General features: G+C 32.4%; 4 protein-coding genes across 5 annotated transcripts; 3 read left to right on the top strand and 1 right to left on the bottom strand.

Moving 5' to 3' along the window:
* Window positions 1-1,831: 1,831 nt before the first annotated feature.
* Window positions 1,832-18,994, top strand: LOC119678458 (sodium-dependent nutrient amino acid transporter 1-like). 2 transcript variants are annotated; one of them, XM_038090294.1, is made up of 8 exons: window positions 1,832-1,873; window positions 14,400-14,516; window positions 14,581-14,851; window positions 14,945-15,185; window positions 17,367-17,637; window positions 17,700-18,170; window positions 18,236-18,512; window positions 18,571-18,994. In XM_038090294.1, exons 2-8 carry the CDS (start codon window positions 14,439-14,441, stop codon window positions 18,813-18,815), a joined length of 1,854 nt encoding a protein of 617 aa, XP_037946222.1. In that variant the 5' UTR covers window positions 1,832-1,873; window positions 14,400-14,438; the 3' UTR covers window positions 18,816-18,994. The 2 variants fall into 2 exon arrangements, with proteins under 2 accessions (XP_037946222.1, XP_037946221.1); XM_038090293.1 differs by lacking the exon at window positions 14,945-15,185 and adding an exon at window positions 17,002-17,272.
* On the bottom strand, window positions 18,829-20,137 carry LOC119678459 (probable 6-phosphogluconolactonase; the record flags this gene model as incomplete). The annotated part of the gene is made up of 4 exons (XM_038090295.1): window positions 18,829-19,263; window positions 19,321-19,811; window positions 19,878-19,940; window positions 20,053-20,137. Coding segments are annotated over 4 exons (753 nt in total), but the record flags the coding sequence as incomplete, so codon positions are not given.
* Window positions 20,138-48,293: 28,156 nt separating this feature from the next.
* LOC119680163 (protein CBFA2T2) lies at window positions 48,294-93,415 on the top strand. Its single transcript, XM_038092854.1, has 8 exons — window positions 48,294-48,799; window positions 80,084-80,180; window positions 90,694-91,280; window positions 91,346-91,720; window positions 91,966-92,310; window positions 92,376-92,555; window positions 92,614-92,721; window positions 92,865-93,415. Exons 1-8 carry the CDS (start codon window positions 48,797-48,799, stop codon window positions 93,066-93,068), a joined length of 1,899 nt encoding a protein of 632 aa, XP_037948782.1. The 5' UTR covers window positions 48,294-48,796; the 3' UTR covers window positions 93,069-93,415.
* Window positions 93,416-102,512: 9,097 nt separating this feature from the next.
* On the top strand, window positions 102,513-112,634 carry LOC119678785 (long-chain fatty acid transport protein 4). The gene is made up of 7 exons (XM_038090840.1): window positions 102,513-102,666; window positions 109,386-109,638; window positions 109,724-110,214; window positions 110,278-110,428; window positions 111,068-111,462; window positions 111,532-111,971; window positions 112,034-112,634. The coding sequence occupies exons 2-7, from the start codon at window positions 109,442-109,444 to the stop codon at window positions 112,340-112,342; spliced, it is 1,983 nt and encodes a 660-aa protein (XP_037946768.1). The 5' UTR covers window positions 102,513-102,666; window positions 109,386-109,441; the 3' UTR covers window positions 112,343-112,634.
* Window positions 112,635-120,231: the final 7,597 nt, after the last annotated feature.

The raw sequence follows: 120,231 nt of genomic DNA on the forward strand, positions 1-120,231 counted from the left end.
CATACTTGATAGACTTAAACCAGAATAAAACTACTCTTTAAAGAAAGGTCCTATAGCTGACTAAACTTCCTCCATTTCAGTAAAGAAGTACAAAATATGTTGTAAAACCGGTTTCAGATTTTCTGCCAGTAAAGAATTTGTTGTTGTTCAGTGACCTTTCTTAATAAAATAAAATAGGCTTTTACTCAAGTAATCAACATTAAAACTCGATATTTCCACACCTATTAAGATAGCATTTTAAGAGTTCTCAGAGAATCAATATTTCCTTTTGCACTTTGATTTTAACAATTAGTAAGCTTAAGGCTCATAGATAAATAAGCAATAGATACACATAAGTTTTAGACTAGACTGCCTAATAATTTACACCAATTGGATATTTAACCGAAAAAAGTACATTTAAATGTAAGTATAAAATAAACGTATAAAACTTTTTTTTTTATTTAATTAATATTTGTAGGTGTTCTTAAAATTATGCAAAATAATTAATAAAATTTTTTAAATTTTGTAGTTACAATATCTTTCAAACTGTCAGTCTCAGTTTACAGTGAAAAGCTTTAGTGGGATACAATGTTTTGTGTATTATTTTTATTAGTTATGTGAAATATTAAATCTTTTAAAAATTATAATTAAAAAAGGCATTTGTGCACTATACAATTGAAACTCAACTCTCTTATAATAAAAAAAACTTTATTGAAAATACTGTTGTACTAATAGGAATTTCATCTTTTTCTTAAAATAACCTCTGACAACCGCGTGCATACATTAAAGCTTAGGGATGGGTAGTCATGGTGACCTTTCCAGATTAGTTAGATTTGGGTTTCCAATCGAGATTTATACCACTCATTCGAAATTCATAGAATTTTGTCGTATATACTCTCGTATATTGAAGATATGAGCACTATTGTACTGAACTATAATTATTAATCTTGCTTTTTGATGTGAAAACTTTACTTGACAGGTAATTAGAAGCTTTATATGACAAATAGTAAAACTATAAGAATTTGGGAGAAACTTTTATCTATACGAATATATTTGACATGTGATGCATATTTCTTTTCATTGTTTAGATCTTGAGCAGTCAATATATTCATATTCGTAATTTTATTAGATCTCAGCATGTTAATTTTAAATGTTTATAGTATTGGATTTAAAATTATTTTAAAGCAAGTAGTATAGCATAAGTATAAGTATAGTATAGTATAAGTATTGTATCAATAGTTTACTATTTTAATGCTACTATTGATATAAGATGTTCATATTATATATCAGCTGAATACTGATCATTATTATATGTATGTTCTATGTGCTTTACGTATTAAGTAGTTGAGACCACAGCTTATATATATTATTCGTAATTTCAATCAAACTTAAGTGTGAGAAATAGTAAATATTGTATAAATATTTTGAAGTCTTTTGAAATTGCTATCCAGCTGGCAACTCTACATATTATTAACTGATCAGTAACTGCTTGATCTTTGGCTCGAAGCTTTTGTAACTGTTACCGCAAAAAAGTTGGCTCAGTTAAGTTTTGTGCTTCAACCGTGTGGGACGTGATTCAATAATGAAACGGAAACTTAAATAAATGGAACAGATTATATCGTGCTTTTAAACAATTGTAATAATTAACAAAAGTTAATATTTAAGACAGTTGACTGTGTCAACTTTTTATGCATTAGCTTAGCTGCATTTAAATAACTTTATTGTACAATGATCATTGAAGAATGTGAATATATAGAAAATATTAATAAAAAATTGTTTTTTTAAAATAAATCTATTAAATATTTTAGTGCTGTGATATTTTTTAAACTTAATTTAAAGAAAATAAGATTTTATTAAATCGAACAAAACAAAACAAAACAAATAGTTGTAAAAGGTAAAACATAATTTTTGAATTTTTTATTTTTGTTTTATTTTAATTTGCCTTAAAGCATTCTTACAAAACGTACGGATAAATTTGGCTAAAAGTGGTTCCAACCAGATTCATCTTTAAACCAAAATTTGCAAATAACAAATAAATTTATGCATTCGTAAAAGTAAAATAAATGCAAAGAGTAAAATATATAAGCAATTAAATTTCAAAGGTTATTTTGGTTTCAAAAAAATATTTTACCAAAATAATAAAAGAAAAAAATTATATGTTGTAATTCATTGTGTGCATGAAAGTAATAAAAAATATTTTTGCACATTAATGATCTTATAGTCATTTTTAATATAATATATTATATTTTCGTATAATTCTCACATGCTTTAAACTTAGTGCAAAGAGTTCTATATAAAGCAAGTATGGTATTGTTTACGAAAAAGAATTTATTTCACAATAACGTGAACTTAAATTAGTTTAAATTATTTACAAGAATTTTCAATGGAAAATTTAGAACAGTTAAAAATCTAATATCTAACAATATTAGCCATAAAAATAGTGTATGAAAAAATGTGAATATGTAAATGTAATGTAAATACAAAAAGTCATATCATTCAAATTATCTATAAACATTAAAAGCAAATTATTTTTTATGAAACACTTTAAGAACTATTTATGAATTTTATTTCAATTAATTTAATTTTATAATTTAGTTTAATTAATCAGTCTACTTAATATCATTTAAAATTAATTTGTTATACTGCCATTTTTATTGAGTATTAGAATCCGTATCTGTAAGCAACATCTTAATAACAACCAGATTTTATAAACATATTTGAGTTATGCCACAACAGAACATTCAGTCACATAACCAGAAAGTACTAGATAATTTATGTCTAACTTTATGTTTCCTGCATTAATCGCCTTAGCTCCAAGTGACTATTTTCCAACAAACTCTAGCAAGATAAATAGGCAGCTCAGCAACCTTTGCTGACTCAGCACATAGATTAAGTAACAAAAGTAGTAACTTCAAGCTTGTTTCGATGTTTTTTTTCATTTTTACATTAAACAAAAATAATTATGCAAAAGACAACAACAACAACAACTAACAACGAAAATATTCTTCTTAATTTTAAATAGCAAACTTGTCCGTGGCTTTAACCTGTTGCCGTTTGTTTTGTTTTGTCTTTTATTTGTTTTTCATTGTTTTTGTTTCATATTTTTTGTTTATTTTGTTTCCTTTTTTATTTTGTCCACTGCTTTTGTTTTGGTTTGCAGCTCATTTGGCAATCGCAACCACAGCCCGCGCATTCGTTCCATTAAACTTTTAAGGTAACGAGATTTATAAGGTTTAACGTGACGTATGCGTAATTTTGTTTTGCTTTTGTCATCTCTTCACGTCTGCCTGTAACGGGTGCGAGTGTTCACGATGCGATACGATAAGCTGTGGGTTGTTGTTGTAATTATTTCGTAGCAGTTAGTGGAAACTTTTGGCTTCACTTCAATCACGTTTTTGAATATTAAACGAGGATTTGAGAAATTGATGACGTTGTGATACAATGAACTGCGATTTTATCAATGCAGTAATTAAGAGATTTTCAAATGAAAATCCATTGAACGTTATAATTTCACGAAAAAATAATTAATGCAAATCACCAACTCATATATCACGGTTTTCAAAGTAGATCTGGGACAAGCAAAAAGACTAATAATTTTTAATACCATATTAGAGTATTTAGATATAGAAATAATAGCACAACAACTAATGAATTTATATTTAAATAATCAGAACATGATAAACAAAGTTTTGTACAAATTAAATAATTACTATGCTTTATAGAAAGTATAGAAATTATAGCAAATGGAATGTTTACTCGGCGTGGAAGTGGATAAGACTTCCAGTCATATATTTTGTGACTGTTCGGATTTGATCTCCACCAAAAAGATATCACTTGGCTGCTAGTTTCTAATCCAGTCTGGTATTAGGAGCTTCTCAACAACTAACATTCTGGCTTTCATTCGACAACAAAGTGTCGCGTTCAATTACGGTCAGTTAGCCGTACAAAAGATCAAATGTGGTCACAGCACTGTCTTTTGCTAGCAGCTAAAACCCTGTATATATACTATTCTATCCCTTATCCTTTTCTTTAATAAATTTCTTTATTATTATAAGCACTCTAATACTTTGTTAAGAAAAATAATTTTAAGTCTTACTTCTTCAGAAATGAAGTCGCAAGTATGCCTTGTAGCTAAATTACTAAAAAACGGCGGAACCGAGTTAGTACAAACTTATAAGCTTACGAACCCAAAGCAGCAGAAACAAAGTTCACATAAGATTATAATTTTACCACTCTAGAACTGCATTATGGAATACCAAAATCACCAATTTTCCTAGTTAAGGGTATGGTAGTGAATATAACGAGCTACATACTTGCATAAGAAAAAGCTTTGTCCGGATGTTGCACAAAGCGATACTGTAAACTTTTTTCAAGAAGCTTAAAGACTTCATTACTGAAATCGGAACTAAATTTAAACTCTTCCTTGACAAAGTATATTTTAAAATTTAAGGCCAGATGTGATAATTATTAGTTCATGATAGATAATAACTGATTATACATATATACCTAGGTCAGTGCTATTAAATCGATCATATGTAGGGGAGGTTGGATTTGATTAAAAACATTGTATGTAACGTTTTAAGATGTTTAAACTGTATACAAGGAATGTATCTGTACCCGGTATTGATATTGATGAGCAAAATAAAATCAGAGGAAAAATGTATCGTTACATTATAAGTAAAAAGTTGCTTTTATTGTATATGAAATATTACAAGTTGGATCATCCCAATGATGTACAAGTGGGATATGTGTATCATAAATAATTTTTGCACTATGTTAATATATAGAGTAGATTAGGAGGGGTTTTCAATATGTTAGCAACATCTCATTCTAAAATTTCTATAATGTCATCATTTTTGTTAACACGTGACACTTTATTATGCAGACACAATAAGAAGATTATAAAGTTAAATGTTTGATGTGATATATTATCTTTTAGTTAGCAACTGCCACCTCAAATCAAATGAGGTACATGCTCGTTAATATTCTTCACGGTGTATGAAGCAATGAAAAATGTAATGTAATTTAAAAGTATATAGCTTTGTTATTCTTTGAAAATTTTTTGTAAATCTTATATTGCCATTGTGTTTACTGTCATTGCCTCTACCTAATGCCATTTTACTACCTAAAATCCAAGTTTATACACAAATTTCAAAGCCATTCCAAGACGGGACATGACTCAGGCCGTAAAATTATTTGAATATTTGTGTAAAATGAGTAAACTTTCAAATATCATTATATTTTCTTTAATTTGTTTTATTAATTTATGAATATGAATTTATTATAAGCTAATAAGATAAATTTTTATTAATTCACACTTGGATAAATAGCACGAACATTGTTGCTGTTTAGCTGTGAAGGTATTTGCTATATTTTTTACAAATAAAAGCGCTAATTAAAGTCGTTAAAAAATTTTACTGCTTAATTTGTTAATAATGTCGTTTGACAACACCTACAATAATTAAACAAAAATTAAATTTGTTAAACTTCTTGCTTATCAATAAAGATTTTTACAAGTTTTTTCTCTAAATACTTGTCAAATTTTTATGAATCTTATGCCGCATTTGCAAGAAGTTGCAGGGAAATTAAATGAAAACTATTTCGTGAAATATTCAATTAAATTACTTCTCAATTCATCTTCCTCCTAATTTGCACACCCATCATTGAAGGGAATATTTAGTTTTCCAGCATAATTTCGATACTCACAGTGACCTGTTACCAATTCCATCATTTTGTTTCGTAGAGATATCAGGAGACAAAGATGATAAAGCGGATGAAGCAGTTTGTTCATCTTCCTCAAAATTTGCACACCCATCATTGAAGGGAATATTTAGTTTTCCAGCATAATTTCGACGCCCGCAGTGACCTGTTACCAAATCTACCATTTTGTTCCGTAGAGATACTAGAAGCAATTTAATTTGACAGCTCGACCTTTTCCTATTTAAAAGAGACTAGCTTCTGTACAGATGTTTGTGTATCATTGATACTTTGAAACATCATGTATTTAACTGTTCTGTAAAGAAACATTTCAGGAACGGTTCCGCTGTTTCAAGTGTGTAGATGGATAATTGTATAATTGCAATTTGAACCATTTTGAGCCTTCATTTTTAGATACATTGGACGATCAATTTTCTAATAAATTAATTATATGTACCTTTCCTGTATTGAAAGATGATTATGTATAAGTAATTAAAAAAAATTGTTAAAAATATCACATTACATTAATTTTAAATCACAATAAAAAAATGTTTTTTCTTACTTAGTTATATCTTTTTTAATCTTTGGCTATAAAAGTAAACAGAATGTTATTTCCAATATAAAGTAATATATGCATTTTTAATGAACGTGTGGTTCATTTTTCAATTAATTTTCTACTGTCTATTGATTAATTTGAATATGTGAATTTATTTATCATTATTATAATTGATTACTTGTAATGTTAATCTTTAAATTTCCAATAATCTCCTACCGGTTACCGGTTTCATTTAGTTATTTAATGAGTCAATTATTGCATAAAAGGATGTTTTAATACAAAATACAATAAAAACTTTGTCGAAATTTTTATAAAAATAACTTTACAACCAAAAACGGGTTTTACCTTTGTCCAAAATAATTATCTGTATATTTTGGGATTTTATAAGCACATCTTCATTGCTTAAGTAGCCCCAATCTCAATCGTTTTGAAAAAAGTACTGATATTAAGTGATTTTATTGGATTTTCTTTGAACCGCTTAAATTCTGAGTTTGACGTAGAATTTTTGCATAATTTGAACACGAGCTGAATTTTTAAAAAGTTTAATACACCGTGACTCATAAAAAAATCCAGTTCAGGTTTATAATGATGCCAAAAACAAACTAATAACAAATTAAGTGTCACAATAAACAATTTTTAATTAAAAAAATCAAGGTTATGTTTTGTGTATTTAAAAGATACCAGATGCCAGTCGAAGCAAATTGATGTAGAGGTATATAACTGATATATTCTTCCTAACCGATGTTGAATGAATGTCTTCCCTATGTATTTCAATGAGGTCACTTATTTCGTGTTTACTTGGATGGACTGATGTGTAGATGAAAACTCAAACTAAACTTAAAAACATTCAAAAAATGTTTACACATGTTTCGAATTTCCGTAATACGCTTATAAAAAACTTCTGTTATTAAATATTAAATTATTAAATACTGGTAATTAGAACACAGATTCTGAACAAGAAAAGTTTGATTAGAAGTGCGAATACTCTTCTCAATGCGTTTAAGAAAGTTACAATATATTATTATTATTCCAATATGCTGTTGCAGTACTCTGGAGAGAACCAAGCATTCTGGAGAACACCTAAGTGTCTAAATTATTCAAATTTCGCGGATTATAGCATTTTTGTTTTAACAAAATGTTTTATTTTCTTCTGTACTTACAAGCAGTACGGTTTCAAAGAGAGTGGTATACGATATACATCAAAGATTTTAAGTTCGAACATTCATCCAGACCTTCTGTATCTATTATTATTAACTTCTAATCAATTAAAGTTCATATAATCTTTTAACAAGTTACATTTATCAATATAATTAATTGACCATTAAAAGTTTTTACAACAACTTCATATTTAATAATTCAATGTGTTATATTAAATTTATTAATTTTTTGTAATAATTAATAACTTTTAACGATTGGCTGGTTCGACAGCAAATATTCTATAGCTTTTTTATTTCAATGACTTGTTCATATATTCACGGCGTGTTTATAATAATTGCTTTGTATTCCAACAATTCCAATAGTTAGTAGTAAAAATTTAAAGCTCTAAAAAATGTGAAATAATTACGTTAAATGCCTTAACTTCAATACCTAAATCAGTTGTGTGGTTCTATTGCCTATTTTATGCATAATATAATTAATACCGTATAATTGATATAGAATAGACATTGTTTCGAATAACGAATTGAAAATTTGTGAAGACATAATGATATTATTTCAGTCTACATATGTGACTACTCTTCAAATTTTATAGATATATAGCCATCAACATATTCAGTATTACATTAACATCAGAAGTTTTTTGACTAAACCAAAAGACGGTCAATATTTAGCACGACTGTCACGAAATGTCTTAAAAACTAAGCAAGGAAAAATATAAAACGAGCCTTACAAAAACTTTCTATTGTAGACTATTCTTACACCAAATCGTCACAAAATTTATACAGTCGGGAGCAGCATTATGGAATATTAACGATTATCGAATTCCAGCTGCTACCAATACATTCTCCCAGGCACTGAATCGTCTGAATTAAGTTCAGATGCTAGAAATATACCAATAGATTTCAAAAATAAATGTGAGTAATACAATATCTTGAAGAAATTCAATGAATTTTTGTATCTTAAGTCAAATGTTTATTTACGAAGGTATCAACTTACAATAAAAACCTCTCCACTTTTTCTACTCTTTACATTAAAACAAAAGTTATTTATTAGGGTTTTTTTAACTATTACAAAAGTTAAATATATGTATTTTTAACCGTTTAAAACTATTAATCATCAAAATAATAATAAATTTCATGCATAAATCAATAACTATTGAAATAAATGTTTGAGTCACGTTCAAAAATCAGTACCTTACAGCATTTGCAGCGATACTATGATGTCTTTCTATAAATATTAATCTCAATAAATACTAAGGGTTCCCTAGATGAAGTCAAGTGGAGACTGACGGAAGACTAAAAAGAGGGCTTATCTCTCAATGGCAGAAGTATGTAAGTATTCAGGCCGTGTGATTAAGCAATAACAGATGCAGATTTGATGGAATAATAGATATTTGAACAGTACTTTATTGGTTATTTTAGTGGAATTTCAATGGAATAATGTTTGCTTTTCTGGTTCTATGTAGAGAATTTCTGTTTCTGCTTCATACGTCCATATTATATTAATTAGAGTTTTTTAAATGTTACTTTTGCAGTCGGAACTGTATTTTGCATCCAAGCAATCAATAGGAAAGTGTGAAACTAAATCTTAAATAATTTTTTTTATAAAAATATGTTTTTGCCCAGTTATATTCTCTTCCTAGTGTATCCGTAAGTACGTTGCGCCAGTTCTTATGGTTCAGCTGTTCAAGAACATTGGGTGGTAATCACGTCTTTGAAGGGCGTATTAGTGTAACACCTAAAATAAAACCATATTTAATCAATGCTTAACAAACAATTTCTCTATTGAAATAAGTAGAAATCGCAAAGCATTTCTAATATGCATTTTTAATCTATGCGGGTGAATTTTAGTTTCATTTACTTATAATTTATATATTTTATTACCTTTTTAAAAATGTTCGCAAATTGTTATTAATTTTGTTGAAAAAAATTTTCAACAATAAATGAGAGATACGTGGGCGAACAAACTTTGAATGTTAAGTGAATTTCTAAGTACGATTACGGAGAAGGGGATGCCCCATAAACGTGTTGAGCATAACAATAAGCGAAAGGAAAAATCTTGTATATGATAAAGAGCCTGTTTCTTACGAGTTACTATTGTGGAGCATTAAGAATATATTTTGGAGGAGTATGTTTTATAAAATATTGTAATTAAATTATGGTTATTGTTTGTAAATATTCTATGAATATTAATAGATTATTAAACAATTTATAATACAACTTGCTATATGAGAAGTTTATTAATTTTTAACAAATAAAATATAACCAAGGTTAACTGCCTTTATCTTTTTTTATTTAAACGTTATGTAAGTTTCGTTTTATCCACTAGTTGACACTGAAAATTATAAACGCTTTTCACTCATATTTATCTAAATTTCAATACTAAGAAGAATTTTAGATATAGAGATGCACATTGTATATATGAATTTTGTTAGTTGTTCTTATTTCGATTATGCTTTCGTAGGAAAGTCAAAAATGTTCAGATACAAATTCAAAATACGAAACTCCAAAGTAAATTTGTAGCATTGTTCCAATGACATACACTATGACATCCAACGACTGAATATAATATAGAATATATACATATATACATATTGTTGAATAAACGCCGCACATTTTAAAATTAAAAAAAGTTAATATAAGAATGTTAAAGATTTTTCGCATCAAATTTTTTTTGGTGATAAGTCTCAAATTTCCATTGGTATATAGGCATAGGACAGGCACGCATAGGGCAATCTTCAACCTCCTGACACTTTGAAACTTGTCCCATGGAAAATATTTGGATATGTTAAGTTTTACACGTAATGGCAAGCTTTGAACTATATGTATATTGAAAAAAGAATTCGATCTCAAAAATCTCCATCACAAACATGCTGGATTTACGCTTACTTTTGAAACCACACAATGGATAACTCTGTAATATTTAGTGTTTATTATAAGTAAAGTATATGATCTCGATTTAACGGTTTTTGATGTCAGAAAAAATTCATTATAACTTTCTTTTCTATTAATCTAATAAAATAGTTTCATTAATTATATTTATATAAGTTTATAATTTTTTAGTGTATATGTAATTCGTATTTTGAAACCGAACTTGAACTTTATTGCTAAATGAGCTAGTAAACATGTAATTTACTAACAATTATTCTATTTACTATAGAGAAAAACATAAACAATGATAACAGCATTTTTTAATAGTTCATAAACATTTTAAAAGATTAATATTTATTATGGAAATACTTTCACTTCTCACGTAACAACAACCGCTTAAGGCAACGAGAACTTACGGAAATGAAGGCAGGAAGTTGTCTGCTGAGCAGCTTTATTAGCGGCTAAACAATATTTTTAATTTAGTTAACATGATATTTATTTGTTATATTTTAATTTTACTTTAAAGACTAAATGAATTTGTATTAACAAATCGAAAAAAAATTTCAATTAATATTTACGTGCTTAGAAATTATTTTAAGTATTTTTCCACAAAATTAGTTTGAATTCCTAGGTTCTGTCTCGATTTTAAACGTTTATTTGAGATACTTTCGAAACGGTATTTTAGTGTTATTCACTTAGATTTTAATTATTTTTTTTAATTATTTAATTATATTATTATTTTTTTATTAATTAATTATTACTATTTTAATAATGTAATTATTTATATTAATAGTAAACAAATTTAAATTTTATTTGTATTTTTATATAAATTATATATAAATATATTTATGTATAAATCTTAAATATTATATTCATATTTTTTATTACAATCTACAAACTTTTTTTTGGGTTTAGTGCATCCTGAAGCCCAATCAGAAAAGGCATAATACAATGTATCCTAACTATAATTAAAAAGAAATTTTCTATTGCATTTTAAAAAAGGAATCCTTCTAAAGAAGGAATCTTTTATTATTATTTTCTGTATATTTTTTTAATTTTACATTAAGACTGAAAAGTTTTCGGAAATTCTCATTTAAAATTCGCGCGCTGTATATTTTTCGATATTTTAAGTTTATGTAGTTTGGCAGCACTGTCCTTATTTACTATGCCAAAAATGAGCGCGATCTGTCAGACAGTTCGTTTACGGCAGCTGTTGTAACCAGTTCACCTCAGTAGTGCGTTGCGAAATGTCTTCGACGGTCGTACGACCGTCCTGAAAGGCTTTGTACCACTCATAAACTTGAGTTTTCGATAAAACTGATTCCCCATAAGCCTTTTGTAGCATTCGCAACGATTCTGCACACGAAATTTCGTTCGAAACACAAAATTTGATGCAAACTCTTTGTTCAATATTTTTTTCCATTGTTTTTTTCGCAACGCACTACTGAGGTGAACTGGTTTCAACAGCTGCCGTAAACGAACTGTCTGACAGATCGCTCTCATTTTTTGCATAGTAATTGTCCTTAATTGCTGCCAAACTACATAAACTTAAAATATCGAAAAATATACAGCGCGCGAATTTTAAATGAGAATTTCCGAAAACTTTTCGGTCTTAATGTAATTAATAATCGTGGTCCAAGCTTGTGAATTCAAAGCACATAATTCGGTATTTAGACCTCAACTAACTGTATCAATAAAAAAATTACTGGCAAATTTGTCAGTCCAAATCGATCAGTACACATAATAATGCTTTTTATTTCGAAATAATTAAAATTTTTCCAAATATGAACAAATTGAGAAAATAAATCTTTTTTATGGCTACAAATATTACTAAATTCACGTAAATAGTTAAATCTCACTGATCAATGTTAAAAAATAAGCTTCAGGCTAAAATACCAATAGATATCTGTATATCTTCCTTTTTTATTGTTGATCTATTTGTTTAAAGTTGAAGATGAATTTGTACTTTTTTTCAAGCAAAATAATATTTTAATGTTTAACTAATCAAACTGCAAAAAATGCACTTACATTGCTTGGAAATTGCGAACTGCAACAAATAATTTTTTGTTTTATTTTTACACTTGGTTCCAAAACTATGTCAATCACGTGGACAACCATAACTGGTTTCGACTGGATACCACTTTCAGTGATTTCAAGTTTGGACTCTTTTATAGCGTTATATTGAGTTTTGAGAAAAAAACAGCAATAAAATTATTGTACATTTGGCCATGACCGTCATCGCCAACAACGCCATCATCTCATCATTATTATCATCATCATCATTGCTATCTCAGTTACTGTCATCCAATGTTTACATAATTCAAATAACTCCATGCGAACATATCACATTCCATATTCGTGTGTCGCTGTTCACAATCATAGATTGGCACTGGATGATGGTTTGGATCTTATTAGAGTCTGAGACTAATGAATGAATGATGAATCGCTCAACTGCTCAGCAACTGAAGAGAGATTAATTAAATATATAAATTATCAATAAAAAATTATGTTCGAATTCGATTCAAAAGTTGATATATGGTATTCATTGCTTTAGTATCTAGGAGAGTTCTGGAACTAATATGATGTTATGCAACTATTTTTTAGCTTTATTGGTTGAAATTATAGAGAAATGTTATTATACTGTTTAACAGACACTTAAATGAACTTATTCACTTCATCTATAACAGAAAGAGAAGAGGAAACTAAATCTTTCTTTCTTTTTGTAGAAAAAAGATGTTCGCAAATGCTATATAGTAAGAATACACTGCCATGCTGACCTTTAAAAATAACCGAATAAAAGTAACATATGTGAGACCAAGATCTTATTTCAGTTATGACTTCATCCAATGATGCTTACTTAAAGAACCAAGCAGTTTAGTATAAGCCAAGACTATAGTTGCAATACTCGACATTCCGCAGAGCACATTTGCCAATCATATGGATGGTAGAGTTAATATATGTTATACTTCAATTAGTATTGGAAGAATCGAAGAAATACGAGATTTACTATACAAGCTTAAAGCTAAAAGAATTAGTTAATATACTTGCGTAATTACTGTATTAGGCGAGGGGTTTGGATATCAAATATACTGATGCGTATACCATTAATGGTGAATTCCAAATGTTTCTTTATAGCAACAGCGGTTATTATTAAATTGCAAGTTTATGATATTTAAACCCAATATAATTCAATATGAATAATTCAAAAGGTTCATCAGTTCACAAATGAAATATTTATTTAAGCTTCGAATTATTTATTTAACTGTTTTTTTTTTTGGAGATAACCACAATAATGAGTTTGCTTAAACATGACTCAAGAATTGCATTTTACCTCTACCTTAATTATTATTCTTATGTTTTATTTTACTTTCTTTATTTTTATAAACATATTTTTGTTAAATAAATAATATTTACCAATAACTAAGTGTTTCGTAAATATAAATGTGTATTTCCAAATGAAATTCTCAAATCTACTTTATGCAGATAACCCATCTGTAAAGCAATCGGTGGAGAAACTTTTTATATTTATTAATATAAATAAACAAATAACTAAGAGAGGCGAATAGTTTCAAGTGAAAGTGAAAGCCTGCGATATTATTAGATGTTTTTGTAAATATTCTATTTGCTTAATGATAACTATAATGTTCTTTCTTGAAATCACGAACTCGTGTTATACTGTCCTTTTATTGACTCAGGATAAATATAGTTACTAATATATATAACACGTGCAGTTAAGTTATATTATTTTCTAGACAGATAGAACTTTTACATTAGTACAGATATTTGTGGAGCGATGTTAGCCTGAAGAAAGTCCTTAATGGACAGAGAGCGCGTTCTTTCACTAGCTCAGTCGATTGGGCATGAAAAAAACTTCGTTTCTATCAAATTATTATTAGTATGAAGAAATAACGTTTCTTCCTTTCTGGTTAATGATTTTATCGTTTTTACTAATTATTATCCAATTTAGATAAATTTAAAATAAAAACCTAAATTAGCTACTAGAGACTTATTGATTTTAATTTACATAATCACTCATAAAGTCTGGCATTGGTATTAAAATAAAAATATAATTTTTTATATATTCGAGTAAAATTGTTGATAATTTGTTAATATCATAAAAATTATAATTATACTTGCAGTCATTTGATTAACTTATCGAGAAAGAAATACTTTTAAATATGGCAACTCAACATCAAAATCCTGCCTTCATTGGTGATGACGGAGAAACACCCAATGACACAAATACTCAAACAACAGTAAGTAGAATATTCGATTGAAGTAGTAAATAAATAAATTTACCAAAAATTTATGACACCTTAGCCCGCAATTAAAGTTAAACCTGCAAAAGAACGTGATACCTGGGGAAAAGGTATTGAATTTTTGCTCTCCTGCATCGCAATGTCAGTTGGATTGGGTAACGTTTGGCGTTTTCCCTTCACTGCCTTGGAAAATGGTGGAGGTGCTTTTCTCATACCTTATTTGATAGTTCTCTTTCTGATTGGCAAGCCCATCTACTATTTGGAAATGATAATCGGTCAATTCTCCAGTCGTGGCTCAGTGAAAGTGTATGACTTTTGTCCAGCGATGCGAGGTAGGTACAAAAACTTCAAGCATTGTTTGTAATGACACGTTGTGTTATGACTTCATTATATGTGTGTCATATAATCATTGTTATGTTTGCAAGGCGTTGGCGTTGGTCAAGTTGTATCCATATCCGTTGTGACCACATACTATGTTGCTATTATGGGCATGACTGTTCGATATCTATTTGATTCATTTAAACCCATATTACCTTGGTCCATATGTGAGGAGTCATGGAATGCTGCGTGTATTGCATCCACTAATGGAAATAATAATTCGTTTCAAAATTTCACTCACAGTACAGATAGTCAAACGCCCAAGTCTTCTGCTGAACTGTATTTCCTGTAAGTTTGTTCTATTTTGCATGTTTCGTTTAACGTACACTGGTTAATTTTAGCAAAATGAATATACAATATCTAAAGTTAGCACATTTTTTACTAACTCTATATTAATTATACTTATTTACATTAATAATAGCAATCATGGAAGAAAGATCATAAAAATAATAAAATTAAGTGTCTTATTAATGGAAATTAAATGTAATATAAATGGTATTAGGCACATACGAAATGGGCTCCTAGGAATGTATATTATTACAGAAGAGGCAATAAAACTCTGTAAATTAGGTTCTATACTACTTTTTACTGACGCAACAGGGTTTAAAGACCTACTCTAAGCCCAGAAGGGGGCACAATAGACCCGACGGTCGCAGTGCCAAATCCCCTAACAATAAAAATAATATTTAGGAAAACACAACATATCATTTACATAAGCCTAATATGTTTAGAAGGTTATAATTTATTGTTGATGCCATTTCTAATTTTTCAACTCAGTTAGGTAAGCCTTTACAGATAGTTAAGCAGCAATCAATACGCTTTAGCTATTAACAAATGGATCCATTTAAGGTAATAAAATAGAAGAGTTTCATACTTCTAGTTACCTTTTTTAGGGTTCAATTTTTCCAGCAGGAACATAACAAGGCACGGTGTCCTCTTCATATTTGATAAAAGAATGTCCCTGATGGGAGATATTCTTTACTTTATTTCAAATGCTGGATGTTTTCTGTTCAATTAGGATGAGTTTATGACATAAAAGATCTATTATAGTCATAATGCTTCGTTCCATTGGAAAATCAGGACCCTGTTTTTAGCTATTATATTTTATTCTAGTAAGCTATTTAGTATTGCTGCTATAGTTCCTCACATTTTAACACGAAATAGTTACTACAGAAATCATATATTATTAAATATATTATATTATATACATATATGAACACAGAAAAGTGTAGAGATATCCGTGAACTATTGCCAGATTTATTAAGACATATAATAAGATCAATTCACAATTGAAGTTTTGGAAGAATGTGCTGCAAGTTGTCGATACTTTAGGAAGTAAGTATTAATGATTGAAGGTATCGTTCCATGTAATACTTGTTTCGTAAATTATCATAATATGATGAAACATTTTTATTGATTACACCAGACAATCGTCAATCGATGCAATTTAAGTAATTTACAAAAGAAACGTAAATCAAAATACAGAAACAAATTTCTTATTGATTGTTAAATTATAACACAATTTTAATAGGAAGTCGAGTATTTACATGTGGAAACGACCAAAGAACGCCATTGTGATTGATTTATGTGAGAGCCGAATCAATAAAATATACAAAAACCGTCACATAATTTTAAATAAATTAATTAAATTCAATTACAATATAAAGTGTATAGTAAAAAATTTCGATGAAATAATACAATAAATGTACAACATAGCTGTTCCAGGACGTAGCTCACAAAACATACTGGCAATTTTACGAAGTAGACAAGGAATATTGTCTTTCTAATCATATATCCATTAATTAGACTTACATTATTTAAAAATTCAAAACACTAATCCGTTGTTGATAGATTCATCTCACAACAAGTAACAAATTGCATTGGTAATTATAATATAAATCATTTATTAACAAATTGAATTGTTGTATTATTAAAAAAATGATTTATGCGCTAATCATTCTTGTGGTATTTAATTTTTCCGCATCGTTCTATACACATTCATCCTCACCGCTATTACCATCGCAACTTAGACTAAAATAACCAATTCGCTTTCATTAATAAATGAAACCATTTTTTAATAACACATAAATTCATTACTTTAAAGGCATTGGGATTGGTCAAGTATATATGGTGAGTTTACTGTTCACGTATTACACTTCGATAGTAGCTTTAGTTGCTTACTATTTGGTGGTATCATTTTGGGATCCACTGCCGTGGGCAAACTGCAGGCTGGAGTGGGGTGAAAACTGCATTGATGCTTCGCCCAAAGCTTGGCTGTTGCGGTATTTAAAAATGAATAACTTCTCTATGAGTAATTTTAATTTAACAAGAACGGAACGGACACGCATGATATCAAGTTCGGAGTTCTATTTTGTGTAAGTGGTGAATTTGGTACTGGTGTTTGATGAAACAGAAAAAACAACAACATATCTTTAACACTTATCTCTAAAATAAATCTTATTTACACAGCAAAGAAGTTTTACGCGAGAAAGATAGTATTAATGATGGCATTGGCTTGCCGAATTGGGAACTTGTATTAGGACTAATCATTGCATGGATTTGCATATATTTGGTTATTATACGTGGAGTTAAAAGTTCTGGAAAAGCCTCGTATTTCTTGGCCATTTTTCCTTATGTGATTATGGGTATTTTGTTAATTCGTGCAGTAACGCTACCTGGTTCTATCGATGGCATTATATATTTCATTAAACCCAATTGGGGTAAAATTTTAGATCCCAAGGTATGCATTAGATAATCAAATCTCTAAAGCCACTTATAAATATTTGTTCTAATTGTATGAAGGTTTGGTACGCAGCTGTAACTCAGTGCTTCTATTCGCTGTCTGTTTGCTTTGGCAATATCATAATGTATGCCTCCTACAATAAATTTACCCACAATGTACATCGAGACGCTATTATTGTCACATCATTAGACACGTGTACTTCGTTGCTGTCAGGTTTTACGATTTTTGGAATACTTGGCAACTTAGCTCATGAGATTGGTACTACTGATATCGGAAGTGTTGTGAAGGGTGGCACAGGACTGGCCTTTATTTCGTATCCTGATGCGATTTCGAAGTTCAAAAACGTTCCCCAAATATTTGCAGTATTGTTCTTTTTGATGTTATTTATTTTGGGTATTGGATCCATTATTGCTATGACTTCCTGTACAGTCACGTCGATACGAGACCATTTTCCAAAAATTAAACAATGGCAATGTGCATTGGGTATTGCAATTATTAGTTTTATAATTGGTTTAGCCTATGTGACTCCAGTAAATATAAAAAACCAAAAACAGAAATTTTAAATTTAAATTCAATTAATTTTATTTCTTTATAGGGTGGCCAATTCATTCTGACACTTGTGGACTATTTTGGGGCTTCTATGGTTGCTTTAGTTTTAGGTATCATTGAACTCTATGTTTTAGGTTGGGTCTATGGTGTTGACCGCTTATGTAAAGATGCTGAATTTATGATGAATCGAAAAATCGGACTGTATTGGCGTATATGTTGGGCTGTCGTGACTCCTTTGATTATGACGATGATATTAATTTACTTTTATGCCACATATACTCAGTTGACTTACAATGATGTGCCATATCCTACTTGGGCGTACGGTATGTATTTAAGAATTCAGTTTTTACAATATTTATTAAACACAAAATTTTTTCACAGCACTTGGTTGGACCATCACCTCGTTGGGTGTGCTTCAGGTACCAATATGGATGTGTGTTGCAATAATTCGTGATCCTGGCACAACTTTAGCAGAAAAAATTCGTGGAGCTTTTAGTCCAAAGCCAAACTGGGGTCCATCTGATCCTTTACTACGAGAACAGTATAAGAAGGAACGAGACAATGATTCCTTTATAACCAAGGATTCAAGTATTTACGGTACGATAAAGAAAAACATATGTGGCTAAGTCATACACTTCCACAAATCGAATATTTAACTGAATCGACGTTAAAGGAATACTTGCCAAAAGCTAAAAATGCACTTCATTTCTTAGTTGATATGTACGTTTACTTGTATAAAATATAGTCTTAAGTTTGTAATTGTAAAAGATTAAAGTATTTAATAAAAATCAGGTATTAATTTGTATATGTTGAAATGTGTTTCCTTTAATCAAACATATACCTCAATATAACTAAATATAAAAAATTCGTTTTAGTATTGCCAAAAGCCCCATTTTACAGCAGACACTTAATTTATTTTAAAATCCAAAACCAATGTAGGTCCACTCGCAATCAAATTTATTAGTTGCTATCACTGAGATGAATGCCAGCAGTTTTATCAAAAATGCAAACGAGACAACCGTGTTTGGGATTTACCATTCCAGCTGGAAGCGGTTCATTGTCCACGAAAACACGCTGAACACATACATAAATATAATGAAAATATCGTACCCAAAAATCAAATATACTTACTTTTACTATATCGGCTTTTCCAGCACCAGTCATTGCAAAAATGCAGCATTTTGCGTTGTTTATTAGTGGAAGTGTCATTGTTATGCGCTGCGGAGGTGGTTTAGGAGAATTGCTTATCGGAGCTATTAAACGCTCTTTTTCAACCAAAGCATTTTGATTGGGAAATAGCGAACATGTATGGCCGTCTGGTCCCATTCCTAACAATAACACGTCAAATTCAGGTACACTTCCATATTCTAATTGAAATTCCTTCAGAATTTTCTCTTCATAATCCTTAGCACATTCTTCTAATGAAATATCAGTGTTAATGCAAACGAACTGTGATTCCAATAATGTTGTCTTCGCTATTAGAGACTTTTTGTATGCGCCAAATGTGGATTCCCCATTGGTTACGTCAACGAAACGTTCATCGCAAAAGAAAAACTTCCATTTACTTAAATCGGTTTTAATGCTCGTTACAGCGTCACATAAATATTTCACCATCGAACCACCTTTAAAATGTATTGAAAAATATAATTCAATTTGAAATGCATTACGAAAAGGTCAAGGTTACGTACCAGATAAGCCCAAACGAAAAATACCTTTAGCACCAATCGCGGTACAAGCACGTTTCTCAATTTCTATGGAAAGTTCATTTATCACATCAATTTCTCCAGTAACTATTTTTTTTATTATTTTGGGCATACTTTTTTTAAAAAAAATATTATTGGAAATTACTACAAATTCACTTACGCGTTTTTATAAACTTTCGTAAACAAACTGGTTGACACAAATGGTAAACTCTGACAATGAAATCAGCTGCTGTGCGAAGCCCTGTTTAGCAGTTGGCAGTTGGTGAATGCGAATCAAAACAACGAAACGTCAAACTCAGCGAAATAAACTTATGGGTGGAATTTCAAATTTTTCCATACAAATCGCATATCTTGCTGTGACATTTTGCAGTTATTGCGGTAGGTGGCCAGTTACAACGAAAATTTAAAATTTTATCAATATCGTAATATTTATATTAATAAAGAATATCAGAGGAAATATAATTTGCAATGATGAGAACATTAATAATCATAATAACAAAACGTACTTAAAAAATTTTATTGAAACAGAAGACATTAAAAAGAAAATATATTTATTTGATGAAATTTAATATTTATATATATTATGATATTTATACTATAGAATAATAGAATAAAAAAGTTAGCTCTTAATTAATTTAAATATCATTTCAAAATTTGATTTTTTTCATGATAGACATCTTTCGTCACGAGGTGATAAGGTGAAGAGATTTCACTGGCAAAGAATAAGTTATTAATTATTATTATATATTTTTAGCAAAAGTGAAACACGGTCCGATGTATTTTTAACATGTTCTTTACTTCGCTTTATTAACTATACTAAAAATGAATAATGAATAATAATTACAAAAGGAATATAGAATAATGACAGGCCAGAGTTGCCAGGCAATTAATATTTAAAAAGTACTTTACATAACAACACCCCCTCTTAAAGTGCTTTTATTATGTATAAAATATGACTTTAATATTTCATTCCTAATTTCCGTAAGCAATTAACATGCTTTTCTGTAGTGAGTCCTTTGGTAAGGACGTCTGCGGGCATTTCTTCTGTTGGCATATATTTGATTTTAACAGTGCCGTCGTTAACCTTGCTGCGAATAAAGTGATAACGAATATCAATGTGCTTTGTCCGTGGATGATACCTGAAGCTTTCCGTTAATTTTTGAGCGCTTTGATTATCATTAAAGATTTCAATTGTTTTACTTGTAATGCCAACATCATCAAGGATTGCCTTTAGATATAACGCTTCTTTTGTGGCCTCAGATATGGCCATATATTCTGATTCAGTGCTTGAAAGCGCTACTGTACGTTGCTTTCGAGCTTCCCAACATATCGCTGCTCCTGATATAATGAACGCATACCCTGAATATGAACGTCTATCGTTTAAGTCAGCGCCCCAATCAGCGTCAACCAGACCATACAATTCTTCATTGTTTTTCTCATACAATAGACCATAGTTGCTTGTACCTTTAAGGTATCTTAGAATTCGTTTTGCTGCTTTCCAATGTTCCACGTTATAATTTGAATTGAACTGGCTAAGAAAGTTTACAGCAAACGCAATATCAGGTCGAGTTGTAACAGCTAAGTACATTAATGCTCCTATCAAGCTTTGATAGGGATACATCTTCATAACACCTTCATCAATTTTTGTTGGTTTCGTTAACTTAATGTTCAATTCTATGGGAGTCTTCACTGGTTTACAGTCTTTCATATTGAACTTTTCAATGATGCTTTTTGCATACTTCTCTTGTGAAAGAAAAACTTGATGCTTGCTTAAATTTTGATGAAACTCGATGCCAAGACAATTACTTACTATTCCCAAATCCTTCATTTCGAAATCATTCGCAAGTGCAGCCTTTATTTCTTTTATACGAAACTTATTATTGGACGCTATTAGTAAATCATCTACATATATTGTCATCAAAACAATGTCGTTGCCTTCTCGCTTAGTGAATACACAAGGATCCTGTTGTACTGCACTTAGACCCATATTCTGTAGTTTCTTTGTCAATTTCATGTACCATGATAGCCCAGACTGACGGAGTCCATAAAGAGCTTTCTTTAATAAACATACAGGTGACTTACTTGATTTAATCGCCTTTAACCAATGCTGCGCTGTTTCTTTAACTTTTCCACACAATATTGTTGAAGTTTTTCCCACTGGTTTTGATGAAACAACTTTGTTTAGGAATGGTATAAGATAATCGGGAATTTCCATGAAGACACTCTCTTCGAGCTCTCCATTTAGGTATGCTGTAATGACATCCATCTGATGGATCTCCAAATCCATTTTTGCTGCCAGTGCCGCAAGTAGTCTTATAGATGTTGAACGAGCGACTGGAGAAAACGTATCATGAAAGTCTTCACCTGGTCGTTGTGCAAAACCCTTCGCTACTAATCGTACTTTCTGTTTTCCGTCATCTTTAGTTCGAAGCACGAATCTATTCCCAATAACTTTTCGTGATTTCGGTCTTTCGACCACTTCCCATGTTTTATTCTTTAGTTGTGCCACCATTTCGTCTTCTAGCGCTTTTGACCAGGAATTTGTTTCATCGCTTTCAAGTGCCTCCAAAATCGTTACTGGAGTTTGATATGTAGTGAGAAACGCCATTTCACAATCTTCAAAAACGTTGTTGTCAGGTTCACCATCTGAATGGTTTTTATCAGTAATTTTTCTTACTGAACTTGTATTTTCGTCTTCGTTGGATGATTCTTCACCATTCCGATTTGACGTGTAATATTCTTTTCGAGGCCTACCGCGTGAATTTGTGCGAATAAGTCTCGGACGACCTCTTCTACGAATGGAGTTTTCTTCTCGCGTATCTGTATTTTCTACAATTTTCGGATTGACCGACGGTTTCTGATTTTCAGAATTTTCGAACGCAATATCGATATAATCATTTGTTTGGCAGTCATTTTCATTGTTAATATAAATGTTTTCGTATTTATTATGATAGATATTTTTGTTTACGAACACGACATCACGGCTTATTGTTATATTTCGTTTTGTAGGTGACCATAGCCGATAGGCTTTTGCTTCGTTTGAATATCCAACAAACATGTAAGGTTCTGACTTAGAATCGAATTTATCTCTAGTCTTATCCTTTTTTAGGACATATGCTTTAGAGCCAAATACTTGAAAATGTACAATAGTTGGCATTTTACCAGTCCACAACTTGTGCGGTACTACACCGTTCAATGCTTTTGTAGGACACCTATTCCGAATATAGCACGCTGTATTTATGGCCTCTGCCCAAAAATTTGGCGGAACTTCAGCTTGTTTCATCATGCAACGGGCCATTTCAACTAGAGTTCTGTTTTTACGTTCAGCAATACCATTTTGCTCCGGTGTATATTGAGCAGTTAAGCGTCTTTGTATACCAAATTTCCTCAAGAATAAATTAAATTCAGAATTAACGTATTCTCTACCATTGTCTGATTGTAAAGCCTTAATTCGTTTACCCGTAAATGTTTCTACTGCTCTTTTGTATTGCTTAAATACATTTAATACATCGGATTTTTGTTTTATAAAATATACATGACAATAGCGTGATTTGTCATCAATAAATGTTACGAAATATTTTGCATCCGAATTTGATGCTGTTCTCATTGGTCCGCACACATCACTATGCACGATCTCTAATAAATCACTTGTTCTAGTTTCTTTACGGAAATGACTTTTGTGTTTGTTTTTCACTAATACAAATTTCGCAAGTCGGAAGTTTTTGTTTAGGATTTAATTTTAATCCTAGGTTATTACTAGTCAATTTTTTAAGATCATTTTCATTTATGTGGCCCATTTTCTGGTGCCACTTTTCAATGTCGCATTTTTCTTCAGCAACTTGTGCAAAATGATTTTTATTTTCAACAATAAAAAGATTTCCACATCTTTTCGCTCGAGTTATAACCTTCTGATATTTGTCCAATACGATTGCATCTGAAGGGCGAAAATGCACTTCATATCCGCTGTCTACTATTTTTCATACAGAAAGTAGACTTGTACGCAAGTCCTCGACATATAGAACTTCTTTAAGATCAATGTTATTATCACGACCGTATACGTCTACAGTTATTTTCATTTTACCGACGCCGTTTATATTTGTTGTGTTGTCGTTTGCTAAGTTAAGCACTTTATTCGATTTTTGAAAGTCTGTAAAATATTCACGGTTTGCACTTAAATGGGCAGTACATCCACTATCTAGGCACCAATAATTTTCTTTTATTGAGCTAATAAATGCATCTTCAACATGATAGCTAAAATTATTGTTTACAGGTTTTTCCGAATTTTTCAATTGCGTGTTATTTTCAGCTTTTGCTTTATTTTTACATTCACGTGCAAAATGTCCGATTTTGCCACAATTAAAACATTGTTTGTTTCGTTTAGAATCACTGTATCGTTTGTTTTGTTTTGCGTTTCGGCTTTTATTTCGATTTATGTATAGAGAGTTTTCATCACTATGTCTGTCTTCTTTTGTCCTTTGCGATTCAGCTTCTTCTAATATTTTCACTCGAAGTATGTCTGGCTTTGGCAGCTCGTCGCGCGTTTCTAACGCGCACCGGAAAGTATTAAAAGAGTCGGGTAGGCTATATAGGAGCAGTATGGCCAGAAGCTCATCCCCGATGGTGACGTCAATTTCCTTTAATTTTGCCACGGCTTCAAAAAAATCGTTGAGGTGCTCTCTAACCTTTTCACCCTCCTTCATGCGCGAAAGTGCAACCTTTTTCAGCAACGTCGCCTTGCGCGCAGGCCCTTTTGATGAATATGTGGCTTGTAGTTTCATCCACATTTCGTTTGAATTTGTGCATTCTGCAATTAATCTTAATTCTGATGCACTTACTGATAACATTATATCAGCACACGCTTTCTGATCAAAGCTGATCCATTTTGCAGCCGCTTCGCCCGTTGGACACGACGCAGTACCTTCGACATATGACCATAAATCGTTTTTTATGAGAATAGCTTTCATTTGTAATTTCCATGTATCGTAGTTTTCCGCGTTAAGCGGTTCAACTCGAATCACCGTTCCCGACATTTTTATACACGTATTAAATCTACTTTTTATGTGCACGTGCTTTTTACTTCGCAGTGGAAGCGTGCTGGGCCCATAACCTATTATATATTTTTAGCAAAAGTGAAACACGGTCCGATGTATTTTTAACATGTTCTTTACTTCGCTTTATTAACTATACTAAAAATGAATAATGAATAATAATTACAAAAGGAATATAGAATAATGACAGGCCAGAGTTGCCAGGCAATTAATATTTAAAAAGTACTTTACATAACAACAATTATTAAGTTCTTAAAAGTTACTAGTGTGAAGCTATTCAAACTAATACCCATCCTAGGAATAAAATACAAAGAACAACAATCCTATAAACATTAAACAACAAGTTATAAGTAATTACCCATAGGACGGAACAAATGAATATCGAGTTTCAATATCTTTCAAACAATCACTATGACTAGAAATGATATATTTACAGTTACAAAAGATATCGTTTACGTAGTATAAAAAAAGCGATTTAAGAATATAGTCAGTAAGGATTTAGATCTTGAATACTGATTGTTTATTGTAGCTGTTTGAGTTCTATCAGATAGATAGCTTGAGAGATGTTTAAATACAAAACCCAATACATAAATGTTGATGTATATATCTGTTTCTTTAAAGGTCTGTTAGTAATAAAATATAGAATAGAAAAAGTTGATTTGTCTTATGGTCGATATTATAAATCAATAATGTAAAAATGAAGTTTTTTTTGGTATATATGTATTTATATATACAGTCGATCATAATGACTATAGTTGTAGAATGGAATAGGAGAAAAGCAGGAGTGATCATTAACCAAATAGTGGAAAAGGAATTAATTAATTAATTAATGTGTCTTTTACATTATTAGATTATTGTTGTTATTTTATCCCCGAATACTACTTATGAGCTCTAAAAACTTACTTGCTTTGGTTTTCATACTATTGTACATTACTCATGCAAATAGTAACTAAATCTTATTCCTATAATAATATACAATAATATTATAATATGATATTATTTTTTGACAGGGTATGAGTTCAATTCTTGGTGCTTGCAGTCCCAAAAAAAATTATTTATGAATAACTTTATAAAAAAAAAGGATTCCAAGACTATAGATTATGACAGCTATATGATCAGTCAAAAATCCAATTAATTAAATTTACAAATTTATTTATATTACAACAATCGATATTAGTTCGATATTATTATTATATTATAATAAATTTATTAGGAATTTATTATTATTAGAAATTATTAGGAAGGAATATAATAAGGAATATGATATTATTCCTCAAAAGCTTTGACTGCCACTTCTTATTGAAAGTTTTCACCTCGAATGTACCAAGGTGCATTCATTTCATGACTTCTGGTAACTTCAAGTGGATTATGATGGTTCATTTGAAGAACTATTAGCTTTGGCAGTTACAATTATATTCAAATTTCGATCATAAATGTATGGAAATAGCAGACGACCATAATTTCAATAAACTTTACTATTTAACCTAATTGTATCAACTGAAGGGATTCCATGTTTAATTGACATTGCTTGGGATGGATCACAATTTAGGAGGAGTTTTATTTTTTGGAATTAAACATCTTTTGTTGAGTGGTGTTATGTGTGAGTGTACGTAGGTGATGAAGTTTGTGATTTATATTTATTGTTTGTATTATTAGGCCAACTTCGAGTCTTCCAATTTGAAAGTATCTACAAGTGCGTGTGTGTGTTCATGTTGGCACAATGGAAAGGTTATGTGAGTCAAGTCAGCAAATTCGCATATTGCGAAAATATTTACAGAGGAAGTTGTGTACTACGTGTCTTATCTTGTCATGGCGTGCAACACTTCCGTTTTGATTTGTGGACAACACCGCTTGTTGAATGAAACTTATTGAAGTAATTGTAAGTTTCATTTATAATGCAATTATTGACAGTTTGTGTATCTTTTCTGGTTTGTATTTATTATTATTTAGATAAAATGTTTAATGTTAAATTCGTACCGAGCGAATATTATTGAGCATCTGTTAGATTTTTTATTTGCTCATTTGCCAAAAACATTACGCGGCATTGGATGTTTGTGTACGGCCTGTTGTTGAGCGCTCAATTGTTACAGCGGCAATTAATCTCCATAAATGTTCACCGCGAATACATTTTTGTGGTGTAAAGAACCTTTTTTTTCTCAAGCCGGGGTTTTGCTCGCCGGATCCCAGAGTCGTTACAAGAATATTTTTTCTCTGTAACCCTGAATCTTCTCGTAATTAAAAAACGGGCTATTTTCGTTAGTTTCGTGGTTTTTATTATTTTTCTCAAAATAAATTTATTACAATATTTATAGTTATACTTATGTACTAATGATATTTTATTGTGATTATAAATACGGACAATTAATATAACTCCTGTAAATAAGAGAACACAAAAGAATGACTAAAGGTAGGCTAGGAGACAACACTACCGACAGGGCTGTGTTGCTAGGTTCAGTGTTACCGACTGGGCTACACTGTGGGATTAGGAAACAACACTACCGACAGGGCTGTGTTGCTAGGTTCAGTGTTACCGACTGGGCTACACTGTGGGATTATGAAACAACACTACCGACAGGGCTGTGTTGCTAGGTTCAGTGTTACCGACTGGGCTACACTGTGGGATTAGGAAACAACATTACCGATAGGGCTGTGTTGCTAGGTTCAGTGTTACCGACTGGGCTACACTGTGGGATTAGGAAACAACACTACCGATAGGGCTGTGTTGCTAGGAATCAGTTCTATGACTTAATAATTACCTCTGTGATTACCTTGTGAAGTGTTCTGCTTCACGACCTGTGATTGAACCTCTGGTGATGTGCACTGTTCGAAGTGCTGTGGCCAAGTTCCTGTGTTTTACTTTGCTTCTCCTTTTATACGGATTTTATATAACGGGATAACTGACTTCTGAGTGCATACTGTGTAGCTTTCTTTTAAGTTGTTATTGCCTGCTACTGATCTCGCTATGTTCTGCTGTTGTTGTTTGCTGCATATTTATTATTAAAGTTTGGCAAAATAATTACCCTCAAAGAAATCGGAAGTATTATTACTTAATTTGTATTTTCAAGAGATTTATTGTTTCTTTTAATTTTGATAACTAAATTCTATGATAATTTATAATTACTTATTACTATCTTACTTTCTAAAATAATTCCTTTTACTTTATTAATACTTTATATATTTTTTTCATAGCTTAGACTAATATTTTTTTCCGTGGGTTTGGTTTTACTAATAATAGTTTAATTCTATTGTTTTGTTTGTTTACAATAATAATAATAACTTCATGCTATATATATAATTTTTTTCGACTGAAAATAGTTTAATTCTGTTGTTGGGTTTTTTTATTTGTTTACTACAATAACTTCATGTTATATATATTTTTCGACTAAAAATAGTTTAATTCTGTTGTTGGGTTTTTTTTTTTTTTATTTGTTTACTATAATAACTTCATGCTATTTTCAACTATTATAATTTATTTGTGACGCGTTGGAAAAAATCGTCACACTCCCTCCCTTCATTGGAAAGGGGGAACGACCCGAATGGCACCAGAATTTGCTATGAGCACCTTATGCTTCGTTGCTCCGCTTTGTACAAAAAATGTATGGCGACGACCTCGTTTTAGCTTTTGAGCGTCCTTTTTTATTTTCTCCCACAGTTCTGCATGCGTTGGTTCTGGAGCTAGCGGTGATATTGGTCGCTGCTGGCATATTTCCTGTAACTCTTTCATCAGGTCTTCCGCGGCTGTAATATCCAAGAAATCGGTGTCTTTTCTAGGTTTGGTTGGCGGGTTAACCACTGGCTGCTTGGTTTCTGCTTGCTTTTTATATCTTGGTTTTACTGGAATTGGCTCCTTTAAAAACTTGGTCCTGGGCTTGGCTTGTTCAATTGTTTCGAGCCGCTTTCGATATTTTTGAATGCTGGTGGTGAGCTTCTTATTCTGTTCGGAATGACTTACTACTACTGCACTTGGTTTGAGAGTAGTGTATTCTATTGGGCAATTGCTGATCCATTGTTTGACTTTCATCTTGCTCTGTGGCTTTATACTATTCAACTAAATCCTCCTATAATTGTCTTCGTATTTTATAGGAATTTTTATTAAGTAGATCCCGTTACTCCTGCTGCAGTACATTCGGTATTTTGATTTATTCATGGTAATATGTTTTTAGTTCGCTAATATGAGCTCTACTCTCTTTATGTGTTTGCATATGCTTGAGTTTGATAATGACTGGCGATATAAAATTGACCACCTGATAGGGTCCTGAGAACTTAGGTGCCAGTTTTGCAGCAAAATGAGCCTGAGCGTTGGATAGTGGATGTGTTTGACTAAAACCATATCGCCAATCTGTGGTTTCCATGCTCTGGGTCGTAAATTATAGTGCTTGGCTTCTGTAACGTTTCTTCGGAGTTTTGAATATTTTATAAAATTTGTCTTGGGCCGTAGTGACAATCTGATCGTTCTCCGGTTGGGTTGTACAACAAATTTTCGTTTGCCGTTGCTGGTTTTCTGTGCTGACTTTGTCATCTGTTTCGAGACAACGTTCCTTAATTTGGTATGGTAATTGTTCCTGTTGGCCTTGTTGTGTTTCAATAAATTTTATTTGCTGTTGTACTATTTGCTCTTGTGTACCTTGTAGTTGTTGTAACTTTTGTACTTTGATAGGTCTCGGATCTTGCTGTGTTTTCCCTTTGTTAGGTCTCGGGTCTTGCTGTATTTTCACTTCGATAGGTCTCGGATCTTGTTGTTGTACGATGTGTTCTAGCGTGTCTTGTGGTTGCTGTGAATCTCGTCTAGGTGTTGTATTTATAGGACTTGGATCTCGGTATTGTTGTAACTTCGGTGCTTTAGTAGATTTCGGATCTTGTTGTATTTTCACTTTGATAGGTCTCGGATCTTGCTGTATTTTCACTTCGATAGGTCTCGGATCTTGTTGTTGTACGATGTGTTCTAGCGTGTCTTGTGGTTGCTGTGAATCTCGGCTAGGTGTTGTATTGATAGGACTTGGATCTCGGTATTGTTGTAACTTTGGTGCTTTAGTAGATTTCGGATCTTGTTGTATTTTCACTTTGATAGGTCTCGGATCTTGCTTTATTTTCTCTCTGATAGGCCTTGGATCTCGCTGTATTTTCACTTTGGTAGGTCTTGGATCTTGTTGTTGTACGCCGTGTTCTAGCGTATCTTGTAGTTGCTGCTGCTGCCGTTGTCGATTAACTTGCTGCTGTTGCTGTTGATTAGTCTGCTGTTGTTGCTGTCGTTGTTGCTTAACTTGCTGCTCTTGTTGTTGATTAGTCTGCTGCTGTTGCTGTCGTTGTTGTTTAACTTGCTGCTGTTGCTGTTGCTTAGTCTGCTGCTGTTGCTGTCGTTGTTGTTTAACTTGCTGCTGTTGTTCTTCGACGGCTATGGATTGCAGTAGTTCTTGTTTTTGCTTAAAGAATCTAGACGGGATAAAAAACTTTAGAAAATCAACCTTGAAATGTGTCCAGTACTGCCAACGACAATTGTTGTTGCGATACCATATTAGTGCATTATTTTCGAGAAGTAAGGGCATTGTGCGTGGAATTAAGTTTACATCGATGCTATACTTGTCTGCCAGTTCTTCTATGTGTTCGATGAAACTCAATGGATCCTCACCACCGTCATATCTGAAGGACCATTTTTCCACATGTTCTATCGTTTGAATGGATGAGCGCATTGTAGGACTCATATCTGCCCCTTTGTATTCCACGTGTGATATACGTTGATATATATTTTTTCCTTCCAGAGTTCTTAAATTCGTTTCATTCGAGTTAAGACTTCTGTGATGCGACCAACCAGGTTCGTGCTAAAATCGGATCCTCCTTACTCATCATTATATTACGAAGTTTCCTACGTTGTATTCAGGGTCCCTGCTCGGGCGCCACTTGTAAAGAACCTTTTTTTTCTCAAGCCGGGGTTTTGCTCGCCGGATCCCAGAGTCGTTACAAGAATATTTTTTCTCTGTAACCCTGAATCTTCTCGTAATTAAAAAACGGGCTATTTTCGTTAGTTTCGTGGTTTTTATTATTTTTCTCAAAATAAATTTATTACAATATTTATAGTTATACTTATGTACTAATGATATTTTATTGTAATTATAAATACGGACAATTAATATAACTCCTGTAAATAAGAGAACACAAAAGAATGACTAAAGGTAGGCTAGGAGACAACACTACCGACAGGGCTGTGTTGCTAGGTTCAGTGTTACCGACTGGGCTACACTGTGGGATTAGGAAACAACACTACCGACAGGGCTGTGTTGTTAGGTTCAGTGTTACCGACTGGGCTACACTGTGGGATTAGGAAACAACACTACCGACAGGGCTGTGTTGCTAGGTTCAGTGTTACCGACTGGGCTACACTGTGGGATTAGGTAACAACACTACCGATAGGGCTGTGTTGCTAGGTTCAGTGTTACCGACTGGGCTACACTGTGGGATTAGGAAACAACACTACCGATAGGGCTGTGTTGCTAGGAATCAGTTCTATGACTTAATAATTACCTCTGTGATTACCTTGTGAAGTGTTCTGCTTCACGACCTGTGATTGAACCTCTGGTGATGTGCACTGTTCGAAGTGCTGTGGCCAAGTTCCTGTGTTTTACTTTGCTTCTCCTTTTATACGGATTTTATATAACGGGATAACTGACTTCTGAGTGCATACTGTGTAGCTTTCTTTTAAGTTGTTATTGCCTGCTACTGATCTCGCTATGTTCTGCTGTTGTTGTTTGCTGCATATTTATTATTAAAGTTTGGCAAAATAATTACCCTCAAAGAAATCGGAAGTATTATTACTTAATTTGTATTTTCAAGAGATTTATTGTTTCTTTTAATTTTGATAACTAAATTCTATGATAATTTATAATTACTTATTACTATCTTACTTTCTAAAATAATTCCTTTTACTTTATTAATACTTTATATATTTTTTTCATAGCTTAGACTAATATTTTTTTCCGTGGGTTTGGTTTTACTAATAATAGTTTAATTCTATTGTTTTGTTTGTTTACAATAATAATAATAACTTCATGCTATATATATAATTTTTTTCGACTGAAAATAGTTTAATTCTGTTGTTGGGTTTTTTTTTTTTATTTGTTTACTATAATAACTTCATGCTATTTTCAACTATTATAATTTATTTGTGACGCGTTGGAAAAAATCGTCACAGTGGTTGACACCACCGCCATGTACACATGCGACAAACAGCGCTTCAAAGGCACTATCTATGGAGGTTATACGGACTACACTGGCAACATAGGATATAAACACAACATAACACAGCTGCTGCTACTTTTTTCTAGTCGTTTTTGCATTCTAACGTTTTTGGCAAGGATTATAAAAATATCTACAATGAACAGAAGTGGTGAGAACTAAATTTATGGCAAATATGCTTTTGAATGTGAGGGGACTGGTGTTATGTGGGTGATAACAGGTTGTGGAGTTGAGCACTGTAAAACGAAGAAATCGAAAAGTCACATGGCTGCTATTAATTTGTAGAGAATCGATAGTAAATTGTAGCTGTAAAAATCAATTAATAGAGGCATGGGACAAAAAAGCCTCCTAAAATTTCACTTCTCAAATTCTGCTAAGTATTATTCTCAAAACTGTACTTGTATTGGGTTGTTTGAAATGATAATCCTTTGAAGGTATTTAGGTTATTCAGTATTTGTTTTTATAAAGGCTATTTAATAAACTCCTTTCGTGTCAAATTTGTTATGACAGCATAGGATTTAGTATCAATTTCTGCAGTATAACAATTTACTATGTCATTATCAGTTTAGCACAGTAACTTTGTATTTTCCCTTCGATTACAGGAACTTCCTGCATGGGAGTCTATTTGTCGATACTTACTCCGCGCAAGCGATTTTTATGAGGTACTCCCGATACTGTCATCTAAAATCGATTTTAACCACAACGCAGTACTATCTTTGTTTTCTGCAAGAATCGTCTCTAGAAGTTAAAAGTCTCTATATTTTTATATTTTTAAATATATATTTTTTTATATATATTTTTTTTTATATATTAATTATATATTATATATATTAAAAATTACATTGTGAATTTGTTATCTATGTAGTTGACGAAATGTTACTGCAAAATTAAAAACTTAGTTTCGCCGATAGTCTAATAATATGATGTAGTAAAGTATGAAGTGCTTTAATTCATTTCTTGAAAAAATTAGTGGAAATAAACAGCACGAAATCCCTAGATAAAAATTATAAACATCTATCACCAATGATATAACACTATTTGCCGTTTAATTACCTTTTACCAATTCATACAAAGTTTGTATGCAAATTCTAAGAGAACGTAGAAAACAAACTTAGTTTATCACTAAAAGGGGGAGTTTATCAAGACCGTCTCCTATTTGTTAGTTTTAAAGCTAACAAATAGTAGACGGTTAAAGAAATCCATAAAACTAAAAGTCAATTTTATTCAAAAATATTTTAAATGCTTAAAATAAAGAAAAATTCTATAAATTTTTTATAAAAAAACTTGTGATTTACTCTTCTGTTGTATTATTTTTAATTAATAAAATTCTTGCTTTCACTACTTGACAATTATATTTTAAACGCCAATTACAGATGGCGCTACCTCTATTGTTCGTGTAACTTTTAACGTTATTCAAATGTGCATGTCAATTACACATTCCGTGCTTCATTTCGCCAAGCTACCTTCCACCTAATGCTCCTAATTATGACTAATTCGGGTTGCAACAATTCAACTATGGTAAGTTCAAAAAAGGGAAATGAACAAAAAGTCCTTCATACGTATTTCTTGAAAACTTTTGTAACTTAATCCTTCATAAACTTCATTCATCTTGACATAAGATTTAAATATTGGTGACGGTTTACTTACTGTTTAAACGCATGAAGGAAACCGACTTATCTTCAAAGAGGAAATAATTAACGAAACGATACTTATCATGACCCACATTCAATATTAGTAAATGAGAATTTAAGTAACCATACGAATAGCAGAAAAGAAGATATTTAATTAATATTCCAAGTTTTAAATATACAAAGATATCGCAGAGACTACAATACATTGAATTGGAATACATTCAGGATTCAACAAATAATGTGCATTATAATATCATTTGTACTAATTTAATCATTTGTTATATAGAATGTTAATCTTGAAAAGATCCTCGGGATATAAAATTCTATTCTTGTAAAATAATAAAGCAGGATAATAAACTAAAAAGATAATAATGATGAAGTTAAACATGTTTTTAGGGCATTTTTTTTTTCTAAAAACACATTGTAAATGGATAAAGTTTTTAAAATTTTGCAAAAAGTGTAAAAATATTCTAATTTTAAGCTCATATTTTGTACATAAATAAATTTCCTGCAATGATATATTTATCAAGGTAAACTATTTATATTCTAAGTCCATGTCAAACGGTTATTAAACCCTTCACTGGTATTTCTAGAACGTTTAGTTTCAATTTAGAATATTTAACAGAATTATACGAGATGTTGGTATGAATATAAACAGTAAGCCTTCGATCTGTTTCCGATTCCAGAAGTTTCAGTTTCAGTCACTCGAGCAACTGCAGTGGCAGATAAGATTCAGATCTTGGGCTTTCTATATTTCATATTATTAAATTTTTTTAAAATTAATTTATAGTTTTTTGAAAAATATATATAATAATAACTGCATTATTAACATATGTTAGTCTATTTTCATGTTTAAATTTACCTAATTCAGAGTCAAATACAACATAATTTTAATTCTTAAATTCCCATTAACGCAGCCAGAGCTGTGTTTACTTCAATAAAACATTTGTCGTGAGTGCTGCCAACTTAACAAAAACAAAACATTCTCAGAATTTTGACAGGATGTGAACAACAACGAAAATTTGCATAACAATAAAGGACAAAGGAGTCACACTCGCCACGACAACTCAATTCAACACCACACCTAACCCAATAACCACTGAAATCAATAATACAGCCTGACATAAAATATAGGCAAATCAGAACGAATAGCAACAAATGCATTGGAAAATTGAATCAATATGTATAGTCCTAGAATATAAAAACAAGTAAGTCCTGTGGCCAATTAATTTTATGTTGATTTTTATATGAAAACAACAACAATGATTTTAATTCACCGCAAAGCTGCTTTCCATTTTTTGTACCTTTTTACCTCAACGTAGCAGTGAAGAGTAACACCTCATGTGCTCAATTGCTGTAAAATTGTGATCAATTATCCTTGAAACAATTCCCACAGACGTTACACTTCACAGCAGCAGCGACAATGATGCCAACAACATCGAGAGCTGACAATCACACGCATCATCATTCGTCGTCGTCATCATCATCACTATCACCATCGCCATCACCATCACCATCACCATCACCATCATCGTCATCATCTAACACCAATAATAATAGCAATCAACAACAACATCTTTACCAGGAAGGTTGCAAGCAGCAAGCGGCAAACAATAACCAAACGAGCAAGTGTTGCCAACTGAACATACATTCCACGCATCCTGGCACACACGTATATCCATACACTGTAATGCTTAGTCTGACTAGAAACCCACATGTCTTTTCTGTAATATCCTATTCCCTGACGAGGAGCATAAAATGACAAGAAAGGCAAGCAGCTACAAAAACAAAAGCAGATATACGAATCAAGTTGAGCAAGGATAGCAAAGGACGAGGAACAACAAACAATTTTGAAGAAAAAATTCCACTCACCACAATTGCAAGCAATTTTCGCACAATCAGCATATGTGAGACATTCACCAAATATCACAGCTGCACTTGTTACGCTTTTTAGTTTGTTTGCTTATAATAAAACTGCTACACCGGCCTCCCCCATCCGCCATCCTTTCTCAAACAATTCAAATTAGTTGCCGACGCTTTATTATGAGACATTAACCCCTTGTGAATTCCGTATAATTTGTGCCTTATTGTGAACTGGTACATGTGTGCTTCAGCTGGATGGTGTGCCTTGGATGGGTGAGTGGGAGTGTGGGCGAGTATATGTGCCACAAGTTTGTATTCGTTTCCTATAGTGGGTACCGAAAATAAACAAAGTGAGTGGGGGAACCACTCTAAATATTTTACATATTCATCTGCAATGCATCAATGTAAAGTGCAGTAACTTTTCTTATTAATTTCAAAAGTTTCTGCAAATTACCAACAACGAAAAATCCTTATGATATTGACATTTGCGTAGAAATTCGTAGGATGCTCTGATGCGATAATGATTTTCTTTTTTGCGATACATACTATGTGTTCTGTCTTGTCACATTTATGATGGATTAATCGACGTATTTCCAACTCTCTTGTCTCGCCGAAACTAACGAACCTTGGATGTGAAATAAAGTGTGAATTACCAAATGATTCCCAACAGAACCGTTCCATTTTCAAATATTCAATTTGATGCAACATTCGTAAAGATCCATTGAAAATTTTTTGGTTTATTCATTTAATATTCAAAGACACAATTTTCAATTATTTTATAAATTATTTTAAATTTTATAAAGAAAATACGATTTTAAAAAACATAAGACTTTTTATAATAATATAGAACGAGTAGGAAATTTGAAAGCATAATAGAATATATAAAATATTTGTTCGACTTGTAGATAATGCTATCAGTCTAAATTTTGTTCGCAATATAGAAGAAATGAATGACATAGAGCTCACTAAGTAAAATACTATATCACTAGGAAAGGTGTTCTCTATTATCTATCACTCTAATTAGACGTTATGAATCTAAAACCGATTTAATAGAAATTTATTGCAATTTCCTTTCATATCTAACCTTTTATATCCAAGTGATTTCGATGAGTTATTGAAACTTGTAACATAGTTTTAAACTTATCTCTAAAACACACCATAATAAAAAGATCTATTACATATAATATAGTAGTAATGACTAAGCTGTATATAAAACAATATATTTAAGGAGACACCTAATAGTATTAGATTATATATCCAAAAAGAATAATTGAAATAGTTTGCAAAGAAGCTCTGAAATGCGAAATGTCCATTAAAAAAATAATAATAAGGGGTCTATATTTATATATAAAAGATCAACCATAATCTATGAATGAATGACCTATTTTTCGCATACCGGTATGCGTGTTTATCAAAAGTTCTAATTTTTCAATATTAGCGTGGAAGCTCTTTCGCAGAATTTATTAAAACCCCTTTTACTACAAGCCCGTATCAGAGAAGTTTCCAGTTCAAATAGGAGATTACTTTGAATTCCATGCGAAGGTTACAGCTGCGAGTAACAACGCTACTAGTAATGCTGAGTAAAGTCGCTGCGTGGTCTTGGATTGTTTTCCATGAAAATGCCAATGTAAACAGTAATATTGAGCAATTTTTTTCTATATTGTAACGTAAATAAAGTCTGTTGAGCTATGTGAGCTCTCAAATTCGCATGCGGAACGATGTCGCCAAATGGTGCTGGCAACAACAACAATGGCCACAAAAACAATGCAGCAACTACGAATAAAAATTGTCTCAACTTAAGTTATGTGAGGCCCACATTGCAAACGCCCAACTCCCAGAAAATAAATACAATTTGTAGCAGCTGACGTTGACCCACGCTGCTTACAACTTGCAGCTCTGTTTTTCAGCTTCAGCTTCAGTTTCGGTTTCGGTTTCGGCTACAGCACTCCAATGCCATTGCCAGTGCCGCTGATGTTGCAGAACTTATCGATAGTAGAAACGTTGAGGAAAAACCCGTACTGAGGAAGCGAATGCAAGGAAGGGGAAACCTTTTTCTGGTAATTCGAAGTTTGTACAGCTGCAACAGTTCGCACAAACGATGTCGAATTGTATCAAACAAGAAACCGGCAATTGTGCCAAAATTGCTGTCGGTAAGCAAAGCGAACAGTATGTGGACTTTTGTCGGGAGGAACTGATTGGGCGGTAGACATTTCGAATGGCGTAGGAGTAGGTAAATGTCGATTGGGAGAGTGTGGCGCAAAGCTGAAGTAACGCAATGTGGCGGCATGCAATAATGAAAATAATCGTTGTAGCACCAAAAATTCCGAACTTGTAGACACTAAAATGAAAGCTGTCAACACAAGCAGTTACCAACCCAGCAATTCCAACGAAGAAGTTGGTACAATCCTCACTCATTCACCTACTCACTCAGTGTAGCAAAGTTAGATGAAATAAAAATGGAACGACGACAAACAACATTTGCTCATAATTCAGATGAATGATGACGATGGGGCACTGCTTGTTAGTTCGCATGATTCGCCTGCCATCAAAATGCAAATGGTCTGGATTTGTGTGCACGTTCGTCACAAGTGGCTAAAATTGCTCCACTCATACTTTATTGTTTGCAGAGTCAGCATAATCGAAGATTTTAACAGTTTGTGGACAATTCTATTTATGGTCAGCATTACTGTGAAGCTTATAAAAATGTCAGAAATTAAAATGGAAATACTATAAAGGAATCTTGAATATAAGAGACAAAATCTGAAGTTTAATAGAACGCGCAGAGTAATAGGTCTTAAATTTTATAGAATATTGAATGATATTAACAGGAGAGTAACGATACGTATATATTTAATATTCTTATTGTTTATGTAGACATATAATATACACATGAAACTATATGTATAAGTAATATATAAGAAATATACATATCTACTTATGATCTATACAAACAACTCATGTTATATAAATATTGAATATAAGATAACAAATAGTTAAAGCAATTAACTGCTGAGATTGGAGAATTCTTTGTTAATATAGAAAATTACTTCATGATCATAGAGAGTTGCCTAAGTAAGATGTAATATATTTCCTTTATATATATTTTAATATATCTTAATGATATAAACACCACAAATGGGCTTGCATGCACACTGACATTAGAAATAACTGTAACACTAATATTGGAAAATATTGGATATTGGAAAATGTGTTGTAACTGGTAAGATCAAAAGGTTTGTGGCAACTGAAGATGTTTATTGCATTTCTATGTAAATATTGTTGAAACTTGATTAAAAGGAATCAATGGAATTTCACAACCTCCCAACAGAAGACATTTTCAACATTATGGCTTATATAATCGACTACTGGATACCTGTCTTGATCTTGGTTTAAGAGTACTCGTTCATGAAAACTTCAGAAAATATAGGAAGAAGGACGAAGAAGAATTAATGAAACATTTCTGCAATGACTGCGCCGCCCAAATTCGGCAATTTTTCAATGCCTTTTCTTACGGTTCTTATTATTTTCTCTAAGGTTGTTAATTTTAGACTTAATAATTTGTATTAATATTTTAACTATAAGCACTGCAATATACTAGTATTTATTAGTTAGTTAGTTATTATTAATTAGTGTCACACTGACAGAACTACACCTAAGCTATTTCTGTTCCCAATATTTATTATTAAAAGTTGTTATTAAAATGATATATCAGTTTCTATTGTCATTTAATATTAACATTTGAGGACATCTACAAAAAGTAAGCGTAACGAGTAAGTTGTGAGGTTTAGCTCTCACATAACATTGATCTATTGGTAAATGTTGTTGTTTTCAGAAAATTTTTAAAATCATGCAGGGTAATACCTTAATATCAATAATCTAAATTATAGTAGCATTTGCTTGATTATACGTTATATGATCCATATTAGTAATTATCCGAATTTTAGAAAATTTTAGTTTCTTTTATACATTATAAATTGAATTTTATTTTGCTATGAAGTGATTGAAGAAATATTCTAAAAGAAAACCGAGGGCTTCATTAAAAAGTCATGATGCTTTTTTCGGAAGCTAATATATGACGTCAAAATAACTTATTCCTTAAATTTTGTAAGAATTTAATATTCAGCTTTAATTTGAAGAGGGACTTTACAAAGCGTTTTACTAAAAATAAGTACTATTTAGAAATTACAATGGAAAATTTAGGAAAAGAAAATATCATATTAACTTGTTCTTCGTGAAAGAGCTATTCTTTAATGATGAAACATGATGAAAGAGGCTTTTCTTTAATAATGACACAGGATGGATAAAGAACTATTCTTCCATAATGGAACACGATGAAAGAAGAGCTATTCTTCCATGATGGAACCCAATGGAAGAAGAACTGTTCTTACCTGATAGCTGTTCTTCCATGATGGAACACAGTAGAAGAAGTGCTGTTATTCCATTATAGCACATGATGGAAGATGTCTTTTTCCATGATGAAACACGATACAAGTAGAGCTGGTCTTTTATTGAGTTCTATTGATGATAATAGATGCAACGCCTAAATGGGATGAATATAGGAAGTGCATTACTGTTAGAAAGCGTTTAATCCAGCATATCAAATTGTTATAGAAATCTATAGTTAGTCGTTTTAAAATTATATTCATTATACATTCACCAACCAACAACTAAAAAGTAATATACCTTCCATGGAACAACTGTCATGTAGGAACAGTGAAGCCACAATGGGCGCACTTTAACAGAAATGATTAAAAATGTAGTTCCCCGTCTTGTCGCCACCATCTCCCATAGCACGCAGATATAATGGGCAAACACGCACTCACTCACTCACTTATACATCCTTAACGCATACATTTTTGTTATTAAGGATTTTGAATACTCTGGTACCTAATTATGAAACTGTCAGTTGCAAATATTTTTCGGCAAAGAGGCAAAATCATTATTAACAACTTGTTGTATTTGTACTTGTGTTTGTATTTGTGCATGTATTTGTATTGGTGGCTGTAGTTGTAGTTGCAGATGTAGTTGTGCTTCCGTTGGCAGTCGAGCCCTGGCATGGAGCACAGCACAGAACACAATACAATACAATGCTCCTGATGTGTTGCTGTTGTTGAAAAGTAAAATGAATTTTACTTCAAAAACGAAGGAAAACTAAAAAATCCTGAAAAAAGTATGAAAATTCCATTTTCATGTCATTCAATAAAATTTCAATTTTCCAAAATGTACATTATTTTTTTTTTAGTTGCGTTGTTTGCTGTGAACATGAAAATTAATTGCCAATGGCTTTGTGGCGAAAAATAGCAGAATCAGCCCAGACCAGCCCAGCCCCGTCCAAACAAATCACACGTGAGCAAATCATACGAGTATCGATGCATACCGGAATTCTACTGGTTCTGATTACCCAGGATCACATTTTCCTGGCCATGTCCATTGCTGTTAAGTTGCAATTATTATTACTAAAAAGATGTGTGGATTTGTGTGTTTGCTTAAATACTTGTTCGTGACATACTTTGATTGCCTGGTATTATTGACAGGATTCGATTTCCTTGTGAATTGACATGCTTTTAAGGAAATTTAAAAGGAAAAGCATTTGTTGTTGGCAAGAATATTTTATAAGAAAACAACATTTGCCCAATTTGGAGAAAAAGAAGAAGGGAAAGCATTGCATTCTAATATCACGAAGGATTAGTTTTTGTAACTTTATGTGAGAGATAAAGAATATCCAACTGTATAAACGCAAATGCCTCAAAATAAATACAGGAAAAGTGGAAGGTAGGCACGATGCATGATGGAGAATTTGAGCTCGTCAAACAAAAAGCAGGTTATGTGAACTCATTTAGATAGTTAGGTAGTATTGCGACATACAAAATTGGGGCTGACAAAAATGTTGTATATGGGTCATTCTTTTACAAACCGGACGGATTTTGGCAAAAAATGACCTCATCACCTCCGATTTGGCTGAAATTTTTTTTATGAGCTCCTTTCATAAAATAAGAAGACCCGTATCTTGGGAAAAAATTTTGTAATTTTTTTCCTAGGAGATATGGACCCATGGGGTTTTGAGAATTGGCATTGTAGACACATTTTCAAATGGCTATATCTCAAGTTCTATAAAAGGTAGAAACTTGAAATTTATTGCGTTTTAAAGATAATTAGTTGAACTTTTAAGAAATTGTTTAAACAATTAAGATTGTTTATATTTAAGTACTAATATTAACCGTTAAATTTCAAAAAAAAAAGATATCTCAAAACGGTACGCAACATTTTTCATTTTTTATATTTTATTTAGATTCAGTTTTAAATTTTACTAAGAAATAAAAATTTTCATGATGGCACCGGTTTTTATAAATTTTTCAAATTTTTTTTTTCTCATAAAACACATCAAACACATGCGTGCTATATTTACATAGAATGAATTATCAAAAAATATACTACAAATATTCTTATATAATATTTTTGATTTCAATTAGTAATAAAATTGTACATAAAACTCAAAAATTTCAGGACGATATTGTCGTTGGAAGTACTTTTAAAAAATTTATTTATCCTTCACATCACTCCAAACACATACACACGATTTTTCAGTAAAAACAAAACAGAGGAATACGTCACACAAATTTTTCATTTTTACTTTTAATTCCGATTAAACAATAAATTCTTCTTCGAAAATAAATATTTCCAGTGTGATATTGCTTCCAGAAGTAATTTAAAAAAAATTAATTTATCAGGTGTCCTTCATGTTACTCATACGCACCATAATACCCTTGAATCAATTTTCCAAGAAAAGTGACACAATATTCACATTTTAAATTAGTTCCGCATCATCTCTATTTTTAAATTATGAATTTTAACATAATTAAACCGTTTTATGAACTTTTTCTTATATTGATGAGTTTAAAAATTAATTAGTTCCACACTAGCTGAACTACCTGTATAACTGCAGCACATAAGTACACCCACCTTCTATGGTGAGTGTTATTCTGCTACAGTTGGAAAAATTCTTTAAGCAAGTAAGAACTGACAAACAAAAAGCAGGTTATGTGAACTCATTTAGATAGTTAGGCAATATTGCGACATACAAAATTGGGGCTGACAAAAATGTGTCATATACACAAATAATTTCTGATAAGCTTAAAACAAATACAGAGATTCCGTTAAAAATATTCTTTATTTTTCAAGTCATTAATCTTGTGGGCTAATCACGAGTATTATGGCATATTTTAGATACGAATATAACGAAAAGCTTGCAAACGTTAGTATATCTGCTGGTCTAATATTAAGCCTTTTTCGAGTTAGTGCATCTGGTCACTTTTACTCTTTGAAAGCTGGGGGGTTTTTACAGAGACCCACACATCTCACTAACTAATTTGTGTATTCCTCAGAAGCTATGTTTCATTACTCCGATGCTTCAAGAGTGGTGTATTCAGACAAGTGAACTATCTCCTGCATAGTCTATGCATTTGTTGTCATTTATTTATTGTCGCAATAAATAAGAGATAAAATTCGTTAATAATTTTCTTAATCTTTGTTCGGGATTACAGCTGAAACGATTTCAATATCTTGAGTCCGTTCCTATATTGGCCTGGTTGAGAGAAGAGAGTTGGACTGGTGAGATTTCTTCAGCTTCATTTGTAATACCTAACGGCTTAAGAAGGAGAATATACGAATGTAAAAAGAGTTAGTATAACTCACTTTTCCTGCGAAACTTTAAGGGATTACAGTTGGCAATAAGCGGATCCAGGTGGAAGTGTTGGTAGTTGTATCAGCAAGTGACCTCTTAACCTAACTTAACATAATGAATGATATATCTTTATTAGCCCTTATAGTTCATCTTTCTTCTTTGTGGAATTTGTATAAATAATTCGCCATCCGAGCAAGCAAATTTTCTTTTACAAAATATTTCGTTCTTCAAAAGTAATGTCCTCGACTTTTTGATCATACGAATCTCCTAATACTTAAATGGTTCAAAAGTTTGTACTCCTGCTTTCTGATATATAAACTCTGACTTTGCTGAACTATATCAAGCATGTTTTAATGTTTTTAGTATATTGTCTCTGTCTCTGTCTTGTCTCTGTCTTAATTCTTAAGAATATAGAAGATTATGGCATTATTAAAACTCGAAAGTAACTACAGTTCTGACATAATTCCGGTAGTTTATTTAACCATATAAACGAACTGACGAAGCTTTTCAGTAGAGGTCAATAGTAACCCAGGGTGATGGTTTCTTTAATTTAGATAAAAAATAAATGTCTAACCTCTATAAATCTGAATGCAATAACGACCAAGAAGACAAATTGGCGACAGCCGCTTGAGCAGCAACATTTTTGAAGTGTTGTTAATATTTTTGTTGACTGTCAACACTTTTGCTGGTGCTGAAATCCTTTACTCGCAATGGCAAATTTTTCACTTTAGTCATCGTCCAGCTAGTCTATGTAGTTTCTACTGTTGGCTGCTTAAATTTGCTGAAGTTCTTTTCGCATTGTCTCCACTACCAGTCAAAGTGGCGTCTTCATCATTAACAGCATGACGCACTACTTATGTTGCTTAGTTGGATGTTGGGCTCTCTCCATGAAAGCGTCTGTCATCACAAGGCGTTGCAGATGACAGCATCTTTGTCCGACTGCTTGCCTTGCCAGCGATTTCAGACACTTTTGTTTTTTCTGCCGCCTTTATTTTTTATGTGTTTTGTGAAAATAATGAAAAAATCTTAGTTATTTTTTAGTTGCATTTGACGGATTATAATTTAATTTCAAGTGGGCTTTTCATCACTCAAAATGCGTAATTAAAATTTTTATAAATTTTGTTGAATTTTGCTTAAAAGAGTTAATAGTCAGCTGACCAGTAGGATTCGTAATAGTTAAACGGATCGTCCCAAAAGTTATTTATAAGTTCAATAAACCGATGCTAACACAATTTGCTCCAAATACTGTTTTGTTCAAAAATGAATAGTTCATTGGTTGTCCTATTCGTTCCAAGTAAGGATCATGAAAGCAGAATTAGTAAATCAGTTAGGAAATTTTGGTGACACTAACAATACTATTCGACTATAAAATAGTTGAGTTAGTTTTTTACCGATGCTGGTATAATAGAAAATAAATACCAATGATATGGGAATGTAACGATTTGTGCTTTCTGTTAGATACGTTTTAAAAGCGAAATACTTTATGTGTATCTTATTTCGGCTTTTTTTAATTTTGTTTAAATTTAATACTAGATTTAAAAATAATTTTGTACTTGAGGCCAAAAAATTTTTGCTTTAGTGTTTCTAATCATCTCAGTTAGAACTTCCAAGCATTTATTTTTGGAGTGAAGGCACCAGAAGATTTATTTAAAAAATTCTGGGTGTGTAACTCTGACAAGATAAACAAATTCCAGTTACTTCCTGCAGCCATCGTTATTATTGTCGACATTATTGTCAACATTGTTGTCATTATTTTGGCAATCCAAAACTCCTACGAAAAAATCCTGCATTTGTGAGGACAGACATCGCAGAACCCCAATGAAGTGCTCAAATTCATAATTCGCAAAGTAAGATTTTCTGTTGACATGTCCAAAAATTAACGCTGACGGCACAAAATACAACAGTAAACAACTTCTTTATCGCTACGGAACACACCGCAAAATACAATGCAACGAAAAATACAATAAACATACAAATCAACGAGAATCGAATCGAAGCAGGCAATCCGTGAGATACAAAATAGCGAGTGGCGGCACGCAAGGCACAGTTGTAGATAGAAGCACAATAGCTGTTGCTGACAGTTTGAATAAGGGCAATAACTGCGGTGATGAGTTGAATGACAGCGCGAGAGAGTAAGAGGAACAGAGAGAGAGAGAGAAAGGGAGAACAGAGGCAAGCCAAAAGTCTAATTCGCAGCAGCAGTTCTTTTGCTACCTACAAGTGTTAAGTCGACTAAGTTGACAAATACACTCAGTAATATTGGCACATTTGCACTTTTGTGTCGTTCGCAAAATGGAATGTTTGCACAAACGGAATTGGTGCTGTATAGTAGCACAGTAATGCTACTTTAATTGAATATCTATGCTTTGCAGTGTGTGTGTGTTTATCTTCTAAATACAAGTGTTTATTCAAAATACTTTAAAATTGGTTTGGTAGCAGTGACAGTTGAATTTGTTGTGCCTTTATTACCAGAGTCAAGGTATAAATTATTCGACAGTGCTGTCTTCCATTCTGAAATCAGTTTGTGCCTTTAATGCTAATGAATACGAAACAAATATTTTATATTGAACCTTTGCTTTCCTATAATATTAAAATGTGTGCCATCATTTTGCATAAATCTTGAACTCATCCTCCCCCTACTGCTTCCACCCATAACACATACCTCAATTGTAACATTGCGACAATGGCTTATCACAATTTGCCGCCAACATACTTATATCGCATGTACGAGTTCTATAAGTACAATCATTTTTGCAACTCAGCAACAAGCACAGCATCAGTATCAGCAACAGCAGCATCAACGGTAACGGCAACGGCAACGTCAACATCAGTAATATACCAGTAAGGGCAGCAAAGCCAACAAAAAACATTTTGCTGTGATTTAAATTTATCTGCGACAACAACAATGCCTGCAACGTCAACTTTATATGCCACATCAGCAGCAAATGTTGCCTGCCATTTGCCAGCATTTGTGCGGCCAATTTGGTGTTATATATTTCGTTATTCGTTTCATTTTTTTGGAAGAGCTCCTGTGTTTGCTACGATTGTGTCCTCATCCTACACTCCCACCCACTTTGAGCTGCTGTGATTTTCCTCAATTTCAACGCAGTCCAAAATATTCTCAGTGCCGCTCGTCGCTGACACAATTTGCACACAATTGTCTTTCGTATGGGCAAATCTCACCTAATGGCATTTTTCATCATTTGCCGCCTGATGCTGGAAACTTTGTGGGTTCAATGCTGTTGTTGTGCTTGTTTCGTGTCAGCGTTGTTAGCTTAATTGCCTGCTTGGTTCAATCATCTATGTTGGCAACAAAATTGGAGTCTTTAATAGAAGCAACTTCGTGTTAATTGTTGCCATAAAGAAGTAGTGGTTAGTTGATTTTAAGATAGCAAAAGCTTCAGACAGGACAGGACTTCTATTGATACCGTTTGTGTTCAGTAGAATGTGATATTTAAAATGAGTAGTTAATTTTAGACCTAATACTTGTATGTAGTATGCACATGTAAGTTCGATTAATAAGGTTATGGAAATGTTATTCTTCTTGCAATTAGTAGTTTAACAGATTTTTAAAGGAGTTAATTTCTCTTAGACAACACTTGAATTGATAGACTTTGTTGTAATTATTGTAGTCAGAGCTTGCAAGCTTTCAAACATACTATACGATATTGTGTATAGAAAATTAAGATATACATTGTTTAAACTTATAAAACCTAGAAATTAGAGGAAAATTCCTGCTCATATGGAAAAACTCCGTTAATTTAAAAATAGAATTTTCCTTGAAGTTGCGGTTATACTAAATATAATACTTTTCAACTAACTTACCCAACTAATACTTTTTACCTTTTTTAGTGATATATTTCACCAATTCTTAAAATAGACTTCAGCAGATCCTTCTCCTCGATTACCTCTATAATATAACCTAACTAGAACACAAACCTAACTGTTATCTACGCCTTTATTTAAATGATTTTGTAAGTACTCACTGCTTATCTAACCAAATGGATGCCAGTTACTTTCACGAACTCAAGAATATACTTCACACATTCTATTATCTTTATAATAACCTACTAGGAACGAGCCCTCAATTAGTTTACCTTAATTTCTTTACCATCCTTAATCCCTGTTGTTTTCTATATTTTCACAAATGTTTTGAATTTCGAAAAATTCATCTTTCAGGATTTTAAGCGTATTAACCCCTCATAAGCGATCCTACATGGACCGATAGCTTTAATCATTTCTCAATTAATTCGTCTGATGTGGTTTAAGGAGGTTGAAGTACCCTCCGACAAAAGTAAATAATAATGAACAATTATAAATTGTTATAAATATTCTTGCGATAAGACATTTCAGCCACAAAATGTAGTCTTTTTTCTGGTAATTAGAATGTAGGCAGGAAATAAATTCTCAAACACAACATGTTGGATCATTTTGGATACTACGCAATATGAAATGTTTAGGACTGATTCCAACATGCATGCAGTTGTGTGATGCTGCAAAAATGTATTATTGTTTCATTTGTGTCCGAAACAAGTTCGATTTGTTTTGGACAACATAACAGCTGTCAAATTTGCTTGCACATTTTGCGTGCGAATTGAGTAGTTACGCGATACAAAAGTAATCGGTTCGCTTCAAACCAACTCTTCAAACAATTCTGTTCGTATGCAGCAGTACAAGAATTTGTTAAAAATCGTGCTTGTTTTTGTTCGTATTCTCTTGTGATATCATTCGTTCGTTGTGCTTAGGTTGTGTTGCTGTGACTGCTTCGAAGTGCTTCATTCAATCGCGTTGTACCCGTCGTGTGTGCCGGTTGTTCCGTGTGGTTAACGGCAGTTGTTTGGTTTGTGTTTAGAAATCGTACAAGATAATTATTTGAAGCGCGTGAAGTTTAAAAAAAATTAATACAACAACATTTTAATGCCAGATTTTGATATTTTATTTAATAAAATTATAACATTTGAATAAATAAAAAACTGAATGTGTTTAAAAGAAAAAATTGTTTAACAATGCATGACACTAATTCAATCACACGTGTTTACCGGTTCGATGGAAATTAGTTACTTGCAATTGCACAGCAAAACTGTAATTAAATATTTATGAAACCAATGATTTATTTTTAAAAAATTTATAAGATGTTTCGTGTATCCGTTCACGTGTGAACAACAGACACAAATTATGCATTAAGCCCTTGAAACTTGCCGGCAAATATTTGTTTTTGCTTGCAATAAATGTGTAGAGCAGCCACAGACTCAACAACAAAAACTCTGTTAACTTCTACTGCTAACAGTGCTGCTCACTGCAGTGGTTTGTTTTGCTTGCTTTGCTGTTGGCGCAAAGTTGCTGAACCAGTTTTTGGTTAAAGTCTCGCACTGCAGCCGCATTCTTCCGTCGATTAGAATTTTTGTGCTGACAAGGATTTTGAAAAAAAAAAATTATTTTCGTAGAAAAAATATTATGGTAAGTGGATAAACGGATTTCAATAATAATTTATTATATTTTTAATGATGATAAAATAATTGAATTTTGATGAGTTCAAAATTATTAAAAATTGAAGTTTTCTTATGGTTTATAGTCTCATGTCAAAAAAATTAATAAAATATGATATTCTCTATATCAATTAAAAATATACAAATAACATTATTACGCATTATTACACAGTAATATATATTTTAATGTGAAAAACATATAATAACATAATATATTATAGATATATATTCATACAATAATATAATAACAATACCTATAATAACATATATTTTGAAGAAATACCTCTTTCAATCGTATATATATATTTTATATACATGTATATATACGATATACATATTTTTTTAAAAAAATATTTTAAAAAAAATAAAATATTTAAATACGAATATATATCTATATATATATATATATCCTTTAAAATATAGTCGAAAACGTGATCATCCAGACAGCAAAAAATATCTATGTTCTTATATCTAACATTTATCTATGAAAAATCTACAGCTCAATCTAGATTTGGGAATATATTGGGTAGTTGGGGATGCAAAGGAATAAAATGTATTTTATTGCATTTAATATAATCTTAACAATATTTCCTTCATATTATTTGTTGAAAAATTTAAATTAATAATAAAATTAAAAATAATCCTTGGCTCATATTTTGAAGCGTTCTTTAAATTTACGCTGAAAATTTTACACACTACATTTTTCTGATGACATGATCCAATTAACACATTAACACATTACATTAATAATAATAATAACAAAATTATAATAATATTAATTGTAATACATATATAATAATAATAATAAAAATAGTACTTTTGGAATCAATAATAAATATACACAACAAGGGTTTTATCTTTATTACCTGTATCTTCATTTTATGCCAAAGGTTCTTAATTATGTCAACATTTTTTTCATTGATAATTTATAAAACTTTATTTTTATCTTTAACTTTATATACTAAAATAAAAGAACAGTTAATGACGTATGGAAAATTTATAGAAATAGTAAGCTGACATTTAGCTATTAAGACACTTTCCATTTTTTGCATCACCATGCATAGGCGTATAGTCTTATTGAAATACGAGTATCAGATCATTTGACTTGGAAAATTATCTTCATCAGAATAAATCATATTTTCTTTCAGTAAGAGTTTATAACATCCATTCGATCCGTTGAATACGTAGTAAATATACATCTCAAGGGTACGAAAATATAATATCAACCCATTTGACGCTCTATTCACTTGACAATTTTTTAACAATCGCTGTACAGTTTGCCATTTCTTTGCTTATATTACGCATACCGACCGATCCGCTTGTATTAAGGTTGGTCTCAATTAAGAATAAATACTTCCGTTTTGCGCTTGTCGGATTGTTCCCGTAGAGATTTATGGACTTTTTATACAAATAAGTTTATGGATTTAATTACTTTTTTAAAATTATTCCGGCTATATGCCGACTTTACTAAATGTTGATGAGGATTTTTTACTATTAATAATATTTACATATATGTACTATTGTAGAATATAGAACTTTGAGTATACAATCGTTCTTGTTAAACTAATGACTATTTTTAAACCAATATTATGAATTATTCTGTGGTATGAACGAAACGAAAGGTAAAGCGAGTTTATTTCATTGATAACTAACAAACTCATGGGTGATGTCTTCACCCTCTTCGATTATTATTTGGGAACTCTTTTCATCTACTGTTATGTTGAAAAGAATGAGACTTCGTTATAAAGTTTTTCCTGGTTTGTTTTAAATAATGTCGCATTACTAAGCCACAAAAGTATCTATATTCGCTGAATGCATTTCATCGTGAGCAATTGTATGGCATCTAATGAATAATCCGATCTTGTTTACCATGAAATTGTAATATCTGCGGCATATGTTTTTGAGATCGCGTTACTCATTTAACAGATGGCAGGCGACCGCATTGCATTCGAATTACTAAAGTGAATTCAATTTGTAATTCAGTGTCAATTGTTCGGCAGTTCATTGCACACAATAACAAAAGTATCTGAAAAAATAAAAGAAACAATATACTCTCATGTACTAGTAAAAAGCATTTGCATAAAGTTCTGTTTGCCTTCTGTCTTTCTTACTATTACCAAATACTCAACTAACGCACTTGAATAAATTCGTTTCTGCTGTTCTTTTGTTTTAACAATTGCAATGTTTTTTATCGAATAATTGTATGAGTTCATGTATTTCACTAAAGGCGATATATCTATTCGTATCTTTATATTAATTCAAAAAAGAAAATAAGAAACAGATATGCTTTTCGCATTCGCTGTCATTTAAATGCGCCGTGCCGTGCTGCGCCGCGCCGCCCCGAATAGGACCCGTCTCGGATGAGAAGCTGTGTTTCATTCCAATTTTAGAATAAAGAGGATTGCTTGCAAGAGTTACAACAACAACAACAACAACAGTGACAGTCTGAAAATTTCATAGATACAATTTTAGTTTGATTTTTTTAATAGTTTACAGATGCTTAAAAGTTTGTTTTTCAAAATTAATTTCTCCGCCTTTGTGTAATTTTTGCCGCGATAAGCACCAAAGTCTGTTTTCGCTATTAATTAACAAATGTTTTGTTTTTTTGTTTTTTGTAGTACTTAAATAACATAAAATTTAGTCATAGAATTTCAATTTTAAAAATAAATTAATTTTATCGTTTCAAATTAAAAACAAAGGTGGTTTTCTGCCGCAAACAAATGTTTTCACAAATGTTGGCATTGTTGATGGATATTGAGTTACCGTCCTCAAGGGCATTAGAGCGGTCTTTTTCGTACTGTTCTACCGTCCCAACAATCTGTTTTCTCTAATCGCATAAATTGATTTTTTGTTCTTAATCAACTGCTCCATTGGCACATATCAGGGAGGCTTCTTTGCTTTTCTGGCAATTTGGCGTTGGCGATGATGGAATCAAATGCTTTAGAATAAACAAAAAGTCTTAATCTAAAATGTATCTGGCGGATGCAGCTGAGTAAACAAAGAATATAAACATGAAGTATTTTTGTTGCGAATTTGAGCTACTTTCTTAGCACCATAATAATTTTAACATAACATAATCTACACCAAGTTGGCTGGATCATAGAGATTCATTAGATTAATTTGATACAAATAATTGTTTAGTGTGAGTTCCGATTTCGTGATTACGATTACTACCTCCTCACTATAAAACAGTTTTAAGTATATTTTAAGTATGTATAGTTTCTTACATAACAATGTAAGAAAGGACAAATATGTATAGGGAATGTAGTTGAATCTATTAGGTTGGCTTAGAAGCTATAGGTATGAGAAGCAGACCGGTATGGAGTAGATTTAATATAAATAAAGTTGATTAAGTATTTATCTCTTAGCAGCTTTAATCTGACTGCTAAAAAAATACTACCAGCCAGGTTAAAAGCATCATGACCTTCATCCTCCAACCGTGGAACCTCTGACTTAGTCCGTAGAAGTAAATCGAAAGTATCTTGATATCGGTTCTAACAGAGCAGTCAACTATAAAACAGCGTGGAGTCAGGCTGCCTTGTCGAAGTTCCTGTAGTATATGTGTAATGGTGCTCGAAGAGGAGACACCATAGCACTTGCTACATCTATTACGTCTGAAATGCTTTAATGATAAAATGTTGGCTGTTAGCTATACCCACATTTTTATCTGCTACATGCAATTGGCATACCGCCTACAATCAGATAAGAACAGAGCACTTGATGACTCTTGTAGGCCTCTTAATGTTCAATACAGATGTCATGCTGACTGGATATTATATCCTCTCCTGAATCTGCGTACCTGTAATATCTATCACGAGTGTTACTACCTGTTTTAGAAAAAAGATTTGTGATTTGATAAAGAAATTGTGGTATCGTGATGACCAAATCCCTCAGAGTTTAATGATCTGAGCCACATATGGATTACTACTGATATCAGTCATCTATACTTGTTATGCCTATAAGGATAAGCTTGGTACCACCGATAAAATATAGTAAAAGACACAAGCTTCTATTAAAAAAAGTTATTTTACAAGAAGATCGTATATACTGGTGTGTGTTTATTTATTCCAAACTTATTTTAGAAATCTGACATTCTGACGATTGCTTAAGAGCACTTCATAACTATCAAAGAAAGCCTAATCTTTCATTTCTATTATTAATTTTGGTGTTCACATAGGTTCAAATTCTTCTCATTCAAAATGATAAACTGAAATTATGTACCGATTTGTTGCTTAAAGTTCTTAGTGTTTGTGTCAGGTTGAAAAATTTATGATATTAAGTTTCTTTAAAAGGATTGCAACACTTTGTTAATTTTATTTAATGTCCTCATAAATTCACCTCCTTTCACATCTGTACTAGTCACCGGAGTGCTTAGTCACCCAATTTTAAACGGCTCATAAAATATTGTTAACTGTCCTCTGGGTTTATGGTACCTTGAATTTATCCCCTCCATTACTTAAATGCACAAAAGGTGTAGAACGCACTTCAAAGCCAAATACACAAAAAAATGGCATTGCGGAACAAACGTAATGTACACTTATGCTCAGTAAACCGAGGTGACAATCAATACTAAAAATGCAATTTATGCGCTTTTAATTGCTGAATATCCACATCAGCTAGCAACATCGGTGATAACATCGGCAGCAACATGGGAAGTATCCGCAACAGAAGCAGAAACAGAAACAGCAACTGCAGGTCTGCAGCACACATAAGCTGAACAATTTAATAATCCGAAAACGCGAGTGTGTTTGGCATGACACAAATTAAAAACAGACGACACATCCAACACACACTGCTCCAAAAAACTGCGTCGGCATACACGACCTGCACTTGGTTGTACATTTGTATAGAATTAGTGGATGTGCAAAGTGTTGCGTATTGTTATAAGGAAGAAAATTTTAAGTAAGTATAATAGATCTAGATATAATATCTGTGAAATTATTGGGTGGGCGTTTTTGACTTTTGATTATATAGAATAACAGTTGATCCTTTTGGAGGAAAGGTGTTATATATAACGATAGATAGTGATTAAAAGTGATGGGTAAGAGAATGTACGCCCAGTCACATACTTTGCAGGATGTGATTTGCGTCGGAAGGCGAAAACTAGCTGGAAACTCCTAACTTTCTCTGATATTACAAAATTTTAAACGTGAGACCTTCTGGCATTTATTCGGAAGTTTGAATGGCCTCTATTCGAATACTAACGAAAAGTTTCATGTAAACATTATATCTTGTTAGCAGATAAAAGGTGGCGCAGAACATACCCATAAACCTTTGTAAGTGCACTTGTATAGTTCGGTTTATTTTTAGAAAAAGTAAAAGTTAGTTATATATATATTATATGTTGATCTTAAATAACAAAAAAATGTAAACAAATTTTAAAATTTTTTTTCTCTAAGATTCTATTTAATTTGTTGTTTAAAAAAACGAAATGTTGTCGCCATAATTATTTAAAATAATTTTCTTTAAAGTACATGTAATGCCATAATACAATTCGTTGCTAGTGTACCAGTGAGGCTGCGAAAAAGTAGATTCAGTTCAAATTCTACTCTCTGAAATGCAAAAACATCGTTACTGGAAGCCCCACAAATCTAACAATAATCGAGTAATTTCGAAGCCACATGTACATCCATATTGCAGTCATACACACACATACACTCAAACACATCCTTCCGAAAATACCATAAATACACTTACGATTATAAAGCAGAAGAACTCTACATCCAAAAATTCAATTGGCGGTGTTGCTGTCATTTACAGTTTCACTTCTATTCTGGTCCTGTTCCTGTTGACATTTTTCGTTTTGCTGTTGCTGGTATCGCTGTTGTTGTATGTCCCTGTCAAATTTACAGATAATACACATGTTAGTCTGGCTGCTGTTAATGTTACTGCTGCTGGTGTTTTTGCTTTAGCCTATTTGTGTCGATGATGACATTTGACGTCTGTTTCCGATGACGCTGCCTGTACGAAAGTATTTTGTCCAGAATTTCATCTGTTCATAATTGCGAATATTTAAAAATAATAATTATTATTGCATAATAAAAAAAGTAAAACATTTTCATTTTTCGAAAAAAGCAGAAGCACAAAATTTCGATTTCGGGACAACAGTCGGCATTGAACTTTAAAAAAGTTTGCACCTTCTGTTTTGGGTTTTTTATTATTGAAATGTTTTTTTTGTTTCTTTCTTTTTTGTTTTTTACTGGTTTTATTTTTATATTTAAATTTTTTCCTATTTTAAAGGTTTTCTGTTTTAATTTGTAGCGCCCTTCACATTTTATATTTTGTGCTAAATGACACCTGCATAAATATTTTAACAGCTTTGCTAAAGAGTTTCTAGTTTTTTACTGGGTCCGCCATTGAATTAAAAAAATGTGGCACATGAAGAACTGTTAAAAAAATAGAAACAAAAGATGAAAAACGCCGAAAATTAACATATTCTAGAGCATTTCCTTGCCTCCTCTTCTTTCCTTTCCAGTCACACATCACCAGTTCCACTTCCAAAGAAATTTCTCTATTTTTTCTTATATTTAACCTTCTACCCTAGAAGAAAGGCTTTTATTTATTTGCTGTCTTATGTTAATATTGTTGTGGTAATTACTGCTAATTTATTAATAAAGATTGCCCAGATCTTTTTATTTTTACTTAGAGTTGGAGTATGAGGGTGACCAATTTTCAAATTTTCTAATTAATTAAATTAAAAACAAATTAGAATTACAGCTTTAAAAAAATAATAATAATAATTTGTTTATTTGGTATTTGGCAATTATATAATAAATATATGATAAAATTATTAAGCTTATAAAAACTTAAAGTGCCGGTATACATTTTATTATATATATCAGATTCAAAATGTTGTAGGATATAGTTACATTTTCTAAAAATTAATTTTTAATGCTTCTGTAAGTACATTTATCAAATTTAAACAATTTGCTAAATTTTTATATTCTTCTTAACATATATAGACATCGAAATATCTATACATAAGACATCTATAGATAAGATTTTGAAATGTTTCTACAAAGCCTAACGTTTCAAATTACATTCTATATAAATAACTCAAGAGATTTGGTTTGTCATTATGGCAAGATAAAAACTAAACGGCTTGATATTATGATCATATGATATATGATATTGGTTTCAGAGTTAAATAAGACAAGAATGAGAATATAATTAACATTAATAAAAAATTAACAATGCTAAGTATCAGAACATGGATTAGGACTCGTTAAGAGTATACTCTATAGAGTGGTTTAATAGGTGATTCAGGTCTGTGAGAAAGTGTTCACAGGGGGGTTGCGGCACAATTACATATAGTACATATGTGATTACATATATGAAGAATGTTAAAATGGGGTTGTGGCACAATAATATACAGTATGTTAATAGAGGAATTGTATTGATTTATATTAACTTTTTTATAATATAAAATTGATGTTAAAATAAATTGCTAATCCATAGAATTCTTCTGTTTTTGCTTGAAAAAATTAACATAGTTTAGCATTTGAAAATGTTTCAGTTGAATTATAAATAAGTCCCTCTACGTATTTAACTATATTTATTGACAATACTTCGCCTTCACTTTAAAATTTAAAAGACATAACTAATTAGTCTAAGCATTATCCGTCACATTGCATTCATTTACCACTGCGTACTGGCCGCAAAAAGCCTAATCAATTGCTTTGAATTGTTATGAATGAGAATTATTAATGATTAATTTTGCATTTTGACAGGAAACTTAAGCATTGCTGCAATTACATTTATTTTCCTTTAACCTTTGCTGTCATTCATGCGGTTTCCTTGCGCCGGGCAAGCTTTTGTATTTGCTAGCGGGTGTGAGCGAGTGAGAATTGAACTAAATTGGTAGAAATTCTATGTGAAAACGTACGAATGCATTTGACAGTTGTGTACATGTAATTAACATACGAAAAGCGAGCGTACATGTACGTATACGATACGCATTTACATTGAAATGTAATCTAAAAACGTAACATGTTTTAGGGTACTGTAGAAAGCAATCAGAATTGAAAAACAGAAATGTTCAATTCAATCACATCATTTGTGACACATCCACCTGGTTTTCATTTGTAATTATTGTACTTTTAAGTTGGTAGTGTACTTTGTCTTTTGCATTTCTTCCAATTTGCAGGTGTTACAATTTGATGTTTAATAAACAACAAAAGTTAAATACATCACACCATGCAGCTCTATATCAGACCACCAGACATTGCATTGGCATATGCGATGCTAATACTAACACCAGCGTCCATTAACAGTTAAAATATAGTTGGCAATAGTTGTACAACAACAAAAGCGTGGTAAAACAAGACTTTTTAGTTTGATGTTCATAGAGATTAGCAAAAAACTCGAAAATCGTTATCAAATGGTAGTGGTGAAATGGGCAAGGATGTTGCTTTTAACAGTGGCGTAAACTGATAATTTGCGTAGTATCCGATTTTATGTTTACATCCTTATAAAATGTGAAGTTGTAAACTATAGTGGGTGGCACTTCGAAAAATGACACGAAATATTTGTTTTATTTTTTACTGACATATAAAGTCATCAGGTGCAAAGTTTCGTAGTTAAACTAAAAATTTTGAATTGCTTTAAAAGCACAGTTTTACATAGTTTTGTCGTAAAGTAAGAAATTTGCACAGAATTATTACTAAAACGATATTTAGTTTGATCAATGCTGGTCATTAATAATAAAATCAAATTTTTAAATTTACATTGACATACAAAGTATTTATACAGACGTTTCCTGCAAAGTTTTTTTCTTGGAAATATTTTATAACATTTTTCGATTTATTTTCAATCTGGCAATTTTCTTATTTTCGCTTTTTTAATGCTATTGACTTATACTTTAATTTTAATCAATTCGATGTTAATATTTGAACTAAAATGAGCTCTGTCAGCTTGTAATAGTGCAGTGAAGGGGCATTTAAGAAAATATTGTTCTTGGTTCTTGATTTAAATAGCTAAGAGGTATTTGTCACTATAGTTAATGTCTTAGAAATAGATTTAGTTATTTTCCTTGCGCACCTTCTCTAATTTCTTTAGTGCTCCCTCAAGTTGATTACTCCACCGAAGACATGGTCTACCTCTACCGCTTCAAATAAATTTTTCGTTGGAGCTTCATCAACCATCTTCACGACATGACAAAACCAGGAAAGCTGCAGGATATTAATTCATTGAGTTATATCAGTATCATAATAAAGCTGGTACAGTTTGTGGTTCATCCGAATGCGGTACTGGTCGCCAACTCGTAGAGAATCAAAGATCTTGCAAAGACCTTTTCTATCGAAATATCCCAGTGCTGCTACAAGCTCCTCGGGACCTCAGATTTATTCTAACCATAATACATTAAATCTGGACGATCCCGGTTAATTTACTTATATATTGTGTACATTATTTAGAAACCCACATATTCTAAATATTTACATCGTTCGCCATATTTTACGAGTATAAACGATTGCACAAAATGCGCCCAAAACGAGGACAAGTCAATTATTAGTTGAAATCAAGTTCGGTAGCTGCAGATGATTCTAGAGTTTTATATGGTCTTTAATGAAAAATAAAAATATGAAGTAAGATTAGCAACGGACATATAATCTTATATCTGCTGGTTAGAAAATAATAAGAAGCTTTTAAAAATCATATACGGTTTTCCTTCTATAAGTTAATTTTGCTTATTATATTAAAAAAAAAATAATTAAGAAGTCTTAACATTTAAATTAAAAATAAAGAATATGTTGGAAAGTACTTTTAAAAAAAAGATATCTCAAGTTTTGGTAAAATAAATTTATAAAAATTTGATTGCAAGATGTGTGGAATAGTATGAAAGCGAGTTATATCAACAGCAGTAACAATCAATCCATCCATTGAGTCATCAATCACTCAACTGATTAGTTCACATAAGCAATTTCGGCGGCAGACGTATTTTTCGTTGCAATACAAGTTGGCAATCATCCACCAATCACCCCGTATTTAACACCCATTATCCGAATCTCAAGTGTACATTACACAGTCCTCAACTGCAAAAAACTCGTTACGTTACTGTTTGAAATGGGCGGAGAAAATGTTTTGGAAATGCCATATGAGCCGATATTTTCCGCCTCCAGTCAAACGCTTACGTTTTTAAGGAATGGGAAACCACCAAGAGCGATTAACGTCAAGTACGACATAGACTAATGATGTGACATTCGCACAAACACAGGTGAGCAGTGAATTGCACATGTGACACAAGTTGATGTACCAAAGGCAGACGGCGAATGGCGAACGGCACTGTTGGCAGTCATATGAAACATTAAATTTTGCAAAGTGTGTGGGATGGTTGAGTGTGTGGGCTCAGTGAATGGATCTAAAGGATTTCATGTGTTGCAACTTTAAACGCTGCACAGATGGCATTAAGTTACACAGACACTATAAGCAAAGACAAGTAAAAAGTAGTGAAAACTTTTATGTTTGTTTAATGATAATTACGTTGTTGGGCATTAAGAGAGAAACTTTAAAATCCTTTTTCTAGTGCTGTAGTAGACGCAAAGGAAATCGATTAGACTATTTCGATTTGTGCTGTGTTGGATTTTGATGTATTTTTAAATTGAATTTTTCAATTCAAATTTATTAGTTTTTCTGATGTACCAGCCAGTTTCCAATAAGTAATATTGAGAAATAAAAAGTGCATTAGTTCAGGTATTACTCGTAATATAAAAATGAAATGAAGTTTTTCTTTAAATTCGGAAAACTGTACAATTTTTCACAGATGTTAACTTTGCTTTGCAATTATGGAGATAATGAGTTTTTGTGGAAACGACAGCTTTCCGAAAATGAACACTTGTGGTGTGTCTAATTTTTGTTTTTGGCTTTTTCGATAATCCATCAAAATGTTTACTTTAACAATTGAGTGGAGACGACATATCGACATGTGATGGAGTGCAGTTGATTGGTTTATGAAGAAGTTTGCTATAAGTTGAGGTGTCAGTTGAGGTTCTTCAATGCCTTTTCATATTTATTTAAATTTGTGAATTGCATAACAAAACTGTAACCACTCGAATCTTTTAAATTTAATTAATATAAATTAAAAATTGCTTAAGCTTAAAGTATTCAATAATTTTATAAAGGTTTATTTCAACTTAAAAACAATAAAGCTATAAAATGTGTGCTGTTAGAAATCTTCCTTTCATGAACCAAACCACGCACTTGTAATACATTTTGCCCATAAAGCATTGAATATATTGATTTTAAACAATTTCTTTATAAAATGTTTAAAAGAAACAAAAAAACACAATTAAGTTATATAAGCAATAAAGAAAATGTAATGTGGCAAATTATAACATTTGGAAAAGTATACATAATATTATTTACATAGTTAACCATTACAGACGTAAGTGGCGTTTCCAGTAGCCTTCGCCAGTTTTCCCGATCAGTGGTTTACTATTGACAGTTGGTAGTATTGAGTGCATTCATATCGTTGATTAAATGGCTCTTGTGTAATTTGAAGATTACAGAATTGAATTTAATTTATTAGCAGTTTAATTATCAATTAACTTCAAATAAGAGTGTGGACAATATACAATTCAGATCAACCTGGTTTGGTGCAACAACTATCAAACGATAGCAGGTACAGAAAACATCAATTACTTATTACTTACACTACTCAGAAGCACCGAAATCAAAAAAATTATTGAATCGTTCAGATATATTTGATATAAAAACTCCTCATGTTGATGCGCGAATAGTTTAAGAAAGAAATGTTTTAGTATTTTTTTAAGTTGCATTTTATTTTTGGCACATTTTCTGGCTTTCGAATTTGCTAAGCATTTCAAGAGTTTTCCTTCAAGTTGATACTCCTCACTTAAGTCCTCATTGAACCCATTGCCTTTCATTGAATGCGGTTGACATAAAATCAACTCCAAACAACTTTTAATCCCTATTTAAGTTTTTATTCTTCATATTTTTGTTTTGTGTATTTTTAGCATTTTTCCAATGTATGCTTTATCTAATACAAAAATAACACAAAGGAAAACTACCACAGCAGCTCAACAACAGAGATGGCAGCGCTGGCAACTCTGGCATCAACAGCACAGAAATAACACGACCCACAACAACGTAAACATGAAATTTGAAAATCTATTTACACAAAAATAATGGAAAATCAGCGCTGTCATAAATCCATTTGAAATATGACACACTTTTGTGGCGCACTTTTGAGCATCAACATCAAGGCTGCATTTGATAACCTAGAAAATAATTTCTTTTTTACTCCCCGGTAACAAATTTCGCAAAATACCCAAACACAACACGAACAACCACACACTCACATAAACCTACACAAACATAGACAGATACACACATTGACACAGAAATAACACAAATTTTCCCTAACAATTTAATTTTCCCATATACTTTCGTGTTACTGAGCTCGGGAGAAGTCAAACTCAACTATTATTTTTCCCCTCCACCTCGACAATACGAAATACCAACACCGAAAGTATTTTTAGGAAAATATCTAAATTCACACTCGCACTCGTCCTCATCGCAATCGTCGTAGATTTGTTTTGTAGTTAGTTGTACATATATCAACATATCCGTAGACAAAAGTAAACTTGTTGGATGAGGGGTATGCGGTGTGAGGTGGTGCTGAGGGGAAGCAGCGCTACAACAACCAAAAACTAAACATGCTGAATTTTCTTATCTGCAAATGTCAGCTGACATTTCAGCGCGGAAATTCGTTAGGAAAATCAAGCGAAATACAGCAGCGAGCAGGAAAAATATTTTCAGAGTAAATATCGATAGTAAATACAAATAGAAAAGAAAATAATAATAAAAGAACGAAATTCAAAATGAAAAACTGCAATAACAAAGTATTTAACCAGAATTGAAAAAACTGCCAGAAACATAAAAATATCGCAAAAAAATATTCGCGAAAAATATTTAAAACTGGGTTTCATTTATTTTAGAAAATTCTTCGTTGGAAAATTGCTGCTTTTGGCATTTTATTAAATATGAAAATGAAAATAACAAACAAACCGAAAATGGAATGGAATTTTTTGTTTTGATAGAACTTTGCTTATGGCACCCACAAATAATTTGGAGCAGTAGCTTTTTGTGTGAAATTTCCGAGTATATCACGAAAATAAATAAATGAGAAAAAAAATAAATTAATAGCAGCGGTGAACGAGTAAATTTACAAATGCACTGATAAGATACTTTGCTTGCGAGTATTTAGTCCTAAATGGCGGATTACGTGTCTAGTTTCTTTAAAGAAATTGCCCGAGGATCATATGTATACTTTTTTTGTTATATTGGTTTACGCATATAACTATCTCAAGTTCTAATTGTTTTACATATCTTAATTAATATTGTTTATGTGTAAACAATTTTAGGATAATAAATTTGGTTTTATCACAACCAAAATCTACACATAAATCAATTAATAAGAAACAGGATGAACTAAATTTGTTTAAGTTAGATAAAGCGACAAGACTTAACGTGCCAAATTTGGCTGCTTATTATAAAGACTTAAGCGCGTGTTACACATCAAAAATGTTTGTCAAAAATTTTTGTTGTCGCTTGCTATTACACATACAATCAGTCGGCATTATTTTGAACACGCCACAGCAAAAAAAACAACAAATATACTACAAAATAAATTTGGACGTACAATTTTATATGAAATACGAAATTTGTGCCATATATGATGTGTAATGCAACATTTCAAGTTTGACAAAAATTATTTATGAAACTCAAAAAATTTTGATTTTTCCTCAAATCTGCTCGTCTTTTTTCGTACACAATAGGATTTTTGTCGACATGCAAAATTTCATTCATTTTAAGGAATGGAAGCGTAAACATCACGATTTTATTTTGCAATATGTTTGTTGTTTTTTTTTTTGCTGGGGCGTGTAGAAAATAATGTCGACTGATTTGATGTGTAATAGCAAGCGACGACAAAAATTTTTGACAAAAATTTTTGATGTGTAATACGCGCTTTATGCAAATCCCTTTTTGAAGACTTGGTTTTTAACTTTGCACCACTATTACGTACCTAAATTCGCCACTGGTATCCTGATTCGTAATTTTTGACAAATGCAGTACAAATTTGACTTCCTGCGATTTCTCTCTGTTCGAATAAGTAAAGAAAACATTTCTGGGAACGCGTTGAGATAATAAAAAATCAAAGCCGGCTAAGATCACAAAAAATGTTTTTGATTATTTCTTTGTCATAGGTGATAACAAAGTGAATAGAAAGTACTTTAAAGGGTTATAACGATTATTAACCTTGGATAAATGAAAATAAGTTTCATTATTTTAAAATGAACTCAATTTCTTAATCTTCTCATTAACTTCTCACTTGAAAACAGCATGAAATTACTAATACTAGGAATCTTCTAAACGCTCTAATATGCAGGGAAAACAAAAGCTGTAATCGCTTTCCACCAAAGTCAGGAACACACAAAAACCGAATTATAACAGAAATATGGAATCTAAAATACAATAAACAATAGCAGAAACAACAACAAAAACAAAGGAAATCGCAGAAACCGAAAAATTTAAAGGTGAGCGCTTTTGTTGTTGTCTGTTCCTGTAATTGTTGTTGTTGTCGTCAACTATTGTGTACATGAACATGCATACACAATAAAAAAAAAATTTTACTCAAAATTTTACTTCGCTTAGTTTACCTTTTGTTGTTCTACTTTTCATGTTTTGTTGTTGTAATTGTTTGGGGGTTAATTCAATTGTATGCAAGCATGCTTCTGACATTTCACTTATTAAAGGACAAAACAAGACTAAAAGAAAAACAAAATTGAATATTTACAACCTTTTTATGTTGTTTTTATTCTGTATTCTGTTTTTTGCTTTTTGTTTTAATTTTTGACAAATCTGGCAAATATTTACACATAATTAAAATTATTTAAATTAGAGAGCATTTAAAAATTTAAAACATGAAATAAAGTTGGAAGTAGACAGCATGCGGGAGGCGTGTTTAATTTATTTGAAGATTATAACCCAATTTATTGCTTAAAATTTAATGCAACAAATGGGAGCACATGTTGCAAACATTTTTACAATTTTTTCGATGCCGCCAATTTCGAAGATTTCCATTATTTGCTTTGTAACATGTGTAGAAAATTCTTATTGCTTTTTGTTTTCATTTATTTATTTATGTTTTGCTAAAATTATATTTTGAAATATATTAAAAAATATTTTTAAATTATTATATGTATGAGTGTATTGTATGCGTAAGCCGCTGTACATATAAATGTAAACGGATTCCTGCAAAGTAAAAGAGCGTATGGATTTATTATTATTATTTTTAAAAATGTAATAATAAATAAAATTTTAAATCAATAAATAAAAAAATATTCTTATATAGTTTTATATTTCGGACTAAGAAACAACATTAAAAGCTTAATATTTGTATTTTACACGAAAGTGAGCAACTGTCACTAAGTACGGCGACGCATTGCCAGTTTAGCATAGCAATTTAACACCATGAAACGTCATAAATATCAAAGATTTGCCTTTAACCCCTTTACTAGTAGAAATAAAAAATTTTTTATTTATGTGAGTTGAAAAAATATATTAAAAGTTGAAAAAATCTCATAATTTAGACTCTAAAACAAATTCCAAGTATTTTTGCCTAAAAAGTTCCGCTAACTCACATAAATCCACCAATAATGCAAGCGAACAAAAAATTTTTTTCCGAAGAAAATCTCTAATGTGACACCCACCACATGCTATCCCCACTCCTAATCTAGCTCCCAAATTGTCTGGCAGTGATTTTTCTATACTAATAGAGATTTTTTTCATTTTTATCGCAGCTGTTGTTGTTGCCTTCGCCTTGCTGTTGCTGTTATTGCTATTTCTGGCGATAGCAGCTGCCGCTGCCATAATAATTCTTATTTCTAAATGCCAGATGAAGCACAGCTGCTCAAAAATCGCAAGTAGCACCAAAAAGCGAAAAGGAACACTAAGTGCTGTAGTATCGAACGAAGGAGTGGAGTGAAGTGTGCGCTGCAGCTTCGGATTCAGATTCATCGTAGAAAAACAATTGCTCAGAGCATATTAAGAAGCCAAATGAAATAAAAATGTATGGAAAGTGAGCTAAATCCATTTGCGTCGTCAGCGTCTCTGCTAGCTTTGGCAGCACTGAAATAATTTAGCACGAGTGGGTAAGAGAAATATGGGCGCACATGCCAAATGTGCCACTACCAAATTAAGCATACTTCATGCAGTGCAGCTTCAGTTGGACAAACTTTTCTGCTTGGAAAAATCTATGGGCAAACAAATTTGTGTAAGTCTTGTATTGCTATAAATTTGTTGTTGGCGTTGTTGTTGGTTCAGTAGTTGTATTATTGAAATGACACACGAGTAATGCAAAAGCAACGAAATTAAAATAAAAACACTACAATTCATACTGAGTGCTGTCGCTTGACATAAAGTGTCGCATATGTCGTATGTGGCAGCATGCAACATAGATTCGAAATGTAGCAGACACCAAGTACTTAAGAAACCCTACTTCCTATTGCCTTTAAGCCTTTTACTTTGCTGCGTGCCCGCCTGCCTGCTTGCCTGCCTGCCTGCTGTTGTCAGTAAAATACTTTATACTCAACTCATTTTATTCCATTTCCAAAATATTTTGTTGATACTTGAAATTCTGTTGCTGCCGCCGCTGCTTCCTTCTTTTTTTGTGTATGTTGCCAATATGGTTTGTTGGGTACACCAGTGTTGGCAACATATTGCACAAATATTACAAATGCAGCATAAAATTACAGAAACAGAAACGAAATTTATTTTTCTAAGAAAATTGCATTATGAAAAAATCAATTGATTTTTTCCTCATATTTGGCAGTTGCATACGCAAGAATTTGGTAAGCTATGCTTCTCTTCTTCGTCCCCTCATACACCAGTGATGTTGCTCCAATCTGTTGTATTACATGGCTTGCCAGTTAGCCAGCAACAAGAATTTTGTTGGCTGCAGCTACAAGTTGTTGCAGTCGTAGACACCAGCCACGCCAGCCACGCCAGCCCCGCCAGCTTGGAATGCAGAATGCAACATGTGCAATTTATTGTTTTATGCATTTTGTATGTTTAATATCCTTTAAGATACAAAATTATTTTTCAAATTTCTGTTTTCAATTTCAATTTGAAAGCACTGGAAGCCAAGTAATCTCATTTCAGATGGAATTGATTCCAAATTGTTTTCTCTTCGGAAAGAAAGTTCAGGGCTTAGAAAATTGAAAATGTAGTTTGCAATCATTTAGAAAATGAAATAAATTTTCGCAATTTGTTACAGTCCTCGTAGTTGGAATGCAGGGAACCGTGACTTTGAAATAATATCCCTTATTTCAGATTGAAGCCAGTTGTTTAGGTTTTATTTCACTTAATAAAAATCAAATAGTTGTTGACCCTCTTCAGCGAATGGTAATATTTTTGATCGTTATATAAAGAACTTGAATTATTTAAAATGATTTTAATGGTATTTGAGAAAGAAGATTTGCTGCTGACATTGAAAATTAGGGTTATACTTTAAGAATTACAATATTTTTGAGAGTACTGACAAAGCAAATTTAAAGGGTTAAAGGTTACAATGCTTAAAATAATTTCGTAGCCAATTAAGTCATACTTAATACATTTTTTTTAATATTTAATTTAATTCACGATAATAAGTAAACTTCAGCACTCTATTCATGCAAGCAGATGATGCCGACCTCTGATGTATAATATAAATTCAAAGCTTCATCTAACAGCTATCAGCAAGAAGAAAAAACATTAAAAAGTGCTAGTAAATAGAATTTAAAACATGAAAAAAAATGTAAAAAAAATTCTAAACAAACAATAAAAACAAAAAATTACCACAATCGTGGTAATCATGGTAACAACGTCATCAAATACAAATCTGTCTTATCCAGTATACTGTCATCTACTTTACACTAAATTGACATTTCTAGATAAGTGCAATAGTTAATTATTATTTCCTGTGAAAATCTATATAACTGGTTATATTCTATTGAGGTTGCTAGAAGTACAATTTCTTCAAAAACTTTTTACTTTTACCTTATATCTAAAGCACTAAAACTAATTTGAGTTTTCAATCGGACTTAAGCACTGTAGAAACCTTTCTAACCTTGTCTCTTACCTGATTATATTTTTCCAATTCTAAAGGCTTTCAGGCTAAGTTCGTGCGTAAGTAGGCGTGGGTGCTAAGTAAGAAACGTCCTGTTTTTTACCCTCAAATTTTACTAAACTTATTTTTATCATTCAGTTTTTTTTTTTATTTTTTTTGTTATTATTTAATTCTGTTTTATTTTATTTATAACGATTTTCCCTCCCAGCTGCTGTTTTTAGTCAGCTGACGTCTTTTCACACATTTTCTCACATAATTTAAGTACATAATAATATACAATATATTGTATGTAAAGTGTACACGAAAAACAACAACAACTGCTTTATGAAAACATATCAGGAATTTGTTTATAAATTTTGTTTCGCATTGCTGTTGTTTTAGTTGTTGTAATTGATGTGGTTGTTGTTTTTGTTGATATTTGAATCACCTTTGAGAAAATTGACAGTCTGTGTATTGTTTGCTTTCATTCATACACTCGCTCTCTGCATTTTGTTTTTGTTGAATGTGAAATGGTTTTTCCTTTGGCGCAAAACTGTTAGTCGTTGAGATGGGCAGAGGGGAAGACGGACAGACGTTAAACGTTGCTACCATATGAAATGATGACGGTAAATGACGATTTTTATCTAATTATGGTTCAAAGGCCTAAGTTTATGGCATGTTGGGCACATTGCAGCGTGACAATCTATTCATTGAACTAAAAACAGCAGCAGTCCGTGAGTGGGGCGAGGGTTAAAAAGTACTAATAAGACGTCATTTTATGATGGTTTACGAAAGCTGTCGGTTGGGTGGGAGGGAGAAAACTTCAACAGCTGAGTAAAATCTCAATTAAGATTAAAAAGTAAAGAAAGAAGTGTGTGAATGTGTTGGTATGTGTTGTTTAGTTATATCGCGTCTATTAATTAAGAGTATTTCTGTTTGTGTTTACAAAAGTATTTATGCTAATTGCAAGAAGTCTCAAATCGTATACATACTTTTATATCAATAAGGGTAAGTGAGGTGAACTGTAATTTTGAAGAATATTAATTAATAGCTTTAGAAAGAGTGTTAGCAAATGGTGTTGACGTTCATCTTAGAGCACCTTTTTTGTGGCTTGGCATTTTCAAACGCATGCCGAGTTTAAAAATCAAACAGAAACAGAATTAGCAGAATTGTTGAAATGTTAATTAACATTTTCATTTTGAGATCATGGTGAATATTTGACCTTATAATTAAATATTTTAAATTTAGTGCGACATGTATTGATACAATTTCGAATAAACTTTATTGAAAAATATACCTATAATGCAAACGTTAAGAGAATATATTGAACAGTTAATATTTTTAATTCCTCTTTGTTGATTGATTGTTGATTGTAATTAATGTGTAAATTATATGTATTTCCTTTTTCCAAAATGATATAATGTGGATTGAGTTTAAGTATGAACAATAAATTTACTTCTTTGATTTAGATTTTATATTAAAAAAAAAATAAAATTGAATTTTTATATCTTTTTGAATTGAAATATATTTGAGTATATGTATGAATTTGTTTTCGTTATATTGACAATATTTAAATGTGAAAGTGTTGAACTTTTCTATATTTAAAATTCCAATAATGAACGGAATCACATTATATAGTAGCATCAGCTCAGGAACACCAAAATCATTTTTTTTTTGTTTAACAAAACCAATGAGCAATCAACTACACCTGTCGTCATTTCGCATTTTTAATTGAATTCCAAACAAAACATAAAAAAATTTATACAATACAAAGAAGTATAACAACACCAAAAAAAATAGCAGTAACATCAACATCAACAGTAACAGTAACAGCAACAGCAACAGCAACAACAGCGGTCGACACGTGCCAACATATGTTGCCAATGGCACAAAATCATTCAGACATTGCGGCCACTGATACAAAATACCACCACCATCATTACCAGAGCTAAAGCTACAGCCACTAATAACAGCAACAGCTACAACAACTACAACAACTACAGTGGCAACCAAGTAATAATAGCAAAAAAAAAAAGTAAACGAGAACTACAGCAAATGCAAAGTCATCAACAACAGCAGCCGCCAGTAACACTGCATACCTTTACATTTGAGTATGAAAGCATTTTATTTGCACCAAAAATATAGAAAAAGAAAAAGGAAAAAACAAAAATGAAGAGAAAATTAAAGGAAATAGAAAAGGAATGATACCAAAATATATGGCAAATATATGCAAGATTGGCGGCAGTGGTTACAAATGTGCTCTAGCAATGCCACGTAGCGTGCACACAACCCGCGCACATCGCATAGCCAGGCCGGCACACGAACGATGTGTGTCATTAAATGCCATTTACAGCAGAGGACAACGTGCAGCGACAAATGCAATTAGGCTGGGCAACAGCAGAGCGCATATGAGGCTGTGTGTGGGTGCGGACGGAGGAAAAGTTGGTTTCATTGCATTGCAGTGGGCGTTATGTTTGGGCGCTTATGTTCGCGTTCAGTGTTGCACAAATGGCGTTGAGATTTAAAAGAAAATTAGTTGACCTTTTCTACGTATGCGCTGTCCTTAGCTCTGCAGATTTTGCTTGTTCTTTCATCAAAAATATTTTTGGTTGTCACCATGTGACTTCAATGGAAAAAACTTCAAAATTAAAGTTGATATAAAACGAAATAAATTTTTAACCAAAGACCATTTAAAATAACATTTGAGGTTACCTCGAGCAGATGTGCGTTGGTGAATCCTTTCGTTTCGGTTCAGTTTTTTGCACTTTATCGTACGTGATTTTGGCTTCCTGATATGAAAAATATTTGTATCAATTTATGTAAATTTTTTTCTATTTTAGGGGTGTTCCGTTGCACGTTTCAGATGTGAAAAAGTTTATTATGAGGGTAAATTACAGTTGTTTGCAAAGTTAATTTGCTGATATTTGGCAATAGAAATGATTGCAATACTTTGATATTCCGGTATCAGTACTTCTAGGTACTAAATAATTGTCTTGCATGAAAACAATTGATAGTTTTAATGTGGATATTACTTCTAACGAAGAAAATAATTTTCTATGGAATTAGTAATTATAGCATGAAAACATAGTTGATAATATTTCCTCTGACTCTTTTCGGAGCATAAGGAATGTAGGTCAAAGACATGGGGGTGTCTCTCCCAGAACCATGGTGTTTGTTGCAGTTCCCAAAAGAATTGTTTCCAGAAAAGAATTTTCCCTAAAAGATTTGACTACAGTTGTTACTGTCTATAAACATATATTTCTCACTTGATTTTCCACTGTCTTTCTGAACCACGGTGCTTGCTGCAGTTCCCAAACAAGTTAACTCAAATTGTTAACGTCTATATATAGGTATATTTCTTATTTGTATTCTCATATTCTTCCTGAACTATGGTGCTTGCTGCAGTTTCTAAGAGATTTGACTTCAGTCGTTACGGTCTACATGTGTTCTTAACTTGTATTTTCCTATTTTGATCACTTGCTTGATAACTATCTACTGTTTTTATGAAAACACTAAGTAAGACGCCGTGTATGCACCTTTTTGGAGTTTAGATGCTATAAAAACAGTGAGCAGTTGCCTTGAATAATTGCAATTTTTAACTGTTAATGCATATCTTATAAATCACATTTTATTATTAGTTTTTTTTTATTATATCAAGTTTGCAAACAATTATAAATATTAAGTATTCCCAATAGAAACTTATTCACAATCTGTTAGGAAATCTTAGTAGCGAAATTACAATATTTATTTTATCTGAGTATATTTCATATATGTATCTATGATTCTACTATATCTGTACTCTCCGAAATTGCTTTTTAATCCTTTTAACATATATTTTGATAGACTTCGAGTAATTATAGGATGTTTATTTGTACTTTTGTACAATTTTATTATTCAATTTTAAAGCAAAAAACAAAAAAATATTTATATTGCGCATAAATTATTCAGTTCTACGTATTCCAATCAATTTTCTGTAGATTGTGGTATCTGTTTTACATTTGCTCTGAAATTGCGCTTTTATAATGGCGATATAAATATAAGCAATAACATCTTTTAGTGATGGACTGATTGACGGTTGTGTAAACTGATGTGCTCAGTTGAAAGTGTAGCGCTTCCCAACTAAAGCAAATGTGAAACTGACAAGGCTTGGAAAATAAGAAAAAAGTAAGTGAAACGAGGAAAAACATTGAAATGCTCTGCAGCTAAAAGTTGCATATGGGCTACAGCTGTGCACCATCAGCTGCTGTCAGAGATACGCAAGCGGTGGCCATGCGGCAGTGCAAATATGCGGCGCTGCCCTCCTTAAGTAAGAGAAATGAAAAAGTAATTTAATTTCTTGAAATTGGATTGAAAACAGACATGGAAATTCAAAAACGATTTTCAGACAACTTTTCGAAAACTATTCAGCCAACAGGAGCGCATAAGAAAATGTTCTATATTTACTCTTTTTCCTTGAACAACAGCCGAAGCTTTTTGAAATTGAAAATTCTTGGCATGAAAAGTGAAAACTAAAATCCGAAAATGCGCAGCAAAAAACAAAACAACAATCGGAGAAATTATAAAGTTAAACCAGCCACAACAACTACAATCAAACACAACAACAAACACCGCAACAAAGAAAATGTGCTCAGCTGCCTCTGGCAGGACATTAAAGTGCACATCTTTATCCTTTTGGTAGCTCTTCTCTGAATAGCTGCTGTTGCTACAGCGTCGACGGCAGGACATGCACATAACGCCGCCAGCAGACAATCCGGCTGTGGAGGAAGCCGGCTAGCAGCTCACAGTGTCACAAGCAGGCAAATGTGCGCTTATAATTGTGCACAATGTGTCTTTAATGTGGAATTTGATTCGTGCGTTGTGCTCCGTCTGCTGCGTCTGCTGGCAATGGCACCTGTGACCAAACAACCACTATCAGCAAAGGACTTTATACGACTTATGGAGAGGACACTAATAAGGTGAAGTCCGCAATAGCGATAAATGCTCTCTTTATTTTGCCTATAGGACCATTACTGTTCTTGTTGTTGTTATTACAGCAATTTTAATTGTATCGTGTTTGCACACATTGCACACAAAAGGGTTAATAATAGTGCCAGCTTGTTGTGCTACGCACAAGATGACAGCATTTGAAATGATTTAAATTATTTTAGGTATATTTTGGCGGCAGACATATAAATATCAGACGCAGTTTGCTTAAGAATAGTTGCCTATAAGTATCATACAGAAAATTAGATTACTTATAATTTGTAGGTGGAAAATGGAATGAAAATTTTATTTATTATATATGAAATTTATATCTCTCAAATTTGTTATTAGACATCTGTTTTGTATGTAAACTAACTTATAAACAATGATAAGTTTTCAGTACCTTTCAAGGTACTGCTTTCTCGTAGTACTCATATATGGATCCACAACTTGAGTGCTTAACTTGAGTAAGGAAGGGAAATTTTGGAGATGCAATAAACACGGATTGATTTTACTCATTAGCTCAGGAGTCTACCGAAAAAAATTTTATGGTAACCACATATGTGACACATATGGGAGTGGAAAACTACAAGTAACGATCGATTAATCCTTCCATCCGTTAGAAATCACTATATATTGTGTACTAAACATGTGCTAAGTGTGACACAAACTATCAATTTATATCGCTACCGTTATATATATCGTTATATACCATTATATCGCTACTTTTTTTGGATTGAAATTGAAAATGTTAATGTGGGAGATATGTGTTTCACAAACCGTATAATTTAAAATTTTGGTGATATAAACTAGCCATCATCGAGGTCATATTTGTCACTATTGCTTTTTTGGCCGATTATCTGAATGATCGTATTTATGTGGACAATCTTCAAATTATCAATGTTTTGATAACGAATACCTGTAAAGTTATGGTTGATTTATTGCAACCTCTATACTGATACGGTATCGAAAAATACTTTACAAGGATCCAGTACTGCAAAATATTTTATAGAATTTTTCGAAAGTCCAAGCAATTTATTGACAACTATAATGTGTTCGAATTTAAATCAAATGTGATTCTTGTTTACATTTACTTTCAAAACTATAATATGTATAATCTAGTACAAGACAATTGTTCTCCTGATACTAATATATAGAAGCCAAATATGGGCTTTTAAGTAGACTGAAATTGATCGATATGTACGATAGAACCAAAACTCATGAGAGAAAATTCAAAGAAATACTGAGGTTTTGAGATGTTCAAATCAACTTTTAAGAAAGCTGATAAGCTGATTGCCCGAAATAACTACTGTATGTAAATTATATATATGTAAATTGACATATAATCCAATCGATGACTCGTAAATTGTGTTTCGAAAATGTTGATGAAAGTAGGATCTTGGACTATCGCATACCATGCTGAGTTGGTAAGTGATAACTGATTTCAGATGGCTTGGCGTCAATTATTTAGATGTAGTAACGATGACTGTAACATAGAAGTATGGTAAGGAGACCCTAAGTAGAATCTTAGTTGTATTAATTTTATTCCAAATGTTCCTTTGATGTCTTCAACCAAAAAATGTTGTCGATGTTGTCAGTATTTCGATTTTAAATTTTTCCTGCTTAAAACTTAAAAATAATTGGTTATTTGTATAATCTGTATTTGTTGTATTTCCTTTTTCATTTAAAAGGAAAACTTTTTTTGAAATTGCTTTTGCTGTGTAAACACTAAATGGATTAAGAGAAATAATTAAAATATGAATTATCCTACACAATGGCACACACTCCACAAATTCCATACACTTCGCCCCCAACGCCACATCTCGTGCTCACCTTTACTGTCAAAAACAGGAGCAAATTTGCGAAGAACAAAAGCAAAAACACAAAACGAAATATTTTGTAAAAGAAAAATGACTTAAACAGCGGCAAGCAGGAATAACATCAGCACCTGCGGGGAAAGAAATCATTTTTCGCCTGTCGCCAACATGCATGCACGTGAAATTACTTAAATAAAAAAAAAAATTATATAAAAAATCAGTGCAACCAAGAACATTAAAAACAACAATAAACGCAAAAGCTGCTAACATAGTAACTACAACGCAACAACGACAGTTGCTGGCAAATTGTGCGCTTAATAGTTGGCAACACTTGTGCACTAACTTATAACACACACACACACACACACACACACACTAGACACACACACATTTGTCGGCAGGCTGCGACGTATTGTGTATTTTGTACGTAATGATATGCTCCAAGCTGTGCTTTAGTTCACTTCAAACATGCCAACTATACGCGGCTCCATGTGCCCGAACGTCTCCTTCAGCGTTGGGCCTGGTGAACCTTTTGTCATACACACAACATACGACACACAGCACACAACACACAACACACAACACACACTGCGCAACAAAACGTAATTATTTTCTCAGCAATTGAATTGTTGGCGGCTGTGGCAAGTAGTGTGTACTTTTGCCGTTGACATTTTCCATTTTCCATTTTCTCGACGATGAAAATTTTTGAAGGGCACAAGTGTTGCAGCCACCAACAGTCATGGTAACGGGTGCCGTCAGCCGTCAAGCAACGAGGGGTAGGCGGCAGAGTGTAGTGCTGCCGACTTAATTTTTCTGACTGTCGTTCGAACGAAAATTCTCATTTAAAATTAAATTTATCCATTTAGCAAAATTTAACCGCCTCTGTTGCTGCTGCTGCTGCTGCTGCTGCTGTTAGTGCTCTGTGCTATGGCAATTGTTATTGTTGCTGTGACTATTGCTCGATATTTAAAAAGCAAAAAAATGAACGAAATATGTTGCTGTGTGTTGTTTTTGACATTTCACTTCATTCGTCATTTCTGTGGCACTACGGGGAAGGCAATCGCACCATCTCACAGGCATGCTGCATGCAACATGGTTCCTATTGCCACGGATTTCTACGAAAGGAACGAAAATTATGTGCGCTGCTGTTGCTGTTGTTGCACAGTGTTGTCAACAACAGCTGACATTGCCAGTTGTATTTCATGCTTTCATATTTTTTATATACTTTTGTTTGGATTATTACGACTGATGAGCTGAGCTGCTGGATGCTCGGTACAATACTGCTTCGAAGGGGGGCTCATGGTGGTTGTAGTTTTTGACTTTGAACCACTCATAGCTCTCGTAGTGCCTTTGTGTTAAACTGAAGTGTCGTTCTGAAAAGTGTTTCAAGAAAAAATGATGCTGCCAGTGCTGCCACATTGCCACACTACCGCTGCTGTTTCTGCAGCTTCTGTTGCTGTTGCTTGACAACACTTGTTGGCACAAGTTGTTTGTCTTTCATTATGGAGTTTTTTCTTCATTTTCCGTAGCAAATATATTTTTTCATAAATTTACTGCATATCCAGCAGATCGCACCGTTTTTGCTATACATCTTATAATGAGTTTATGGTAAGTTCTCCTGTGGACACACACACAGCATGTTTTGGTTGTTTGAGAGTTTTGAGGAAAAAATCTAAGTAGGAACAACATAAGTTTTTCCATCAACACTGATTTATTTTATTCAAAATAGTTTCTTATTAAGTAGTTATTTTGGTAACTTTAATCGCTGTAATATAATATAGGCGAGTACTACATACTCACACAGCTGTGGAGTAGTAGAGAGCGTGAAGCATTTAAGATCCGACATTTACTTTGTTCTTAAGTTATTATTGTTGGGCCATGTCATACCGGTCATGTCATATTTAAATCAGAAAAATATTGTTAGTTTAAATCGTTCGCAAAATAAAACTCTGCATTATAGTTTTAGCGATATAGTTTGTCGAAACTTCCACTGTTTCTGTAAGTAGTCTTAGTAGTCCTTAAAGTCTAAAGGCTCTTTAAACGGCACAAGTTAAAGTGTATTAACTCTTCATTTGATTTAAGTTGTTTGTATTGTCTATGTGTTTGGTAGTTCCAAACTCATTTGCTAAAACCAAGGTAAAAAATTGTACTTAAGATAGATTTTTTAGTATTTTCGATAATATAATTAAAAAAAACTTTTAGTGCAAAGCCTTATGACAACTTAGCACATCTCATTATGTTACGATCTTAAAATAAGTCAAAGTGGGTTCTTTTTAGTTCATCAAAAATCTCGTTTCTGGGAGTTTTTTATTTGTGATGAAGTGAAATACCTTAAAGCTATTTAAATTCCACATAATTTTTATTCATATACAATATATTCATCTATTTAAATAAAAAACTTTTAGCATTCTTAGTAGTCTTATTTGTTTACAGATTGCTGCTTTTGTATGTCAGCAGCTCTGCAAGAGAAGTGGGAAAAAGTGCATAAATTATAGATCAATGGCGTTTTTAATATTAACAAATCTATCAAATAATTTTATGTTGTTTTAAATTGTTATGAAATCTTCTTCTTCTGCTTCATCTTCAAAAATCACACCTTATGTTGGCTCACATCTATTCTATCTAGTTGCGTATAAGAACACCTCCTCTGTTTTTTCGTTTATTTTGAAAATATTTACTCTTAATTAAGATTCTTTTTAGCCATAAGATTTCTGCTTAACATCAGACAACACTTTTTAGGAAAATGTACTGCAAAGTGAATTAACGTTGAAAGAATTTCGAACGCTTTAAAAAATACTTTAAACTAAGGCGGGAAATAGAAAATATTTTCATGAACTTCCAGCGAAAAATCGCTCATCATTTTTTGAAAGACGAAGGCGCTGTTTAATATTAAGAAATAACAACAACAACAGATACTGCAGCAACAACAACAGCAGCAACAACATCAGCCACAAGGAACAACACAAAACGGTTAGAACTGTTGTTAAAAATTCGAAAATGTTGAAGCGACGAAATTTGTTTCTAAACAAAATTTTCGTGCTCCTCGGTTCGCGCTGACGTTAAACAGCTGCAATCCTGTTAAACAGCACGGAACTTAAAATGCCGGTCACCAACCCACGTCATTTCTTGCAAGAAATTCATTCATGCCGACAACAGCAGACGCGGAAAATTTACGCACACGTTGCGCTTGAGTGTGTGCGTGTGCGGGGGTGACGCGAAAGCGTCGATTGAGAAACCGCAGCATATGTGCGCCTTTCTGCTCTAAACGATTTTGATAATCGAACCGATGATATCCACTCAACTCACCTTAGCTCGAAGCGCCATGTGTGCTGCTTCTACTACTACGTTTTGTTTATACTTCGGGGCTTCTTTTACGAAAGAACCTTGCCAGTGCAGGTGAATGAAAAAGCTTACTTCCGTGGGTAAATCGAGTACTACATTCGCTGTCGGTCACTTCGTCCTTATATACGCGCTGAAGAAGGCTTATTCTAATGGAGAGCATGACTTTGTTATAAACTCGTATTCCATGATAGGTACGTGATAAGATAGATGAGATTGGCTGTTCAGAAGGTTTCTAACTGTGTCTAATGGAGATTTCTAGTGGAGAACTCTGCAAAATTTAAAATTTCGGTCATATCAAGAAATTTTAATATAAGATCATTTTACCGTCCGTTTATATGTATGTATACAGAGGTTGGAATATATGGAATATATATGGAATATATATGGAATATATATGGAATATATGGAATATATAAATGGCGATGATATCTTAATATAAAAAGCAAAATAAAAAGAATCATTTTAAAGGTATAGTTAAAGCCGTTAAAAAAAACTTGTTAGGTGATCTAGTAGTCAATAAAAAATGATTTTGTAAGGCAACTTAAATCTTTAGGAAGAACTACACCGTCTTTAATTTATTTATTTATTTACTATGAAACATGACAGAACTACATTTGGATTATTCCAAATACAGGTACTTTTCTTTTGAAATTACACAAACTCGAAATTTTTCAGTTCAGTCATAAATAAAATAGTTACTATGATCAGTACAAATCTAAATGATATATTAACATTATCAGCGAGATCTTTGATTGTCAATCGAAAATATTTGAGCACCAAATCTTTGTCTTCCTTGGCTTCTTGTTCATCAGCTGATACCAATAGTCATCCAGGGCGTTTTTTCTTTTTAACGCTCACTTAGCCTTTTTTGATTTGTTTATAAAACTTATAAACTGAAACCTGGACACATAAGCCTTTTTGCCACTATCTTATGGATCTCGCAGCAAACATTTTATTATACAAACACAATTAAATGCAAAATTAACTTTTTATTGTTTACAAAAAACACAGTTCGATAAATGTCTGGCGTAAGTATGGTGTATCATCCGTGGTATTAGAACAAGTCATTACTTGTGCTTTGATGCAGAAGACTGCCACTCAAACTTAACTTTATCATATAATATTCATATATCTTTCTGGAAAATAGTGCCTAACGGAATAGTCTAATTTAAAGCAATTGTTCCTGTTCTTTTCAATAGGACCACATGGATATTTTCAAATGATTTTGAATTCAAATATTACTTTAGTAATATTGAAGCACTAACATCGTTACTAACAACTTCTCTTTAAAATACAGAAACTGTAGAGTGTTAAACTATTTCGACATGACAGGCTAAATTTGTATACCATTAAAAAAGCCTCTATTCTCTACGACGTCTTCTTCTTCTACTTTTAGGTTTCACCTGCAAAAGTAATTTCAAAGCAATTTATGTTTGCAGGTGTTACAGTCCAAACAGGAAAATGGAAATATCTTGCAACGGAAATGTTTTCCCTGCTTTTCCGTAATACCTCTTTGCAGGTTATTTAGTCATGGCAGCTGTTGCTAATAGTACTTCTGCCACTGCTGTTGCTGCTGATTGTTCTTGTTGCTGTTGTTGTTGGTAATACCAAAAATTTTTCCATCTATGGCTTGTTGGCCATTTTTTGATTGAGCACTGATTTCATTGGCAGCAAAATTTATGTTGTAAATTGCAATCAGTCATCAACAGGAACAATAACGGCAACAACAGCAGTGGCAGCAGCAGCAGAAGCATTGGTAGCAGCTGGCAAAATTGGCAGCTGCTCTCGATGCAATCAGTTTGCCTTTTAGCCAATCTGCTACTGTTCCATTGGCTCTGCAGGCGAGCATTTCAACGTGAGTGAGTCTTTACACGTGGCTTGTGTTACACACCAAATTGATATGTTTAAAATAATTTCTATGAATTTTTATTTTTATTTTCAGTGGTGATGGAAGCTTTTTAAAATATGCGAGTTCGAGTATTAAAACTTTTCAGAACAATATAAAAATATGTTTTGCTGTTTTTCGTATTTGTTTAAATGAATTTTTTAACGCGAATAGTTTCACCTCGTTCGAATGCTTCCGTACAGCACTTAATTTGCATGTCAGACATCGATTTAATCTGAAATACCCAATTTCTTAATGTGAGAATTTTATCACTTGTTTGCGCGATTTCCATTTAACTTTAATTGATAAAAAATAAATATAACGAAGAAAACAACATTGTAACATAGCACCAAACAATAAACTTGTTCCAAAAACTAAAATTACAGACTAAATTCGATGTTAATCAGAGATAAAGTAAATTGTGGGAACTATAAAGTTGGCAGCGAAAGAGTTCTAACTCTTTGGGTATCACTTTTCCTGCATTCCTGCGTTTTACCCGAACTGCTTTTACAATTTACGGTGCACATATTAGCTGTGCTATATGAATAAATTATATTAGGAAACACACATTTAAGGACATTCCCTTCAGTACATTTTAAATGAACTTCTGTTTTACAATAAAACAGTTACATATCCGTATACGGAATATCGCTTACGTACTTTATTTTTAATAGTCTGTCGTTAGTAAAGAAACTATTTTTTTAAAAAAACACAAAAGTAAATCTAATAAATATATGGGATATGTAATATTATTGTCTCTCATCTCATCTTAATATTATTCTTATCTCATCAACACTAATATTATCACGGTTCGAATCATACAATACAACACACATATATAGAGAGTAATATTGTATATAATATAATATCCGTGTATAATTCATACTGAGTTCTATATTTCATTAAAAAAGTGTGATCAAACGTCTTAACTTTCTTCTTATTTTTCCATTGAGTATTATCTTTATATATAGTCAAGATATTAATTTTTAAATAAAGTGTAAGAAACATGATTCAACGGGATGGGATCCTCATATTATTAGTTCTAATAGTTATATAAATATTAGAATATATAATAAAGACATACATAATATAATCAGATATCTGTAGTTGTTTATCTAACGTTACTGTTTCCTTTTCTTGCAGATGGCACTGGACGGCAAAACTATTATAAAGGAGGAAATTACAGAAAAGGACACATATGAGGCAACAGCATCTACAAATTCAAGTCGACGTAATAAATGTAAATATTTAATTGATATAATTATTAAGAAATTTGTGGTTTATTTATAAAATTGATTAATTTCAAGACCTTATTTATTTTTCATTATAAAATGAAAAAAAGAATAGAAGACAAATTAATTAAATTTTGAAATTGAAGAGAGGTTCATTATTAATATTAATCGAGGTACAGAGTGTCCAATTAAATTATACCAGAAAGAAAATTTTTGTTATAAAAACATCGTATCTTAAAAAGGAGTGTCTTATAATAGTTCCTATTAGATATGCAGTACCAAATTCTTTTTCAAAAAGTGTTTTTTTGTTCACAAAATTCATAGTTTTTTATGAAAATATTCCATATTCCCAAAAAAAAATCTTTAAACTGAGGTACTTTTTAAATGGTTTTTCCTGGATTGAATAAATGTATGAAATAAAAGTGCTTTGTAAACTATTAATATCTTTGAGGTGCTAGCAATAAAATGTTTTTGACTGTAAGGAGCGAATCTATTTTTCTGCAGAATATTTTGCATGATTTCTAATATATCGCCAACGTCGATCTTTGGGAAGGATAATAGTTCTGGTATCTTTGTAGACGATTTTCAGTCTTATTTGATATTATTTTTTTGAAAAATTTATTAAAAAAATAAATTTCTTAGTTGTTAACAATGTCTTCATTTTAAAACTTAGCATGACACAGTCAGCACAACAAACTACAGTTATGCTTGATATAATCTATGACTTAGGCTTGGATTATTTTTAGATATACTATGTTCGCATCTTCATATTTATTAATTCTAAAACAATTAATACTGATTAGTGTTGGTGTAGAAGTTTTTTTAATAATTGGAATTTTATTACAATCTAAATAACTCCAATTGATATCAATTTTAAAAATAAAATGTCAACACTTATCAGTATTGATTTGGATTCTTTAGAGGTCTATAATTGTAGAAATAGAGTGACATAGCCAGTGTAGGAGTGCAGCTTGGGGAGAAAGTTTTCACCTATAATTTAATAAAATCCTTATATATATTAAAAGAAAAAGAAGTATTTAACAAGTGAACTGATCAAATTAAATAAAAAAATCTTGTTCTTCTTTTCGAAATATAATCGGACATCATTCTTCCTTTTTGCAAATATTGGCTGGACACAATGAAGATTTGAAAATAAAAAATATATATTTAATATCTCTTTATAGACATCAAATGTTATTTAGTTTCATTGCATTTCAATATATGTTAACTTATTAAATGTAACCCTTCAGTAATCTCACGGTGTAGATTTTTTCTTATTTAAACGAGACCAAATGAGATGCAGATATATACTGTTGATCCTCCTTATCTACAACAGCTGTTGTATACAAGAAATAACTCCATCTGAATAACTGATGGAAGATATTTTGAATGTCTTGCATTAGTCTGTCCCTAATGTCTCTGTATTTAATTAATAAAAAATAAATAATTAAACAAAACTTCTTTATCAATCATCTTGAATCATCAAGTAACAAATAAAATGGATTTAGCATGATTGTGGTTTTGTTAGTTGCCAATTGTCTTAACAAAATCTAATGAAAATTAATTGTATTTATAATTCAAGCGGATTGTATTGTTGTTGTATTGTCATAAAACAAGATAAATGAAAGAAACATAGAATAAATAAAGAACAGAAAATAAAATATAAATTACTCGACACTTCAGATGCCTCGTAATATTCTGCTTTACTCGTCAATCGGCGCAAGATTTTTTAGGTGAACACTTGTATTTCATACGTACGAAGTGGATTATATCGCATTAGTTTAGGAGTCCATTATGAGAAGCAAACAGGTGTGATTTGAACAGTGAGAACATAAATAATCGCACACACCTCAATGCAAAATACAAAGCTCGAAATGTATTAAAAATAAAATAAATAAAACATAAATAAAATTAAATGAGATACTGCGACAAGGCACGCATTAATATGGCCGCAAATGCGAATAAGAAATTTGGGGAATGGGGTTCGGAGAAACGGGGTTTTTAAAGGAATTTATGAATTTCTGAAATTAATGAAATATATTTAAAGCAAATGTGGAATATTTTTAAAATTCTTCACAACTAAACTGTGTAGAATACCAGTCATTCTTCAATCATTAAGTCCAGGATATTATGACAATTCACACCCTGGTATCTAAAAGGCAATGAATAGATCAGCTCTTTTATAAACGATAGACATGTACTTTATGTTGGCATCGGTCAGTAGTAGAAAATTGTTATCCTTCAAATACCTTGGGTGAATATCAGTAGTTGATAATAACGTGGATGAAGAAATCCACGAACCACTTTAAATAAAACTGCTTATCATAACTTTCAAAGTACTATAGTACAACACTTTTCTCTTATCAGTACTCACGTATGGAACCAAAGCTTTGATGCTCGAACAAAAGTGTTTCTAAAAAAGAGTTTTACAAAAAATTCCCTCAACGATTACTAATCTGTATCCATTTATGCTCAGACCGCAAACCGTCTATAAATTACCTAGGGTTCTTGAACCAGCAAGGTCTTTTTACGTTATCAGAGCGTGCAGGTTTCAGATTGTTAAAGGTTCAATTAAACAGCATTCTCAGCACTCCTAGTATTTTCGGTGAATGTAGTTTTGACCGACTGTAGTTTAGTTTAAACTTATTTAGTCGTATCCTCTTTGATTTGAAAGTAAATCTTTGGCATTTTTCACATATCTCCTGTGTTCATGGTATTTTGTTTGTTTTATTGTAAATTTATTGTAAATTTTATTGTAAATTGTTTTTTATTCAAAGTTTATTATCAAATTTTGAATTAATCTTTTTGCAGTTGCAAATAAAATATATCTCATATCAATAAAAGAAATTATTTCAACTTCCAAAGACAACACATGACTCTTAAATTGGCTACTATTAAAAATATGTTTAAAATCTCACGTTCCATTTTCTTCATCATCCATTCCAGCTGTCTTGCAAACGGACCTCACTAATTCATCATTTTTGTGCATTTGAGAAGCTTATCAAAGACACAATTACTCCTTCGCCTTGCTTTTACTAAATTTTTCCGCAAATATTACAACTGTTGCAGATTTTCCCAACATGATGAATTTCTGTTATCCTTGCCGTGCGTCTAAAATCATCTGTGAGTATTTCAAGCGTGAAGCTGCTGCTTCTTCCCAAAATACGAGTAAGAGTAGCAGCGCCGCTACTGTTTATTTTTGTATTTTTTTGTTATTTTATATGTTCATGATTGCTTCTTTTTGGATGATTTTTGCTTGACTATGACCAAGAGTCCTCACAGCGAACCTCAACACTTTAACTCACTTTTCAGTTTGCAACAGAAGCAGGCAAGCTTGCGTGCTGACACTCGCTATGATTCCCATCAACTCGCTTGATGTGTTTCCTGCTACACGGCACCGCTTTGAGAGCATGTTTCTTGGTTGGTTGAGTTATTGGGGTGTGCAACTTCAGCCTTTTCATCTCCAGCAGCAGCATCGAGCCTTGCCGAGTATCAAACGTGGCGTAAAGCACGTGTTGCTGTTAATGTTCAAATTCCCATGCAATGATGTTCCTTGGCGGTTGTTGATAGCCTTGTTGATGTTGATTATGCCAACAATGAATGCCCGAAATATCTTCCATTTTGTGTGTGAACATTCCGCTTCAGCGTAGTTTACATATTTCCGTCCCCTTATCCTTTTTCTTTTTCCCAAAATGGTTGTGGCATGTTTTTGAACTTTTTTTAATGTTTGTTTGTCTCCCCGTAGTACTCCGAGGGACTCTGTAGTACTCCTTTGTTATCCTTTTCTGGTGTGGGTTTATTTGTGTAGTTCATATGTAAAGGCAGACATAATTAAGTTTGTTGTTAGCATTTTAGCGCATTGTTACTTTGTAAATAATTTTTTGAATACAATTCTGTTTTTTATAAGTTTTATTATTTTTATCTGCCTCTTGGCTTCGTTCCTGGTTATCGTAATTTTATTTAAGCGGTTTTTGGAAACCTATTTGCTTAGGGCGTTGAAGCTGAATACTTTCTTGCTGTGAGCAGATAAGGAAAATAAATACATGCCTATACGATTTTTAGTTTGTTAAATATCACAAAATTAATCAGTTAATATTTTAAAGTGGTAAGCAAGCTATGTTATTATACACAGTCCATTTCAAAGTAAACACAAAAATTTAAAAATTCATATGTAAAGAGAAAACATCTACTGACAATGGCATGCTTCCACCTTCCTTGATCTACCACTGATGTATTTTAAAAATTTTAAAAAATTTACAACTTTTGAACGAAAGCAAAGGGAGTTAATAATATGTTTCTATTGAATATTGTTTCTGTTACACAAGTTAAAGTTAAAGTCTTGTTAAATGGTAGCAAATCAAATAATCTGTACATATTTGTGAGAAGCGCTATAAGTTACAGAAGATTAATTATAGAAGAATTTATATGAGTGCCAATGTTAATAATATGTACCACATTTTTTTGCCAATCTGACAAACAACAAATATGTTATTATCAATTTAGATTTTAAATGAAATTCGAATCTCTTTGAATCAATAATAAATAAAAATTATAATAATAATAGGTATCCGCTTACATCTACTCCTACCTACTTCATAATTGATACCAAAATTTTGCTTAGTATATATTCTAAACTAATATACCGATTTAAAACTATTTTACAATTTTTAATTGTCAGTAAATATACCCAATCGATTTTAATTCTGCCCATAGCTACACGTTTTTATCTGGAATTGGGAACTTGTTTACATGGATCTCATCATAGCCAACGGCTTACACATGATGTGTAGTTCACATACACATCATTCACATCATCATTGCTTTTATAATCACCAACATTATCAATATTGTCTCAATGGCGTAATGAATATTTGCAAAAGTGATTGCTTTTCCTGCTGAACTAAATTCCACTAAGTGCTGCAGAGGCAAATGAATGGGCTGCTGCCCATCTTCTCTCTAAACCAAATTCAAATGCCTGACCCATTCCGTTCTGTTAAGCAGCGACAAACTATGCACACAACATATGGACGCAGCTGTGCAACTTGTGTCCATAAGCAAAATTATTGAAAAAAAGAGCACCGAACTAAAATATCGTAACCCTATTCTGATACTATAAATACGGGAAACTACGGAGCACAAATGGCAACTATGGGAATTTGGGTTGCCTTGTGTGCTTTTTTCTTTGGTTTTTCGTACTCCAACAAAAGTGCCATTGGCATTAGCCAAAAGTGCCCAACTGTGTATTGAGCGTTGTGTTGGATATGTGCTGGAAAATGGCTAACATCAGGTTTCAGAAAATATGTGAATTGTCAACAGAAATTTGCAAATACGAGTACGAATGAAAAAGGGGACCTCCAGCGCTAGCTACTCTTTGCATGCGGGTCACAGACTGCCGCACCATGTACAGTTGGGAGGCTTAGAAGCAGCGAGGCAGAGGAGAGCAATTCCTTTCCTTTGCTAATCGCACCATGTGGAAGCTGTCGCAGTGTGAGGAAGTTAAACATAAAGCAGCTGCTACTATTTAGCTTAGATTTTGGGTTTTGAATGGTTGCAGCTATGTTGTTGGCTGACCCATGGATTTTGCGGCTATGGAAAAGTTGCTAGCAAACTTTTTGTTGCTGATTTTATTTATTTGGAAAAAATAATGCTTTGCTCAATTTTATTTAACAAACCAAAAGGAGTTCTAAAAAATCTTAAAATTTATTTGCGGTTTGTAGAGCAAAGTGAACAATGACAGTTTATGTAAATGGCTATTTGTACTGTTCGAAGAGCTAAAATATACAACAAAAAAAAGAGACAAATGTCCTACAGGACACAAAATTGAGAAACAATAGTAATTACTCCTTTTACACTACAAATATACTTTGGACAAATTTATTTTGGGATTAAATATTAGAATAGTTTAAGGACTTTACATATTATTATTGTCATATTATTTGTGGCATCTTATTTTTATATACCTTGTTTAACAGAATTTATTAATATTATTCAATCTCTATCTTTGCTGTAATGCGACGCCACGCCTTGAATATAATATAAATCCTTCTTAATCTAAAAGCTTCCTAAGTCCAAAATCTACACGTAACACATCTTTCTTCTGATATCTAAACTTGTTCTTTTTCATTGAAAATTTAAGCTTTTGAATAGCATTTTTTCATTAAATTTGATTTTAACGTCGATATGACCGTAGTGACTATTTTACTTAATAGAAACTAATGTATTTATTAGAGAGGTTTCGAAAAATAGTAAACAATAACAGCAGAAATTCTTTTTATATTGTTTTAAATTTTCCATTTATGGAGAATTTAGAATTTCCTCAGTATTTTTTTAATATATATCATCAATTTGAATGCGCTAATGTGTTATATTTCTAAACAATTGCATCTCTATTCAATTGAATTACCTTTGCGTACATCACTCAATCTGCTTTCATCAACAACTTCGTCACCTCTTGCCACTCTACACACTTCACGCACTTTAAGCTTAAAATATCATTCATCAAATAATCTTAATTTAATTCTTTCAGTTTAATTTATCTCGAAATGGTCACAGTTTCTTCTCATTCCTTGTGCAGCATCCATGTCACTGCGGTAGATAACAGCCAAGAGCTGCACAACGCAGCTGTAGCACTTTCCCACTACGTATCCATAATACATCCCATCATTTTTCCACATTGTTTGGACAAGCTAATGGAAATTTTTTTGTTTGATGATGCCATTGACGATGAGAACGACAATGATGCTGAGTTCGATGGTAATGATGGCATCCTCAATGACAACATTTATTTTGTTGGAGCAGTAAACTTTTTTTTTATAAAGATCCTTTTTTTAAATTCTTTGCTTCTTTACATCCCCTCAGTTTACTTTTGCGATAATAATTGTGGATACAGCTGCAACTGTGTTTTCCCAACCATTCAACCATGCTTGTGCGCTTGGGGTATGTCGTAAGTTCTCTACTTTGCCACTTTTTCTCGTAAGCAAGTTTACATTTCACATTTTGACATACTCCACGCTCTGAGTACCCAGGAGTATAATGTTTGGGTTTTTATGGATAAGAATGTGACAATGAGAGCACATATATATATTTAAATTTGTGTAATCATGCACGTGCGTGCGCTTTCTTGTTTTCTTGGGTATGTGCAACTCCATATCGTTCCTTGCATTATGTTTATTTCTGTTATTTTCCTGGTGAAATTGTTTTTACTCCTTTTATCGCCTCTTTAATTTGTTTATACAGAAGATTGTCTTGAAACTCTGATAGAATCTTCCGACTGCTCATTATATAAGCACAAATAAACTAATGCATGTTCAATACAGGGTGTCTTGGAATAATTTTTAGCTTGAATTTATAAAATGAACAATGCTTATACTTATAATTTATACTTTGTAATCCGCGGTCAGTATTGCTAAACCTGAAATTAAGTCTTCTATGGGTCGCACTCTTAATCAATTGCAACACCATAAGTGTGCTTTCTTTGTGATTGACTGCAGTTCAGGATTTAGCTGAATACAAACAGTCTGCACATAACCAATTTGACTAAAATTCGATATCGAATGGACTACGATGAAGCCGGTTTGAAGAAATTACTAGATTTTTAGATGTGTTCTATAAATTCTTCTTTTCTAAAGTTAGATTGTAGCTTACACTGTACATTTTAATACTCATAGTTACCCTGTATATTGTTTGTACCATACAGAAAAGTTTGTGCATTATTTGCACAATTTTGTGGTGAAATTTCATTTGACATGATGGATCATGTTTCTGTGTTTTAAGCAGGGTTCTGTAACCATAGCAATCTCAATCATAACCCTTTACATATCCTGCATATCTGATTATATTTATTTTGGTGTCACAATTTAAAAGTCCCTTTTACTGGTTTCTCTACTGTCTGTCCAAATCTGAAAGCCTCACTCGCTGTGCGGAGGTCCTAACTATTTGTGTGTGGTCAAATGCCTCAGCTGCTTTAATCCAATTTAAAGTTGTTTAATGAGAGTCCTTAAAATATACATTGGTTACTTCTGCTTAAATTTGAAAATAAAATTTTAACTACAACTTTTGTATATTTGCTTTGTAAGGACGCTGCATTTGGTGTTGCAATTCCAAGTGACATAAGAAAAGGACGAAGCATCCTTGAATTATACAAGCCTTCCATTGTTCGTCATGAATGCATTATTTTGCTTAAATAAAATTTACTTGTGCCACTACAAATACAAGAGGGGGAGTGTGTATAATTTGGCTATTAATTTTAATACTTTTATTTTGTTATTTAAAAAATCTGATAAGATTTAATTGTTATTGAAGTTATCAAGAAATGTCAACATGACGATAAAACGAGATGTGTAAATGATAAGTCTACATTTATTAAAATTTTATAAAAGTATTTTTTTAAACATCATTGGTTAAAACATTTTCAATTTTTTTGCCAAGAAACACTTCTTTATTTCAAAATTGTTATAAAAGGGACAAGTAAAGTTTTCCACAAATTGTTCTATTTGCTAGCATCGGCACAATTATTCTTAGATACTTTGAACGGTTGGAGTAAGGTTATTATGGCGATCAATCTAAATTACTAACATTCATGGGAGAGCTAAAGACGTAGTTACCTAAGAAGTTTGCTCGCTTCTGACTAGAGCAGGACAGCTATAGGAAAGGTGTTCCACTATTTTTTTTCCTTTTTGCAACTTCTACGATATTAATAAGAGGAAACTTCCAACCTAAGAGTGTATCTCTCAAATACACATTGGTTAGGTACTCTCTTGGTAAGCTGTGTAAATTCTTTAATTTTTTTAGATAATTTGCAAGCACACAAACCTAAATCTCAGATAAATGTGTACGTTTGAAGAGAAATATTTGTTTTTTGAATAACACTGTTCTTCAAAAATAACTTACTAGTAGCAGTATTTCTGTACCGATCAATCTATGCAGGCTATTTAATCGAACTTGTAATATCCTTCAATATCATTATTTTATTTAAAACGATATTTTAGAGCTGTCAAACAATCTCAAGCCGACCTTAATCTCGATCCGTTTTTTTAAATTAAGAGTTAACATTGTTTGAAATGTTGTAGGTAATTTTGGATTATTTTGTAGAAAATATCACAAATCAATATGAATATAGCTTAGCATATTTTCAAGATCGCAACCTTTATTCGCATATTTAGCTTTACTGCTGTGAATGCAGTCCTACAAGCCGTACAATGTTACTTTTATATCACCAACTATTCTTTATGATAAATTCTGTGTGCTAAATGCCTACAGAAAATGTTGTTAACTGTTGCCAGCAAGAATCTACACCCATCAATCCAATGCTTATCAAACTTTACAGACTTTCTCGTAGACAACATAATATTTTATAGGTATTTGATGCCTTAACTTTTACAACAAATTACTGTAGTTATTACCGTCCTCATTGCTAGTGATGGCACTCTTTTCCGTACTCTTTTATTCTCACTTCCTCTTTGCTCATATCATCCCGAATGCAGTCAACAGCCAATTCATCCATCTTCGAAAATTTGTTATTTTATGCGAGTAACAAGTTCTTAAAGTTTTTATGTCCGAACATGTGGGCCATCATCAACTTTTGTGCAAGTGCACTTGCAACAATTGTTGGAACACATGTTTGCACTTTCAGCAACATTAGCAATAATAACACAAACAACAGCTACAGCTACAGCAACAGCAACAGCAAAGATAGCAACAACAGCGGCAGCAACAATAGCGACAAGTACAAGTACATAATGACAACAACAGCAGCAACAGCAGCAACAACAATAATTTCCATTCCAAAAAAGTTTGAATGCACAAAAGCGATTTATACCAAATGTTGCTAATTTATTTGCCATGTTCGCAAATCTGTGTCTTTCATGTAGTTGTTGTTGTTATTGGTGTAGTTGGTGTAGTTGGTGCTTTGCTGTTGCCATTGTCGTTGCCGTTGGTGGTAATGTCACTGCTGCTTTTGATGGTGTTGGTTGCTTGCGTGTGTCCTCTTGCAATGTTTGCACTTTTGGTTAAATTGGTCAATGATTTTAAGTTGTTGTAGGCGACCAAACTAAGCAAACGAGCGAAATGCCTTCTTCATGTAGCACAGCAACACCACCAACATCAGCACTAACACGAACAACAACAACAAGTGGACTAGAGCAATAACAACAAAAATGTCAGTATAAGCAACTAATGCATTTATGATGTGGCAGCTGTGTTAGCATATCCTTTCACATGCACTATCCGACCATATCAGTGCAACCATACGAATGCATATATCCTTTGGTCAAACACAGTGTAGAGCACACAAATCTCATATTAAGCGTTGCTATGTGGTTGTACCGTTGCCTACCCGGTTAATTGTGGGCGGAAGTGTGAAGAATTGTTAAATGGACGCACATAATGTGAACATGACAAGTGACCAAAATTTTGCACTAGTTTTAGGGCTGAAGAGGTGTTCCAAATTTACTAAATGTAAATCCAAGAGTGTTTTTGCTACTATTCTTACTTGTATTTCTCTTTTTTTACTTACTTTTTCAGCTAATAGCAGTTCTTCAGCAGTTAAAGACACTGCAATCTCCAACACAAACGGCAGTAATTCAAGCTCAAATTCTAATCAGAATAGCAGCAGCTCACGTAATTGTCGCACACCAGATTCTCCAGAAAGTGCACGTGCTATTGCACCACGTTCCCCCATGTCGCCGCAAATTCATCACAATAGCTTGGCACCACCAACGCGTCCAAATCGTAATGCCAGTGCTTCACCAGTAGTAAATGGCGCGACAACCACACCGCCACCACCACAACCGCCGCAAGCAGCGCAAGCTGTTGTTGCCGCAGCAGCTGTGGCGGCAGCACATGTTGAACAGGCTCGTTTATTGGCTAAGATACGTAAATTTTTGGGTTCACTAGTACAGTTGGCGCAAGAAGTCCATCCTGAAGCCAGTGAACGAGTACGAGCTTTGGTTTTATCTTTGGGCAGTGGAGGCATAAGTATTGAGGAATTCCGCACAGCTTTGCAGGAGGTAATCAATCTTCCTTTGCGTCCATATGTTGTTCCACTCTTAAGGAATCATATATCTCTACTTCAGCGTGAAATTGCTGCACTAGCTCGAGCCACAAATCAGGTACGTTTATAGGCCATTGCACTGCTACTATTCATTTGCGTTGTTAACCTTGTAACATTTTGCAGACTCCGCTGCAATATGTCACTAATAATGAAAACTGCATCATGGAGTATGCCACTCATAGCGGCAGCTCGGAATACAATGATATTTTTATGCAGTTGGAAACCGCACAGGCTGCTTCAAATGGTGTAGCAACGAGTTTGGTTTTTAAGCGTCGCTCTTCGGATACGCTTATGGAGCATCATAACGGCGTACAAGACTGGAGTGACTACATGGCTGCTTATCCACCAGCTAAACGCTTACTTGCACATAATCCACAGCTGAGTGCAGCACCAGCAGATGCGCGAATAGCTTTTGGTGGGCAACCCACGTTGTTTGACTATTCCAGCAGTGGTGCAGCGGCTCAGTCTGAGACCAATTTTAGCAGTTTGATGGATAAGGTAAGTTCAAGAAAATTCAACTTAACAGAAAACAGGGGTGTAGAAATAAAATACGGATCCATGAATATAATTCAAAGGTTGTAATGGTGTCCTATTTTTCTGAAAGTGAATTATATACTGTCTCTCTCAAAAATGAGTAAATTCCGTCACGAAAAAAAAAAACAACTGAAATCATTTTTTGTGTATACCATATTTCTATATCTTGTTTATTGTATTCCAATCTCTTTATCACTCGTATGAATTAGAATAATCATCGTGATGAGCGTGATTTACGCAACTCCATAGCTGCAGAGGCTCAACGACATGCTGTACGCTCAAATTTGCCCACTTCTGGTGGAAATTCGAGTAGTGGTGGTGGAGGTAGTCTTGGTGGTGAAGAGGAATGGAAAAACATTCATACTATGTTAAATTGCATTTCCGCTATGGTGGATAAAACAAAGCGCGCCATCACAATTTTACAACAACGCGGTGTTGAACCACAGCAATCGAATTATGGCGAAATGACACCGGCTTCGTTAATGGAAATACGCAGACAGACCGAAGAGAAAGTGGCTGAGTTCAAGCGTAATGCCGAAGAGGCAGTAAATCAAGTAAGTTGCATGAACGATAAGAGTTAATAGATGAGTCTGTTATTCTACCAATTATTATCTCGAAGGTTAAACGTCAAGCTGTTATCGAAATACAACGAGCAGTTGTAGCCGCAGAAACTCGTGCCGCTGAGGTCATGGCACAGGAGCGTCTACGCATGGAGAAATTTTTCGTTGAAATGAGTCGTCATTCTGGCAGTGAGCGTGAGCTGGACAACAAATCGCCGTCGATAACCGCAAGTCAAAATGTGAGTTCATTGACTGAAGTAAGTAAAAAGAAAAATTTTTAAATATTCAATCTAACAGGCCTGCTGGAACTGTGGGCGCAAAGCCACAGAGACGTGTTCCGGCTGCAACTTGGCACGCTATTGTGGTGCTTTCTGTCAACACAAGGATTGGGAACATCATCACCAAGTAAGTATCTTATTTTTATTATTTAATTATATAAATTAATTGAAAGTACAAAATCGAACCGAAAATCATTAGGTGACATCACTTAAACATTAATTAAAATACAAAAAAATATATTTTCTAATGGTCTAATTTTTTTCCAACAGATTTGTGGCACCACGCGTTCCACTGATCTCTCTACAAAGCACTCCTCACAGGTCATACCACTTTCTGCTACCATTCGCGGTACAATTACACGCTCACCACCCACTTCCTCGCAGCCACAATCCACGCAAGCAGCGCCACCGCAGCCCTCAAACAGTGCTACGCAACCGAGTTCCTTGGTACCCAATGGGGTGGGCTCCAAATGACGTATTCGCATGATGAAACCGAAGAAGAAATACTTGTGCTAGTCAAATTACTAAAAATAAATTAATAATAAAATAGCAACGCTCAAATATAATTAAAAGAAAAAATTTACACCAGTAAAAATAATATTTGTATTTATTATCAAATGGTGAATGATGCATTCATAGATGTGTTAAACTGTTTCAATACATTTTCTTATAAAAATAACATTAAAATTTAAGCTTAAATAAAAGTTATACCAAAAAGTGGAAAGGGTGAGGGAAGTTGCCACCCTTAAACACTAAAAATTAAAATTTAAAAAAATTTATCAAAAATTTTAATGAAACAAAAACTGAAAAAATAATTAAAAATCAACAAAATATCGAATACATTGAAAATTTTAACTTAAGTGGAAAAGTAGTTGTAATTTTTATTTATTTATTGTATTAATTATTATTACATTTATTAATTTTAATTGAAATAACTATTAAAATCTTAATATAGAAAATATGAATGTATTGTATGTACTATGAATTTATGTTATCTTTTGAATTAATATTAAAAATATTAAATAAAATCAAACGTTTAAAACTAATAAAAACTGTTTTCATTAATAAACAGTTGAGGTTTTCCGATATTCTTCAAAATGCAAATTATTGAGATTTAAAAAATCCAAACATAATAATTCTTATTCCCTAATCTCACACAATTTCAAAATGAAGTTTTATGAAATAGCAGAAGCTGGAAGGAGAATAAAAATTCGGATAAATTTCGTATTTAGTATCAGAATCGAGTACTTAGTAGGGTATATAAAGGGAGTAATAAGCTTTTTCAATAACATTTGAAGAATTCCTTTGCGTTGAAATCACTTCTAAGAAAATAATTCAGATAAATATTTCGAGTAACTCTTTTATGTGATCCCCTATGAACAGGAGTCTAATGTTATATCAAAAGTTATCTTAAGCACAAGTTAATGCAATAATCATAGATACTATTTATAGAATTGAGAGAAGCGGACTATTACACAATGGACATACATCAACATTTGTTTGAATCAATATAATGACCTGTGATGAGTAGCATTAAGATATGAAGGCTGCTTAACAATTAAGTGATGAAGGAGGCTATTAATTGATAAGTATAAAGATTAAGAGTAGATCGGAAATCTTAAAACTCCTTATAGCGATCTATATTGGTCATATTTTTGGCAACCCTCTGTTTCTTATATCGCTAGTCCGTGAGAAGTTTTCCGGCGATTCCGTATAATTTTAGTTACATACAACATAATAGATACATACAACATACGCACGACATGATCATGTAATTCAAACTACCTGATACCTCAATGATATGGCTTTAAAAACCTACAAGATCTAGCATATATAACTGTATATCTAAATATGTATCCATGTACATATTAATCTATATCAATCTACATGAGACTATTAATACAAAACATGTTAACTAGTTAGATAACAAATAATCTATGAGCAACTGCGAGATGTCACTACCGTTAAGTATTTAGTCCATTTGTATCCATTTGCGAAAATGGATCTAATTGTGTACAAAGTAAACCCTATGAGGTTTCCGTATTCGTTCTAGCATCATTACCAGTGCATCTAACTTAGCCCTGAGAACCACTCCCTAGTATATGAATTTGTTTGGAATTCGAATTCAGCAGCTTTGCTGTTATGAGCAGCTCCTAGAGATCTGTAACGTGCTCTCAGATCTATATCGGTTGGGCAAACGCGGATTGATACGTAACTATAATTGTCGCATCAGATGGGGAGCAATGAAACGCATTTATCATAGAAGCACTGGTGCACTGAGAATTATAATGAACAACTTTATTTGTATTTTCATGATTTTGCGATGATCAATGTAAAATATTTTAGTCCTTAGTTCAACAATTTTTTTTAGTACCCTATAACATATATCATAGTATATAGTGATACTGAAACTATCAGATAAAGGTTATAATTTGAGGATTGATATTTGTTAAGATGAATGCACAAAAAAAAAGATGCAATATTTCTCAAAAAATTATTTTATCTTGAAAATGCAAATTGATGTGCAAAATATAAGAAAACAGTTTAAAATTTTTAAATTCAAATAAAAACTTTAACCGCCTTTTGCATACAAGTGTCTTTCAGGGCATAACCTTTCTGCTACATTGAAATTCGTATGAATAATGAAATTGCAAAAACGAGAATCGTTTATTATTAATGTAATTTCATTCCCCTGCACGGCCAGAGAGCAGAATAATGCATTTTCGCAGTTTCCCATTGGAGTTTCTGGTTCCCCATTAATACACAGTTCAATTCATGATAAGTAATTACATGCAGCATACTTAATGCGCACATTTGCATACGCACAGATATGGCATCCCAGACCCTTTGCTTGTGAATTCGTATGAAGAACTGTTATGCAAAAATTACTTTCCTCAAATCGCTTTGGGGTCAAAGGTGAGAGAGCAAAAAGCAGCCAATGCCAACCACAAAAATGACAAAAATTTTAAACAAAACAGAAACAACAAGAACAGCCAGCACGTCGGCAAAAGGATATTTTACAGAACAAAGGACAACGATACTAGCAGAAACAAGAGCTCGAAATCATTCGTCCGTCCATCCTTCCGCCTGTTTGTCCGTCTGTTTATCTGCACTCGAGGCGATAACATACGATAAATGCATGTAAAACGTTTGAATATTCACTCAAGAGTTAAAAACATTTGCAATACAAACAGATAAATTTCCAAGGCAATGAAGTAAGAGCAAGTAAGGAGCGGGGACATGCCAACATGTTCAGAATCACTCAGGTAGTAAAACAATGTTGTCAACAACAGAACAATAAAGTTGTTGCAGCGCAAATGCTTAAAATTGAATAAAATTCGGGTCCTTCGGAGAGGTGAGAAGAGGGAGGCAGTATGAAACGCAACATCTAATAGTGGCAGTAACAGAAATAGAATTACTGTTGTTGTTGCCGGCGGTGAAAAACCACAAAGACGTGCCTTACGCTAGAGAAAAGTAGCAGCAGCAGCAACAACAACAACAGCAGCCAAGCCGGTGGCAACATATTTGCTTCAAAGTTTGAGAAGTTATTGGTCAAGTGAAATGGCAAAAGCTGGAAATGGTAGTGTATCTGTTGCCTACCAAGAGGAATGACATTAGCAATATTCTCGTATACAATAAATGGATTATAATCTTCTTCTTCTTGTTGTTGTTGTTGCTATTGCTGGTGTGTGAAAGGCGATAAGCAATTGTGTGTTGCTGCGACAGGTGTAGTTGGTGTGTTTGGTTTGCGTCCGACATGCGAGAAATAAAACTTTGTCAATCTTCTTTCCGATTCTGTGGAAAAATACATGAGGCTTATGCATCTGAATGCGAACATGTCGCAGTGGGCACAATCTGAAAATCCATTAACGGGTGTGGTTGTCGAAAATCGTTGTTTTTTTTTGTTAAAAATCAAACAAAATTGATAACTTGTAAGGATATCGAAAAGGATGTGGAAATCATGACGATAATATTATTTATTCGAAATTAAATACAAAAGTCGCAATTCTAAATGAACGAATAATGTGTGGTGTAATGTGATTTTAACAAGTCTACTTTTGCCAACCTTGTTTTATGTGAAATTCTACATATCCTTTGAGGAGTTCTATAATTTGTTATTAGAAGAAGTATATTTTTACAACTACAGACACTTTTTAGACCTCAATTTTTAGACTCTGTTGAATGGGACTAGATTTTTGTACATTTTTATAAATGTATTTGTGCTCAGTTTGGCACTGACTGTATGCGCTGGTGAAGTGAACTGAGTTATTCCGCATTTGATAAAAATTTAACGCGAAACGACGATTTATATTAAGTGATATTTCCTATATACTACCTGATTCCTTAAAGGAATCATGTTAAATAGATTTTCAGTAGTATATTTCCTATATACTACCTGATTCCTTTAAGGAATCATGTTAAATAGATTTTCATAATAGAATTATATGACAGTATGATGTACAAATATTTGTTTTATTAAAATATTTCTTTTGACAATTTTCATAGTTTTAATGAGACATATTTTTTTTTAGAAATATATTACTTCCAGGTCGTCATTTATGTCATTGAAATTGTAAATTTTTGTTTAACTTGAAACATTTTAAGGTATAACGTCTACCATCTAACATCTAAGATTGTAGAGACTGGTTAGTACTTATCTTACAACTTTTATTTAAAATTGATATGACAATCCTATGCCTGTGTATAAACCATTTCTTATATTATTCACATTGCTTACATTTATATAAATATGCGGCAAGTCGCAGTATTTTATTCCGAAAGCACATGATTTCCAATAATCCACGTGGGTCAACACGTTTCGCATAACATACACCACAAGCAGCTTCAATTGGTATTGCCAATTGCACACTTTGGTCCGTTTGATATCCTTTCAGAATATTTTATATACGAAACGTTTTGTTGTTGTCAGTTGCAAAAAGCAAAATGCAAAATGCTTTATTCCGAGAGAAACAATAAGAACAAGAACAATTAGTTTCACAGAAAAGTAAATTGACAAGTGCAATTATTACCAAAGATTTCCGATGAAGGTAAAAAAATTCAAATATTTTCCATAACTAATGAAATTCATTTTATTTATATATAAGACATTATTTCAAATAGAATTAATTGATTTCAGTAACTGACACATGAGTTATGTGTAATCAATAATTAAAAAATATCACTCATACGACAGGCGGACATTTTTTCCAATGAGCAATTTAAAAAGAAATCATTTATTAAGTAGCTGTGCCATTATCAGCAGCAACACCAACACCAAAATCAACAGTAACAGCAACAGGAACAGCAACAGCAACGACAATAACAAATACTAACAACAACAGTATATGCAATAGCAACAACAACAATTACCACAACAACAATACTCACAATTGTTCCATTTCAATCAACATCTGTTTCTGATTTCAAAGAAACTTTTGTTGACAACACAAACAATTGCTAAACAGACTCAACCACATGACATAGCAAGCATATTTATATGCCCATTCCCTCAGCCCCTTAGCCCCTTAGCCCCTTAGCCCCTCAACTCCACATCTAACTCAAAACACATAAACATGGTATATTGCCGCCGCCACATACTGGCAAACTCACGTGACTCAAAAGAATTTGTGGCAAACGGCAAATAGCAACTGGGAACTGAAACCAGGGAACTGGGAAGTGGGAACTGGGAACTGGCAATATCAGTAATAAACCATTCCTAATACCCCTCCGTCTCCTACACAACGGACAACAAACTGTGCTGCCTGCCAAGCATACAAGCATTTAACGTTATCAGTGACGTTTGAGTTTCTGCTTTTACTATTGTTTCTGTTGTTGGTGTTGTTGTAGTTGTAGTTGTTGTTGTAGGCAAGTGAAATTTGCTGTAACTGCATTTGAAGCTACAAAATGAAAATGTTGACGTACTCGTTTGAGTAAATATATTTTATTTATCTATTTGTATAGATGTGTGGATGTACGTATGTGGGCTGAATTGCATTTGAGTTATGAAAACGCACACACACATACGCACACATACATATACCACACACATGCCAACATATCATCACCACCGTCAGTGTTGCCACTTTGTGCGCTGTGTGCGCTTTTGAGCTCGTAACATGTGTCAATTACAGTTCATCGTCATAACAACGAAACAACAACAGGGCCAAGCCAAGCGAACAACAACAACAACAACAACACGTAGTGCAAAAAGTGAACGCTTTGTGCTTCATCAAGAGGATATCAACAATGCGTCGCTATCGACACGACACTACCCGACCCGACCCAACCCAACCGGGGAATCGAAACGCTGCGATGTAAGAAAAATGAAAATTCAATTTTTTCTTATTCGTTTTGTTCTAATTTTTTTCTTTTTTTTTTTTTTTGTTGACATTCGTCGATAAAAACACGGAAGGTTGTGCGGAAGTTGAGTAGATGGTAGGGTAAATCAGTGGGCTTTAATCGGTCAAATTATTGTTCCAAAGTTTACAAGTATGTTGCAGAAATCATTTGCCAAAGAAATATCTGCGACACATTATGCTTCTTCTTCATTATCTGAACTTCTGTGATGATTGTTTCACAGAATATATTGCAGTTCAAGTTGTTACCTGAACTGATAGACTAAGAGGAAGGCCACAATAAGTCAATTTAAACGTTGGACGATTTCGTAACATAGAAATGTGAGAACATACGTGGTTAGTCTACTTCTAGTTAGAACTGGATAACTTTAGAAGAAATATCAAACCTTTTTTTTTTTCGTTCCTACAACTATTACAATAATTCTAGACTGAGACCATTTCTGCTGAGCAACCATTGATTGAGATTTTTTTAATAATGATCTCAGAGATATCCTCTCTTGACAAACTAAGCAGTGCTCTGAGTTTTTTCCATCAAGTTTCCGGGCCATTTGCTTAGACGTTTGGCCTATTGATATTTCGAACAACACAGATTGCTCGAGAAAATTTCAACTCTTTTATTAAGTTAAAGCCGTCTATACAGCCATTCAGTTCTTCTCTTCTCCATGGTATGAGTGTTTTCCATTGTTTTCTCGAAGAAATACGTGATTTGATGTCTAACGATTTCAGTTTCGGAACTGAATCGTTGATCTCTTGTGGGCAATAACTCTCGTTATTCAGAAAAGCATATTAGAATAGTTTTGGTATTTAGAATGATGTGGTTCTATTATGCTGGTCATTCCATACTACCTAGCTTTTCTTTATTGATGAAGATGCTGCAGGTTTTTATTTTCCTATCAGATTCAATGCAGATTCAATGAAGATTGATAAATACGTCAAATTAAATTAATCTTTAAGAATGGTGATGCAAAGAAAATAGATTCATTGAAATTTATTTAGAATTTTCAACCATACTAACATATCTGCTAATTTTTACTAATCAGTGACAAACTACTGGTATTTATTATTTTGCTAAAAAACAAATACGAGTATGTCCTGAAGTTGTGTTCATCATTATCAAAAGCCCGGTGTGGATTGGAGTTATATATTTTCTTTAATATCAAAGGTCAATGATCTGGATTTTGTACTTTTGGATGCTATTCGCCACTGATTTCGCAGCCTGCATATTGCGATGGACCTATCTTAGTATTTTTCAAGGATTCGCTTGAGTGTTTTATTAACCAGTTTTCAAGTTATATGTCCAAATCATCTTGTAATTTGAGTTTGGATGAATTAAATTTGGAGCCTAAATGCTTTCCCAAATAATTATTTTTATAATTATTATTCGAAAATTTGAACTTTTGACCGAAACTAGCTAAGGACGAATAGTTAATTTAATCTTATGGAAAGAGAATAATCGATGTAAATGTTCAAGCAAAAATTTTGTTGAAGATTATCTGAGTGATTCGTTCATTTCAATAAATAAATTATAATTTATTTCAATTGTGTCCAACGCAAGAACACAAATCGATCGAAATTTGACACTTTAGTCGGAGGCGCTGTGGATAGAATGGCCTATTGAAAGCCACTACTGACATATAAATGCACATAATTTATCTTGAACGCATGCAAATGCTGAAATGTGGGTAATTAAAATTTTATTGTTGTCAAAATTTGATATTTTTAATTAAAATTGTTGATTGCACAGCAGTGGTCAAGGCAGAAAGTGTGTGTGCAGCGCAGTAGCGCATACAGAAACACGATTTACGGATACAATTTGTAGATACAAATCACAGGAAGAACGCATAGTTACATATTTGGTTTTGTGTCGGAAGCCATTAATGACTCTATTTGGCATTTTGATCGAAAAATGATAATTGAAGTTTGATTGACAGAACTAATTTACGATGGAAGCAGTACACTCAACCGAAATCCGAGTGATAAATTATTTATACATTTTGTTCAACATTCATTTATTGACATTTAATGAAGTGCATTCCTTATTTCATTCTATATATATGTACATAAAGTACATACAAAAGTATGTCCTTGTAAAGCAGTTTGATCCTGTTAAAAAAAAGATTTGGTTATTTAATCACGAAACAAGTTTCAAAGAATGAAGCAAATAACCTCTTTTTAATCCATTGCTGGGATGATGCTTCTGTACAGTACTGTTCAAGTGGTACACATTATAGTCAAGGACTTAAGTGTTGTTTGATTCCTATTTAATTGTCAACCCTTAAGTTATATACTCATACAAATTTAGAAAATTATTCTTATAAATTCTTGGTAGAAAAATTGTCGAAAATTGAAATACTTCGGTTGTTAAAACTTTGAGCTTTTCTCAAGGCTAGTAGGAACCCGAATTTTTTATTGAAGCCAGAATTGAAGAAAGACATGGCTTTAGTAGAAAAATGATAACGTGATTCAAAAATTTACAAAAAGGTGGTTTACAAAAGTACAAGATTTCTTTTTAAGGAAGCTGTGGGCATTACAAAAATATCAATTATGATATTTAATGTTCGAAGTGAACAAAGAAGATATGCATGCTGGAACTATATATAACCGAACGCATTTGGAATACCTTATTTAAACATAATGTAATGTAATGAATGTCCGTAAACTGCAGATAGGGATACACACCGTCCAATAGTCACCGTCCACAGTTATTACATTATGCCATGTTTTTGAACGATGTGCTTCTTCAAAAGCAATTCTTAAAAACACAACATTAACCCATGTGGTAACATCAATATTGTCAAAAGATGAGATTTAAGAAATATATAAAGATGGCTCAAACTTTATAATTTATTATGTGATTTTTATTATTTCTTATTATTTAATTAATGATCTTATTATTTTCAACGATTGCGGAAACAACTGAGACCTTCATTCGCAAATAGAAATAATAGAAATAATAATAGAAATAATAATATTGTTAGAAGCAATTATGCAAATATATAAATCTATCAGAAAATAAATAATTATTATTCTCTTTTACAGTCGACTTTCGCTTTGAGGAACACCCGATATAACAAGCCCACTAAATAACGAACGATCAAATATGTATACGTATAAATAGCACACATCCCAAAATGTTGTCTCTAAAATCAATCGAAGTAACCAAATAACTTTAAAATTTATTTTTAATTTTACCGAGAGTCCACTGCATATGTTTCTATTTATTGCTTTTTTAATTCTTTACGGGTTTAATCAAATGTGACCCATTTTTAGATTTGCATGGAATGAGGAGAGAGGGTACAAATTGTGTTAATTCTTTTAAATTTTGGCGATTTTGATGATTTTGTGTCGTACGATACATGATTTTCGCCGCAGAGGAATTCGCCATAAATGATCGAAGCAGCAACTTAGCACAAGCAACAACCGATACGGTACGGCAAAGAGTAAAGCATTTTCGTACTGTACTTTGTACTACTCTTTCGCCGCTGTTTGTTCGCTGAGTAATTTAGCGATAACTGAACCAGTTGTGTTTGTACAAAAATCTTTCCACGCGTAGGTGCTCTTGCTCAGTCTATTTCGGATGGCCGTCAGTTGAGCTGTGGTGGCTTTGGTCAGCTGGTGACTAGAACAGAAATAAAACTAGTAATAAACTTCTGTAAATTACATAAAATTGCTGTCTTCAGTTGTTGCGACGCATAAATTACAATAACCAAAAACCGGTAAAAATTCATAATAATTAACAAAAGTAATTAAAATGATTAGAAAAAATTAGAAATACAAAGAATTCTATGCGATTGCCTATTAACACGAAGCGGTGCGGTGCGGTGGGCGGGGGGTGGAGTGCGGTGTGTACTTTTCATGCTCGTACGCGATTACAAGTTGTTTTTGTTTTTTCTGGCATTGAAATGCGAAAATGTAATTTTTAAGTGAATCGTTGCTTGGCGTATTGACGATGGGAAAAAGTTGATTAATAATATAAATAATAGCAAAGAAAATATTGTGGAATCATAGCGAAAATAATATATGAAAAATTGTGAAAAATCAATGAAGAAGTGCTGGCAGCAAGTCCAGCTCTTGGCTTCTAGTGTGAATGGATCCAATCTCCCTTGAACTTGGAAACACCAGTTGCTCCCTTTCGATGACATTCATAACATAGAGCAGAGAAGTTTTTTCATTAATAATTGCAATTGGTTTTCTCTTTTTGATATTAAATCAAGTCTAAATTAACGTCGATTTACACTAAATGAGATAATGGGTCGCCACACGACTATAATTACCGTACTAAAGTTTTTCATCTGCCGTCGCATGTAATTTTCTGTTTATAGATTGTTGTGTTTACCAGATACATGTGTTACTTATGGTGATTAGAATATAATAGCAAATGAGAGCGTTCTCGACAGACAATGGAGCGGAGCATTAGAGCCTCAACGGAAAAACTTTTGCGCAAATTGCTGGCTCTAATCGGATAAAAAATATTCTAAAGCCAAAATCTCTATAGTTGAGAATTTTTTTATATGAGACTTAAATAGAAGATTACCGATCAGTATTTTCCTTTTAGACTAAATTCATATCAGACTATCACAGAGAATTAACTAACAGACTCATCACTTTAAACACCACCGAGTATGATCATAATTTCTTCCATTTGAATTAATCATCATATTTCAATTGCATTATCTGCATTATATTCTGGTCTTATATCTACTTCATTAGCACTTCTAATCTTATCTCTCCTTTTTTACTGATCCCTACATTGCGTGCTTCTGCCATTTGATTTGGGACCAACTATATATGCTTCCATCAATTTTCTATCTTCGGAAAATAAAATTTTTTGGAATTGTAGATCATTTTAATTCAACAGAATAGAGGGAATATAATTGATAAAGAACTTGATAACAATGTATTTTCATATTATAAAATATGATTACTTGGTTGCTTGCATTGGCAGGCTATTAGATAACTTCCATGTACCTCAACTAACGATATTTCGCTACCAGATTCGTCGCAAGAATCCGTCAGATAAGACTACTTAATGTAAGTAAATATTTAAAGTTCCAAAGATTGGTCCCTGGATTTAAATAGTTATTTTAGTAAAAAATATATTATTTCTTATTAAAGTATATTTGAAGTATCATCCATTTGTGTCAAACGGTCAATCGCTCAAGTCAATAGGATTTGACCGTTTAGCTTTATCCTCATGAAAAAGTCACTGATAGTTAGATCTGGAATGGAATGCGAAGAAAGCAATCGATAACCTACAAACTAGTTTATAATCTAGAATTTTGTGGATGATTTTTCATTTTTTATGTCTGTTCTTTACATACTACAAATATTTATTCAGGGTACCCAAAAAAAATCTCAACCACTTATTTAGATTAACTTTAGGTTTTAATTCAAAAACAAAAAAAAAGGTTCATTAAATAAGTAGAGGTATTTCGGAATTACAGGCTTATAATTTCCAAAATGGATTACCATTATGACAATAATGGTTATATATGGTAGGAAAATAATTATGCAAACGGTGTTTAGGGGTAACATAAAGTATCCCAAATAGGACAAGAAACTTAATAACATCTAAACTAGATTCACTGAATTTGTTTCTCAAAATATAAGAAATTGTCTCCAATATATGTTATTTAGCTATTTGATTATTATTGCTATATTATTGGTATTAGTTACATGGTTATAGTAACTTCCTCTTCTAGCATCAGTTCTTCATATTGCATTCACCTGATTGTTAGCATTCGTCGCTTTTTATTTTTTACAGAATAGTTTCAAATCACTTAAGCACCTCTTTCGTTGCCGGCATATACACTTCACGAATCCAAAAGTTTGGACAATCAAAACATTCCTGAACCTTGACTTCTATCACGCGAACAAAGTCTTATGCGACTTGCATAAACAAATACTAAATTTGAAACACACGATATCGCTCATTGCCATATATTTACCAAATATATTTATATATCTATATATAATCACGTATACTTGTATATATAAATAATATAAATAGTGTTAGACGAATCGCAATCAAATTTATTTTAATCAAACATAACACTATGAAGCAGTGTTCTTATGTGATTGAATTTATAGGGCACAAAGGGTTAAGACGTGGGCAATATATATATAATATATTTAAAATAAAAAGCAATAATGACTGAAATTAAAGTGTTTTTAAAGTAATTTTATCGCATATTTAATATATATAATCTTTAGAAAGGAAAATTTAGGAAAATAAGCAGATAAATACCAGATAAAAGTTATTTCAGATAAGTGTGTCAGTTGCGAATTTTAAGAGATAGTTAACTCCAACATTAGAGATGGAGTTCAGCCCCATGAAATGACCTCCAAAGTATTTTAACCGTGTTTTTGATAAATTCAGACAGAAACGAAAGAAAGACTCCGGGTTTTCTTTGATACACTTGTGCACGAAGGCTCTTTGATTCAGCTGGTTGGTGATTAATAACCTTTTAACTGACTCTTCTGTTCTATTTTCTGCAAAAGTTTTAATCGAAGGCAGATTGAAGAGAGCAAATATTCAAACAAAAAATAGTATCTTAATATTTAACACAGGAAATGCAAAAAATACTTAAAACTCTAGTATGTGAAGCTTAAGAAGAGTATTTGTCGATAATTTAATTTAAAATGGGTCCCAATATGCAGTTCTATAAAATTTTTCTGAAACTTTAAGTTATATTAACTGTACTATGAAAACTATCAGGAAGTAAAGAAAATGAAAATAAATTGTTGGATTCAATTCTTCCAAATATTTTGTGACATTAATTAAGCACTAATAATTTTTCAAAGCAAAAGTAGTTCAAAGTTAAAAATTTTGGCTCAAACAAAATTAAAACCCAAAAGTAATGTGAAACGTGCCTTCGCGAGAACCAAGTTTTGATTTTGGAACGGATTTTGAATTTTAATTTAACGACCTTTTCGGATTTGCCATGAGCTCTACGTAGGCTTTGATGTGTCGCCGGTTCGTTTGGCATAAATAAATATTTTCCTAACAACTCAAAAATAAGACTTAAAGTTCCAACAATTATTGTCTTTGTTTATTAATAAAAGAAAAAAAAAATGTGTTGGTAACTGAATAGTAATTAAAACTATACAACATAACTAATATTAAGGGTTTTTCATATGGCTGGCAGATATTAAATATAATAAACCGGGTTCTTCGTTTCTGTTAGAAATCCAAATACAGAAATATATAGCAGAATTCGTAAATACGCAAATCTGAAAAGATTTTACTGTTCTGTTTTTCTTTAAAAACTCTTCAGTTTAGTTGAGTACCTCAACATGTTAAGGTTGATCGACTATACAGTAATTTTTTTCCAACATAAGGCCATATGAGAGCCATATGAGAATACCAATTGTTTATAGACACTGGCAATGGAAAATGGGATTGTTCATAGTTTGTATAATGGGATAAATTAAACAGATTCTGTTTGCTAATAGAAGAATCCTGCCGGAGAGATTACTTAAGAAACTAAGCTACCTCTCTGATTAAGCAAAACTACTTTTACGAATGTTTTGAATACGAAAATTTAGTGATTATCTAAATGTTTCTTGGGAAATATAACATCGTTGTAATGCTCTTTCAAACTAGAACCGACGATGGTATAAGTACATAATATCTAAGGGTGGGCTTCTTTGGAATAAAAGAAAATCAAATAAGTACTTTTGGAACAACTAAGAATTCTCTGTACTTTTTGATCGCACTGTTTCTTCACACTTTGAAGAAACGCTTTCAAGAGATGAATCGATCTGGCAATATCTGTCTCTCAGTATGTAATATTTATCTGGCTGTTAATTTACAAATTAGCTGTTAATTTTTTATGTTTTTTAGCTGATCAAATAATACTGTTCACATTGACTTTGTGACTTTTTCTTAACTTATCATTAGCCTATCAGTCATTCCCATAATAACCAAGTTAAAGAATTCTTCAACAAATAAATATAAAAATTAGTTTATTCCGTTTCAAGTACTAGAAGCTGATTATGCAAAATAGAAAAAGTCATAAATAATTAATCGCTTTCCATCGCATTTAAGCTTGCCATGTTTGTTTACAAAATTTTGTTAAAATAATACTTGTACGAGTATATGTGGTAACTTATCTAATAAATTTTATTTTAAATTACTTGATTAAATATTTTTTAACCTCCTTATGTGCTTAAGATAAGCTCTATTTTTTCGAATTATTTTATTCTGGAACCCCTTTAACCCCTTCTTCGGTTAATCTGTTTTCAAATGGTAATGAAAGAAGTTTTGAACTACCATAATTTCCAAACCCGATGTCTTACTAGACATCAACTTGAAGTATATTTAATGGGCTTAAGTTATTTGAACTAATCATTTCAGTTATATTGGAAGTTTTTTACTAAAGGTTTTTTATATACAAAACTTATTGGCACTCTGTATAAACAAGTACTATAGATGATGAAATAATGGCAAAGTCCGTCATTTGTTCTCTTCGTCAGGCATGGACGTATCAAGCAACACAAATGTGGTTACTTGCGCGAAAAGTACGCAAATCTTATGTGTTAACCCATTTAGAACTAGTAGATCAGTTCAGTTAGAATGAAAATCAATAGTATGAGTAGCTGTTGTTGTATGACTTCAATTTTAAAAAATTTTAACATATAAAATATTTAAAAAAATAAAAATTTTCTAAACGAGACAGTAATTTTATATAAACTCAAATGAATCCGCAATTTCTATGGCAAAACAATGTAATTTGAAACATTGATTTTTTTCACTGTAGTTTAATTATTAGCTGATAAAATATATATATAAAGTCTAAAGTCCGCAAAATTTTTTTTCTATTTTTTCAACAGACAATTTGTATACAGAATTCGAATATCGATAATTAATCATGTTGCAGTGCTTTATTTATAAATGATAACGAGTTTGAGAATGATACGTGACATATTATGTTATCACCATCAGTATTATGGATGAATGAATACATACATATAGAATATAGCGAATAGGTGTTTTCAATATCTTTCTATTTTTAGTTAACGAATATTTAATTGATATTTCAATTATACTACAACTCTATACATTCTACGCGAATATATTAAGCTCTATGCAACATGTTCTATGCAATTTGGTCAACAGGGAATTTGTTCTCACCAGAGGATATAGTTAGTAGTAAGCTGCATCTATGCAAATCCAACGGTTCCTTTATGCCCACTTGAGTACTTTGAACAGTTGATTTTTCCAACTCCACACGCTATCAGCTACGTTATAATGCGCGATGTCAGCTTCGTTATATTACAAGGCACGATGGGATAGCAATAACATAATAGACTGGTTGTCATCTAAAGATTGATTCCATCTAATTACTATAGAAATATTTAACACCTACTATTCTAATGCGATTAATACTATCTTTAAGACTGCAGCTATTTTGAGAATTCATTTAATGATTTTTAGTGGATCTGATTTAAATCGAGGTCAACAAACCAAAGTGCATACAAAATATACAAATGTAAAATTAGAGGAACTCCATTGAAATACAAAACATTTTCATATCAAGTCATCATTATCTATAGATTTTAATTTTTAATCTTTTAGTGACTCAAGCTCTGAGTGTGAAACGATATCGCAAATATATAGTCTACATCGACGAACACTCTCTTTTGAATGTGAAACAATGAAAAAGTAATCGCAGAGCTCATATTTTGATAAGAAAAGCATTAATTTTTTTCGAAAAGTTTATAGAACTCATTCAAGTGACGTCAACTGTCTGTCGGCTTGCTGCATTCAGTATTTCATTGCTTTTGGCTTCATATCTACAGAACCAATTGGCATATATGAATGTTAATCGTCGGCATTTATAATTAAATTAGCCCTATGTTTACAACACGCCAAAGCACAAATCGATTCATTCAATACTTCTATATCACATATCAATCAAGTCTAATCGGCCCCATAAAACCGTATTGTAATTCGAATGCTCAATTTATTCCTCAATTAAAAGGCCTGGGAGTCGTCACCATTTAATAATATTTTACAATAATTTTACTATTGAATTTGTAAAAAAATTAAATTAATGACGCCGATTTGCTTGCATTTCATGTTCTAAATTAGAAGTGGAAAACACGTTTTTTTCCGGAATAGAAAAAAGTATTTAATTACTTTTCTCGTATTTGCATGCGTCGCGAGACTACAATTATCGATTTTTTATGGGTTCCCAAGGGGCGATTTAGAAGCGTTTACACTTGTAAATACATTTAAACTGAATTGTAAACTGAAAATAAAAAATTAATGATCTGTTTTATAAGTCAAATTACGATTGACCGCTGACTACATAATTACGACTTTATATTAATATATATTCACAATTATAATTAAATATAATTAAAGTTATTTTATTTTCTAAAACCCATTATATTTTATCATGTTAACCTGATTACCTGATTTTCACAGTTCCAATCTTCACATTCCTCTTACTCCGCACCTCTTCACACCCCATTCCAACCAAGATGAACGTTCAAACGGAGTTGAGCCCCAGGCAAAAGCAAACCACTACTCTCATGTCAGTATTCACTTCTTTCTTCGTCATGTCATTTCTGGGGCAAAACGCATACTTCCGTGCGTTTCTTTTTTTTCTAACAATTTATTTGGTGCGACACCCAACAGTGGTGTACATCATTGCGAAAACCTGGCAAAGAGACGTAATGTAAGTAACATAATAACACGTATAGTGCCATGTATAACATATATTATAATGTACTGATTCTATTAATTTCTTTTATAACTAATAGTTCGGGCTATCGTTTTGTTCGAATGCTGTTTTATATGAATAAGATGGAGCGTAAGGGATGGACTATAGCTCGCATCTTTCAGGAAAATGTCAAACAAAATCCAACAAAGACCTGCTTCATAATGGACGAGCGCACCTACACTTATCAATACCTGGGAAATGTTATGAATAAAGTAGGCAGCTACTTCAAGACTATAGGCCTGCAACGAAATGATTGCGTTGTGCTGCTTATGGAAACTCGTGTTGAATACATCTGCATATGGTTGGGCCTTTCGGCGATTGGTGTGAAAGTTGCTCTTATCAATTCCAGCTTAAAAGGAGAAACATTGTTGCATTCCATTAAAGTTGCCAATGCTAAAGCTATTATTGTCGGTTCAGAGCTTGCTAGTTGCTTAAAGGACATTTTGCACCATAATGATATAGCGCCCCTACCCATCTATCAATATAGCGACAATGAACAATTGGAGAGTGCAAAATTTGAGTTTCTACCAGGTATAGTTTTTTTGAGTACATATTTTTTTAAATTCAATAGTTTTTTTGTCTCATATTTTAAAGGTGCTACAAATTTAACAAAGGAATTAGATGCACAAAAAATTATGGATCTCAGCGTCGATATTGAGAGCGGTAGATTATCAGATAAGTTATTATGTGTGTATACCTCAGGTACAACCGGCTTGCCAAAAGCAGCTGTGATAACTAATCTAAGGTAAGAATTATTCAAAAATTGAATAAAAAAGTTCTTATCTTACAAGACTCTAGGTAATTCTTAAAATTTCCGAAATTTGTCTTACGATTTGGACAAATCATTTTCGCTATTAAAACTGCCTTAAATGAATTACAACTAAGTCATGTACCACCCCATACTTATCAAAACTTGTGACGACAGCCGTATCACTAAATGTCAGAATGTTGAATTTTATGTTCACTATTATCAAATTTTCTAAGGTGTCCTTCGATTAAAAACCTCTCTCACCTGTTCCTTTAAGGTTGCATATGGAGAAGAAGAATTTTTCTCCAACTCTTATAAGAGATGTAAATGGACAAATGGGTTTTCTACGAACTTTAAAAACTGTTCGCTTTATTTCATTGGTCTTTAAAGTAAATATCACTTAAGTTGTAGTTTAAATTGCTTTAGGAGTCCCTCTTGAAACTATTCCTATTTCTACTCCTTGAGTGTAACGATTTACTGATTCACTTATTAACGAATTGTTTAAATTATCCACTTTTTGATCCATTTTGTGAAATAAGGCATAATTCATAAATGTTATCCTTAGTCAAAAATTCGGGCTATTGTTTATCATATCGCATAATTTTAATCAATTCATTTGATCTCTTAACGATTTAGATATTTGTATATGTGCTCTGCTGTGTATTTTATGGTAGACTTACGTACTACTGATGTCATATATAATCCGCTGCCACTTTATCATACTGCCGGCGGCATAGTGGCTGCTGGCATTTCATTGATCCACGGTGCAACATCTGTTCTGCGAAAAAAGTTTTCGGTTTCTAATTTCTGGAAGGACTGCATTAAATATGATTGTACTGCAGCTCAGTACATAGGAGAACTTTGTCGATATTTACTTTCGGCGCCTCCAAAACCTGAAGACACGATGCATAATATGCGCGTAATGTACGGCAATGGCTTGCGTCCGCAGATTTGGCAACAATTTATGTCCCGTTTCCAGATACCGCTAATTGGCGAGCTCTACGGTTCGACAGAGGGCAATTCCAATTTAGGTAAGTGGTCTAATAATAAAAATTATGTATTTTGTCATTGTTATTAATTATTTTGTTGATTGTTAATAGCTAATGTTGTTAACCAAGTTGGCGCCATGGGCTTTGTCCCGGTCTTCGGACGAAAATTTTTACCAATACAATCAATAAAGTGCGATGAAGAAACTGGAGAGCCTATACGAAATAAAGCTGGCTACTGTATTCGAACTAAACCGGGAGAGACAGGGCTACTAATTGGTATGATAGATCACAAACGTGCGGGTACAGCATTTAATGGCTATGAGGATAAAGAAGCATCACAGAAGAAGATACTGAAAGACGTCTTTGTTAAAGGCGATTTTTATTTCAACTCAGGCGATATGGCAGTTTCAGATTTATTGGGCTATTTCTATTTCAAAGATCGCACGGGCGATACATTCCGTTGGCGTGGCGAAAATGTCGCTACATCAGAAGTGGAGGCTATTATTACAAATGTGGTTGGTCTACAGGATTGTGTGGTATACGGGGTTGATGTAAGTAATCCATTATTTAGTACTTAGCTAGTTTGGTATTTACTTAGTACATGTCATTACAGATACCTCATGTAGAAGGTAAGGCTGGTATGGCAGCAATTGAAGATCCTAAACGTCGAGTGGATCTGCAGCAGCTTTCGTCAGGTATACGTGCCAACCTGCCACACTATGCGCAACCACTTTTTGTTCGTTTGATGAATGATATTCCCCGAACAGACACATTCAAAATGAAAAAACGTGATCTTACGTTAGAGGGTTTCAACATACATAAAATTTCGGATCCTATTTTCTACTTACAAAAGAATGGCACATATGCGTTGTTAGACGAGGCGCAATATGCTAAACTGGTGGCTGGGGAGTCTGGGCTTTAAATAAGTAGGATCAGAGCAAATAATGACTTTATTGCTAGTTAGTAATTTATTAGGTTTTTAGTGAAAGTATGGAATTGCAGCTGAAAGCTGGATGTGTAGATTTAAGAGGCGAGGCCAAAGTGTTTATAGTAAGATTTGTATTTAAAGTTTTGTATATAACCAAAGTGCAAATAATTGCTGATGTTATTTACTTTTTTAAGTATGAGGAAAGGAACTTTTGATTGTATATAGTAAATTATAAAATGTGGGAAATTTGAAGCATGCCAATTAGAAATTTTGTAAAAACTTTATTCTTTTACTACTTTTGTACTTTTCTATTTTATTCGCAAAATAAAAGAAGTTTTTTTAAGCAAAGAATTCGAAGTTTACTTTTCGGAAAGTTTTTAAGGGTTTCTTTTTACATTAGTAAGTTCCTCTGATGAAAATAGGCGTTAGGTCCTTATAACTACAGAAAACATCTGAATCACTTTAAATTTAATTTTTTTTTATTCAAGCTATTTTGACACTCACTTATACTTTTATTATTTAAAATATGAATTTAGTTATTTTGCAGACATCGGTACATAAATCTATGAGAAAAATGCGAAACATTTATTTTAAATTTTCTTCGAAGACTTTTATCCATTTTCGCAAGCAGCTGCCAACTAACCGAACAGTATTGTTTTACTAGCAAAAACCGCTGTCAAACTGCAATGAATGTTTATCCTTCTTAGAAAAATGTGCTCTAAATGAAAACAAACAAACTTTTCTTGACCGGTAATGGGAACTCTGTAGATTACGCTACATTATATAGATACCGTTATTTTATGCAAATATGTGTTTCAATGAACTAAAGAGATCTAAATCATCCTAAGCAAATATGCAACACATAAACACATAAGACGTTATAATTATTAGAAGAGATAACACTGCTCAAGTAGCTCTAACATCTAGTTTTTTTTCTCAGAAGAAACTTCCTGACTTAACTCGAATAAAAAAGGATTTTATTTATAATATTTTCCATTATTAATAGGTTAAGGACTCCCGAACACAGTAGCTTCTTCAGTGAAAGCTACATGAAATTGCAACAGATAAGATAAGTGATAGTTGCATACCGTATTTTGCAGAATCTACTCTGGCAGTTATTATTATTTCTTACTATTGTTTTTACTATTATTATTAGGATTCTTACGACCATAAAGGTATAAAATAAAGTGATAAATTTTCTGAGAAACAATTATAATAAAGAAACAATATTTCTATTATATCAGTAAATTAGCAATTCCCTCCTTAGTTTCTGGCTACGCCCATCATCATTTAACTTAACTTGACTTTTGCTAGGTACTCGTACTGCTTTGAAAATCAGTTCCAATGTATCTAGTATTTGTTGCTGTAAGTATTTGAGAAAGATATACCTCTTCTTTTGTTATCGTCTATAACATAACTAAAATACATTGGTTGAATAAAAACTTGCTTGAATGAGAAAAGCTTATATTGGATTACTAAACTCCTCTCTATCACCAAAAGGGTTCACTAATTAAGAACAAAATTGTTATAGAAGTAGCGAACGTTGAAAATAAAAACAGCATAACGCAGAAAAACTCATTAGTTATTATAGCGTACACACAACGCAAATAATATGAAATTACAAACAACACAAGTTCAATCTGATCACCAAATACTTCGCACATAAACAAATTCAATACAATGTTTGTATCAGCTGATATATGGTTTCTACTATGTTTACGTTAATAAACCAATATTCAACTGGTTTTAGTTTTCCTCTATTTATTTTTACTTGGGCATAAATAATCGAATGTATTATTTTCCATAAGATAGCACGCATGATGAAATTTCTTACGTCACAACTAATTGAACCTCTACACTGTTTTCTTTTTTATTTTTGCATTTCAATCAAAATTTGTGACATACCGAAATGCTGTTCCTATCTGAAGCACTGAACATTATGTAGCGCCCTCATTACATGTCAGTGCTGCGCAGCTTAACCTATAATGGATTCGATAGATTTCTTTCTTCATAAAATTTTATAAAAGTGTATACAACACCAGCGAAGTGCACTTGCACCAACACACTAACAGACTCTTACACAAGCACATAAACAACGGAAACTAATCGCATGCAAGTGAACACACGCAACTGTACATAAACACTCAGTGGAAAAAATTCGTAAACTGTGAAGTAAAATGTTAAAGAAATATTGAAAGTGTTAAATCCCTAAGATTAAGTTTTATTCATTGGTAACACAAGAAAATCGCCAACGACGCAACATTAACGCCATTTCCGGTACAACAAACAGCTGAGCGCGTTCCCAAAGCCACATAAAAATGAAAAGTACAAGAAAAAAAAAACAGGAGGAAACATAAAAAATGACAAAATAACAAACGCAAAAGCAGAAGCGAAAAATGAAGACAAAAACTACAAAATGTGCAAAAGCACAGGCACTCACTCGCCAACAACAACAACAACAACAACACATTTTGTGCTTAAACTGCAAAACTGCAAATAGTGCGGCAACCCGTAATGTATGCAACGCTTTTTTTCATTGAACTTTGAAGGAATCGCAAAAAAAATTATAACAAAATGGCAGTTATCAATACAAAGGAGCGGTGGAACCGCACTCGCCTCATTTTATAAGATCATGAAAACAAGAAGTAGCCAGAAGGAGCAGGGTGCATCAGGGCGTTTTGGCGCATTTTTGTTAGCACATTTTCCGCGCTTGTTTTTTTTGTTTTTATTTAAATATTTTTTTTTATTTACATATTTGCTTTCTCATATAACATATTGTGTATTTTTATTCCATATATAGTAGAATATATACAATGCACATTTTAATAATTTGTTATTGTTTTGTTGTTGTTCAAACACGCATGGGAAAAATTAAATTTTCCAATAATTCGAAAGCTTTGTCGTGCACAGCTGCTGGGCGCCTTCCAATGAGATTAAATCGCTTCAAAATGCCCGCAAGCCATCGGGTGCGCGAAACACAGCCAACACTTCCTTTCCTGCCAGACCGTGCGCTTCCGTTTGTTTTGGTCCTGTTTTGCCCTTTGTTTTCGCAGTTGAGTGCCACAAGTGGGCTTCATATTGTGAGATTTTGTGTGCATTTTATGTTCTTACTTTGTTTGTCGGTTTTTAGTGAGAAAATTTATAATTTCACTAAAACATTTTTATAGTCAAATAGATATTTTAATTCGATCCTCAACATTCGAAATCCACTTTATGAAACAAACCAAAGGCAATGTATTTCTTGTCTCCTTCTTCGTGGGAGCAGATGTGACAATACTAAATGTAATATATGAAAAATATAATTAATTATTATAAAATTATTCAGTAAATATAAGACGACCAAATTTAAACTTATTCACATATTGTTATTCCTTTAATTGTTCCTCAAATAACAATTAAATTAACCCTTAAAACAAAACAAAAGTAAAAAAAGTAGGTCATTTGCATATTATAATATAATATAGGTATATACAATTATATACATAACCAAATAAATATGTATAAAGTAAAATTATAAATTTTAAATAATTATTTAACAAACAAATTGTTATGTGAGTGTCTCGTTTCCTATAGATGCCAATTGTAAGCATTTGGCATGTGTTAAGACTTCGTAGTTGGTAGTCCAGGGTTAAAATTCTGACCTTAGGTTCTGTTGTCTTTTTGGTAAAACTTCCGAGAGTTTTTTTGTTTCTACGCATCTCAATTTACTCTCGCTTGCGCCTTTCTTCATCTTGTTTACTCCGTCTGAATAGGCGCATCTCTTCCTTCTTGATCATCTTATACTGAAGTGGTTGAATGGTTTAATTTTCCGACCATTGCACTAAAACTGTCCTGAGTATAGAACTCGCTGTAAGTACTATTAGTTTATTACCCATTAGGTGCCAGATAAATCTCCCCTCTATGTAGAAGTGCTACATGAATGCTGTTAATAATTTGGATTGAGGAGGATAAGATTAGTGCTCCCATTTTTCAAAAGAAATCACACACGTTGTTTCTTGTACTCGCTTCCAAAGAGCTGGCGTACCAGGAAGTTTATGTTCTTACATTTCTTCACTATTAGCTTCTTTCTAGAATAGATTCTTTCCAAAATCTTTCTAGATTCTTTCTAGAATCTCTCTGGATTCCTTATAGAATCTCTCTGGATTCTTCTTAGAATCTTGCCACATTCCAAATATTTTAATTAAAAGTTTTACAACCATTAATTTTTAAATAAATAATATAAATAACAAAATATATTGAATTAATATTAAAATTATAAATATAATCAAATCGATCGAATCGAATCGACGGCCAATTAATTTATTAATTAATTTTTTTACTAATCATATTTACCAAAAAGCTGCCATTTGCAGTTCATTTCAAAATATTGTTAATTTCGTCCTTTTATTCCTTGTTCCAGTGAAATGTGCTGTCAAATACAATCCATAAAAATATCAACGCCAACGCAGTTCTGCATTCCCTACAGACACACACGCACTGAACAAAAGCGAAATTTCTAGCATACACACAGGCGTACCCACGCATGTTTACAAGCACCGAAACACCTGTCAACTTCGTTTACATTTGCATTTCAAATTCGATGAGGAAAAAAATTCTGTAATTTTAAATCTGGATTTGGTGTCATAAGTGACACGTGCCGTAAATGTGCCAAACGCAAGGAACTGTGGGGTTCAGTACTCCCAACTGAATCGGTGGTCATTTCTAATTGCCTAATTGCAATAAAAAAATCAAAATTACTGGAGGCTGCACTTCCGCACTGTGTCTGCTTGTGTGTATGTGTGAGTCGTGCCAGGAAATGTGTTGTCGTGTCGAACATGATAACCGGAAGTGCTAACAAAGCAATTAGAATGAAGCCATGCTGAAGTGCGGTCTCGAAGAGTGTAAAAAGATTATACGAGTGGCAAGGAAGCTGGAAAGCTGAAAAAATATATCAGACATTTTGTAGAGCTCCTACATTTTTCTTTTCGATAATTTTTGTTGTTTTAGTTTTGTTCTCTGCCGAATGGTGCAAACGCTTCGAACAAAAATTGTGCAGTTAATTACGAAACTGTCAAATGCAAAAGGTACCTCAATTTAAACCACCGCCCGAGCAGAACCAGCACAATTCCAGTAATTTGAACCAAACCAGTGAGGGCACGAGAGCGGAAGCCGTAAGATATATGCAGATATATATACATATATATTTATCGGTTTATGAATGTGTGTTCATTTCAATGAACGAGTGTGTGCGTTTCAAATTATTTGAATTTTCTCAATTTTGCTTCTTAAATTTTTTATTTAATGATTTTCTTTTGTGATGTCAGAAACAAAAATAGCACCGGCTACAGCTGACTAAGAGCAACGAGCATTGGAGTCCAGTGCAAAAATTTCAGTATATACAAAAGGAGTATGACTAGATTTACAGGATTACAGTTTTAAATTTGTTTGGATTTAAAATTATGTGTTGAACACATTTTTTCCGATTGCATTTGAAATCAAATTAAACAAGAAGAAAATTTTACTTTGGCTTTGCAGAAATTTCCATATTCTCTACAAAGATAGTTTTAATAAGAATTAATATGTACACGTGTGGATGTTTCACGTGTATTTAAACTTAATATGGTGTTTTTCATATTTGTATATATGTCAAATATTAAATTTAATTAGCGAGTAAATTGCAGGCTCGTAGACATTTAAGTACACAAACATGTATTAATCAACTTAACTTTTCAACAATATATATAACTGCCATAAACCTTAGTTGAAAATGGATTAATCGGTGGTCGAAGATATCTTTAAACTATGGTGACGTAACTGACAACCAATCGATGCAAATGTATGCCGTTGTTTGAACGCATTTTCGAACAAAATATAATGCCTTGGTATCACTATTCGCAGTGCCGAAATATTATTATAAGACCTTGTGGCGACAGTACAACCAATATGGCAACCCAGAAAATATCCAATTGTCATTCTTGAAAAAAAAAGACACCTGGCAATGCCAGAGATATAAAAGCACATGTGCGAGTTAATGGTTAAGTTTCCTCGAGTAAAGTTGTATTGTTTTGTATATTAAAGATAAAGTAGTTTTGTATAATATTGTATTTTGAATAAAATAGTCAAAAGAAACGACTAAAACCTTATACTTATTATGGAGAATAATATAAAAACCGTTTGAGCTGCCAGTCTGCCGTTTGAGTGGTGAAAAATGTATATAATTGTTAATATTGGTGCAGCTGGTCTAGTGTTTGTGTGCAGGAAGAAAGCAGTATTAAATAAGCTTTTTAGTTTTAGTTTTAGTAAAAGTGAAGTAAAAAGACAAGAGAAAACTATTGGATCTACCGCTCTTTCATTTTTGTCGCCCTGGGTCATCGTTTTACCCGTCCACCAGGTCTATCACTAACGCTGATTCTGACTGACATTACTACTGCTTCAAAAGTATTTAAAAAATGCATTAAGTGGAATATTACATACAAATAATTATATATAAATGGAAAAATGGAATAAAGTTTCAAGCACTCTTTAGATTCACAAATATATCCATTATAATTCTACACAAATATTTAGCACCATATACGTAGTATCGTCCAGATTAACACAACCTAACCAGATCTGTGTTTTAGACCTGTGCTATCACTCAAATTTTCACACAATTTCATGGTACTATGAAGGGCTCTAGTCTCTAATAGAGTAAAGGCTTTGCAGGTAGTTTCTTGCTTACGGTATATACATTGTTCCCTCACATATTGGTTTAGAGATTTTCGCAAAGAACTTGCTAGTTTCTGGCTTAAGGCATATATATTGTTCCCTCACATATTGGTTTAGATATTTTCCCAAAAGATTTGCTGTTCAATTATGCAGTCTCTATTAAGAAAAGTATATACTATTGAGGTAAAATAACAAACTATTAAGTTTTCGGAAAGTAATTTTTTTTTTCCCGACAGAGGATGTAATTGTATTTACTTTTTTGCCAGCAAAGACCAAAAATTTTATGAGCGTACCATAAAAGATTACTCCCATAAACATGGCAAAAGGTGTTGGACCAGAACGGCCAATATATAATTTAATAAAGTATTTGTTTATTATACGAAAACTCTTTCATTTCTACAAAAAAAAAAACGAAACTACTTTCCGAACAACGTAATATAATAATAGAGGTCTTTCTTTCTGTAGTCTCTGGACTACAGACTTCACAGACTTCATAACTAGTCTGTTAAAGAAAGAGAGTAGTGTTGTTCTGTTTCGTATAAATAAGAGACTTTTGCTAGCGACTTGTTGCTTTTTGCCGTACTTCGTACTTTTGCCGTACTTTTTGCCGAATACATCTAAAATGATTTCTTATTATTAAGAAAAACACGTGATGTATATGACTCTGAATAGAGTAGAGTAGAATTCTTTTGCGGTTTAATTTTTAAATTAGTGTTGCCAGTTTGGAATTTTTTTATATTTAAAAAATTACATATTAAAGAACACAACGAAATTTCACTAAAATAATATGTTATAATATTATATGCACACATATTTGTGTGTATCCACATATGGCCGCATTATTCTTAACCAACTGCAACTCTGCCACCAAAAACAAAACAAAACAAACAAAACAAAAACAAAAACACAAAGGGAACTTTGCTGTTCGGGGTATTTGTTTTTGTTTGTTGTTATTAGGAAGCAGCATGGCATGTGGCATTATTTAATTTTTTAGTGCCAACGCTAGTTAAGCGTTAACAAAAACTAACAACAACAAAACACAACAAAAAATTACATGCAAACAAAAACAAAGCGCACAAAACATTCACAAACAAATAATCTAACAATAACAACAGCAATAGCAGCAACAACAACAACAAAACAAAAACATCGAAAACAAGAAAAACAGTGGAAAATTTTTAGCACAAATTCCTGCC

Source organism: Teleopsis dalmanni, chromosome 2 (assembly GCF_002237135.1).
Source record: "Teleopsis dalmanni isolate 2A chromosome 2, ASM223713v2, whole genome shotgun sequence".
NCBI classification, from domain to species: domain Eukaryota; kingdom Metazoa; phylum Arthropoda; class Insecta; order Diptera; family Diopsidae; genus Teleopsis; species Teleopsis dalmanni.

Coding starts and splice junctions, on each gene's coding strand:
- LOC119678458 (XM_038090293.1), top strand. CDS start 14,439: ATGGCAACTCAACATCAAAATCCTGCCTTCATTGGTGATGACGGAGAA. Junction 17,273..17,366: donor AGTTCGGAGTTCTATTTTGT/GTAAGTGGTGAA, acceptor TTATTTACACAG/CAAAGAAGTTTTACGCGAGA. Junction 18,513..18,570: donor ATATCCTACTTGGGCGTACG/GTATGTATTTAA, acceptor ATTTTTTCACAG/CACTTGGTTGGACCATCACC.
- LOC119680163 (XM_038092854.1), top strand. Junction 80,181..90,693: donor TTCAAGTCGACGTAATAAAT/GTAAATATTTAA, acceptor TTACTTTTTCAG/CTAATAGCAGTTCTTCAGCA. Junction 92,311..92,375: donor CCGAAGAGGCAGTAAATCAA/GTAAGTTGCATG, acceptor ATTATCTCGAAG/GTTAAACGTCAAGCTGTTAT.
- LOC119678785 (XM_038090840.1), top strand. CDS start 109,442: ATGAACGTTCAAACGGAGTTGAGCCCCAGGCAAAAGCAAACCACTACT. Junction 110,429..111,067: donor GCTGTGATAACTAATCTAAG/GTAAGAATTATT, acceptor TTAACGATTTAG/ATATTTGTATATGTGCTCTG. Junction 111,972..112,033: donor GTGTGGTATACGGGGTTGAT/GTAAGTAATCCA, acceptor ATGTCATTACAG/ATACCTCATGTAGAAGGTAA.